This window comes from Microtus pennsylvanicus, chromosome 2 (genome assembly GCF_037038515.1).
Source record: "Microtus pennsylvanicus isolate mMicPen1 chromosome 2, mMicPen1.hap1, whole genome shotgun sequence".
In the NCBI taxonomy this organism is placed as follows: Eukaryota; Metazoa; Chordata; class Mammalia; order Rodentia; family Cricetidae; genus Microtus; species Microtus pennsylvanicus.
This window is the reverse complement of record NC_134580.1, coordinates 57,347,222-57,491,400: the sequence shown is the minus strand read 5'-3', so window position 1 is coordinate 57,491,400 and position 144,179 is coordinate 57,347,222. Positions and strand designations below refer to the sequence as shown.

The following is a 144,179-nucleotide window of genomic DNA, read 5'->3' as shown; positions in this document are numbered from 1 at the left end:
ACATGGCTTCTCTCTGACTCCGCCCTTCTTTCACCCAGCATTCAGTTTAGTTTGCCCCACCTACCTAACTTCTGCCCTATCAATAGGCCAAGCCAGTTTCTTTATTCACCAATGGTATTTGCAGCATACAGAGGGGGATCCCACATCACATCTGGACTAGAACTGGTTCATTTCCTGATTCTGATGTGTTTCCAGCTTTCAAATTCCAAGGTTTAACGTTTCATCACTGGCAGAACTTTGCAGCTTCGTGCCCCAGTGTGAGTCCTGCAGCAGCTACCTCCTGCTCTGGTTAGCTCTATTATGTTACCAGTACAGACCCTTTTTCAGTCCATCTCCGAAATTCCTTAAAACTTCACTACAGTGAGAATCAATATTAGTAATTGAGATTAAGAACCTACTTTCGCCTTGGCTTTAATACCAAGGTAGGAAGATTATATGAGAGATTGCTGTCCCTGAAATCACTAAACCTTGTAAATTTATCATTACTCAGTAAATTCTGACATGGAAAGGCAAAAATGTGTTCATCTATGTTTCTGGACAGTGTTCACAATAATGTCTATGCCTGCTTTTTGGCCCTGCTCCAGAAAAACAAACTGGACGTCACCACCTCTAGTTTTCCACTAGCTTGGAAACTCAGTGACTTTTGCTGCACCTGTAGGCAAACATCTTGCCTGGCTTTGATTTTTATCTGTGATGCATTATATAGATATTTTCTCTGAATGAAACATTATACTTTTTGGATGGAGGAAGAAAAGTTCTTACAAGGCTTAGAAGCCAAAAAGTTACAAAATTGTCCAAGACTGTTCATATGGTTATACACACTGTAAACTCCTATGCTGGCCATGGAAGACTCTCCACCGTGCCCAGATATCTGCCCGTCTTTCATGTACAATGCCCTACTGAATACAGTTTTCATGACTGATTCCTCTGGCTGAAGTGAACTTTTTCAGTGATGTAGTTCCGTTTGGGTCACCCAAACATCTTTAGCTCCTCACCTCTACCAACTCTTGTAAGCAAGCCCAGACTTGGGTGGAATTCTTTCTTTGATCTGTCATCTGCGCCCTATCTGGGGTAAGTGGGAATTTGCTAGTTCCCCCTCCCCAGGATAAGCCTTGCAACATGTGTCCTGAAATCTATCACTTTGATGTTAGCACAACCCAATAATTTGACCATGTAGCAGTAAATAATTATTGGTTGGAAAAAATCACATATAATTTGTTGGACTATAGCAGGATTCAATCCCTTGCATCTCCTTTCCTGGGAAAAGGCTCTGATAGAAAGGAAAAAACCAGATATGAAGAAAAGATGGGTCATTTCAAGCGCTGATATTATGAAGGGAGACTAAGACAGGAAGGTCTTAGGGGTTATATGGAGTGTTTTATTAAAAGGGGAAAGAAATATTAAACAATAATTATGCTGTTCTTAATGAAAAATATATAAAAAAGCCAACCATAAACTTTAACTCTTTAAGAACTATTTTTTTATCTGGTTCTGCCCTAGGTGTCATTGTGATGTCCCTCTAGAGTGCAGACCTTACACTATGACTATTTATTTCTTATCTCGGGGGTCTTGGGAGTTGTATTGATTTTGGTTTCTCTTTCTGGCTGACTTGGAAACCTAATAAACACAGCAATATTGTTTCCATGGCTAGATGTGCTTAGAATTCCAAACCAGTTTACAAAGTTAGTGTGACATCTCGGGGCGAACTTAAAAGGAAATCAAGAAATACAATGTATTTTAAAGTAACTCCTCCCTGCCTGGTATGTGCTTCCATTCTGTTTCATTCAGCTAAACAAAAACAAAAATGAAAAAAGGAAGGAGGGAAGGAAGGAAAGAGGGAAGAAAGAATAAAGAAAGAGCATGAAATAGGAACATTGCCTAGGATTTCTGCTGTAGAAAGCGGGCTGCATGGTAACTAAAGGAGCTCAGTTTCTCAGATTTGAGTATGTGCTGATTAATGTCAAGGGTCATAGCACAGAGCTGATTGCATCCTATAAAATGTCACCTGAGTAGTACTACTGGAAGGCTTGTTTAAAGTCTATAGTGAACTAAAAAAATGTCAGTTTTCCAATTAAATTCAAATTGATTCAGTTTCCACAGGTCTCATACCATAAAATAAACTAGATGTAAATGGGATGCTTTACAAAAGCCTCATCTTATCTTATTTTCAAAATAACTCTCTATGACAAAGCTCTAATGTTCATTTCTTAAATCTGGAAACTGAGGCAAAATTCCAAGTTTATTCAGTTTATAAGTGGTAGATTTAACTTTAGTTTAGATAGGTGTATCATACTTCTCATTTCTTAACACACTGTTTCCTTCCTTCTCAAATAATTCTTCACATATATAACTTGGTGCATAGATGGTCATTTAAATTTTATAATTTAGGTAACTGATACTCTAAATATATTCCCATGGTCATACAGAGGGAAAATAGCAGACTACAATGTAACATCTGTTATATGATATTACAGTAAAACAACTTAAAGATATCTAAATCCAAGTTACTTTTTACCTCTTCCAAGCTGACACACGGTATATTACTTCCCAACCTCAACCACAACAAAATTGTGCCACAAAAACGAATATCAGGCTTCTGACATTCTCAAAATTTTTTCCTTTTAATATTTTACAATTCAAAACCTTGCTTTTGAATCTATGCACTGAAAGAAAATTAGCTTATATCAAGCCAGTACAAATTATGGATGGTTGATTTGTAAATTCATTCATTACAGCTGATGCCTATGTGCTTCCTAGGAGACAGACATTCCAGATCAACAGAATCCTTCTTCCTTTGTTAGAATATGAACTATTGAGGCAGAGCTGATAAAGGAAATGGATGTTTGAATCATGACTTTTACCACACTTTTAAAATTTTATATTAAATAAACTAAATCTTTTACTAAATAAATCTAGGCAATAATATAAGACAGGAGCTCCTGTCCTACATACCCACAAGCTCACATTTGTGATAAATATATAACCATAGGTTAAAGCACCAACAAAGCAAGGTTTCATGGCCCTCCAAGAGATTGAGAACAGTCTTTAAGTTTAAATATCTTCTAACCTCAGAGAATGAAAAGACTTTGCATTAACAGTTTAGAAAATCTTACATTTATGAGACACTATAATAGAAAACACAGAGAAATGATATTTAGCACAGTGTTCCCAATTATGGCATTTTATATTCATTTAATATATTTTAAACTTTACAGTAAAGACTATATATAGAATGCCTTGTGATTTCCTCATGCAATTTGAAGTATATAATCACTACCAATAATTGAAGCCAAAGGAGGCTTTCTTTGGCACAGCCATCCTTACTTAATTTCTTAGATTGCTTCTCTAATAAAGATGACAATATTCTTTCTGCTGCCTTAAAGAAACATTGGCCTACTTCTTGTACTATACTTAACCATGAATCAATCACTCTAGCTAATGGACAGTCGATGTCCTAAGAGGGACAAGCCAATTTGGGGCCATTTGGGCTCTACATACTGACTGTAGCATGCAGGTAGAAATGCAGGGACTGAGAGAGGACTTACTAGTTCTCCAGTGAAATGCTAGATACAGCAAAAAGAAGAAACAAATTAAGATACCTGCCCCAATCATTCTCTCAAAATGGTATGTAGCTTGAAAATCCTTTGGATATAAAGAAAAATCAGAGTATAAATTATAAAATATTAAAGAAATATTATATATCAATGGCACAACCGTTGATTGAGATGTAAGTAAAGTGCCTTTGATGGTGTCCAAAGAATTATGGGTCGACCCAATAAAACAAAGAGCACCTTTACTTTGAAGTGTTTTTAATAACGGGTAGATTGTGTTGAAGTAAAGGCTGGCAGGAGAAAGTGCTGACTGAGCAAGCTCTGATTAATATCACAAGTCAGAGAGGCCTCACTGGACAACATCCTCCAGGCTGGCACAATCCCTGTAGTTCTTCCTTCAGAAACTAGCTGCCAGCAATGGCACATCGGGCCAGCAAGAACTTTCAAGTAGGACAAAGCTGATTCAACCCATGGAAGGCATTCAACACCATGAATCACTCACTCCTTACTGACTGGATCCTTCTCACAGAATGAGCTGCCCTAACTCTTCACTCTGAGAAATCCAAAGACTCGAGGCTGGGCTGGCTTGGCTTGGCTCATGTGCTGGCATTTAAGATTGACTTTTACCTCTGTAGCAAGGGAAGTTTAATGTGAAGCTGAGCTGTGGAAAGAAGTTAACAAAAAGCCTTGAAGAGCAGAATCCAGAGGTTGAGAACACTGGCCAGATCTGAAACAGTGGATTCATCAACAAAAGTCAGACAAGAGACTTCGATGGAGTACCTATCATTCTAGGAACAGAAACCAAACTGTGAGAAATATTGTCTCTTTTCTTCTCCAGGAGTCAGTGGCCACATGGAGACACCAAGGCCTTGATTTCAGTGTTCCCTACTCTCTTGGTGGCACAGGAGAGAAAGGGCTTGAAGAAAAGTTAGTATTGCAATAATGAGAGAGCATACATGATGAGGAAAAAAAAATAAATCTGTATCACTAACATAGATGTCCCTTAGACTGCCTCGCTATAACCATGAGCAGAAAACCTGCAATTATAAAATAATGCGGTGAGCTTTGAGATAGCTCAGCAGGGAAAGCCTCACAGCCCAATTTCTGTGTCTGGGATCCACAGTATAGAAGAAGAGAACTGATTTGAGCAAGCAGTCTGGTCTCTTGATCTCCATGGCTCTACTGTGACATGTAAAATGTGTATGATGGACAGGCACCCCCCCACACACATACACACACAATGTAATGAAGAATTTTTAAATAAAATAAAAATATATGACACTGCTGCCTATATTTTAGATGAATGTTTAATGAAAACCACACACCATGTGATAGGTTAGTCCTGTGCAGGGATGAAATTCTGTCATCTTACCCTGTGATGTGCAGCCTTTTCCAAAAGACACTTACAGAAGAAAATGGAGATGCCATCAAGGGAGGTTCTGTTTTGTTTCAAAGACCCTCTTTCCTTCTGGGGTTCTCCTTACAAATAGGTATGCCTCTGCAACTGAGATCATTTCCTGGCATGTATCTTAGAGTCAGGAAGCAAGTTCAAACTGGAACACAGAGAGAAGTTGTACAAGGAGCTTCGGCCAAATAAAAGGGAAAAATCATGAAGCCATCAAGATTTCCCCACTTCTACAAGCTGTGCTGACAGTGGCAGCTCTCCTGAGAGGACTTTACGTTCTCTCTAAAACACAGCAGAGCCGCGCTCTGGAGATAGTTCAAGAGCTAAGAATGAGCAACGTTCTTGCCGAGGACCTGAGTTCAGTTCCCAGAACCCACATCCTGTCCATGGTGTGTGGATGGGAGATAGAGGGTGGGACACTTGTGAAACTTCTTCCCATGACTCTGTGAGATAGACTGAGATTCTTATTGATGAGCTGATGTGAAAGGAGAGCAGATTTAAAGGCATGTTGACGTGCTCCTGTATGAAGTGGACAATCCATGAAGACAAAGATGTACGCAGGAAAGGAGCCAGACGCTCTCCGCTCTTCCACATGTCAGAAAAGTTTATGTAGCTCTTGTTCACTTCCGTGACAGTCTCTGATGACACACAACCACCGAGTCTCTCATAACCGCATAAAGCATGCTTATCATGGACATTGTTCTTTTGAAAAAATGCACTACAATGATATTGAAAAATAGAGTCACATATAGCCCTATGTTTAACTATAAAATTAAAAGTAAGTCCCAACTTCTAAATATATGAGCAATTTAGCAATTTAAATAGTAAATATTACATTTAGCAATTTAAATATTAAAGCCTAACACTTAATTTTCTTTTTTACATGGTAAAACACTTTACATATCTTTTCATTCCCTTAGTCTTTTATTAATTGGGCTTTGAATACAAATTAAAAGTAGAATATTGAAATGTGTTTATTGGTGTTGGATAATAGCATTGCCCAATTGTTCACAGCCTAGTCTCCTTTTAGATACAGGAAAATGAGAATAAGACAAATTACATTTTACAGTTAGCAAAACTGAGGTCAGGGAGCCAGAAGACATGTGCATATGCACACAAGTACTCTTGAACACAAACACACACACACGCACACTTGTCTTTAAATCCAGTCATTGTTTTACTTTTTCTGCCACATTTCAATGCCATCTACTGAAAGTCAAAATTTCAAAAATTAGCACAAAACTTATAAAGACCTCACGAGAAACTGACTTTCACACGACTAGAAACTCCTCACTGTTTGTGTACTCACTTATTTCCTAAACATAAACAGCATGTCACTCCTGCAACACTAGGCCTCCTTGGCCCACCTCTCTTAACCATATGCTAAAGGAAAATACCTGCATTTTGATAAAAGTCTTTATTAAAGGTGAAACACTCTCTAGAGTGGAACAAAAGCAGGTGGTAGCTGCTGGCATATTTATTCCCTGCAGTTTATTTTTTGCAGAGTACTTTGTTGTCTTATGAACAAATTTTATTTTTTTTTTAAATTTATTTATTTATTAAGGATTTCTGCCTCCTCCCCGCAACCGCCTCCCATTTCCCTCCCCCTCCCCCAATCAAGTCCCCCTCCCTCATCTGCTCTACGAGCAATAAGGGTTCCCTGACCTGTGGGAAGCCCAAGGACCGCCCACCTCTACCCAGGTCTCCTAAGGTGAGCATCCAAACTGCCTAGGCTCCCCCAAAGCCAGTACGTGCAGTAGGATCAAAAACCCACTGCGATTGTTCTTGAGTTCTCAGTATTCCTCATTGTCCTCTATGTTGTGAACAAATTTTAAACTTGAAAATAGGAACTCGCTCTTATGGTTTGGCACTGACTTTGCACAAGGTTAAAATGGATTTACCATTCACATCCGACATCTGTAACTCTATAGACTATTGAGAAATGACAAATAAAACTAGAATAACTTAAAGACTGAAGGCTCACTCATAAACAGTATAATAGGATCCCAAGTAATGCCTGGCACAGCATTTTCTGTAATGACTGCTCTTAAAAGCCAGAGTTCAGTTCAGCAATAGCATGTATCCAAGCATAATGTATCCAAGCAACCATCATAACCCACAATCAACAGAAAACCTGGCACTTTCTGCCGACTTTCTCCTTTCTCGCTTTTCCCTCTGATCAGTATCCCAATCTGATTCTCAGCTCTTCAGCAGAATGTGTTTGGCAAACTTTCTTGCGCCCCTCACCCCACTCCCATGGATTTTATCAATCTTTTCCTTCTAACCTTCCTGCCCCACCCCCATGCTTGTTCCTTTGTCACAGACTCCAACCCTAACAAGCACCTCCTCTTGCTGGCCAGGGACCTCGCTGACAAAAGGCCTACCTTGCTGCTGGCAGGCTATTGAAACAAAGGAACTCCCACCCGGTTGCACTCACTACCCCGTCCCAGTGCCCAAACAGGCTGAGCTGTCTGCTGCCCAGAAGCATGTAGCTTGGTTTGGAGTAGATATGTTATCTGCTGCCTAGACGCATGCTGGCTTTGTTTGAATTAGACATACAGTGGAGGGAAAGCCAATGTCAAGAAACAGGCCAGGAGGAAACTCTTTCCTAAAGGCGTAAGTGATACTTGGTCCCGTGATGATGCCCCCAAGGACCCCACCCAACTCTGTCCTACATGTTGTCACAAAGGGTTCACTTACTTTAACAAATGTATCCACACTGTTTTGTTCCCTATCCCCAACATTAAGCGCAGACAACATTAGTTCAATTAGAATGTTATAATAATAAAGAACAACAAAAAATTCACAAATCCCTACAGCACTTGAGATCAGTAAAGACTTAAAAATAATGCAGACTCTTCTACTTAACAAAGGGATTATAGTGCTTCCTTTCCCCAGGATGTTTGTTAATAGTAATTTAAAAATCAGTTCTGCTGGGCATGGTGAAGCAGCACCTTTAATGCCAGCATCCTGGAGGTAAAGGCAAGTAGATTGATCTCTAGGCTGATTTCTGATTTGGTCTACAAAGGAAGTTTCAGGCTAACCAGAGCTGCATGGTAAGGCCTTGTCTCAAAAGAAAAAGAAAAGGTATCGCTGTAGTGAGCTGCGTGAAGCCATACCTAATAATCAGCTCCTAATTATGGCTACGACCTGACTTATGCTATTATAACGCAATGATTATCAGCTGCTTGCATATGCGTGGACCTATGGGCAATGCCCACCTGGCAATCCGGGATTGGCAGCCCATGCCTACTTAAGGGCTGGGAGAGGTTTGCTCGGGCAGAGAGAGAAAGTGAATAAAGTCCTGGAATAAACTGAAGTGAGAAGAGCTCTGGTGTGTCGCGCGTCATCCTTGCTGGATGAGGTGGGGCGTGACAATCGCCAGTTATCATTTATGGACACATAAGCTATTAGGCTAGCAACACTTAACTGAGTAAAGCCCTGACTATTCAGTGACTAGCTGAGATGCCTTCATTTGCTTTTCCAAGTATCAGAATAGACTCCAGTCTGAAACATCTTCAGGTCTCTGTATTTCATGTTGTGGCCCAATAATATGGTGTTATATGCACCAGAATTGTTATTACTGGGAAGTCTATAGTCTAATAATGAAGGAAGGATTTGGAGGCAAGTATTCTGCTGTCAGAGGGCAGATGTCACATCAGACCCTGACTCAACCTTGCCTATGGGAGTGCTGGAAAAACATGTGAGTTTTGTGCGGTGAGGATGACGGTTCTAGTACCATTCTTAGGCATTTGTAAGTGCTGTACAATGATTTACACAATAGCAACATGGACTAGCTCTAGTCTTCTTCCTACATCCCACCACCTAGAAGTCATTAAATCTGCATTCATCACCTTAACACTTCCATTCCCTCCAACTTTAATTTTTTTAGACTTTTTATTTTATATGTATGAGCATTGAACCTATATGTATGTGTATGTACCATATGGATGGCTAGTGCCTACTTAGGCCAGAAGGAAATGTCAGTCCCCTAGAAATGAAGGTATAGATGAGTGTTGGCTACCATGTAGGTGGTAGAGATAGAACCCAGGCCCTCTGCAAGAATAGGTGCTCTAAACCACTGCGGCATCACTCCAGCCCTAATCCTCTTCTTTATTCATTAACCAATAAATCAATACATATATGCAAGGACTTTCCACACCACTCATGACCATGAGGCTAGCTTTCCTGCCTGATGCATGGGATCAGTAGCAAGGGGAGCATCTCTCCCTCATCTGTCACCACATGACAGAGGAGTAGAGAGACCAGCCTTCTCATTCTCACTCCCTCGGGGATTGATTGTATTCTTACACTGGCATTTAGACATCTGGGTTTGGGATGATTATAGGTCTAGGTGGTGGTTTCTGAGTTTGTCTTTGTTGGATGGGTGTTTTGTTCCTTGGTTTCTGTTTCCTATTTGGTCTTCTGGTCTCTGTGGCTTGGATCTGGCAACCAACATGATCTCTGTAGGGGATCTCTGTCCAAGTTGGGGGCTGGCCTTCTGGTGGCTAGCTTGGCTTTTGGTGCAGCAGAGTCTGTCTGTTCTGGCTTGTGTGGCCTGCACCTGGGCTGCAGAGAGACGTCTGAGATGGAGATAATCTTTCAGGGAAGACTGTGAGCAGCGAAGACTTGCTGAGTGGTAATCAAGCACCAGGAAAGCTTGTGTCTGAGAAGGTAGGTGCTTGCCAATTGTTTCAAAGGCCTGGCATGACTGCCTCATATGGCTTGAGGCCGGTGGACTTCCTATTTCTTCTGTCATCATATGTCATAAACACTGAATTGGGGTTTTAAACCCTTACATTTTGTAATTAATCCTATTAATTTTCCTACTACAAACAATGTATCTAGAAGCAGTTATTTTTACTTAGTATATCCTTTCTGTTGGCGTTTTTTGGTTGTTTTTTTTTTACTAAAAGTTCAAAGATAAACTATGAATAAAATTAAGGTTAATTGCTCAAAGATGCTATTATAGACCTCAAAAAAAAAAAATCAAGTTCTGCCGAAGAATAGGTGAAATTCTGCATTCTATTCAGATCCAAAGCTCATTTTCAGCCTTGACTCTCTCGTGAGGACAGGTCACCTGATATAAAGCTATGTAGTAGTCACAGGCTATGTGAACATACCTTCCAAGAAAACTAATATTGGAAGAATATAAACTTCTGCATAGCTTGAAATCAATCTTAACACTCAAGAACTCACTGTTGCAACAAATTTTCTCAGAATAAAAGCTTTTATCTACATACATAGTTTCCAAGAAAGAAAAAACTTTCCCTGATTGTGTAATGAAATACATTGCCTGAAGGATAAAATAAATCCTAAAGTATGGAATAGAATTCTGTAAAAAGTGGTTTCAAAAAGTGATTCATGAACAATTGAAGGAATCCAATTTCTTCATTTTAAAGTCCTTCTTTTCAAGCATTGCGAAAATCAGAATAATAGCTTAGGAGTTGTAATTATGACTCTTATAACGCACACCTCTGGCTACACTACCAAATCTAATGGGATTTTAAGACATAAAAACTATGTACTCAATAATATTACTCCACAAAGAGAAAATATGAAATTTGACTTAAGTGTGCTTTCAATCATTTTAAACTTTACTAAGGCTTATACACGTAAAGAAGGGGAAGACTCTTTGTATAGCAAAATGTAGAAACATTGACAAACTCTAAGTACACTTATACCTATTCAAACTGACAAAAATACTCTCATATTGTTGAACTTAAAAATGTATAAAATGCCATATTGTGGTCTGGAGATATGGCTCAGCACTTAAAGGCAGACCTTACAACTAAGAAGACAAAATACCAAACAGTATAACTCTAGAAATGCTTAGGAAAATTGGGGAATATAAATCAGTGGTGCAGCACCTACCTGATGCACACAAAGCCCTGGCTTTAGTCTCTAGGTCCTCTCAAAACAAGTAAGTGTTCAGAATGAGAAAAATGAATGCATGCAATTTCATGATCGCTCCCTTAGGCTAACCTAGGCATAAAGCTCAGAGGTTGAAGAGAAACCCCATCTCTCCTGTTCCTTCCTAACTTTAAGTTACCAAACACGGGCCTGCAAAACCATATGTGCTCAAAACTGTTGATAAGTACAAAACCCCTGAAAATCCGTTTGCTATGTTACCATTTTGTAGCCTCCAGTTTCCACACAGAAATTATTGGTGTTGAATTCAATGATTTCCATCAGACTGATCAGTCTCTACTATCAGTCTTTGATCACGCTTGTCATGTTGACAGTTACATGAACCTTAAACTCCTCCATCATCCTTCACATCAAGATGCTAAAGCCTAAGTATTGCCATACCCACCCACATTTCCCACTAACACTACTGTGTAGTAATCTAAGCTACTCGTTTCTGAATTGTCAAATGCCCCATGCCCCTCTCACTTTATTATCTCTATGATTATGGGTGCAACATCTCTACCATCTACTCTTCCGATGTATAGCTCTACAAATCCTAGCACACTTTTTATTTTAGAGTACAAGTGACCTCATGAATCACACATACTAGAACCTCTTGTTTGACTTTCATTGACTACGCATTGAGATTTAAATATCCCCAAGGAACTAATCATAATATAACCACCCTCCTTTTAATCCTACTTTTCTTGTGACTTCAAATTTTCAATTCTCTGTTCATATTGCTCTTTTCCCACACAATTATTACTAATTTTTTCTGTACTTCTTCACAGATGTTGTTTTGTTTCTCTGAAATTCTCTTTCTGAAAGCATCATGAAGCTGCTGTTCAACAAAATTAGAAAGTTTATTCTCTTTAAAAAACTAAATCCAGCCTTTATCATCTACACATTTTTTTTTACCACAGCTACATTTTTATTTTTTAAGTTTTGTTTCTTGGTTTTCCTGACTGTAAAATGTAAATAATAATATCCAAATTGAAGAGATCTCTAAGGGTTATAAACAAAATGTTTAAATCATTAGACATTCAATGAATGGAAGTCATTATCTGGTAGAAATAAAAAGTGATAATGTGTTATTTTTAAATAGACAGTATCAAGTAAGTCAAGATCTTTTACTTCATTCAAAAGATTAAATATAATCATTTCCACAATAAAAATTTAAGATTTTGATTTCATTTAGTTTTCTTCTATAAAAACTCATATGGGTCTAGAGATCAGTCCCTTTAAAAGCTTCAAGATATCTATAAGTCTTATGTTCAATTAAAAGCACATCTAAAAATGTTCTTTCCCCTTCTCCTCTCATGGTCCCTTCTACTTTCCTGGTTAGATACTATAGGTTACCTACTCAAATCCAAAGATACAGAGATAGAATCCAAAATACAAGACGGAACACATGGCATTTGTTTCTCTTGGGCTGGTTTACACAGTGGAAATGAGACCAAAAAAAAAAAAATCAGAACAAGAAGACCATCATATGTGTTGCTAGATACTGTCTTCTAGGCAAGACTCTGCTCCCACGAAATCTCAACAGTGTGGTTACACAACTGCATAACAGGTGTTATGTTAATATGGATAGGAGGAATTTCACTGCAGCAAAGGCGATCAATGGGCTTCAGAGAGAGAGAGAGAGAGAGAGAGAGAGAGAGAGAGAGAGAGAGAGAGAGAGACCAGTCAGCTCCAGGAAAAGTCCCCAATAGGTTTCTCATCCCAGGTAGTCCTAAACACATGCACATACGAGCAACAGGAGAGGAGCTCAGGGGCTATCTGTATGCATATCTACCTTGTGAAACAATGAGAATTATAGAAGCAGAGATCATGGACTTGAGAGGGAGTGAGTGTGACATGGAGATGGGGGTCAGATGGAGAATTGAAAGTGATGTAAATCAATGTTCATGTATGAAATTCTCAGAACAAAAATGAAATTAAAGAGAATGCTTAAAACACATGCAAAAATATTTACATTCAGTTTTAATGGATTATGGATTGTTTTGCATCCCATAACATTTCTAGTTTCATACTCCCTGATTAATATTTCAATATATTCAAAGGTACCATAGAACTATACTAATTCTAGACATAACATTGTGTTGTTGAACAAACTCTAAGACATATGCTTTACATATCCTTAATAAATAACATCACTGACTTATTTGTTAATCTAATTCATTACATAATGGTCAGCTGATCTGAGAAGAAGTACTTTCAGAAAACTTGATTTTAAAGGATTATAAAGTACAGATGTATCCTTGAAAGTTTTAAGCTTTTCTAAACTTTATTTAAGGGAAGGGAAAAGGAATAGCTCTCAGGTAGACAAAGAAGCTAAAATCAATAAGCTCAGATGTAGCTATCTACAATATACTGCAATGTCCCGTTAAGAAAAGAAAAAATACAATTCTGACTGATAACTCTTCAAAAAGGAATTATATTTCTCCCAAAAATTGCTGAGCTCCTATTCAGAACTGACAGCAGTTGTAGCTTGTGAGAAGGACTCCAGTGTTACTTTATGATTAGCACACAGGGGTTGCTGCTGATGGATATTATTTCAGAGCTTCCAGTACATGCTGTGACCCAGTTCTCCAGCGTCTACCCTGTTCCTTCTGTATTAATCAACTAGGGCTGCCATAATTAAGTCCAACCACCTAGGTGACTTAAAAGACAGATATTTGTTTGCTCACATGTTGATCACAGCTTGATAATTGAGAATACTATTGGCATGGAAGTTTTCCTCTGATGCCCTTTTATGTAGCATATAGATGACAGACTTCTTATGCATCTTCATGTTTTCTTTGCTCTCCAGTGCCCTGTGCCTAAGGTTTCTCTCTCTCTCTCTCTCTCTCTCTCTCTCTCTCTCTCTCTCTCTCTCTCTCTCTCTCTCTCATAAGAACTCTTAGTGTAATAGATTAAAGCCATCTCTTTGATTTCGTTTTTATTACTCTAGTAATAGGACTTCAACATATAAATTTGAGAGGATCCCAATTCAATTCATACTATCTCTCAAAAAAAGAGAAACATTTCCATCTTTATTCATCTGAACTAGTAACAAATGGACAATGACTACATGATAAATTCATATGTTAAGCATACTTTAATTTTAAAATACTATCTATATAATATCAACTGGCTATAGCAGCAGGCTTCCTCTGAAACCCAACCAGCCTGTGATGAAGAAGTCCATGCTAGACCACAGAGGAGGGCAACTTTCCTCCTTTAATTTGCCAGTCATAAATGAGTCCTTCTAATGATAGACACTTCAAACTCTATTAAATAGCTTCAGATGATCTTCCAAGGGGCAGAGATAACCCATTCTTATCAAACCTTGCCCAAATTGCAGTCATGGATGAAATAAATGATGGCCGTTATTGTAAAGCTCTGATTTTTGGAATGTTTGTGTTAATACGTAAGCATATCACTAAACATAGTTCAAATATAAGGTTTCCAAAGCATTTTGACACTATTGAAAACAAAATTTGAAATGAATGTTTTTGAGCCAAAAATCTTACAGTCCTTCAGGCCTATTTCAATGAGAGAACCTCCAGACTCTGAAACTTTTGAAAGTAAGCCAAAATAAACCCTTCATTATTGAAGTAAAGTTTCAAAGGCTTACTAATTATAAAAATTCTGTTTCCTTATTTTGAAAATATTTATTCTCATAGAAACTAAAAATAATCTACATTTTGCAATTATTATAAGAAAGACTCAATTATCAAGAATTATCAATATAAGAATTTCCCCTAAACATTGCACAATATAAAGCCAAAAATAATAAAAAGAGGAAAAATGAAAACCTCATGTTTTATATACTTGTAACAGAGATTTCTGATAATCCTTAATTAGAAAGAGAATATGACTACTTCCCATTATGTCTAAGGAATTAAAACAAATCTTACTGTATTCCATTGGTATTCAATCTACATATATTTCAGGACTCTGGTTTCCATTTAGAAAATGTGTAGTGGTTTGCATGAAAAAGACTGTAGCAATTAGCATCTAGGATAGATCATCAGCCATGAGAATAAATTGGTAAAAAGCATGTAAACAGTGTGCAAGAGAAATCAGAGCTTACATTTATTTTTTACAGTGAGAAAAGACATATCCTGCCAACTACTTCACATCACATAAGACTAAAATTTATTGTCCATGACAAATTTAAGGAGAATCAATTCAACCAATAGATCTGCACGAAATAAAGCCTAGAATACTAAAACTGTTAGCTCAGACCTAAATATATATAAAGCAAACATGCAGAAAACACATGTGTGTGCTAGGAAACCCAGAGTAAGGATAAATCTTAGTTATTCAAATATTAAGAAAAAGTGTGCATGAAAAAATTAGAAAGACTTTGGAACTTAATCAAAAGACTGTATAAATCTCAACATACATAAAAATACAACCTTTAGAAAAAGTTCCACAGAAAATAAATAAGACATTTTTAGGCATTTTTCACAAAATTATAAGCAACATGCAGAGCAGAATATAGATGTCGTCCATCACACAGAGGTAGAACTGGATGTTAAACAGATGGAATGAGAGATTCGAGTGCCATGGAGGAATTTGTGATAATGAGTATCAGACACAAAGCTCTCTGAGGAAGAACAAACACCATTTGTTGATTCTGTCTCTGGAAAATCAGAAGAAAACAATTCTTTCAATGATGAATTGAAAGGGATGGAGGGTGAAAGAAGACAGGAATAGAACATACCCCCACAACATGTAATGCTTTACTCATAAACTGAAGCAAATTTTGACAGAATCCCACGAGAACAAAAGAGAGTAACAGAAAAAAATTCCTAAGACAAAGGGCAGAATTTAAAAAATAAAAGTTATTTTTTAAAAATTTAACTTTCAGCCATACACTGAATATCATTATGGAGTGTGAAAAATGGTGAGATGTGATATTATATTTTAAAAGGAAAATGGGCAGATATGCACACAACAGGACATTGATGATCTGAGAAAGGATTAGGGGGATGCCAAGGTGTGCACAGAGGCAGACATACATGTCTTTGTTTGTTGTATACACTTATGATTTGTTTTTAAAATAATAGAAGTGATAGAAGAGTTAGCAGAATTTTTTTAAACTTACATACTCCAAAAGGAGGAAAATAACACTGAGAGGAAGGAAAGCTAGAATTCTTTTGTACAACTTGTATTTTTATAATTTATTTTTACATTTTTAATAGATTTGTTCCTTTTATTTTGGTGTGTAACTCTTTGGGTGACTTGTAAGTATGTATACCATGTTCATTATTGGTGCCCATGGACTCCAGAAGAAGGTGTCCAATTCCCTGGAACTGGAGTTACATAAAGCATGACTAATAAAACTCAGAGACAGAAATTGGGGTTCAACCTGAAGGTCAGAATAGCAAAACAGCCAGCTACTGCTCCTTACCTCTATGTGAGCCTGAAATAGTGATCCTGCCTCCAGGACAATACTGAGATTGAGAGCTGGCTCCTTCTGTTTTATAATCTTCCCTCGTTCTGGGATTATGGGTGTGTACCACCACTGCTTGGTTTCTATGGCAAACTAGTGTGGCTACTGGGATTAAAGGCGTGTGTCATTGCTACCTGGTCTGAAAGCTGGCCAGTGTGGCTATTTTACTTCTCCGATCCTCAGGCAAGCTTTATTTATCAAAATACAAATGCAATGTCACTATAGTTACACATGATTGTGAACGCCATTCTGGGTGCTGGAATTCAAACCCTGGTCCTCCCTAGAGCAAGAAGTGCGCTTAATCACTAAGCCATCTCCCCAGTCTCTTTTGAATACTACTTGTTTCTGATTTCACCATTCAGCACATATAATAATATATAATTGTTAAAAATTAAAATGAAGGGGGAAGTGAACATCTACTCTGTAACTATCTGGCACTTGATACAACTCAAGAGGAGAGCAGTTATAAATACTTTAGATTTACAATTTCAACTGAACATTGCTATCAAAATGTAAGTGAAGGTCAGAAAAATTGAAAACACTGAGCTTTTTGGGGAATCATGGGACTAGAGTGGTGTTGTTATATTGAGCTTTTTGTCTGTGTATATTTTGGAAATAATTATGTAGCTAATTATATTAAGACTTAAATTTCTGACATAAAAGATAAATGAGATTGCTAGTAAGACTGATGACTTTAAGCTGTGCAACTCTGGTCCTGAATTTGACTAGGAAATAGCATTATAAATTCAAAACTATTTTCTTTAAACATCTTTGAGGTATATTAAGCATACAAAAATCTATGCTTTAGAGTGCTGAGGGGTAAGAGAGCAATAAAGAGGGTATAAGGAATCTAATGGAAAAAAATGGGGAAAAGATGGGACTTTAGTTAGTGGAGAGAGATAAGTACAAAAGGAGGGAGTAGCATGAAATAAGAGTAAGGATATCTGAAAAGGTGATAAGTAACCATATTATTAACTATTTACTTAAAATACCTGCAATACATATAAGTTGGTGTATAAATATACATATACAGTTTAAATTAAATTTTCTCATCTTAGCTAAAAATATTTTCTCCAAGGGCCAAAGGCCATTGAACAAAATCCCCAAGACGAGGCATGAAGGAAGAGTCTTTATTTGACTTGTTGGTCAAGATTGTTCAAGAGATTCCCAAAAGCTTGTAGGTTCTTACTATCCTCCTTGATTGCCCATCAGAGGTAGAAGACGAAATACAATTTGATAGGGTTAGTTAGTTTTAACTCTGTGTTATTTCTTTTGAAGGATTGCTAATCTAACTTGTCCAAAGTTAGACTTTACTGTGATATAATCAGAACTATTGCCCCAAATCCTACAGATATTTTTTTAATTCCATTTACTTGTTTATTGTGATGGCTAATCCTGTTTGTCCACTTGATATCATCTAGAATCAAAATCTTAGTAGTTAAGCATCTGGGCATGCCTGTGAGGGGTTTCCATGACTGCACCATTTGAGATGGGAAGACTCATGTAAACCTGGGCTACACACTCTACTGTAACTCACATAAAAGGCATAGAAGAAGGAAGCTTTTGCTTTTTGCCTACTTGCCATTGTTCTTGCAGGCAAGATCTTCTATTATTTTGCCATAGCATTCCATTTCTAGTAGCAGATCCTACTTTTCCAGGGTCCCAGTGTGGACTGAGGTCCAGCAGCTCTCTTGGAACTCTCTGGGACTCCTGCGCTAGCCTACTAAACAACTACCCAATTCTTGCCCTTTCTCCCAGCAGACAGTCAGATCACAGCCTGTAAGGCACTCTAATAACGCATCCATAGGTGCGGTTCTTCTTTCTCATTGAAGTTAGAATGACTAGGTCAGGGAAAAGTTATTAAGCATTGGGCATATCATTCAAATCCATTTTGGTATATCAAATGTCAAATAAAAAGTCATTACTGGCCTTTCTTTAAAATAAAATTCTGATTCTACAAGGCAACTTGAAGCTATGCTATGGTTTTAGATAAAATATTATCAGAATCCTTTCTCATCCTTCATGGTAAATCATGAATGTTAGCAGTAACAGTAATCAACTTATCTGCTCACTGATAGATATGAGGTGTGCATACACAGCTTTTCTACTAAGGTGGCAGAATGGAAAGAGAACATTAAAAAAGAAATCAGAAATTAAAAGTAAATATATTCTTCTTTATCCCTCTTTCAGTATAGAAATATGGAGTTATGTCTGAGAGTTCTGTAGTAGCCACTTGATTACAAGATAATAGGGTCAAAGTGATTTTTAAAAAGAAATGTGACAATCAGAACAGAGACCTGTGAAGCCTGTGGCTCCCCAAAAGTTGTAGGAATGGATCTCTGATAACACTTTTTCTTATTATTCATTCTTTTATTATTTAATCAATTTTTTCTTTTTTTGTTGAAAAAATTTCCACCTCCTCCCCACCTCCCGTTTCATTCCCCCTCTCCCCACTCCTCTCCCCCTCCGCCACTCCTTCCCCCCTTCCAGTACGAAGAGCAGTCAGCGTTCCCTGCCCTGTGTCAATTTTTATTTGAAGCAAAATCACATCTCTTCCCCACTTTTCTTCCCTTCTTCAAAACGTCTCCCAAGTCTCCCATGGCTCCTCCTTTACCTTATTTCAAATTAATTGTCGTGTGAATTCATTCAGTCAATAGCCTTTTAGATACCAGCCCACTAGGATGTGGTCTGAGGTACTATAAGCACAGACCGGAAGCATGTTAGCCCCTTTTTCTCCTTTAGCTTGGTTGGTGGTCAGAGTTTGGTTCACAGCTCCCAGTATGTGAACAAGAATGCAAGAAAGAAGAATGCAGCACTTTTCTATTGTGAGTCTTCCCCAGGAAACATTTGTTATCCTTTGTTAAGGCCTCTCATGGAATTCCTGTAATTATGCGACAATTAATGGCCTTTTCTTCTTTGATTATTGTTATTACAGATATATATGCTTAAAATATATAAATATATTAATAAGTAAAACAATAACAATCAAAGCAAAGAGTCCAGTTCTCTTTATATGGAGACAGAACTTGATTTATAAATATACAAACCACTAGGAGACAGATTTTGTATTTTTTTTGTAGCTGGCACTCTCAACTGATTTAGAAAGTTCAAGTAAACAAATAATTGTATTTTAGCAATCATGTTGATGAACATCAGTCCAAGACTAACAGGAAATAAAGTCAAGGGAAGTCGAGTTTACTATCATTGCATCGAACAGGGCACTCAAGAATATTTTATTAAGAGGGTGTTGACAGGGGCTTCTTATACTGTGGATAGACTACGACTACTTCTGGCAAGAATGCTTTCAAGTAGATACTTGGATTGAACTGCTTTCTCTCAGAAGATAGAGAACATTCGGGAGTTGAATATTTCAATTAACCCTATCTAGGATTTGGGAGGGGTACAGTTGAGTTCACTGATAACTTATTAGTGAGTACTTTATCATATTAGTCGGAACACAGGTTGGCTTGTTTTCCTGTGATTTTTGCAGTATCTTTGTCTGTGTCTGCTCAGACATGACAGTAGAGAGTCTTTCTCATTGTCATATTCCCTGCAGTGTTCTGTGAAACCTTCTGTCTCTAAAGAAATCAAAAAAGTTTGCCTTGATATGCAGGCAAATTGTTAACCAAAGTAAACCCAAGACATAGTTCTGGTACTCAGGGGTTGCTTTTGAGAATGATGTATAACATTATTCCTCAACTCTTTGTGTAGAATATTAAAATCCAAAAGTAAAATCTTTAACTGTCAAAAATCCATATGTGAAATGACAGAGACTCTGAGAAAAGGGACAAAGAAGAGTAATAACTCAATTGGAATTTAAAGCATGTTTCCAATATATCATTGTAAAAATGAAATGACTGCCGCAACCAATTAGGTGCGTGTTGTAGAAGCAATAGTAGAGCTAAAATTAATATTTGTAGACTAATATACTTGGTGATGGAAATGGTGGTGATTAAAATTGGAAATATGAAAGACAAGAATTTAGACCAAAGCGGTGGGCAGTGGTGGCACACACCTTTAATCCCAGTACTCGGGAGGCAAAGGCAGGTTGATCTCTATGAGTTTGAGGCGAGCCTGATCTACAAGAGCTAATTCCAGGACAGGCTCCAAAGCTACAGAGAAACCCTGTCTCGAAAGCCAAAAATAAAAAAAATAAAAAAGAATTTAGACCAGTATGCTAAGGTTAATTTTAGAACACAGAGATGACATCAAGCCATTCAAGCAGAAATTACCAGACGAGATTCAGAACTGAAACTGAATCACAAGCAAAAGTCAGTACTGGAAGAAACTCAGGAGAAGAACCAAAGATTCTAAAGGGGTTGAAGACCTCGGTATACACTGACAAATAGGCATCCCAAACATACATGTAAATACAGCACAGTCAAAGATTTTAAATTGTTTTAGAATTTGATACACATGACAAGAAAATTTTATTGAACCAAAGTTGCAAGTCCAGCTCATTGAATACATTTACCCTTTGGATTTCATTGGTCTTTATGTGTATATGCGCCTTAAAAGCTCAGTTTATGCTGTTGTCATCTAACCGAAAGTATATGCTCTATAGAAAATTAAATTCTTATTTCTATGCCAAGGAAATGATTTCCAAAGGGTCTTTCCTCCATGTAAGGGCTCGGCATGCTTTTCTCAGCATTCAGCACATCCCACATGCCAATGGCTTCTTAGTGGTGACATATAGCTCTTCTATGTTGCTATTATTCAGGAAAAAAGGATTTATGATTTTTGGTTTTTTTCTATATCACTTACAACAGACTTCAATATTGTGACTGAGATCCAGCATCCTAGTATATTTTTGTAAAATTTGGTCAGAAAGGGCATGGTCCCTCCACCCTCCGGCTCTGTGAAAGCCAGCACTTGCTTTCTTGCTTCACTTCTCTGGTTTGGTTGGGAAACTGAAAAGGTGTGACTCACGAAGTTCTTTTCTTGTTGTTTTTAATTTTTTATTTAACAGGTTTTTTTCCATTTTACATACCAAGCACAGTTTGCCCTCCCTCCCCTCCTCCCCTTCTCCCACTCACGTTCCCCCCACCCAACCCCTCATCCACTCCTCAGAAAGAATAAGGCCTCCCACGGAGAGTCAACGAAGTCTGACTTATCAAGTTAAGGCAGGGCCATGTCCCTCACCCCTGTATCTAGGCTAAGTAAGTTATCCCTCCATAGGGAATGAGATCCAAAAAGCCAGTTCAAGCACTAAGTATAAATTGGTCCCACTGCAAGTGGTCCCACAGACTGCCCAAGCCACAGAACTGTAATTCACATTCAGAGGGCCTAGTTCTGTCCTATTCAGGTTCCCCAGCTATCAGTCCAGAGGCAGTGAGCTCCCAGTAGCTCAGGTCAACTGTTTCTGTGGGTTTCCCCAACATGAGCTGGCCTTCTCCCGTAATCAGATAGATGACCACCGTAATTGTCATCATATAACTTCCATTCAGAAACTGATAGAAGCAGATGCAGAGATCAATAGCTAAGCATGCACGCTAGACCCTGGGGCCCAGTTGAAGAGAGGAAGGAGGGATAATAAGAGCTAAAGGGGTCAAGATCATAATGGGAAAGCCCAAAGTTCTTATTTCCACGTTGTATCAGTGTTGATAACCACAATTTACAAAAACAAATGGAAAGCTCTAGAATGATAGAGAATGTTAGAATTTACCACTTTTCTTTTTTTTTTGGTTTATGTAATAAATAAACACAAATTTTGAAACAGCAGATAAAATTCAGCCTATACCCCTCTTTTAGTTGGTAAACATTTATGTTTAAGTGGACTAAATGTCTGTAGGTCGGGTTCTTGAGTGCCATAGCTGCCCTCCCTTCCTATTGCTTTATACTTGATGTGTCCCATATTTAATAGTTTCTTTGAAACCTGCCTTTCTTTTATTAGCAGTGAAAGGATGAGGTTGGAAGTGCAACCAATGTTCTAATTCTGTGGTTGTGTATCATTATTGATTCACTTAAACATTTGTGACAGATGGCTTCTGTTTGTCAGATTACATTCCCCTGTAAAAACAATATGTAGAAACCTGAGCACTGCTTCTACCACAGAGCAGGAACTACATCTTTAAATCAATGAGTTTATTTGAGTAGCCTTTGGGCTGAGATGAACTTCCACATTTGCATAGAAGATATCAAACCCCAGGTTTGCTGATGGCTATAACACTCCTCATGTATTTTGTGAATCTAAACTTGGCAGACCCTATCTTTGAAACTTGTGCTGTGCCCTTCATATCAAAGACCCTCTGTGAAGGGGTGAAATTATCATGATAGCCATCCAAAGTTGTACTTTTTATGGAGTTGTGCTGAATATGGCTTCACTGGGTTTCACAAAATGCCTGCTGAATATTGACTAAAATACTAATGCTGTATTCGATGGAATCAAAGTTCAGAGCTAGGAAGAATTTGATTTTCCCCTCGAAACAATTATGGTTCTCTTTGTTTCTCTCATTAATTAAAATAGATTTTTAAACTCTTCAATGAGAGCATGTATCTTAAGCATAATCTTGGCTATTTAGAAAGAAAGATGTGAAAAAACAAGAGATTTATTCATCCACTACCCAGCTTCAAATGCACCTTATTTTGTGTTCTTCAGAAAATAGTGGATATTAAAAATCCCCTCCTGACCTTCACTTAGCTCAGAATTCGTATGTATTATTGAGTTTCATTTTCTTCAAAGTTTAAGAGATTAAGGACTTTCCCCAGTACCAGATAAGACTGTGCAGCAAGTATTATAGAGAAGGTTGTGAGAGGGAACACAAAGAAGGTTCACTCCAAATCCTGTCTCCTCTAAGATTACTTCTAGATGCTTTATAAAAAATACTGATAAGAGATAAAGGTGTTTTAACTACTGGGTTTTAAGTGACTTTTAAGGCTAGAGTAATAAACGTGAGTCATATACACATTTGTATTTGAAATCAATCCTACCATTAGGAATTATTTTCATATTTTTGTAGTGTGTGTGTTTGTTTGGTGTGTGTGCGTTGTGGGTGCCAACAGATGCAAAAAGAGGACACTGAATCCTTTGGAGGTGGAGTCGTAAGAGGTAGTGAGCTTTCAGATGTGGGTGCTGGGAACTGAACTTGGATCCTTTACAATAGCAGCAAATACTTTTAACTCCTCAGTCATCTCTTCAGTCTCGCAGTTTCTTTTTAGAATACTGGCATTACCCATTGACAACAGCTTTATCAACAGGAAAGTAAGCTCAAACATATCCAAAAATATTTTAAAAGGATTTACCTCACTAATGCCTTCATCATTTTTAAAGTAATGCCCATTAAATTAAGCTCAAGTAATTAGTGTATCCATTAAACTTCAAGCCTTTTCTTTTTGTACATTCTTTTTTTTTAATTTTTTATTGAAAAAAAAATTTCCGCCTCCTCCCAGCCTCCCATTTCCCTCCCACTCCTCTCTCCCTCCCCCCCACTCTTCTCCCCCTCCCTCTCCAGTCCAAAGAGCAGTCAGGGTTCCCTGCCCTGTGGAAAGTCCAAGCTCCTCCCCTCTCCATCCAGGTCTGATATCACAAAAAGCATAAATTATAGACAAACACAAAATCCACCAAATTTTCCTTGCTTATTTTAATCCTGTCTGTTGCCCTTCCCATTCCTAGCATCTTTCCTTGACTTTGATACAGAATTATATATAGGGGAAGGAAAGCGGTCAAATTTTGAAGTAAATAAGAAACAGATGATCAATCATGCCATCCCATCCAGGTCCCAAAGTGGGTAGAAACCAACAAGTGGGGAGTGGCAGAGTCTGAGAGGTAGATGCCCGAGACTGAAGAAAACAATAGATTGGGTTTAGAGAAGTAGTGGTATGGCCAAAGGAAAACTATGCGATTTTGATCCTATAAATTATAACTTACTCTATAAATTGGATAGGGTTAGAATGATTGTTCAGTCAAAACCTCTAGAGGAGACTAATGATCAGAAGAAAAGCAACAGAAAGAGGGTAAACTGCAAGGGCCGGGACTGGTGATAGAATGTTCTCCTGTCATTTATGCCTTCTGTGATATCAGATACTCATCATTCTTTCTATGGTATCTTAGGGTGTTTAAGAATATTATTCCATTATGAAGATTCATCTAGGCATTCCCATGATTAAAGTGTATAAATCAATTATATCTTGGTTACCCAATTGATCCATAATGTACCTAGACTTGTATTTCAGCTCTACCTTGGTCTCTTCTTTCATTTTTACATACTTTAATATTTTCTTAAATTTTAAGATTTGCTTTTCTTCCTCTCTCTTTTCCTGGCATGGGATTCACCCAAACATTCCTCTGCCTGATTTCAAAATTTCTAGGATTTAAGATGAAACCTAAAACCAGTTTCATTATTCCTATTATTGAATCACAGCAACATTAGTAAATATTGAAGTAGGGTGACTAGATCCTTGCCTCAGCTCTTTCAAATTTGCTCTCCTAATGAAGGAATATCATATAATGATAACTATGACCTGACCAATCAAACACTGTGATTAGATTAACCTCCTATCTATAGAGGTTCTCAATAATTCCTAATGAATGCAATTTCTGAAGATTTTCTATTGTATATTATTATATTTACCCCAGGAAAGTTGTAAACATATGCCATTTATTCTACCCCCTGATATGGCCTTGGAACTTTTCTAACACTTTTTTATGCTTTTTTCTAATCCTAGCAACACCATGTTGAAAGCAATTTACCTACTGTATAGGGAAATAAATTCCCTCAGAGAGTTTTAATGAGTTGCCCAAGAGTAAGACAACTAGATTTTCTGATCCAGAAAGAACAGGAATTTGGCAAAAAAACATGATTCAGGCATAATTTATAGCAGATGTTGGGAGGAACATGTTTGTCATAAGTCAAATTCCAAATGGCATATTTAGGAATTTTTAAGAAGACTACTTCAAAATATTAACTGCGAAACAAATGGATAAAGACAGACAGAAGGAGGGTGCTTGTCTTTGGCGAAGATCCCAGCACTGAAAAGTGCCAGATGCTATAAATTGAAGCCAGTGTGTGAACTTGTCCCTAGTCGTAAACAAATACTTATCATGAAGCAGCACTAAGGCTGTCAACATGTAACAACGTGTGTGTTGCTCTGTCACCGGGTGGCTTCAAGATCCCTTCTCCCACTGAGAATGACAGGGTATGTAGCTAACGTTTCTATTCTGACCTCAGACGGAGTCCTTGTAACTGACAGGTGAAGGAGTTTCGAAGGTCGCTAAGGGTCTGCTTCCACTGTCAGTCAGGAGATTGCGTCCCCCGGCAGAGCCTGCCTGCGGAGAACTTTACTACTGATTTGATGTCAACAGAGAATTTTAGAGAATGCACGAACCTTTCCAGTTGTGTCCTGTGGGTCCTGCAAGGGGGATTCACTGAAAAGTTTCTACTCTAGCAGTATTAATTTCCAGGTGTGGGAGCATACGATGCGGTTGTGGGAATACTATATGTATAAATAAATTTTCAAGCTGTTTCTAAGGCTACCAAGCATTCACATTACTGTACATAAACTCTGTAAAAAACTATCTCTTTACCTCTGATCTTAGAATCAATGATGCTTGTGATTCAATAACAATACGTGAGTGGAGCACTAAGGGCTAGGTTTTAAGTGGGCATGGAAGGAGAAAACAGATACAACTTCGGAACCACAAAGTCACCACTCTGACCGCCAGGTGGGAAACCATAGAATGCTCAACTTCTGCTCATTAATAATTTTCATAGTAAAGAAAAAACACACAATTTTCATATTTATTATGTAATGGTGATAATTTGTGCAAGAATAAAATCCTTTTATGTTCTATGCTAAACATGAAAATCAGCCTATGCTGTTAAAATGATTGAATAAATAGAGCAATGAAACAGAGAACTCATTAATAAAAAATTCCAAATAAATCATATGAATACTTAGTGTTAGCTTGTTAATTGTAGCAAATGTACTGTTCTTATGTTAGATGTTAATGCTTTTGAATAGGAAAAATCTCTATGGAAATTCTGTTATCATCAGGGCTTTTTGTTTTGTTTTTTGTTTTAATTGCATAATTGGGTTGAACACATTCAGGTACGTCTGCAGGAATAAAATACACTGAGAAGGGTCAAAATCCTCCTCTTATTCCCAGGAAAAGCTGGGGTGGCAGTCGGGGTACCTGAAGAGAGGGATGCCCAAAAGGGATTCACTGCAGATCCAGAGCAAAGAGAATGCCATGAGTCCTCAGACCTGTGAGCACAGCAGGAGAAAATGTCAGCGTGGTGGCTTTAGCTCCAGACACATAGGCAAAAGGCAAGAAGCCTAAGCACAAGACACAGAGTTGCTTGGTCTCATTCTCCTTTGTCTTTTCTTTCTCCTGCTGCAAAATCTCCCAGTCCCTCTACCTACAGCATACAGTTCATAATTCTCGTTTTTAAAAAACTGAGCGTCTGTAGGCAAATTCGTCCCGGTTAACTCTGGTCATGCTGGCAGCAGTGGCTTAGTCCTGGCTCCGCGTCACCATTTCATCCTTTTGCTCTGCTCAATATTACAGGCTCCTTTCTTTCTTTTAACCTGAACTGCGATGAAATTAAAGAGTTATTTTAAATGTCTTTCATTTTGGAGTCCTTTCAAATTCCCAAGAAATACTCATTACCATAATTTAATATTTATTTATGTGGTTTATTTTTAGCAATTCAATGTGGAATGGGTCTCTCCTCTGTACTAAGAATTGTTCCAGAGACAAGGATATTGTGCAATATACTTTAACTAGGCAAAGATGTGTTACATTTGGTTTTGATGCATTTGTTTAATGATGTAAAGATGTGTTGACTTGTCTGCCTAAGGCACCTGATTTGTCTAATTAAAAAAAGCTAAACAGCTAATAGCTAGGCAGTAGAGGGCTAGGCAAGGCCGGTGGGCAGAGAGAATAAGTGGTAGTAGTAGGCATCTAGATTTGAGAGGAGATAATGGGGAAAGAGAACAAGGATAAAGAAAAAGAAAATGAGGGAAAAAGAGAGGGAGACACCCAGAGCTATCCATCCAGGCAGACACCAATGATCCAGACACAAAGCTGGACATGAAGAAAGAAAGTTTTAAAAACCCCAAGGCAAAACATAGATGAAGAGAAGCAGGCTAACTGAAGTTATAAGATCTGGTGGAACAAGCCTAAGATAAAGCTGAGCATTCATAATTAATGTCTCCATATCATGATTTGGGAGCTGGTTGGTGGCCCAAGAGAAAGCCTGGTACCCACCCACAGAGCTAAGTAGTGCCCAATCCCAAAGATTTTGTAATCTAGAACTGAACACAGAGTGGTACTTGAAAGTGTTGTGGGGCCCATTTTACAGATGGCTGAGAGAGAGCCGCCAAAGCCATGTATAGTAGGCTTTGTGATTACAAACTATTGCCTGTGAGATGCCATTATGACACGGATTGTGAGACAGCATTACCGTGGGGGATGCTAAGGGAAAGTGTCTTTTGTGAGACTTTGTTCTGCTGGGAATTGCACCTTCTCAATCCAGTTCCAGTTTCCTTTCATATTCCTGAAAATATCTACTTCATGAAAAACAAAAACACATGAACTAGGTCCAATATAATCTTAAATATTGGCATTCCAGCCATATTATCCAATGACATACTCTTAATTTCAGATAGTATCTGATATACACTTAGTTTGTTTCCAAAGTCTGTGTTCTTTTTAATTTTTAAGGGAGATCTATTTATTTTTATTGTATGTAGTAGGTATTTTGCCTGATTGTATGCATATGCATCACGTTTGTGTCTGAAACCCAGAGAGACCGGAAGAAGGTGGTGGGTCCCCTGGAATTGGAGACACAGAAAATTGTCAATCACCATGTAGCTCTTAGATACCAAACCCAAGTCCTCTACAAGGAACAAGTGCTACGAACCACTGAGTTATCCCTCCATCTGGGAATGGTAGCACGCAACTATATAACTGCAGCACTTAGGAGGTGGAGGTATAAGAATGTGGTTTCATTGGTTAAATGATAAGAACCTGTCACAAAACAAAACAAACATGAGTATATCAGAGCAACATAACATGGGAATATCACTGACTCAGAATTAGAAGAAGCATGTTCAAATTTCATTGCTGATATTTCCTGGTATCATTATTGGTTATACACATTGCTGAGTAACAATTTCTCATCTGTAAAATGGGAATACTACCTCCTTAAGAGGTATTTAAAGTCACCCTTATATGAGTCACCAAGCACAGTATTTGTCAAAGGGGAAGATTCAGTAAACACTAAGGTCAGAAACTTTCTAGAAGATAAAATTATTGATACTGGCTGAAGGAGAGCTAGAGAATCAAAGAAACAAGATAAAAATAAGAGTGTTTATATCCTACATAACTATCCAGAGGAATCGCTCATCAGGTGGGTGAAAATCAATCCGCCCCCCCCCCTTTTCCCAGGGAAACTGGGAAAATAGTCCTCTATTGTAGCCCGATAAGTAGGAATGATAGGAGAAGTTGAATCTGCACAAGTTTATTGACTGATGTTGAAAGTCTTTGAAAACTTGAGCCCCAGAAGATAACTCAAAGTAATAGAGTATGTCTCTATATCACAAGAAAAAAATGATTTCTTATTTGCATCTGACATATTAGAACGTGTACAGTCCAGCGTGCTGATCTAAAAATGGCTCATTTTTAACAGTGCTCACTCTTCTGTCAGTTCAATGTTTTCGTGACCACTGTAGTTTCACAAGGCTCCACTTGCTTTTTTACTACATTAAATTTTCTTCAATCCCGTAATTTCTAGATTACAACCCGTATGCACTGAATTCCTTAAAACTAAACTGTTCGTGAGACTTAAATGCCAAGATGCTCTGAGCGTTGGCTCCACTGTCGCAGCTTTACCACTGCTGTGTGTTAAGTGAGAGAGATGTGTGAGAACAACAAACAATTTGTGAACTGTTCATCTCCCTGCAAGAGGGTAGAGGAGAGTCCATGGGCCTCTCCATCACTTCCAAGTCTCTGTCTCCGCCATTTCTTCCTTTAATTCTTCTCACCTTCAGCATCTGCAACATAATCTGTGGACTCCTAAACCCATTTTACTTTTCTCTTTGAAAGTTGCTTTTAGTTTAAATGTTGAATTTATATCTGTATGTGGGTTTGAGAACTCAAAAGTTATGAGCATTTTTAAACAAATCATCTCACTAATGCATCATTCCCATTATAGGTAATGAGCTGTGCAACTCAGGGCTGCCAATTGAGTGTCAGATGAAGCTCTGGAACTATTTGGAAAGGCCAGTATGTACAGTGGCATTCCTGGTGCTGATCCCAGACATAAGAAGTCACTGTATCAATTGCCCTGACAGCAGCTTCGTTGGCAGGACAGAGTATATAAAGGCTGCCAAAACTAACATATTAGGTAGATGGAACTCCTGACAGATGTGTGCTTATTTCCTGTTACTCACCCTTTTTCTTTCATTGGCAATTTCTGTGTGTGAACAAGTCAAATTCTGCAGCTTCTTTGCATGCTCTTGAAGTCCATTTTAGTTTAAGGCCATGTACGTTAAACATTATAATTGAAACTGATCTGTGGTTTGGAGTGATTAGGAACAACGTAGCTGAGTAATAGATCTAACCACTTCCAATTGTTATTAAACAATCTGAAAGTTGGATTTTTTTTAAAGTATGTTAAAAATAATCACTACCCCTAACATTTGAGCTTTTGTTTTACCTATTTTGATTTTTGTCGAATCTCAGCTTCATGATAAACAATATTTTCATCTGTACTAAGTGGCTGCATCCAATGACCTGTGATGAGTTCTCAACATACTGATTTCCTGACAGTGTGTCTACTTAATCAGCTTTCCAGTAGGAGGATAGGTAATGTAGTCTGTTTCTTTTCTGTCATGAGATTATCGACCATGTTTGGGTCAACTAGGGACCTTTTCTTTGAGCCCAAACTTTCTTAAAATTTCATGATCTGGCTCAAATCTAGTCGTCAATCTAGAGACTCTATAGAAATCAGTTTTGAGTCACAGAAAGCTCAGCATTTACCACAGCAGAAAACAGATTAACATCACCCCTTAAAGATGAGGCAGACATAAATAACAAACGGAAGTGAACCTCATCACTACACTCCTTTCTATGTCTTTCTCCATGTGAAGACTGCCCCACATATAGCAAGGAAGCAAAGCATCATTTATAGTTTATAATCCTCTTCTATCTTCTAAAGATGTACTCAAGTAGCTGAAGATTCTTGTATAGATAAAAAAATAAAGAATGGTCAAGACACAGCTAGAGAGAATGGAAAACAGTTATATAGATTACACAATAAATGTAGCAAGATGGAAGCATTAGATACTGGAAGGAAGAGACAATAACTTTGAAAGCTAGACAATGGAAGACAAGGAGAGATGGAGACCTGAGACCAGAAGTAACCCGTATATGCATACAGTTCAGACCAGCCTTCTTTCACAAAAGCCCAAAATATGGTGAATTGAGATAGGTTATGGCTAACCATGACCTGAACAAGGACGGCAATAGACATGCTAAAGTGGACGGAAGAAATTTCAGGAGGCCTCAATCGTACAGAAAGAATGACTGGAAACTGTAGAATACTGGGAGCAGGAGAAATCGTCTTCCCCAGGGAAGAGCACACAAGATGGTTATCCAACACCAAATGGTCAGCCCTTTAAACATATTTAAAAGTAACATTAGCAGACTTAGCAGGTAGTATTTATGTATTTAAGCTTACATATATACACATAGGCTTGTGTTTGTGTGTGTGTGTGTGTGTGTGTGTGTGTGAAATTCTCTAACAATTAAAGATTAAGGGGCCATGAATTATAGAGTGAGGTAGAGACACATGGGATGGTTTGGAGGAAGAAAAGGAAGGGGGTAATCTAATAATACTATATGCTTCAAAAAAATTAAAAGAAAAATAAATATTTATGTATTTAGTAATTAGGCAGAAGGGGGAGGTGATGTGGGATTCCCCTCTGTAAGCTATAAATATGTTTTATTGCCGTTGGTTAATGAATAAAGAAGCTGCCTTGGCCTGTAACAAGATAGAGTAGAGCTGGGGGGAACTAAACTAAATGCTGGGAGAAAGAACATGGAGTCAGGGCAAAGCCATATAGCCCCTGCTGAAGACAGATGTGCCTGAACCCTGTAGATAAGTCACAGCCATGAGGCGATATTCAGATTAATAGAAATGGGTTAATTTAAGATATAAGAATTAGCCAGAAATAGACTTACTCTATTGGCCAAACAATGGTGCAATTAATACTGATTTCTTTGTGATTATTTTGGGAGCCTGGGCAGCCAAGAAACGAACAGGCAGCCTGCCCCAATATATATGTATCAACACTTAGTGGGAAAAGAGGCAATGGGTTTGAAAGAGATTGAGGACAGTTATATGAAAGGTTTTGGAGGCAGGAAAGGACAGAGGGAAATGGAAATGTAACTGCTTTATAATTTAAAAAATAAAAGAAATTTTTCCAAATGTAGTTCAAGAATGGTTTATAAGCTACCATGTTTAAAGTGATTTCAATTATCAGCATTCTTGCGGCCATAGGAATAAGAAAACATTGATAGCAAGTAGCTTTAACTTTGGAAAGACCAGACCATTGCAGACATTATTGCTTATGCTTCCTGAGTTGGACTTTGTAATTTGCCACATGTGGATGCAAAGAAAGTTAAGAACTGGACAACATCAATCAGATTTGGTGTATGCTTTTTCTCTTTCCTCTTTTAGGGATGGCGGGGAGGGGGGGGCGGACCTGGGAGGGCTGGAAAAGTGAATGTGATTGGGGTGCACTGTGTGACCTTTCCAAGTAATCAATAAAAATATACTTAAAAAAGAGTATGTCTCCTCTAGCTGTGCAGATGCATTCTTTAAAACTTGTGGCTTGTGTCACTAGAAGGAAAAGTATAAAGGGTTATACTCTCACGGTTTCTGGTCTCTGATTGTTTAATAGGTACCTGGAAATTTTGAACTAAATTGCTAAGTCCTGTGCCATGTGAATGCCCACCCCTGCTTTATTCCAAAATATTATTAAATATTTTGAAGTGGCTCCTTTCTAGTAAATGCATGTAGCCCAGCTCTCCTTCATCACCACACTGACACAAATTATAAGTTCATCCATGGATAAATGAGCTATAGTTATTATCTTGTCTTACAGTTTCCCCCATTGAGAAACTCCCACCCTCTTCTTACTAAAGAGAATAATGCTGGACGTGTAGGCAAGGATCAGCCTATAAACTGGCAGAACTGGGATTTGTGCCAAAATATTCCTGACTCCTCAGTTCTTTCACTCTACAGATTTTGCCTTCTTCACTTTCTTCCTCAAAACAAGGCTCTAAGCCTCACAAAACACAGAGATTCAGCTCACTCTCTTCTGTCCTTTCCTTTCAGTTTGGTGAGTAGCCAAGTCTCAATAATACCAAATGCAAACTACGTGGAGTAAATGTTTTTAAATGGTATAAGGACATATTACTCAGTCTAGAAACTTAGCCTTTAGAGAGCTTTTCCCCAAAAGGATTTGACAATTAACCTTTAAAACATTTTAATTTAGCAAGCTGATAGGAGGAAATTGGTAGAAAAATTAGTCAGTATCTGTTCTAAGACATTCAAATGCAGTGAATAATGGCAGAGTTACAAGTTAAGTTTGCTTCCGTGGATAATTAAGAAAGATGTCATGGGTTTGGTAAAAACTAAAAGTTTCCATAACTGGTCTGTATCCTTCAGCTAAAGAACTACGTGTAGCATAATGAGTATGCTTCCTTGCTGTGACAAATATGGGCAGCTTGGCGATATTCTGCCCTAAAGGGCATAACATTTACTTAACAAAGCCAAGTTTCTCCTTCCCATTAATCCTGTCTATTCTATAAGAAGCCTAATTTCTCTTTCCAGAGATATGTATGATTCCATCATGCATATTCTCTGGTGAATGAAGAAATTCAGACATTCATTCAGAGTCTGGACACTGTAGGCATGTGGCATCCCAACAGTATAAGGATTTAGAATTGTACACAGTGGCTGATTTTCAAGACACAACTCAAAAAAAAAAAAAAAATGGGTGGCGGACTCTTTCAGGACGTTCTTGGCAAGAGGAAACGATCTCACCAGGGTCAGAAGTGAAGGTCAAAAGAGTATGAGGGACAGTGACAAAAAACTACTCTTTCGGCTCTGTTTGAACCTGTCTGTATTTCTGAGGAGAGATGATTTATTGGGGTGACAGCTATGGCATCAATGCTCTCAGTGTGGATCATGGAACACTGTTCTCCTAAGAGTTTCTCAGAAGAGAATTTTGTATTGAAAACTAGAGATTCTGTCACTTTATACAAAGTAAAAGTAAAGCACCCTATTGACTCCAGAAGCCAAGCAATCATGATTTAATTTTAAAAATGTATCATCTGTGTGTTCACAAGCAGGCATGATTGTGCATGAGTGTTTACAGGATGGAGCATGCATGTGGAGTTCAAAGGACAGCTTGGAAATTGACTTCTCTCCTTCTGTGATGGATTCTGGGGATTGAACTCGGGCTGCTAGGTTTTCTAGACAAGAACCTTGGCCCACTAAGCTACTTACCCGCCCTTATTTTTATCCGATGTGGTGTTTCCTAAGTGGACATGACCACGGAAACCTCAACAAAAGAATGCTAATATCTGACTCCTTACCTCCAGCCAACACAGGCTTTTTACTTAATGACTCCAGCTTTGTTTTTCATACAACCTGAGTCAGAGAAGCTCATTACTTGGATACAAAAACTGCATGGATGGCTTCTTAGCAACCAGCATGAATATCAGCCCGAGGTCCAGAAAGTCTTTGACCATGTCTTCTCTGAATTCAATCCTGTCTGCCTCCGTGTGTTTCAGCGTGCCACTGTCCTGCGTCAGGAGTTGTCTAGACTTTCCACCGTCGCTGTTGCCTCATCTCCATCCTGCTCTCACTTACGCCGCCGCGCCTCTTACGTCACTTTCTCATATCATTTCACCTGCATATTATTTAACATGTTTCATCCAAAATGAGTTCTTTCGCCCACTCTTCCTTCCCTTACTCTTGATTTCATTCGTGGTAATAAAATGCTATTGTTTTATAGAATTCTTTGTTGGCTAGTTGATTCCTTTTTTCCTTGGCTAGAATGCAAATTTTATGAGCAGTGATCTCTTGGGCTGTGTTTCTCCTCTACAGTTTGTACCTACCGACACCCAGCATGAGCTCCATAGGCAAACACTGAATAAGGAGCGAAGGAATCAATACTGTGGGGGCCCAGCCAATGTCTTGTGAAATGTATTCAAGATTTGCTGATTTTAGAAAATGGCTGACTTAATTCAAACAAAAAAAAATCAAGCAAGCAAGAAAACAAAAGAAAAACACAAATTTCATTATTTAGTAGATTAAAAACAAGGAAAAAATTAAGTAAGGATTTTACTACATAAAGGACTGTAACTATTGCATAAAACACCTTAAAAACATCTTTTTACTGAAATACATGATTTTTCTAGCTCCTTGCAGAAATTGTTTTTCTGTGTTTTTTATAGCTGGAAAATTTTCTATGCAGAAAACTAACCTGTCCTTAACTTAATCTCCACTGGAAAATACTCAAAAGTTTCATGACGTTCAATGAACAAAAACCTCAAAATCTTTTTCTAGCAACCAAAATCTACTAAGTAGTTAAAATATTAAATTTTGTTACTTTGCAATTTCTGAAAAGACATCAGAAGTTGGTTCTCAAATTTCACATCATTTTACATTGTGATTCCAATGACATTGTGAACTCAGTGTTCAAGCATTATAACCTTTGAGAAATCAGAGAAAAGCAATTAAAAAAAGATATATTTTCTAGAGTGTGTCACAATTGAGGAGACAGCATTATTCACAGCCATTAAGAACTTCAAAAGAAATTATTGCCTTTGCTTCCAAGGAGTCACTCACTATCACTGAGGAATTATCTGCCTAAAGGACAAAATAAGAAACAAGCATTGAAAGTTACCACTAAATTTCGTCCCCAGAAAGGTTTAATTTCTAGCTGCCAATAGAAATGAAAAATTATTGTTCTACTCAGTCCCTGGCTCGGTAACCATTTAGAAGTTGCATTTTCAAAGAAAGCTTAGGAAAAATTGATGGAGGGGAACATTTTTCATCGTTATGTGAACTGCATCAAATGATAAAGAAAGAACAGCTCAGTTGGAGGCATCAGTTACAGCAGAAGCCTGGCTGTGGAGCAGTGCCATTGGACTTGAGTCCAAAAGAGTGAAAGAACTTGAGAATAAAACAAGTAAAGAGAAAACAGATAAAGCAACAGGATGCTAATTTGGAAATTTCAAATGAGGTGAAGAGAAGTGGCATAATATTCCAAAAACTTCCAGTGAGACAGACTCTGCTTCAAGAAGTTAGATCAAGCTTTGTAAAATGTTCTTTCTATAATAACTTTTAAAATTAATTCTCAATCATTTTTTAGCAATATTTTAAATCGTTTTGACTTAGTAATGGCTGGAAATATTTCACATTTCATTATGATAGACTTGTATGTCACCCTCTAATTCCTTCCAATATTTCTATTTCCATAGAGGCATATATTTCATCAAACTCTCAAGTCCCATAATCTGAGAGTCCGCTGTCATTGTAGAAGGTGTGAGACCTACGAAAGAAGCAGAGAGGGCAGGAGAAGTGGCTCACTGGTTAAGAGTGCTTGCAGCTCTTCCAGAGGACACACGTTAGCTTTTCAGAACCCACATCTAGAAGACCACAGCTGTCTGTCACCCAAGCTTCAGCTGATCTGGTATCCTCTTTGCCTGTACTGGTACCTGAACTCATGTTCACATACCCATAAACAGACACACAATTAAAAATAAAATCACTAAGGAAGAAAGGGGGAAAGCGAGAATCAGACAGATCCAGAGATTACATTTTATTAGACAAATGTGGGTTGTGGCCAACTACAAATTATTTAGTCTTCCTCAATAATTATTAATGTGTGCTCTCTGCAGCAGCCACTGCGCCTCGCCTGGGCAGCACACTAGAGCTGACCCTGTTGGTAGGGGCACAGGTGAGTCGGGTCTATGAGTGTGAAACAGGTGGGAGAGTCAACCCCAGGAGTGGAGCATGAGAACAGAAGAGTCGGCCCTGACCCTCACCAAGTGCAGCAATCCAGAGAGCGGGCCTTGTACCTAACCTGGTCCTGTTGGCGTGAGTGTGGATGAGTCAGATCTGAGGACCTGAGAGCTGAGAACTGGCCTTGCTCCTTGCTGCGGGCTGAATTGATGAGCTAGCTGAGGCAGTGCTGGCAGGTAGCGACGATGAGAGAAAGCTGGTGGGCTCATCAACCCGCTACCACCCAGGTCCAGAACCAGGACCGTGAGGTAACACACCCTAACTTCCCCCTCATTTATGAACTGCTGGAGCATGCTAAGGGGTCAGCACTGCAGATCCAAAGCTACGGATCTCCATGACACAAGGCAACAATAGGATATCCAAGAGGAGTCCCAGAGAGGGTACAGTATCAACGGTGTGGCAGAAGCCGGAGGCCTCACGGCAGACCAACGACTCATTGCAAAGAGCACTTACTAGTAAATATATATGGACTAAAGGGTGTACTGTGTAACTCTCTGGGCCACATTACCACTTCCATGCCGAGACTTTTTATTTGTTTGCTTGGTTTTTTTTTTATTTAGTTTGGTTTCTTGGTTTTGCTTTGAAATTTTGTTTGGGGAGTGTTGCAAAGACAAAGGGGAGAGGCAGGGGAATGGGGAGATGAGTGGGATCTGGATGCATGATGAGAAATCCACAAAGAATCAATAAAAAAAATTAAAAAAAGAAAGAGAGAGGGAGGGGAGAGAGGGAGGGGAAGGGGAGAGGAAGGGAGGAAGGAAGAGAAAGAGAGAGACATGCTCTCTGCATCCATAACCAGCATAGCACATTTTACTTACCACCCTAATAACTGTTTGTTTGTTTGTTTGTTTGTTTGTCCTATAGGATGGGTACTGCATGCCAGGTCACTTCACCATGTGGGCAAAATGGTGATTAGAGCATTCACAAGGAGACAGCTATAAGCACACCATGAAGAGTTCTTTGAACACACATATTTAAAATTATTCTCTCCTTGCAGTGAATTGGAAATTTTGTTAGATGTAGCGATGCCAGTCCTAGTGTTCTTTTCAAACATTAAGTCTATTTCGTCTGGTAATAACATAGTACTTAACGAATCTAATTTTTTTCTGAGTTGAAGAGAGAGCACAGAGGTTAAGAGCACTTGCTGCTCTTACAGAGGACCTGCATTCAGATTTCAACACCCATATAGCAGCTTACAACTTAAGTTCTAGAAGTTCTGACATGTTCTGCTTGTCTCTATGGGCCCTGCACACACAGGATTCATGTACATGAATTTAGGCAGAACACACATACATATAAAAAATATTCCCATTAGACACCGACTAGGACTTTTTTTTGCTGAGATGAAGCCCCATGACCAAAAGCAATTTGAGAAGAAAGGGATTTGTGTCACTTACATAGACATATAGTACTTCATCATCGATGAATGTCAGGACAAAAACTCCAAATTGTCTACCTGGAGGCAGTAGCTGATGCAGGGGCCATGTAGGAGTACTGTTTACTTACTTACTCGTCATAGTTTGCCCAGCCTGCTTCCTTACAGAAGCCAGTACCAGCAGCCCAGGGTGGCTCTATGTACGATTGACTGGGGTGTCCCCCATTGCTACAGGTTTGTTCAATCTTGTAGAGGTAATTTATCAAATGATGTTCGCTCCCTCCAAATGACTATTGATGGTATTGCATTGAAATAAAACTATCCAGATAATTCCCCATCAATGTCTGTTTCTGTATGTGCTTTCAGCCTTTCACGCTCCTATAAATTAAGTGTGTCAATAGCTGAATGGTTATAAAAAATCTCATAGAATACAGCAAAAGTTGTGTTTTATGAAAAGTTTTAGTCTTAAATAAAATATGAGAAGGGCAAAAGTGAAGACAGATATTGTGGCACATACCTGCACTCCCAGTGATCTGAATACTGAGGCAGGAGAATGATAAGTCTGGGTTAACCTGAGCCATAGAGTGACATATCATTTTACAGAAAAGGTGGGGATAACTGAGAACAATTACCTAAGCACATTACTTTGCAAGTAAAGGACAATCACCCAAAAGTATTTTTTTTTTAATGATAGGACACCAAGAGCAGAAATTGGTGAAATAGAAAATATTTCTTAAAGGCTTATCAAACACTGTGCTCTTTGAAAAGACAAACAAGACATAAATTTTACAAGGGTCCTATATATGGATCAATAGCTCTCAACCAAGGATGATTACCCCCTCCAGGATATGGTTGACAATATGTAGAGATATTTTTTTACCATCATAATGCAAAGGACTCCAACTGCATGTCATGAGTAGAAGTCAAGAATATCTCTGACCAATGAAAATCAAAGGACTCAATTCTCTCTCTAACAAGTAATGAGCAAACTCTGAAAGCCAATGACACCAGTTTTAAGCAATGCTACCTAAATTAAAAATAGAGTAAGAAATAAAATGGTCTCATCAATTGCCATGTGCCTATAATGTTCTTAGATTTTTAAAATCCCTGAAAAATATCGTTTTAATTGACTCAATAAGAAATGAGGCCTAAATAACTCCCTACGTAAAAATAACTAAAATACTGCACAGAAGAATCACTAATCACTTGTTTTGGAGGTAAGTACAGTTAAAGCGAAGTGCAAGTCAACCCAATCTACAACAGAAGGAAAATTAAAACTAGACATTGAGTTATTCTGTTAAAAAACAATAACTCAGAGAGCAAAACCAAGCAAAGAAAAACAAGTCTATTTCTCTCAATATCATGGATGCTAAAAGTTCAAAATGAAAGATTATTTCAACATTAAGTGAAAATGCATAATGGAAAAAAGTAGATCTGGGAAGGTATTGTTGTTCAGTGTTGCAAACCCATAAATATAAATCTATCACATTTACATATTAGAAGAGAAAACCATAATATAATTCTTATGAGTTCATAAACCCATTTGCAAAACTGAACACAAATTCAATAAAAAAACACCTAAGAAAATAAAGTAATAAAGCAACAAATCAACTTAAATTGGGGGAACATACAAAATAGATAATGATTCTCATTACCATGGTTTCTAAAAACATTTTTGTTGGGTCAACTAAAAAAGTAGAGTGAAAAGTATATTAAAGTTTTAAGGATTGAAAATGAAAAAGTACAATATTATTTTCAGGCAATATTTCTCCTTATATGAGGACTTGAGAAGATTCTATAGAAAATTTAAAACAGCAAGACAAATTATTTATATCATTGTTTTATAGCAAGTGCAGGAAACGTGAATTGCAGATGAACCCAATCTGCAACAGAAGGAAAATTAAAACGAATCCTTGAGTTAGTCTGTAAAACCGTGACTCAGAGAGCATAGCCAGGCAAAGAAATGGAAATCATCCCTACCCACAAAGAAGCATTTAGAAAATTATTTTAAAAGAAGCTTTGCTAAAATAGCAACAATAAAATTCTAAGATATATAATTGAGCTTTAACAAATTATATGGAAACCATCTTGGGGAGCTATACTTTTCAATGAATGATATTTAAAGGAAATTCAATAGCTATACATATTCATGAAATAATATATTATTTTCAAACTGACATGAAAGATGGAAAGACTAAAATATCTTGACATTACCAAATATTCAGGCTCATTTAGAAGTTATAGCAATTATGTCTTGGGGCAGATACAGAAAAATTGGCTGTCAGTACATAAAATTTAGAAACATATAAATATGGGGTTTTCATATGAGCCAACGTTTACATGTCAAATCATTTAGGGGAAAGGACTGCTTTAAAAATGGACCAAAAATAAGGTTATCTGCAAGGGAGAGGTTGTAGAGTGCTTTCTTATGCTATACCCCCAAATCAATCTGATTTTATTACAAACAGGGGTATCTTTTTGGCCTTATTCCAGAGAACATTTGCAGAGCCCATGATCTACAAGTTCCTTCTCTAGTCATATGCCTGAATGTCGGCACGAGGGCATTTGCACATCTATCTTCAGTTTATAGCAACCCCGTTTGACAGTAGCAGAAATCTCTATACAATGAAACTAAAAGTAGAATTAATATATAGTAAAAATCACATAGATACCAGTCATAAAGAACAACCAAAAATGCATTTAGATATGGATAATTTTATATTATTCTAAATATAATTCTAAGTAAAAACATGAATCAGAAAGGAATGCATGATTCACGTATGGCAACTCCTCATAACGTTAAAAACAACTCAAAATCTTTTTACTAGATCTGATAATTGTCCTATGAAGAAATTTGGGGAAAGATAACATCACATTTGTGAACAGGATTGTTTGATATAGCAGAGTAGGAGAGGCATAAATCAGTATCTGCTGTGGATGTTCTAGTTTTTTGTTTCTAATAGTGGTTTTATAGGTGTTTATCCTAGAGAGATGATTAGAAAATGTCATTGCATGCAGCAATAACGAGGTCAGAGGAGTCATAAATCAAATACCACAATAAATCTAGTTCTAAACCTCTGTGAAAAATAATCATTGAAGAGAGGAAGAGCCACCAAATCTTTGGTATATGAGGAGGCTGCTGGGATACTAAGAGGCCTAGTAACTTACAAATGAGTCAGAGAGTCAAGATTTACTTTTTAATTGAAAATAGATTTTTTTCATACAATATATTTTGATTATAGTTTTCTCTCTTCCAATTCCTCCCATATCCTCTACAACACCCACTGACCTAACTCCATGCCCCATTTTCTTCTCTCTCAATAAAAAACAAATATCTCAAGAACAAAGAAACAAATAAGATAAAAACTAATGAACCTGAATAAGATAAAATAAACCAACAGTCAAGCAGTGGTGGTGCGCACCTTTAATCCCAGCATTTGGGAGGCAGAGGCAGGCTGAGCTCTATGAGTTCAAGGACAGCCTGTCTACAGAGTAAGTTCCAGGACAGGCAGGACTACACAGAGAAACCCCTTAGTATTATGAAATCAAAAAAAGGAAGGAAGCAAGAAAGCAAGGGAGGAAGGAAGGAAAGGAGGGAGGGAGGGAGGGAGGGAGGGAGGGAGGGAGAAAAACAAACAAATAAGAGTCAAAGAAAGAACACAAGAAACACATACAAACACAGATACACACATTTGCACACACAGACGTCCCTTAAAGACACAAGGACAGAAATCACAATAGGTAAGCAAAATACCTGTGTGGGAAAAAAAAAAAAAAAAGTCCAGACAAAGCACTATGAGACACAAACCCTCCAAAAGTATCATTGAGTTCATTTTGTGTTTGCCGTCTACTGCTAAGCATGGGGGCCGGCCCTAAAGTATATTTTGTACACCTAGTGAGACTTCGTTGGAGAAAATTATTTTTACTCTGTGAGCAGCTATCAATTGGAGATAGATTCTGGGTTAGGGCCAGATGATGGTGGTGCATGTTTTTAATCTCAGCACTCAGGAAGCAGAGGCAGGTGGATCTTTTTGAGGTCAAGGCCAGCCTGGTCTACAGGAGTTAATTCCAAAACAGGCTCTGAAGCCACAGAGAAACTCTGCCTCGAAAGACAAAACAAAACAATACAAAACAAACAAACAAAAATTCTTGGTTAGGAATGAGGGTTTGTATCTACTTCCCTGTCAGCTGGGACTCCATCTGGCTCAGACCTGTTCAGGCCCTGTGCATAACGCCTCAGTCTCTGTGAGTTCCCATGACCTGCTGTGCCTAGAAGGCGTTCTTTCTTCCAAGCCTTTCATCTCCTTTGGCTCTTACATTCCTTCTGCCTCTTCTGCAGAGTTCCCTGAGACCTGAGAGGAAGAATTTGATGGAAACATCCCATTTAGGTCTAAATGTTCCAGTCTCTCACTCTCTGCACATTTTCCAGTGGTGAGTCTCTATATTTGTTCCCATCTACTGCCAGGGGAAGCTTCTCTGATGATGACTGAGCAGGAGGCTCATCTATAAAGCACAGCAGAATGTCATTAAGAATACCTTTATTGCTTGCTTTCTTTTTGCTCTTATCTTCCTGTCGTTTCTTCTTTCATACAAATTCACTTGTCTGTCAACTTCTCATGCTATTTCTCCTTCCATTCTTAAGGCAATCACTCCAATCCTGACGACACATCTGTTAGTCAGTGTTACCATCAGTGTGAACTGACAGAAACATTTAAAGGGAAGGATTAGTTTCCTTCAGGGTTCCCGGAGTTTTTATTTTTTCTGGCTGGGTTTGTTGCCTGTGCTCAGGTAGGGATGATAAAATGGAGACAGGAGTATGTCAAGGAAGAGGCTCTTGGTTGGTAGGAAGCAGAGTAAGCAGTGGAAGTGAGGGGTTGAGGAAAGTCTCCTCCCCAAATACACATCTCTCACAAACTGATCTCCTGAACCAGTCCAGCCTTCTAGTTACAACACTCTCCAGTAATGGATTCCAATATTAAAACATCCATAATTAGAATGTTCATTATGTCTGGGTCTTCATGAGCTAACAGTCCTTGAAAAACACCATTACAGACACAATGAAAGGATCATTTTATTAATTTCCTGGGTGTTCCTTGATGTACTCAAGATTAAATATCATAATACCCCAGTAAATAAAGAAAATGTCTGTTCCAAGCTTTCTTTTAGGGGTCACCTACCCGCTCCCAAATCATGACACAGAGACCTCTTATTAGTTATGAATGCTTGGCCTAGATTAGGTTCCTCTCTGGCTAGCTATTTTAACTTAAACTAACCTGTTTCTCTTTATATGTCTTTTGTCTCGGGTCTTTTATCTTTCGTTTTTGTATGTTCTACTTTTCATGCTTCTTCAGTGTTTGTCTGTCTAGCCCCTCTCTTTTTCACTTATTGCTGCTCCTCCTTCTCTTGTTCCTCCCTCTAGAGCCTATATTTCTCCTCCTATTTATTCTCTCTGCCTACCAGCCCCAACCATCCTTCCCCTCTGCTTAGATATTGACCTTTCAGCTTTTTATTAGGAGAATCAGGTTCCTTAGGCAAGCAAGATGCAACAAATGCAACACATCTTTACATAATTAAACACACATATTGTTAAGCAAATGTAACGTACCTTTGCACAGTTAAAGTAATATTCTGAAACCTAAACAAATACAGCACATATTTACATCATTAAAATAATATTCCACACCAAATGTCTTTCCTGAGCTTTATACTATTACTGTTATAATAAGCAATAAATAGGTGCTACCTTATGGAGATGTCATGGGAACATGGTCCAGCAGCAAAACAGACAATACAGAATACAGCAAATGACTGTGATCTAGTCTTATCAAAGAAAGTGATAAATATATGACAGATATTATGAATGCATAAATACAAAATGAATGGAGAGATGGATGGAAAGACAAGTAGGCAAAGGCTATGGTAAAGTGATCTATTTTGATACTCTGGCATTCATTACCCCTTTCTGTGATTCAAAATACTAGTCCTCTTTTAGAAAAAAATAATATTTTAAAATTATCATAGTGATGGAATTGAACACAGGGCCTCATCCATGCTAAGCAATTGGTGTACCACTGAACTCCATGCCAACACACGCACACCAGTGTTCTTTTTGCAATCTATCTTTACTCAATTACAGCCTTCTTAGATGATTCACTGAAGGCGCTAAGAACACACAGGTGATACGAATTATGCAAATCAGAATTTGACTACTAGTAATTAAGTTTGCTAAAATAAAATATTGCATAAGACGTACTTACACTAAAAATTATTAGTTGTTTATCTGAAATTCAGATTTAACTGTGCTCCCTATATTTTTATTTGCTGAATATGCTAGCCCCACTAGCAATTAAAGTCACAGCCACTTGTCACAAAAAGAAACTGCTGGGATCCAACTAGTCATCAGCTGCTGCTCCTTAAAGATCTGTGCGCTCACTTTTATCCCTGAAATTCCCTACAACGGACTAGCTAAAAGGTTCATTACTGCTATTAACAGTATTAAATTTAATTCCACTAACATCTAAAGGAGAGAGAGAGAGAGAGAGAGAGAGAGAGAGAGAGAGAGAGAGAGAGAGAGAGAGAGAGAGAGATCATGATAGTTTCCCCAAAATCTAAAATCTTACAGAATGGAGCTGCAGTACCCATGACAATAATTGGCTGGACAGGAATATTTCTTCATTTAGAGCAAACATAACATACTCATTTATATTATCTGCCAGGCTCTGGAGGTATTTGAATGAATGAGCCATGGTAAACAGAGGGTCTTTGTGCTCTCTGGGGTTTGTTGCTTGCCCGATTCAACTCAATTTAGCTTAACACAATGAATCATCTTAACACAATACAAATACTGATAAGAAGAAAGAAACAAGATATGGGCCACACTGTCAAAGAAGTTCACAGACTGATAAAGGGAAGAGGCATGTCAATGGGAAATATTATTGTTAATATTTTGAAAGCAGGTATGATTTGATGGCTACCCTTGGTTATCAACTTGACTACATCTAGAATTTTCTAAAACCCAAGCGGTTGGGTAGACTAGTTAGTGATTTTCTTAATTAAATTATGTGAAGTGGGAAGACCCACCTTTAATCTGGACCGTATCTTCTGTTGGCAGTCTATATAAAGGACATGGAAGAAGGAGGCATTTGCTCTTAGCCTGTTTGCTCTCACCTTGCTAGCAAGTCCATTCCTTCACCTGCATTAGAACCTACTTCTTTGGGATTTCAGTGTATACTTAAGATCAGCTGAGACATCCAGCCTTCTGGACTGAACAACTACTGGATTCTTGGACTTTCCTTTGGTAGACAACCATTGTTGGGCTATCTGATCCACAGCCTGAAAGCCACTTTCTCTCTCTCTCTCTCTCTCTCTCTCTCTCTCTCTCTCTCTCTCTCTCTCTCTCTCACTGTGTGTGTGTGTGTGTGTGTGTGTGTGTGTGTGTGTGTGCGTGTGTGTGTACTCTTTCTAACATTTATGTTCCTCTAGGGAATCATGAATATTTCATTAAACATAGGATTCCAGTCCATACTTCTGGAGAGGATAATTCTTTACTCTTTACTTTGAAGGAAAATTAAGAAAATATTACCAAAACAAGCAGTCAGGCAAATGGAAAAAGGCATAAAACTCTAGGTAAGGTGTGAAAAAGAGCACGTTCTATTTTAAAAACAGACAGAACATTTCTAATACCACAATTTTATTTCTCTCTGATAATTTGTAACTCATGTTGACTGAAAACTCCAGTTTTCACATCTGATGTCTGCCTTAACTGCTTGCGTATGACTTTCCTTAGTCTTCACCTCTTCCAGGATGTGCTTATTTGTGCTATCAACTTTAACTTTCCATGTGCCTCTGCTGTAGTCCCCACTTAAAATAAAACCATTATGGTATCATGTCTAGGCCAATTTCTTTTAGAGAGTAAAAATCAAAAAGTGAATCAAATGTCATTAATCCTTAACCCTCCCTTTGAAATCAGGTGAGAGAGCTTTGGTTCACATCTATCAATAGCAGATCTCTGAGATCAGTTTTCATAGGTAGGCCCTGACCAAAAAGATATCACCATGAATTTTTTTTATTTTATTCTAAAATCATCCATTTTGATAAATATTCTTTGAAAGTTATCACAAAGAAGATAAGTTGTCTTGTTCTTGCTGTACATAGAATGCTAAGAGAATCATTTGGTACATAGTTTAATGAATGATACAGGATCTCTCATATGAAAATGTGTATTTATACATTGATTTGCTGACTTAGAGTATCTATCGCTATGAAGAGACACCATCACCATGACAGGTCTTATAAAGGAAACTTTTAATTGGGTAACTTATAGTTACTGAGGTTTAGTCCATTATCATCATAGCAGGGTATGCAGAGGTATGCAGACAGACGTGGTGCTGGAGAAGATGCTGAGAGTTCTACATCTTGATTGTAGGCAATAGGAAGTGAACTGAACTAAAAAAAGCTTGAGCATAGGAGAATTCAAAGGCCACCCCACAATGATACACTTCCTCCAACAGGGTCAAACCTACTTCAACAAGGTCATTCCTCCTAATATGCTACTCCCTATGAGTTTATGGGGGCCAATTACATTTGAACTATGACACTTGTACACTTTTTGGATATTTACTTATTTATTTTGAGGTTCTGGGGTTGGACCCTTAGCCTTGCACATGCTAAGGTAAGTGCTCATCTCTGAGCTACAACATCATCCTAGGTTAGCTTGATTTAAAACACTCCTGCCTAATCATCACCTCACAAGTATAGAACCACTAATAATATCATCTTAATCTGTCAAAACAAACAAAAAGATAAAAACAAAACCACCTTAATTAGAGAGCACAAATATTTCTTCTATGTCTAGACATGTCATTAACCCTAAGGACGAATCTACTACTGTTATTCTGCCAGCATAATATTAAACCAACTCCAGTGACTTATCATAATATCAAAAGAGCAATGTATCCCTAAACTCTTAACTTTGAGTGATGTATTTGCAAAGACAAACAACTGTTCAAGCGGCAGAAAATGAGACTTTAGAATGCTCAGCCCTAAATGGAACACATATACTGTACCCTTCAGAGATCCTTGTGTAAGAAGGGACAGAAAGGATGTAAGAGACAGAGATTGAGGATGACTATAAAGAAGCAATGTCTTCTAGGCACAGGAGGGGCTGCGCGTATAAATCCACAATGGTTGTGACAGCATCTTCAACATCTGTGTAAGCCCAAGCCAGACCAGTTCGCAGCAAGGAGATGGAAGCTGGACACAAAATTTTACTCCTTTACATGAAGCTATTGGCAATTTTAGAAATTTTAGCTGTTGGGGGTGGTATAGATAGTTTTCTCTAAGAGTGTAGCCTCTGGTAAATCAACCATTCTCCAGTGGATGACCAGACATCCAAGAATATTTGGGCAACACAAATTGGTGTTCATGAAGGAAATAAATAATCACAGAGCTCGATATATAAGGAATGACATTTGACTCTAGAAAAGTTTTGGAAGAAATAAATATTACTAAAAACTATTTTGTAACTTTAATAAATGACATATTCATGTGATGAGATCAGGGAAATACAAATTAAAACTACTTTGAGATTTCATCTTACTCGAATCAGAATGACTCGGATAAAGAAAACAAATAAGAAATACTGGTGAAAAAAGGAAGGGGAGTAGAGAAAAATATATAGCTCAATAAAAACAATAAAAAATAAAGAGTGGTCAAGATTTGAGAAAGAGAAAACCTTGCTCTCTTTCTCAACCTGGCATAGTGCGACCTGGCATAGCGACTCTGGAAATGTCTTCTAATTTCAAAATGTTTCTCAGCCTGTATGCGTGTCAACTTTCTTCCCTCTAAAATATTACATTGTATATTGGATTTTGAAATGACTTTATTTATAATATTAATAAAAGAAGGTGAATTTCTATCATTTCCAAAATAAACAAGAGAATTGATGCACAGATTAGAGGCTTACTTTGAAAGCATTGGAAAGTTCCAGCAATGTCCCAGTCATCTTATACATTGTAGAGATCTCAGCAACTGTCTTTAAATGCAAAGATTTACAAAACTAGGTAAGCTGGGTTTGAATTAGTATTGCTTATCTGTTATTTCAGAAGAGAACAAGATAGGCATATTAGGACTTTAATGGAAATTACCTACCCACTTACTTCTCTAGTTCCTACCTATTTATATGCAGTTTTTTTCCAGAAAGGAATAAAGATATCTCACAACATTACACAAAGCACTTAGAAAGCATAAACACATGCAGCACAAAAGCAGGAACAGGGCATTAAATTAAACTAGGAATGACAAGAAAATGCAAATCGTGACCCTTATAAGATTACTGTAACCCTGCCACAGTCTGGCTCAGAACATTCTACCAGGTCTACTAGAAAGTGTAAGCAACATCAGCTATTCCAAGAACATCACCCATTACATGGAAATAGCAATTTCTTAGGACAAGCACAGTCATTTGCTGCACAAAGATCGGGTAGGATATGCTCGATAATGCTCTCATAGCTTGCTTCAATATAGGCTGATGTTTCCAGCAGATTACAATGTCATAAAGAGAAATTCGACAAGGAGGCAGTACTTCCTGGTGACTGGCCCCTTTGTGAGTATTTCCCATAAGTCACATCAGCACCAACGAATTCCAGCAGGCAGTGGCTGGAACAATGCTTTATGTATGATATTTAGGCTAATCTTAGTTTCTAAATGATTTTTTTGTTTTCTTTTTGTGCTTAGATGCTTTTAAATTTCTAATATAGAAAATGTTTAGGACATTTTAAAGAGCATCATCAAGAACTCTAAGTAAACTTAATTTGTTTTAACAAGCTTTTCTGTCTGGTGCCGTATAAAGAAAATTTAAAAGCTCAGACAGATCCCACCACCTCCTTTCTACTACAGAGCTCACTGTGGAGGGCACACTGTATTCACTGCAGTTTTTCAAGAATTTATGACAAAGATGCATAAAGGTCATATTGCTTGAAAAAGTCATAGTGACTAAGCAAACAGCAGCAGTGTGGGGTTTTTGGAGTAATGAAAGTCTTAACTTTAAAAAATTATAATTGGTTCACATTGTACAAACAAAGTTAATAAGAACAATGATTTATTTTTAAAACCATTCATTGGGAGGAGTGTAACATTTTTAACAAATCTATTAAGCCGTTGTGTAATGGCCATGTACCAGTCACAGTCCTAAAGATTTCACACATAAATATCACAATAAACATCCTGCAATAATAGCTTTGGTGTGGACATTATCTTTCCTGTTTTTGCAGATAAATAATTTGAGGTCCTATTGCGGCACTCACAAAACTTTTTCTAGTAAATACCAGGAAAGTAACTATTTTAGACTTTGTGGGCAACTGAAACTCTCTCACAGCTGCTCAGCTCAGCCGTGGTGAAAGCCGCCACGGGCCCCGCTTAAGCTAATGAATGTGGTTGTGATCCAGTAACGCTGTTCACAAAACAGATGGCAGGTCCTCAGGCCAGAGCTTGCTTACCTCTGAAAGCCATTCATAACTTGCTCGTGATTGTTCAGGCAAGAATAGGGGAATTTGGAGTCAAATTCAGATTTTGTGCTTTGAAGATTAATGTTCTTTCTATTTTCCCATAGCTTCCTTAGCATATTTGATATTCTACTCTGAAACAACTGTTATTTCTGAGTTATACGGAAATAGTTGCTTTCAAATCTAGCCAAAATTATATATTACAAGCTTATAGAAAAATTTTAGCTTAATCAAAGAAAAAGTTTTTAATAGTTTTGTTTACTTTGTAATAAATGCAAATGTTTTTAATTCAATGGTAGCTTCTCCCCTTTAATTGAACAAATAGACAAATTATGAATGTGTTCACTCAGCCAGCAGAGATTGATGAGAAGTTTGCACATATGTAGGAACTGCACTCAAATCCAGAAAAACACAAATGAACAAGACACAAACGTAGAAGGACAATAGTCAAGCCCCATTGTAGCACCATACAAACTCCCTGCAGTAATGTGCCTGAAAAATTAAGTCTGGTCCTGACCATCCCAAGCAAGTAACAAAAACAGTCCCTAAGGTGTAAGAATAAAAGCAAGTAAACATTGTCTGAGCAAAACCTATCACCATTTAATGCTAGAGCTAAATGTAATTCTGAAAATATAAATTTTAAGAATGCTTGAAGTTTAATAAAAATTATGAAGTAGGAAAACAAATAACACAACAGAAAAACACTAAGCAGAAATAGAATCGATATGAATCTTTAAAAATAGATTCTATTTCTATTTAATAGATGCTATAAGAACAAAAGGATAGGGTCACTAACAAAGGCATTGATGCAGCTACTATAACAATATCCTATTTTATGTGTTTAAGTGTAAGGATGAAAACACTGTGGTCGCCTATACAAATCAGATGAGGAAATGAATAAAGTGAAACATATAAAATATACCCAGAAATAATTGGAGTTTAAAAACTGCATCAGGTAGGATTAAAAGAAGAAAAGAAAGAAAAAATACCAGTAGGTGTGGAAGCATCAGATAAATTATCAAAAATGATGAAGCAGTCATGGTGGCCCACAGGCCAATATCAACACTGCTATTAAAACCGCAGAAAAAGAAAGGAAAAAAAAGATGGAGACAGGCAAAGTCCTTTTGAGAAATACACCCAGTATGTTTTATAGATTTGTACAAATTACAATTTACTCCCAATAAATGACCAAGCTCAATGGAGATTTTAAAGCACCTAATTAAAAATTGCTCAGAAGTAAGTATCTGTGTTGAAGTAGGATATCAAGGGAATGAGAACCCAGGAATTAGTACTGATTTAGGTAATGTGAAAGACAAATTTACTAACTCTATAACCCTTTTACTAAATAAATGGATGTTTAAAAATATTTGCAGTGGTGTGTAGAATCAACAACCTACTAAAGTAAAATTGACTTTGAAGTAAGAGAAGAAAGACAAGCTTACCATTTTCAATTCCTATTAAAACTGAAATTGATAATATTATTTTAAGATAAAATATACTAAACAATAATAAATATTGTCACATATACAGAGGCACATTTCAAAATCTTATAGGTGAAAGCAAAAACAGATCTCAAGTAAGATTAAAGTGGAATAGTCATCTCTAGAGAAGGAGAAAACAAAGAAGGCAAGGGAAATGATCAGGTTAGATAAAGAATAACAAAATTAAATAAGATAAAAGCAATAAGTTCTAGTGTTTCACAGTATCTAATTTTGCTATAATTTACAATATATTACATGCTTCATTAAGATCTATGAGAGCAGTTTGAAGGTCCCAAACGCAAAGAAACAACAGAGATAGAAATGTCTCAACCATTCAGCATTATAAGCATATATTGGAATATCTTGTTTTACCTCATAAATATGAAGCATATATTTTATAACCATAAAATTTTATGATATTTAAAAATAAAACACACACTAAACATATTGATGTTCATAGACCTTTGAAACAGAATAGTGGTAAAACTTAAGGAGATAGAGCAAGCAACAGTTAGGAATACCAGCAGTTGTCTCTTAGTTGAGGATTGACCGAGCAGCCAGAATCCTCAAGGGTACAGATTCGAGCATTGTGAGCCAACTTGTTGTATTTAATTTTTGCATTTTACCCAACAGCTACAGTTCACCATCTGATCACAAGTACACAGAAAACATCAAAGAGTACATACAGTCCATCACAAAGAAAGCCTTTAGAATTCTTCAAATGAAACTGAAATCCTGTATAGAAGTATGTTACCAAAGCACAACAGAGTTGAGCAACTATCAATGATAGAAAGATACTTGATGTTGTTCTCATTGGTATACTAAGCAATTCTACTCCAAATAACACACATTTCAAAGGAGAAAATGGAAGTGAATTTATAATATGCTTTTAATTGGATGAAAAATGAATCACAACATGAAATTTGAGGGGGTTATACTAAGTCCATACTTGGAAAATTTGGAGCAATGAACATTTATTCAATAAATACCTATTGATAACAACCAATAAACTTAGCATGGAGGCACAATTTGTTTGACAAAATTTAAGTGTTACATAAACTTACATGCATATATATGTATATATATATATATATATATATATATATACCAAAACATCATGTAGCCAGTTAACATAAACACTTGGAGTATTTATACATTTACTAAAACGTATTTTTGAGTATTTCATATATGAGTACTGTACTGACTTCATTCCCACTCCTCCCTCTTCCAACTCCTATCATGCCCCTCCAACACCCTCTCAATCTCAAATCTCTTGCTCTATAATTAATACTGTTACACACATACGCACCCACACCATACACACTCACTACCTAATGAGTCCATTCGTTGCCACTTTCATGTACTTGTATTTCTTTAGATTGGATAACCTACACTTGGGAAGCAAGCAAGGACAATGGAAATTACCTGTGGAACAGACAGATTCTCCATCTTTCAGCTGCCATTGACTGCTTCTAGCTCTTCGTTTGAGTGTGGGACCCTGGGAAATTTCCTCTGTTAAGATTGGTTCGTCATCTGGTGTTGTCGCCATGCTAATTATCTCCAGACAGGTAGATTGTCAAGATTTCATGCATGCAGCATTTCTGTCACAGGTAGAAGACACTGTCCTGCAGAAATCGTAATCCTCCAGGTCCTACGATCTCTTTGTTCTCTCTTCTGAAGTGTAGGTGTACCGGTTGTTCCAGACACCCTGTGATCATTTAATCTCTTCTTTTGAAAAGTTTTGAGTCTCTATAGTATCCTCTATATGTTCCAAAAAGAAAGTTTTTGATGAAAGGTGAAAGCCACACTTACCTATGGCTTTAAGAATAAGTAGTTAGATAGACTATATTTAGAAATTATATTGGTTTAGAAAAATGGCAGTATTGGTGGCTTCACTTCTTTGGTCCATGACATCTCTAGCCAATAGTTGTGGGTTAAATTTATAGTACAATGCATGAAGCTCCTTCCTATTAAGCAGGCCTTATGTTCAATTAGGCAACTATTGGTTACCCCCAAGATAAAAGTGCACCATTGGGGATGTCTTGCCAAGCTAATCATGTTATGGTTTATGCCATTTATAGCTGAACACAGCTACTGATTGAGTTCCTCCTTTGGTGGCCTGTGTTGCACTTCCAATAATACAAGAGCTAGTCCTCATGGAGGAGTCTTCCTGTCAGTATTATGTAGATTCTTTTTCCAGGTCCTGTGTCTGAAGTATGTATGTAGTGTCTTCAGCTATAGGGTCTTATCCTGGGAGGCAAACAAGGGCACTGTGAATAGCCTTTATATGCTGAGGAGTCTCCCTTCTAACAGCTCAAAGAGACATTACCTATGCCTAGTACTGGGTATTTTGTTAAATAGGCCATTGACCTGGGAGGAACATAGTCATTCCATGAGTCATTATTCCATTTAATATGTGTGTATGTTTATGTTATATATGTATTTTAAGTAGGATTATAAAATAATGTTTCCTTATAGCTTTTTAAAAAATCTTCTGTATTATTTAACTTTTATCTTTCCATTTCCATCTGTATTACCCTCCCTTCACCCTCCATAGTTATAAAAGGAAACCAAATTAAACCTAGAGAGAAGTTTTGAAGATAAAGAGTAAAAACCAATCATCTAAACAGAACTTAAACATGAAGAGAAAATGTATCCTGAAAGTATAAATAAATTATAAAAAATGAATCATTGTCAATTAGAATGATCATAAAAAGGAACAATAAACTAAAAAAAAATACCTTGACTGTTGCTGGGTCCTAAGAGCTCACTTGGACGGGGGGGTGAGAAGACGTGGTATCAACACCATAGACACTAAGTCAGGTAAAAGGCAAAAAGCAGACTCATTTATTCAGCAGTAGGGAGAGCCTTACATACCCTCCTCCCAGCACCCAGGCTGCCTTTCTATCCTTTGACATTGCATGGTCGCCCCTCATTGGCCAGGCACTAATAGGACTTAGCACCTGTTGATAGGCCCTCAGACAGACTTCAGGTTGGCTCAGCGTTGGAGGCCTTATCTTCCTACACTTGACTACAGTTCTTCGCATACAAATCAACTAACAACATGTCATACTTTTAAATATAAAATGTAAAAATATAAAATTTCTCAAATTAAATGAAAGATACTTGTGAACTTTGACTACACAATTTTTAGCTAGAATAGAATCATGAAAGAGAAAAAAAGGATTTTATCTGATTTTAGTTACAAATAGTGGTTCATGCTTATAAGCCTCACAATCAGGAGGCAGAGACAGTAAGTTCGGTTCAAGGTCAAGGTCAGATTGGCTCTATAGTTGATTCTAAGCTAACCTGGTGTCTCAAAAATAAATACTTCACAAAAGCCTAGGAATAACACATTAGAACATTAGGATGTTTAAGTCTTCATTAGTCTTTCAGTAAGCATAAGTCTACACAAAACACAACTGGAATGGCCACCGCTAAAGTGCCTGGCTGTGTCAGAATGCATAAGAGCTAAGGTTCTCATGCGGTAATGACAGAGAAAATAGTTCTTCCATTTTAGAAAAGTCTAATATATGCCTCCCCTTTGGCTTCAATTCTAGGTGTATTTTCAGAAAAGAAAATAGAAGACATATGGATGAACAAAGACTCACATTTGAATACTCATTGTCATTTATTGGTGAAGCCCCAAACTGGAAACAACCTAGCTTTCTTTTTCTAAATTGGCCAAGATATAAATCCCAAGTGGCCAAGAGAGTGTCATGCTTGTGATTATAGCATCTCCCACCCCACACTTCACACTATAGCTAGATGGGACTTGAATAACAAAACAATAGATGTAGTTGAATGATAAGCTCAAGAAAGTTTTAGCCAGAATAAATAGGTATTTCCATTAATGGAAAAGATGTTAGAATCAGAGGAAAGTCTGTGAAAATGCATGTCACCAAAAAATATCAAAATAATTAAGAAACATCAGGAATATGACAAGTCACAGAGACTACAAACAGTCTGCCAAGAATGGAGAATGTGGGACTTAATAAGAGACAGAGATTACCAGTGCGATTCTGAGTCAAATGTGATGAACACAATAATTTCACCTCATGAATTTGAGAATAAGTTACTTCCTTTTCCATAAACTGGGTGAGAGTTCTCTAACATGTTGCATAATGTCTAGATTTTAAATACTTAGCCACTTTCTCTAAATCATTGTGGGTTCCTGAAGGTATCACAATAAACACACCTATCCTTCTGAGTTTAAGCAAATATGATCATTTAAATCATAACTTCTCTAAGAGTTCCCCACTCTTAGTAGCTTGCTTCTAGTTGTCATGGTTGGAAAGCTCATAAAACCATTCTACAATTGAGAAATGGTATTAATCAGTCTTAAAATTAACATTTTGTTTTGTGTGTCTGTAGCAGTGGATTCTGAATGTTTCATTTTAATTAGAGATATTCAATTATAATAAATTTCTCTAATGATAATGTAAATAGACAGAAATAAAAGCAGAAGGGATTAGAACAGAGAAAATAGATTTCTACAGGTCAGCCATGATTTAGCCTCTTGGCATTGCCCTTGGAATCCAACACCTGGCCTAAAAGAAGGAAATAGGAACCACGTGTGATTAGTAACAACTGCATTTTGGAAGTCTTTAGAGGAGTCAGGCATCTTTCCCATCTGAATATTTAAGAGTAACAGGATTGATTTCAGAATACTAGATCAAGAAACAATTAATCCTTCTGCATTGCTTCAATCACAGTGACCTCATTCAGACAATCTTGAAAAGCTGAAAGGAAAGAAGCCATCAAGCAGTAGCAATCCTTTGAACCTAAATTCATGGCTTATCGGTTAGGATTTTTTTCTACCTTTCAATCATAATTCTTAATTACTAGACCACTAACTCTGCCAGCTCTAAATCTTACAACGCATGACTGGGAATAATCCTGAATGGTTTTTAAGAAATCACTGAAATTCAGATATTCTGGCAAGGTTTTTAATCACACAAGTAGCATTAGAAACAACCTATCTTAATAAAACTTACAAGCCTACATTTTTTAATGTGTAGGCATCTACCTAAGGCTAAAACAGCACTTCCAAAGTGATTATCTGGGTAGGTTCAGAGAGGCAAAGCATTTTTTGAAGACCTTTTTCCAATTGTAAAGAATATAATTTTGTTACAAATTTCGTAAAAAAGGAAAGTCAAGAATTTATAAGAAATAACTCAGGAAGTCCATGGAATAACTGTGTTTACTATTTATTAACTAACATCTATGCTTTTTGTTTGGATTTAGATTTTTGTTGTTATTGTTCCATAGTTTTCTCCTTTAAATTAATTTTTAGATTACATTATAATTGCAACATTTCTCTCTTCCCTTTCCTCTCCTTAAACCCTTCCATATAACCCTTCCTTCTTTCCTTCCTTACTTTCCTTTCTTTCTTTCTTCCTTCCTTCCTTCCTTCCTTCCTTCCTTCCTTCCTTCCTTTCTTTCTTTCTTTCTTTCTTTCTTTCTTTCTTTCTTTCAGATTAATGGTCTCTTATTGTTTACATTTCCAGATCCACTCCCCTTTCCTATCCATCCAACTCTGTATCCTTTTCTTTTTTAACTTGGCCAACTCCAGTTTTTGATGCTCAGAATATTCTTGTCTGTGTGATCTTCCACTGGAGAGTGGCTGATATACCAGGGGCTGCACTCTTGGAGAAGACTGACCCTTCCTTCCCCAGTAACTAACAATTGCCAACTACTGTGTAGTTAGTGGTAAGGAGTTGTGCCCAGTTATTTTCTCCGAGCTGGTCTGGCTTAGATCTGCACAGTAGTAATGTAGGCTGTTAGAACTGCTCTGCACTCATAGAGTTCACGTGTCTAACTGTCCTACTGTGTCCCAGATAGGCTTGGTTTCATTCATCTAACACGTCAAGTTCTTACATTCTCCCTGGTGCCCCTTCCACAGTGATCTCTGAGCCTAGGTGGGGTAATAGATCAGAATATATACTCCCTTTAGGGCTGAGCATTCTACTGCCTCTTATTGTCTGCACTTTGGCAAGTTAAGATCAACGTTAATCATATTCTACTAAAAATAGAGACTTCTTTTATGAAGGTTGAAAGAAGCATTGATCTACGGCTATAATGATAAAACTTTAGAAGTTGGTGTAATAGAAATTGGCCATTTAGCAGAACAATAGTAGTGGGTTCTTCCTTAGGTCTGTGACCTGACTAACCTAGATTCTTTTTTTTTTAAATTTATTTATTTATTAAAGATTTCTGTCTCTTCCCCGCAACCGCCTCCCATTTCCCTCCCCCTCTCCCAATTAAGTTTCCCCCCAGCCCGAAAAGCAATCAGGGTTCCCTGTCCTGTGGGAAGTCCAAGGAACCCCCACCTCCATCCAGGTCTAGTAAGTTGAGCATCCAAACTGCCTAGGCTCCCACAAAGCCAGTGCGTGCAGTAGGATCAGAAACCCATTGCCATTGTTCTTGAGTTCTCAGTAGTCCTCATTGTCCGCTATGTTCAGAGAGTCCGGTTTTATCCCAAGCTTTTCCAGACCCAGGCCAGCTGGCCTTGGTGAGTTCCCAATAGAACATCCCCATTGTCTCAATGTGTGGGTGCACCCCTCTTGGTCCTGAGTTCCATGCTCGTGCTCTCTCTCTTTCTGCTCCTGATTTGGACCTTGAGATTTCAGTCCTGTGCTCCAATTTGGGTCTCTGTCTCTGTCTCCTTTCATCGCTTGCTGAAGGTTAATATTCAGGAGGATGCCTATGTGTTTTTCTTTGGCTTCTCCTTATTTAGCTTCTCTTGGATCACTAATTATAAGCTCAATGTCCTTGGTTTATGGCTAGAAACCAAATATGAGTGAGTACATCCCATGTTCCTCTTTTTGGGTCTGGCTTACCTCACTCAGGATAGTGTTTTCTATTTCCATCCATTTGTATGCAAAATTCATGAAGTCCTTTTTTTTTATTGCTGAGTAGTACTCTAATATGTATAAATTCCATACTTTCTTCATCCATTCTTCCATTGAAGGGCATCTAGGTTGTTTCCAGGTTCTGGCTATCACAAACAATGCTGCTATGAACATTGTAGAGCATATACTTTTGTTGTATGATAAGGCCTCTCTTGGGTATATTCCCAAGAGTGGTATTGCTGGGTCCAGGGGTAAGTTGATCCCGAATTTCCTGAGAAACCACCATACTGCCTTCCAAAGTGGTTGCACAAGTTTGCATTCCCACCAGCAATGGATGAGTGTACCCCTTTCTCCACAGCCTCTCCAACAAAGGCTATCATTGGTATTTTTGATTTTAGCCATTCTGACAGGTGTAAGATGGTATCTTAAAGTTGTCTTGATTTGCATTTCCCTGATCACTAAGGAAGTTGAGCATGACCTTAAGTGTCTTTTGGCCATTTGAAGTTCTTCTGTTGAGAATTCTCTGTTCAGCTCAATGCCCCATTTTATAATTGGGTTGATTAGCCCTTTACAGTCTAGTTTCTTGAGTTCTTTATATATTTTGGAGATCAGACCTTTGTCAGTTGCGGGGTTGGTGAAGATCTTCTCCCAGTTGGTGGGTTGCCTTTGTGTCTTAGTGACAGTGTCCTTTGCTTTACAGAAGCTTCTCAATCTCAGGAGGTCCCATTTATTCAATGAGGTCCTTAATGTCTGTGCTGCTGGGGTTATACGTAAGAAGTGGTCTCCTGTGCCCATGTGTTGTAGAGTACTTCCCACTTTCTCTTCTATCAGGTTCACTGTGTTCAAACTGATATTGAGGTCTTTAATCCATTTGGACTTGAGTTTTGTGCATGGTGATAGATATGGATCTATTTTCATTCTTCTACAGGTTGACATCCAGTTTTGCCAGCACAATTTGTTGAAGATGCTCTCTTTTTTCCATTGTATACTTTTAGCTCCTTTATCGAAAATCAGGTGTTCATAGGTTTGTGGGTTAATGTCAGGGTCTTCTATTCGATTCCATTGGTCGACTTCTCTGTTTTTATGCCAATACCAAGCTGTTTTCAATACTGTAGCTCTGTAGTAGAGTTTGAAGTCAGGGATGGTAATGCCTCCAGACGATCCTTTGTTGTATAAGATTGTTTTGGCTATCCTGGGTTTTTTGTTTTTCCATAGAAAGTTGATTATTGTCTTCTCCAGATCTGTGAAGAATTTTGATGGGATTTTGATGGGGATTGCATTGAATCTATAGATTGCTTTTGGTAGAATTGCCATTTTTACTATGTTGATCCTCCCAATCCAGGAGCAAGGAAGATCTTTCCATTTTCTGGTGTCCTCTTCAATTTCTTTCTTCAAAGACTTAAAGTTCTTGTCAAATAGATCTTTCACATCCTTGGTCAGAGTTACCCCAAGATATTTTATGCTATTTGTAGCTATCGTGAAAGGTGATGCTTCTCTAATTTCCCTCTCTGTTTCCTCATCCTTAGTGTATAGGAAGGCCACTGATTTTTTGGAGTTGATCTTGTATCCTGCCACATTACTAAAGGTGTTTATCAGCTGTAGGAGTTCTTTGGTAGAGTTTTTGGGGTCGCTTATGTATACTATCATATCATCTGCAAATAACAAGAGCTTAACTTCTTCTTTTCCGATACGAATCCCCTTGATCCCTTTATGTTGTCTTATTGCTATTGCTAAAACTTCAAGCACTATATTGAAGAGGAATGGAGAGAATGGACAGCCTTGTCGTGTTCCTGATTTTAGTGGGATGGCTTTGAGTTTTTCTCCATTTAATTTAATGTTAGCTGACGGCTTGCTGTAAATAGCTTTTACTATATTTAGGTATGACCCTTGTATCCCTAATCTCTCCAAGACTTTTATCATAAAGGGGTGTTGAATTTTGTCAAATGCTTTTTCAGCATCTAATGAAATGATCATATGTTTTTTTTCTTTCAGTTTATTTATATGGTGGATTACATTGATAGATTTGCGTATGTTGAACCAGCCCTGCATCTCTGGGATGAAGCCTACTTGATCATAATGGATAATTTTTCTAATGTGTTCTTGGATTCGGTTTGCCAGTATTTTATTGAGAATTTTTGCATCGATATTCATGAGTGAGATCGGCCTGTAATTTTATTTCTTGGTTGGGTCTTTGTGTGGTTTTGGTATCAGGGTAACTGTAGCTTCATAAAAGGAATTTGGCAATGACTCTTCTGTTTCTATATTGTGAAATACATTAAGGAGTATAGGTATTAGCTCTTCTTGGAAGTTCTGGTAGAATTCTGCATTGAAACCATCTGGTCCTGGGCTTTTTTTGGAAGGTAGATTTTTGATAACGGTTTCTAGCTCTTCGCGACTAACAGGTCTATTTAGATCGTTCACCTGGTCTTGGTTTAGCTTTGGTATGTGGTACTTATCTAAAAAAATGTCCATTTCTTTTGCATTTTCTAGTTTTGTGGCATACAGGCTTTTGTAGTAAGATCTAATGAGTCTCTGAATTTCCTCTGTGTCTGTGGTTATGTCCCCCTTTTCATTTCTGATCTTATTTATTTGCGTGTTCTCTCTCTGTCGTTTAATTAGTTTGGATAGGGGTTTGTCGATCTTGTTGATTTTCTCCAAGAACCAACTTTTTGTTTCATTGATTCTTTGGACTGTTTTCTGTGTTTCTATTTTGTTGATTTCCGCCCTCAGTTTGATTATTTCCAGTCTTCTACTCCTCCTGGGCGCATCTGCTTCTTTTTTTCTAAAGCTTTCAGATGTGCTGTTAAGTCTCCGATGTATGCTTTCTCTGTATTCTTTAAGTGGGCACATAGTGCTATGAACTTTCCTCTTAGCACTGCTTTCATAGTGTCCCATAGGTTTGAGTATGTTGTCCCTTTATTTTCATTAAATTCAAGGAAGACTTTAATTTCTTTCTTGATTTCTTCCTTGACCCAGGTGTGGTTCAGTAGTTGACTGTTCAGTTTCCATGAGTTTGTCGGCTTTCTGGAGGTAGGATTGTTGTTGAATTCTAACTTTAATCCGTGGTGATCTGATAAGACACAGGTGGACACTGATATTTTTTTGTATCTGTGGAGGTTTCCTTTGTTTCCGAGTATGTGGTCAATTTTCGAGAAGGTTCCATGGGCTGCAGAGAAGAAGGTATATTCTTTCCTATTTGGGTGGAATATTCTATAGATGTCTGTTAAGTCCATTTGCTTCATTACCTCCAGTAGTTCTCTTACTTCTCTATTAGGTTTCTGTCTGATTGACCTGTCCATTGCTGAGAGAGGTGTATTGAAGTCTCCTACTACTAGTGTGTGTGGTTTGATGGCTGCCTTGAGTTTTAGTAATATTTCTTTTACATACGTGGGTGCTTTTATATTAGGGGCGTAAATATTCAAGATTGAGACTTCATCCTGACCAATTGTTCCTGTTATGAGTATAAAGTGTCCATCTCGATCTCTTCGGATTGATTTTAGTTTGAAGTCAGTTTTGTTAGAAATTAATATGGCCACACCTGCTTTTTTCTTAGGACCATTTGCTTGAAAGATCTTTTCCCAGCCCTTTACTCTGAGTAGATGCCTGTCTTTGTGGTTGAGATGTGTTTCTTGCAAACAGCAGAATGTTGGATCCTGTTTTCGTATCCAATCTCTTAGCCTGTGCCTTTTTATAGGTGAATTGAGACCATTAATATTAAGTGATATTAATGACCAGTGGTTGTTTACGCCAGATATTCTTATTGTTTTTGGAAGTAGAATTTGTGTGTCTCCCTTCTTTGAGTTGTGCTAGTGAAGGGTCGCTAGATGCCTGAGTTATTGTAAGCAGTGTTGGCAATGTTGGATTCCTTGGGTTGCGATTTTCCTTCTATTACTTTCTGTAGGGCTGGATTCGTGGCTACGTATTGTTTAAATTTGTTTTTATCCTGGAATGTCTTGATTTCTCCATTTATAGTGAACGAAAGCTTGGCTGGGTATAGTAGTCTGGGCTTGCATCCATGGTCTCTTAGCTTCTGCAGTACTTCTATCCAGGACCTTCTGGCTTTCATTGTTTCCATAGAGAAATCAGGTGTAAGTCTGATCGGTTTACCTTTATAAGTTACTTGGCCTTTTTCCTTTGCAGCTCTTAGTATTCTTTCTTTAACCTGTATATTTTGTGTTTTGATTATTATATGGCGAGGGGATGTTTTCCTTTGATCCAGTCTGTTTGGTGTTCTATATGCTTCTTGAATATTCAAAGGAATATCTTTCTTTATGTTGGGAAAGTTTTCTTCCATAATTTTGTTCAAAATATTTTCTGGGCCTTTGAGCTGTGACTCTTCTCCTTCTTCTATTCCTATTATTCTTAGATTTGGTCTTTTTATTGTGTCCCATATTTCCTGAATGTTTTGTGATGAGAATTTGTTGGCTTTGCAGTTTTCTTTGATCAGAGCGTTTATTTTCTCTATGTTGTCCTCAGAATCTGAGATTCTTTCTTCTATTTCTTGTATTCTATTGATTATGCTTGTTTCTGTAGGCTCTGCTCATTGACCTAGATTTTCCATATCCAGCTGGTCCTCAGTTTGTGTTTTCTTCCTTGCTTCCATTTCAGTTTTCAATTCTTGAACTGTTTCCATTACCTATTTGATCGTTCTTTCTTGGTTTCCCAGGGTATTATGTACGTATTTACTCATTTCTTCAAATTTTTGGTTATACTTCTCATCCATTTCTATAAGGGTATTTTTTCACATGTTGTTTAAGGGACTCTACAGCTTTCATAAAGTCAATTTTTTCCACTTCTTCTGTGTTATGGTGTTGGAGACCTTCTGTTGTAAGATCGTTGGGTTCTGGTGTTTTCATGTTGTTTTTCAGATTATTGGGTGAATTCTTTCCTTGGCGCCTGCCCATCTCCTCCTATCGATGCTATCTAAGGGGTCTTTTAAAACTGGTTCAGGTTCCCCTGCTGGCCAGGGGCTCCTCTTACAAAATGCCCTTGCTCTGTTTCCTGGTTCCTGCTGGGGGCCAAGATCCCTCTCACCCCTCAGAAAGGTCTTCAGGAATAGGACCTGGCTCCTCCTTTGCCAGGGACCTCCCCAAACGAAGGCCTACCTCTTTGGTTTAATTGTAGTGGGGCGATCTGTTCTTGGTGTTGCGCGCGGTCCCTGCAGCCTGCTTCTGCTGCTGGGACGGTTCCCGCCGCCAGCAGCCTGTGTCCTTTGCTGCCGCTCTGGTCCCAGTGGGTCCCCGCCGGCTGTGCTGGGCGTCCTCCGGCCGCGTTCCGCCGGCCGGTGTTCCGGCCGCGTTCCGTTCCGCCGCCCGGTGTTCCGGCCGCGTTCCGTTCCGCCGCCCGGTGTTCCGGCCGCGTTCCGTTCCGCCGCCCGGTGTTCCGGCCGCGTTCCGTTCCGCCGCCCGGTGTTCCGGCCGCGTTCCGTTCCGCCGCCCGGTGTTCCGGCCGCGTTCCGTTCCGCCCCTAACCTAGATTCTTGACACAAAAATTGTGTCAGGTATGAGTGTCATCTTTTGAGTGGGGTTTAAATACCACCAGAAAGCAGCTTGTTACTCCCGTCATGCTAATGCCATCATTATACTAGTGGGCATGAATTCTCGGTCATTTTTGCAACCAGAAGACTTCACAGCTAGGTAAGATTGGCAATTACTTTTCTTCTCCTATAGCTTTACACTGAAACCTGCTATCAGTACCAAAGCTAGCTAGTAGAAAAGATACTTCCAAATACATTCTAGAGATTTATCAGGTTCTATGACTCAAGTATGTAGTGTCTTCAACAATGAAGTCTTATCATCAAGTTCTAGAGGGTAACAAAGAGCAATGGCAGTGTCCTGAAATGTTTGAGGACATATGGGACATCACTGTTCAACATCCCCAAAAAATATGAACCATTCCTGACTCCAGGCTTTGCATTTGTTCGCCTATTGTGACTAGTAGGGTTATTAGCAAGTTAAAATTACTGGCTCTCGCTCTCTCTCTCTCTCTCTCTCTCTCTCTCTCTCTCTCTCTCTGTGTGTGTGTGTGTGTGTGTGTCTGTCTGTCTGTCTGTCTGTCTGTCTCTGTGTGTGTCTCTGTCTTTCTCTGTGTGTGTGTGTGTGTATGTGTATCTAAGAAATTAAGAGACAGACACTTGGCTAATGACACAGTCTAGAAGAATGCAAGTTTACAACATTTCAAAGCCCACAGCTTGTATGCCATACCCACAAGAACATTAGCATTTTAAAGATAACTTGGAGCCCTTAGCAACTTCACTCCTAGTACCCAAGAGGTGTTGTCCTTTTCCACAAGACTGTATTTTCACTGGAAAATATACATAAAATACTGCATTTGTTCTTTTTTGCTGTTTTTGTTTTTGTGATAGGATCTCACTGGCCCAGATGCCTCAAACTCACCATGTAGCTAAAGATGATCTTGAACTCACAACTTCACTTTCCACATACTGAGATTATAGTTGCATACTACCACAACCAGCCAACAATCAGAAACTAAAGAACAATTGTAAGTCAACAGCTATCCCACATTCCCTATCACACTCTCAACTGCGTGAGGCACAGAAAGTAAGCACATAGACTCCACAGCCATTGGTTTGAACTTGCATTCCGTCTTTGTCATGTTAGATATACCTCAGTTTCCCCCAATTTGGAATGGAGACAATAAGTGCTATGGCCTGGATAAGAAATGCTTCTCCAAGTCTCATGCTCTGAAAGATTATTTTACAGGTGGTAAATACAGCCACTGAGAGACAATGTGATCACAAAGGCTCCAAGCCACCCTTGATAGATTCATAAAATGAAAGCTTTATTAGGCAGTGATGGAAACCTTCGGAGGTGAGCCTAGCTAAAGAAAGCAGCACACTGGGAAGAAGACATAACCTTGAGGGTTATAGTTTGCCCTAGCTCTGCCTGCCCGCCTCTTCTTTGTGTTCAAGATGAAAATGAGAACTCTGCCACATGCCCTTCCTTATAATCTACCTAGCCTTAGGTCCAAAGCAATAGATCCACAAACATTAGACTAAAACTTGAATTCAAATTCTTTCTTCTTTGAATTGTTTCTCTCATGTATTTGTCCAGTGACAACAAGAACAAACCAGCATGAGCAGCATCTCCTTCACATAGCTGAGGAGTAAATGTGAAATGACTGTAATGGTGTCTGGCTCAGATACATTTACAATTCCTGTTAGCTCTTTGAAGTAACCATAAATTTGACTCTACTAAGTTCATGCTTATATAATTTTAGAATTTCCACTGTATTTTCTATTTGATTTTGGAAAATGGTGATTTTTATTCCAAGCTTCATTAATACCTCATTAAACACTCACAGGAAAAGATCCTACCTCCCTCTGAACAATATTTCAAACATCACTGGTCACAAATGCCCTTCTCCTCAAGCTTGTTCATTCTAGCAGGGTTTATGATCATGCGTTTTTAATGAGTTGAACATTCACACATTTCTGTCTTTATTTCCTCTAGCTTTTAATAGTAACAATAAATACTCTCATCTGTTTATTAATTCAGTCTAAGTAGCATCCTAATGTCTCATGTCTTTTGGTATCTCTGTGACCTTTAAAGCCAACAATTGCAGAGAAAAATGAAGAGCTCAATAAAAAATCAATAAAAAAGAAGCCAACAATTGCTTTGTTTTAAAGTTCCACAAATGGTTATTAAAAGGTGACACCACCCCCTAGTCTTTGGGATTTCTAAGTTTCACAACTGAAAGTTCTTTATCCAAGAAAACTTCTGGATCCTGTAAGAGCTAGAAAGCCTGATCCTTTTATATCACTAATACTGGACAAATATATTCCAGTTTGTTATTAAAATATCCCAAATCATTAAAAATTGAAGCACAATGATGCTATAAAATGAATACTTTGCATTGGTATGGATCTTGGTTTATTGATACAAATTTTAGGTCAATTTTACTATATGTATATTGCTGTTCTTTTTTTTATATATTGCTGTTCTTGATTAAGGTATTGTGTTTGTACAACTCGTTTTAAAAATGTAATATATAATTAAGAAATAAAGATTGGTAGATAGTCATCTAAGCTTGTAGTCATGTTAGTTAAGTTTTCTATATAGAGAGACATATATTTCAGTTAGATAGGTTATTCTTCAAATTTTTCAGAGACCTTCAGAATATGGCATTTAAAATGTTTAAGAACTTAGGACTTTTCATGACAGTGAGACACATCTGCTTCTGGCAGCACCAATAACTTCAAGAGTAAGATGGGCATTAAAGAGGCTCCTCATGGAGTTTGATAGCCATTTGTCAAGAAACGGCTTTTGCCTGGACTGCTTGATGAACCGGGCATGCAGGACCCACAGAGAAATGACTGCTGAACTTGCCTAAAGGTGAGAAATTTTTTCAGGGTTCCTGCTTCGTGAAAAGTATGCTAGACATTCTACAGGACACAGAAGAATGTGACCGACAAACTGCCAAAACAGGAGGAACTGTCTTTGAAATTTCCTGTTTCGTGGAAAAGTCTGCCAGATACTATGGGCCTGTGGACTGAATAGTGGATGCCCCAATGATACAAAAAAACTTTGGGTGACTGTCCAGGTAGAAAGATGTCTCTAACAATTCTGGAGTTTTAGAAGTTGTCTACAATGTACTTCCTGTTTATTTAGGTAATATCTCCTTCTGGAGTCTTTGATAGAGTTGAAAAATATATAGCTATAGTTTTCCTTAGTTATGATAGATAAAATAGATACAAATATTGTAACTGTAATTCTTGCTTGATAACTAATTTGTTATATGTAATTACTATGCTAAAGTTGAAACCTTTTTTATTTAAACAGAAAAGAGGAAGTGATACAGGACTCCCCTCTTTGTGCTGTGTTTACCATTAATGAATAAAAAAAACTGCTTTGTACCTATAGCAGGGCAGAATAGAGGTAGGTGGGAAAACTAAAACTAAATGCTGGAAGGAAGAAGGCAGGGTCCAAAAGAAGCCATGGAGCCTCCACTGGAGACAAACGCCGGACAAAACCTTCCTTGGTTAGCCACAGCCACGTGGAGATACACAGGTTAATAGAGATGGGCTAGTTTAGGATATGAGTTAGCCAAAAATATGCTTAAGCTATTGGCCAAACAGTATTGCAAATAATATGGCTTCTGTGTGATTATTTCTAGGCTGATCAGTCGGGAAACAAACAAGCTAGCTCCTTACTACACAGTGGAAACAGCCTTAGACTAGTTTTCAATTACATGCTAATTGTGTACTTTTACCTCTTCTATATTAGCAGCCAGTGAAGTATTTAAAAATTGAAATGGAAAACACTGGTCACTCATAGTAGGTCTTTAGGGATTATACAACGTTAAAGGTCAGGCACACAGAGTGTCAATGAAGAAAGCTTCACCTGTTCTCTGTTCCTGTCCTAACATTTAATGCTGCAAAACTGTATTTCTACAAGATTTCAACTGCATTTAGTCTTCAAGAAGATCTCTTCCAAAATTTTATGTTAAGGTTTTTCACATTCAAGTACTCACTAGAGTCAAAAGATGGTATCCCAGTGCCTTTTGGTTCTGAATAATGGTGTTAATGTGGTCTCAACACCTGCAACCAAAAGAAATTTCATTTTTCTTACCCTTTCCATGGGCCGTCTTCTTCAAAATATATACCTGAATATTAATACCACCTCCATTAACAAGCAAATATCTGGTTTCCACGGTTTTGTATAATGTTAATAGAATTGAAAATATCTCCCACAGCCAAGAAGTTGAGGCATCCTTTGTATCCATGGTGACTATTCTGTCAAGGCAGCCTCATTTCCACCCGGTCTGCTGTGACTGCCTTCCTACCCTCACCATGTTGTCTCACTAATTCTGCAGCATGAGTCATCTCTCTCCAAGAGAGGGAAAGTGGCCACTGACTTGCTGCTCTGACCAGCTGCTCAAGGTGTTACTATTTAAATTTCCTCTGCTTAAATAAGAGCACATCTGTCTTGAGTAACTGTGGACCTATTGCTTAATGTATTGAGTAACGTAGTTTTTGTCAGTGAGATAACAAAACTGTCTTGAAAATGGCAGCCAGGTCTTCTCACTTCTCACAGGTATTCTGTGTTTAATTCTTAAGGGCAAATGGGAATAACAATAGATAACAATTTTGTTGACATGGCTTCACGGAAGTAAGTCTGGTGCCATCTCTTGTCCCCTAACCGATGGACCATTAGTCAACCTCCATTGATTAGAATAAATTAAACCAAAAAAGAAAAAGAACAAAAAGGACAATAAAGAATAAATTGTATAAAAGTCTATAGTATAAACACACTAATTATAATTAATAAAGCATGAAATAATTGCAAATGTAGGGGACCGAGAATGGCTCTGTTTAAGGACAGCAGAGACCCAGGCTTTCCCTTGCCAGATAAGGCAGCATCTAGAAGATATTCTGGGATCCACAATGGCTGCAATATCTCAAGGGATCTCTTCTGTTCCCTAGGAAGAGACAAAATCCTAAGATCTCACCTCTTAATTTGCAAACTTTACCCTTCTAAGAACTCTGGAAAGGCAACTCCCACTTATGTATCTGCAACTAGGAATTAGAGGTCAGAGATGCTCACAGTGCTCAGAGGAAAATGAATATTGGGAGGCTGATAGCAACATCTGCCAAAATGTCTAGGAAGAAATCCTCTCTCCATAAATCATGGTTCACAAGATGAAACATGCTTGCTTTCCTGGAGATGAAATGACTGTCGAATATAATGGTGGCCTTTTCCCCAGTTAATTTTGGGACAGGTGACTCCATTTCATTTTGGCAACAAATAATTTTGCAGCTCTCCACTCACAGTTTTCAGGCTCTTACACTGAAGCCGTGTCCAAAATAGAGGATCGCAAACTTCGTGAGCAAAGACTTGAAAGGGTGATGTCTACAAAACTGCAGAATGCTTGAGGGAGCGCAGTGGGCCCCAGGATGCCCATCAGCCAGAAGCTGCAACCACAGCAACTCCAGACTTCATCAGAGACAAATGTAAATGAAGCACAGGCTGGCATCTTGTCATCTCCAAGGCACAATCAAGATTTAACAGGCTGTGGATAGTACCGGGTCGGGGGGGGGGGGGGGGGATCATACAGAGGCTAGCTGGAGGGCGTCATTCCACTTGGGAGAGGAAAAGTAGCTAGGAAGGCAAACTTAATGAGCCTCCTGTGGGCTGAGAATCAAAAGAAGTAAGGTGTAATTTACGCTGACCACAGAGACTGCTTTGTATTGGTCCGTGAGCCTGAGCTACTCAGCATTCCTTTTAAAATATCACTTTCAAGGAAATTAGTTAAACAGCTTATCCTGCTGCCATACAACATGATTCTATCTTCGTTAATGAGAATGATATGCCAGGCAAAACAGAACCTTAACAAATCCATGGAATGCCCTATCTCTACTTCAACCATCTTCGCCCTCTAGCATTAGCTAAATATTAGTTTGTCAAAATTAGCTTATCATTTGACCATGTAAATTGCATGCATGCATGGCATGTGGCCACCGTGCAATACTTGACAAATGCATATATCCAAAGGAAAGTCTACTTTGTGTGGGCACTGGGAGTCCCAAAGCGTAATGAGGAGCCAGAGCTCAGGAAGAGTCCACCTCCCACCCTCAGCACTGCATAACTGCCTAAGTTTTCCCACCTGCAGGACTAGAGTGCTGGCATTTTCTAGAGTGGGTTCTCAGTTGGTTTCAGGTAGGGTTGGCAAGAAGGCTCACGGGATGACTGCAGAAGGAATGCGGTAGCAGAGAACAAACAAGTCTGATATGAGGAATCTAATGTTTTCTCCCAGATATTCATAAGCAATAAAGTTAAATCTGAAAGCCCAACTGCTTGCTTTTAAAATAATAAATAATTATAATGACCTTTATAATTAATGACTTAAATCTCTTAAAAGCATAATTTCTCAATAATTTTGGAAGAGAGCTGAACACATGTTCCCAAATCACCATTTCTGTTTTGATGACAAATTAAAAGCAATTGAGAAATCTAAGGGCAGTCTCTAGTCCTTTCAGAGTCACACCCGGACTGTGTGGTCTAAAATCTATCCTCTAGTTGGCTGTATTTTTACTTTTCAATAATCTGCTACTTTTCAATAATCCATTATACATGGATCTATGTAAGCCTGGCTAATCAAGTTTATATGAGGCAATAAAGTAGAAAAAAAACAGAATTGGTTATTGGGTAGTTTTAAATTTTTCAAATGATGCAAATTTGGCTAAACTGAATTTATTAAATCAATCTTTATTCCACATTAGGCATGGAGAGGTTATTCCTACATCACCATGCAAAACAGAACAGGACTGATATCTGAGTTAGCCATAGTACAAATGGATCCCTTGCCTCCGTGATTAAGAGCTCTGAAGGGAGCCCAACCACGTTTTCATGTCAGCTCTAAATGAGTCTCTCAAAGAAACTCTTCACTCTAGAAATGCTGCTACTTTGCTTGGGGATTTGGCAGGAATACATAAATCCATTCTCCTGGAGAGGAACAGATACAAAGGTCTGGCCAACCCAGGCTATGTACTAAAACCCTATCTCAAGAAGAAAATACACACACAAAGCAAAAAAAAAAAAAGTGAAACAAAACAAAAAAACCTCATATGGGTTTTTGACAATCTGCTCAAGTACTTTCCAGCTTGTACTTACAGGTAAGATGTTATGACAGCTGACCCTGGCCATTGCTAGTCACTTCTTTTCTTTTTCAAACAACACATTCACTGTCAGGCAGCTCATCCTTGCTGATGCTGCATGGATAGGACCTCTTGCTGCTTACAAGAACCTTACATGCAGCAGCTAGAAGTAATGTGTACAAAAGCCTGAATTTCATAGAGGGCAAAGATTTATTAATGCACAAACAAAATCTTCTCAAACCTGAGATGAAAGACTAAGAACTACACATTTGCAATGGATTCCAACTATCACTCGTCCCTTTCTATCATTTGTGAGGTGGTTTTGTTTTCCCTATTTCAAAGTGTTAATCTGATGCTTTGAGAGAGTTTCCTTTAAAAATATTTTAAGATGTTTATTATAAACTCACTAGAGGCAGTTCAAAGTAAAAATGTCTCTAGCAGTCCTTTAAGTTTCGGGAGATGGGAAACAAGATTGTGCCTGGTATAGCATTATGTTTCAACCCTCAGGATATCCACAGGGATGTGAGAAGCAATGCTACGGACTTATGGGAGTGTTGTTTGAGAGCTAATGCATTACTTTCCAAAATTACTTCTAGTAAAATAAAACACAGAAAGTGCACGCCAATGAATTCTATGCTTAAACATAAGACAATGTGCTATATACTCTATACCTTCACAGAGGTACTTCATTCATTCTGTCAACATTTCATAAAGAGGTAGGAAATGTTATTCAATAAATAACTTTGTTTAATACAGAGTTTCTTTAAATTTTACGTCACAAAATTCTTATCATGTAATATTAGAAAAATACGTGTTTTCGCTAAAACATGGTGGGGATTTTCTCTCCATAATGCACAGGAAGACTTGACAAATTCGTTAATTTTACCTTTGTTCAGGGTTTCAGTATCTTTTAATAAATTTTTTGAACAAACTTTCAGTTTCACAGAAAAGGTAAGGGAAAGGTACTGAGGCTTCCTGCACTGCTCTGACACACGCTTGCATGGCTTTCCCCTTTATCAAGACCCTTCCCATCCCAAAGTGGTACAATCATTGTAACTGATGAACTGTATCCAATCCACACAGCATCTTCCAGGGTTCACAGTTCACGATGGCATACACCTGCTGCTGCGCACTCTGTGACCAGCATATGATGGTGTGCACCTACCACACTAGCATCATGAATAATAATTTTATTGCTCCTGAAGTCTCTCTCCTATATATCTGTCTCTCCCCAGACCACAGCCTTGGACGATCATTGATCACTTTATTGTTTTCGTAACATTGCTGTTTCTAGAACATTAATTTAAATAGATAAGATTCAATTCCGCTAAGTAAATATCAAGAACTGTAGTAGCTGAATTTATGATAAGAATGTATTTACTTTTATCAGAAATTTCATGACCACTGTGTGTATTTCTATCGTTTTGTGTTTCTTGGGCATTTTTGTTGCACCATCACCTCCCCACCTTTTGATACTAGATTTATCGATTTTGGTCTTTTTAGCAAGTGGCATCTCATTGTTAATATAATTTGTACTTCTTTGGTATGGAACACCTTTACATACTATGTCCTATGTGGTTGGTTTTTACATTTGCCTCTCCTATTATTCGAGCATCGTTTGTTGCATGAATTGTATTTTTTAAATGTAACTTCTGACAATTTTAATGTTTTTACTGTGTGGCCTCAGCAATCATTCTTGTTCTTTCACTCTTCATAAGTTCAAAATTAATAATGTTAATCTGACTAGCAATGTTAATGTTTTTGTCTCTACGGGCTGAGTGATTAGGCTTATTGAAATCAACAAATGATTGGTTTTATAATTTTATTACATATTTGGCAGTGGTAGTCACTCCTTACAACTTAGTTTCTGATGTTAGAACCTTATCCATAGCTCTCATGTGCCAGGTATGAAACACATATTTTCTCTGAACTTCTGTTCAGCTAGGTGAAATGAAGCTCACTGGAAGCCTTGGTGCCTCAGAGAGGCTGTGAGCCTGTATTGGTTACTTTTTCCTTGCTGTGGCAGAATGCCCATATAAACAGCTTACAGGAAGAAGGAAACATGGGGCTCATGATTTCAGAGGTGCCACCAAAAGACAGACGGCATGACAGAGCAAAGCAGCTCACTCCATGCGGCCACAAAGCAAGGAAAGAGAAAAAAGACAGGGACAGGGACAAGAAGCCCTCAAGGACCTGTCCTTAGTCTCACCTCCTACTTGCCAGAAACTCCCAAAACAATGCTACTAGCTGGGAATCAACTCTTCAAAACAGGATACTGTTTGAACATTACACATTTAAACCTTAACAAGATCTTAATTAGTAAATATCAGAGGACCAAACTCATGCATGACGAACTATACCCACTTTCCTCTGGATCCCTCAGCCTCCTGCTGCAATGAAGCCAGCTTGCCTTCTGTTTTTGGTCAGGATGCATGTAAACTAAAAGCATCCCGAGAGATACTGGCTTTAAAGGAGAAGAAAGGTTGTAGTTATGTACTTTAAGTTAGCCATTGTATACATCTCATCACGAATACCTGTGGGCTTAGCAGTTTGTGTGTGGAAACTATCTCAGATATGACTTCTCCTGGGAAAATAGCAGCTGTAGTGATATCAGCAATAAAAATGAGCACTCAATGAGCAGTGTGATTTAAACACTAAATATGTTATCATCCTTTCTTCTCACCTCGGTACCACCGCAAAGGTGCTTTTATTATTAACGTATTATGGATAAGAAGCCATGCATTAGGAAGGGAAGCAACTTGAGCAAGATTCCACATCTTACAGAGGTGAGGAGCCAAGGTCTAAGGATTCTGAGGACACACAAGTGAAAAATTAATTACAAAGTGAAGACATTGAACTCCTGCTCCGTGCCAGCCATCATTCTCTGTCTACCATAACTCTTATTCCTCTCATTCTTCAGACATCGATGCTGTGAATGCAATTACTACGCCCCTATTTCTTACCTCAAAGGAAACTAGGTTTAGAAATAGGAGCAAAATAACCTGCAAAAGGCCTTCAGTAACTCACCAAAGTCCCGATGCTGCTGAATTCTAGGGCACCAATTAGAGCTAACTTTGGAACTCAGGCTTTCGTGTTTGAATAAATGAATAGATTAACTAATTACAACTTCACTCCTAAACCACACATACCTAAATTTTTCAAAGGTTTAATTAAAAATGACCAATCTCAGAAAAAATTAGCCACATTTCTCATGAAATAATTAAAAACACTGAGCGTGGGGCATTTAGGCTGCTTCCAGGTTCTGGTTATTACAAATAATAGTGCTATGAACATTGTTGAGCACATGTCCTTGTGATGTGACTAAGCATCCCTTGGGTATATACCCAAAAGTGGTATTACTGGGTCTTGAGGTAGGTTCTTTCCTAATTTTATAAGAAATCACCATAATGATTTCCAAAGTGCTGTGCCAGTTTGCACTCCCACCAGCAATGCAGGAGTGTTCCCTTTACCCCACAACCTCTCCAGCATAAGTTCTCATCAGTGTTTTTGATCTTGGCCATTCTGACAGGTATAAGAAGGAATATCAGAGTTGTTTTGAATTGCATTTCCCTGATGGTTAAGGATGTTGAGCATTTCCTTAAGTGTCTCAGTCATTTCAGATCACCTGTTGAGAGTTCTCTGTTTCGGTATTACCCCATTGTTTTATTGGATTATTTATTATTTTGATGTCCATTTTCTTGAGTTCTTTGTATTTTGGAGATCAGCCCTCTGTCTGATATGGGGTTAGTGAAGATCTTTTCCAATTTTGTAGGCTACAGTTCTGCCTTGTTGATCATGTCTTTTGCTTGACAGAAGCTTCTCGGTTCTAGGTGGTCCCATTTATTTACTGTTGCTCTCAGTGTCTGTGCTACTGGAGTTATATTTAGGAAGTGATCTCCTGTGCCAATATTACTGAAGAATGCATAAAGAAGATGTGGTATATTTACAACAATGGAGTACTATATAGTGGAAAAAATAATGACATCTTGAAATTTGCAGGCAAATGGATGGATCTAGAAAACTCCATATTGAGTGAGGTAATCTAGGCTCAGAAAGACAAATACAGTATAGTATGTACTCACTCATAGGTGGCTTTTAGACATAAAGCAAAGAAAAACCAGCCTACAATTCACAACCCCAAAGAACCTTGACAACAAATAGGACTCTAAGAGATACATACATGGATCTAATCTACATGGGAGGTAAAAAAAAGACAAACTCTCCTGAGAAAATTGAGAGCATGGGGGCCAAGATGGTAGAAGGGGAAAGAAGTAGAAAGGTGGGGAGTGAAGAAAATATATAGCTCAATAAAAAACAATTTACAAAATACTGACAGTAGTCTCCATTTTGAAATTCTACAAACTGATATCTGCGACCCCTAAGTTAAAGAAAATATTTTAGTACAACCTTCTTTTTATTGACTTTCATCCTATAGAGAAAATCAAATCAGCTTTTGTTTTGGTATTCCAAGAAAATGGCTGAGAGATTTTAAATCCCACTGCATTCCAAAAAGGATGAAGACCATTAATAAGACAATCTCCAGGTATTTGTGAACTCCTTCCAAATAGGATATGCCTATCCTTTCTCTTCTACGCTGCCTCCCATCCCAGCCAAATCCTCGGCCCTAAATTCTCCTAAAGGAACAGAAGTTAGCAATAACTGGAAAGAGTTATATCACAGAAGATGTAAGTGTCATTAAAATAACTGTTTTTTTTGGTGGGTGGCCCTGATAGGGCAGTTTTCTGATGCCCAACAGCTGCACAATGTTCAGCAAAAATCTGTCCGCATAGATTTATGAGGTATAAAACATGACCATCATCAGGCCTAAAAATGACGAGACCAGTCCTGAAAGCACCGTGTCGACATTTAGACGCTGCAGTAGGGAGCAAATAAAAATGATTAAATTTTGTGGGACAGAAGGTGCCAGAATGCGGAGAACAAGCAGCTGTTTCTTTGGAGAACCATTCATTGTAAATGGTCCGTTGAGGCTGGCCAGGAGCCGGTGGGCAAGGGCAGGTGGATAAAAAGAGGCTTTTGATGTTCTGTTGACTTCAACATTTTTCTTTGGTTTTGCATTATTACCAACTTCCTGGTACACATTGAGAGACCATGACATGAAGATGAGCTGCACAAATTAAGACAAAATAATCCAGGCTTCCCAAAGAGCTAGTATAAACCCAAATCATACTTTCTTAACATTCTATCCAAATCTGTATTTCACTTCCTTCTGGACATAGCAACTCCTCTATTCCAATTATCTGTGAACTAAGAGTAACTTGGAAAATTGAAATAAGTGTGTTGTGTGATATATGAAAATCACACAAGAGTCTAAATTCATTGCTAATGTATAAAGTTTTATTGACACACAGTGAAGTTCATTCTGGTGTGTATTATTTTTTTAATTTATTTATTTATTTATTTAAGATTTCTGTCTCTTCCTCACCACCGCCTCCCATTTCCCTCCCCCTCCCCCAAACAAGCCCCCCTCCCTCGTATGCCCAGGGTTCCCTGGCCTGTGGGAAGTCCAAGGACCACCCACCTCCATCTAGGTCTAGTAAGGTGAGCATCCAAACTACCTAGGCTCCCACAAAGCCAGTACGTGCAGTAGGATCAAAAACCCATTGCCATTGTTCTTGAGTTCTCAGTAGTCCTCATTGTCCGCTATGTTCAGCAAGTCCGGTTTTATCCCAGGCTTTTTCAGACCCAGGCCAGCTGGCCTTGGTGAGTTCCCGATAGAACATCCCCATTGTCTCAGTGTGTGGGTGCACCCCTCGCAGTCCTGAGTTCCTTGCTCGTGCTCCCTCTTCTTCTACTCCTGATTTGGACCTTGAGATTTCTGTCCGGTGCTCCAATGTGGGTCTCTGTCTCTGTCTCCTTTCATCGCCTGATGAAGGTTAATATTCAGGAGGATGCCTATATGTTTTTCTTTGGGTTCTCCTTTTTATTTAGCTTCTCTAGGATCACGAATTATAGGCTCAATGTCCTTTATTTATGGCTAGAAACCAAATATGAGTGAGTACATCCCATGTTTCTCTTTTTGGGTCTGGCTTACCTCACTCAGGATAGTGTTTTCTATTTCCATCCATTTGCATGCAAAATTCAAGAAGTCCTTGTTTTTTACTGCTGAGTAGTAAAATGCTAATATGTATATACTTATAACCTCTGTCTGGCAAGGGAAGAGCAGAGACAAGAGGTGTGGCTAGCTCCAGATACCGTGAGAGACTGCATCTCAAAGGAGTAAGTCAATTAAGGATAAAGAAAGACATCTACTGTTCTCTCCTAAGAGCCACATACACAGATGGGCACAGTGCACAGGCAGCTATACACCACACACACACACACACACACACACACACACGCATGCGTGCGCACACATGCATGCACTTGCAGGCGATCTTGGCCAGTGTTCTAGGCAGAAAGAAGGGAATTCACATTTGAAGACTGTTTTTTGTCAGAGTGCTCCTATTGAAGAATCAAAGTTTGAACAGTCACTCAGAAAACAAAATGCCTTGGGCAGATCAGCTCTGTGGCTCAACCATCCGCAGCTGAAAAGGAGACAAGCCAATGCAGGTACGTCACTCCTGAGACAGACACAGATGTACACACGAAAGCAATCACAGAGAGGGCACAGCAATTGGGAGAGTAGTGCTTCATCCTCCCAGATGACCAGATTTCAAATGTTTTAATAAATAAAAGTAAAAACCATATTGAATTTAAACATCAGTTTGGTAAAACATTTCACCTGAATACTTCATGCCTGGCTTTTGTCTCTCAGGCATCACTATAGCAACAGCCAGGGCAGGATTCAGCATTTCCTAAACCACAATTAAGTAGATAACAGATAAAAGGTGCGAGCTTACAACAAAAAGGCCAGAAAACATACATCTTTAGACTACAGAGCTCTGTTTTCTTTCCTCTTGGATTAATATGCATATATAAGAACAGAAAACAAATGGGTAAATACCATGGTTACCTCCAAATAGGAGGTATCACTCTGCCTTCAAGAGATGTGTTTATATATCTAGAGATTGAACAGTCCCGTTCTTGGTTCTTTGACCTCAATGCACAATTTTTATCTGTATGTTTATATAACTCTTAGTCTTCATAAACACCAGCCAGTGGCAGTGAGCCTTGTATACAGAAGAGGCTAGGCATTTCCACCAGGGAAATGAGGAAGTACAATAGAGACAGCACGGTAGAGGTCACACACAGCAGCCTCGTAGGCATCCGGTGAACATAAGCAACGACGTTTGACAGATTGTGAGGAAAAGCAGGGTGCACACGCTACAGGTTCAACTGCATCTTCTAAGATCAAAGCAAAGCTTTGTCTAGCAAAAGAAGAAACTAACCTCTGCTTCAGTTTCCTCAAAATAGTCAGCTGAGAGAGATGCTATGGCCTGACCACAAGCCACCAGAACCTTCTGTGGCTCTCCAGCAGAGCCTGAAATAATCTTAAAATCCAATGTGAAAAGCAAAGCAAAACATCACTTCTTCTAATCCTCATTTCACAAACAAGGAAACAGAGGCACAGAAACAAATAGCTCAGTATTAACTTATTTATGGGTTACTGAAGTGTTGTGTGTGTGTGTGTGTGTGTGTGTGTGTGTGTGTGTGTATGAATGTGTAAGAGAGAGAAAATTAGAGAGATGGGGAAACAAGTGGGTACATATGGAAGTCAAAGGAAGATTGTAGGTGTTAATAATCTCTCCTATAACATTAGGGGATCTGGGTATCAAACTCAGGTCTCCATGCCTGTACTCAAACATTTCTCCTCTCTGAGCCATTTTGCTGTCTTCTATACAGCGAGAGAAGACTCAAGTACTTGGTTTCCATAACCTATAAGATCACCTTCCTCTTTTGTTCTTCCAAAACTGCAGACATTTGTCTTAAAGACACTGGATTGCTGCGAAGCACACCATTGTCAAGAATTTTGTTGCTTACTGAGAAACCTGTGTCTAGGAGGAGACAATCTTCTACGGTGTTGTTTCACTGGGAGAAGTGGTAAACACTTGACAGAATCAAATTGAAACAAAGTGAGGCAAGTTTGAAGCTGCTGCCCACAGCATCTTTCTTGAAAGATCACACATCAATCAATAGGAAGTGCTCAGACTCTGAAGTGTGCAGCCCCTTAGGTAAGCCATTTCAGGGAGGATTTATTAAGAATGGGCATAATATTGGGGACACTTTCTTTTTTCCTGTCTCAGTAGCATCCAGTTGTACATAGTGTAAGAAAAAGAAAACACCTTCTTTTCTAAGGTTCGGTCTTTCTTCAGCTATGAGGACTTAGGAAATATTATTTCCAATGATGATCTCAATAATGGAAAGCTTGATGTTTGATTAGTAGATTGGAACAAGCCATGATCTGCTTTCCCAATCCTCCTGTTTTCTACACATTCTTCCCTCAGCATGAAATGTACCTCTCTTCTTTCTAGCTTCAAGCTTAAGGTCAAGCTTCAAGATTACTCCTGAGGTTTTCTGACCCTGCAAGCCAGAGCAGTGGTCACTGTTATATCTAGTTGAAGACCTTGCATAATTTCTTGTACTCTCCCCATCACACTTACAAGGTTTTATTGTAAGTTGTATTGTGTTATACATCTATTAGGTTATTCATCTATTAGAACGACGAATTACTTGCATGTGGAGGACTTTGTTCTATTTATCTTTGCCCATGGAATATGTAAAGGCATAGAATACTTACTGCCTAAGAAATGTTTTGTGAGAGATACTGAAATTTTAGAACTGGCACATCCTAGAAGTCCCTAAAAGCGTGTCCTTCAAGACGTTGATGCTTTTTTCTTTTGTATGCACTTTTATTCCTTTTTCATTCTTAAATTGATTAGATCATTTGGCTAAAACTCAGAAGTAACCTGAACACTGACACTAGGAGTTCTTGCCAAGACAGTTGACAGTCTGCAGACGTAGTGCCTCTGCCTAGAAGGGGTGGGATGATGGGTCTGCCCATCCTCTCTCCCTGATGGTCTCTTTCAAACAAACGCTACTGCTGCAGGCCCATGGTAGTATGAGCAGCATACATTACCCTTGTATCTTTCCTAGTTTCCAGAGCCAGGCTTCCAAACTGGCATTGCCTCTGTCCTTAGAGGTTTTTCAACCTCTTAGTTTCTTCATTTGCAAATTTATGTTAGTAATAAGATCTATCTCTTGGGGTTGCCATGTGAGTTAACTGAACTATCACATCAATTGAGTTCTTAGAACAATGTGAGGTGTTATGATTTGTATTATTTATATATATATACATATATATATATATATATATATATATATATATATATATAAACAAAACCAGAAGCTTATGAAACACTTTGTAATATCATCTGCACTTAAAGCAGATTTCTCATGGAATTTCAACTTGGTTTCAGAGCCAACATTTATTGCCATTGCTAGTGGATATATCTTTTATGTAACCATTTTTGCTAGTTCACATGAAAATGAATTGCTTTCTTTTTGCATGGACAGATGATACAATTTCAGCCAGAAGGATCAATACGCTTAGCCCTTTATTTCAAAGATGTTTTCACCAAGAAGGGATCTACATTACAGCACTTGAATTCTGTTCTCTATAATACAAATGAGCATTAAGTTTTCTAAAGTTGGCGCTGTATGTAGCAATAACCTGACAACAATTTCAGAAGCCTAAGTCTCAGTGACCAGCACAATCAGAAAGAGCTTTTAAATCTATGCAAATGGAAGCAACTGCTAAAACTTAGTGTGCATTTTCTCAGGTATAGTTCTAGCAATTTCTACTCATATAATTCCACCTAATGCTAAAAAAAGCAATAACAATACAACCTTAAGCAATAACTACTTTTACTAATCCTACTTTGCATGGGAGGAAATCAAGGCACAGAAAATTTAAATGACGTTCAGTCACACAGGCAGTAAGTGAGCTTGGATGGAAATCAAAAGTCATGCGGTGAGCATAGGCCTTTGTAATGAAGCCCAAGACCCAGGGAGGAGTCAGTGTCAGCCTGGGCTGTGGAGTAGAGCTCACCACAGGACCCATTTAGAGAAAGATTTAGGCACTCGCTGTTCTGAGAATTTGCTTTGTGTGGATTCTTCCTTATGCTCCAGTTGGCTGGCCCGAAGATCTTTTCCCAGCCCTCTCTAGCCTCTTGTTTTCCTCTTGGCCTGTGTCCTCTTGGCTTCTCCCTGGTCTCAGAAAGCTTCTCTATGTCATACATTTCTATCTCTGTACTCACTTGACAATGTGCACAAAACTCAGGGATAGCTAGGAACACTTGGCCTTATAATTGGCAGTTTTTGTTAAGTCACCAATGCCAGCCTAGGAACTCCTCTGTGCTTTCTCTATTTATATTTGTCATTGCAAGGGCTGGCATATAGCCTGCCAAATAATTGGCACTCGATCAGTGAGCACTTAACCAGTGTGAATGGGTGGCGAAGCAAACCTCCTCACCGCAGGTGAGAAATCTCCTTAATGTAAGTTCCTATTTCACTCACCACGCTTCTCTGCCAGTCTTTGTTACAGAGGCTTTCCTAGTGGGCTGGAAATTTCAAGCCAAAAATATAACAAGGTATCTCAGAGGTGTCTTGCTGTTAGTGTTATTTGTGTTACACTAATAGTTTGATATTTCCACTATTAAAGTAGCTTCCGATTATCTAAAGTGTGATACTTCTCTGCCCGTGCCAGGTTTTGCTTACCTTCAAGTAAAATGCCATTGCCTACCATGATGACTCCCAACAAGTTCTCACCAAATCCACCTTCTAAAGGATTGGGCCACCCATGGGCTGTCAGATGTTTCCATGAAGGAATATAAAGCGTGTGACTGCACATCAGTGCTGGGGTGACCTTGTTCACCATCCAGTTAGTGTTGTGATCTTGTTCACCATCCAGTTAGTGTTAACAACTGGAATCCTTGACTGAATTCTAGTCATGGTTACTTCCTTCCTTTCATTTTGAGGGAGTAAGAAATGTGTATCTGATTTAATACCGTGTGCTGTCCTTTCTGTCTGAAAACAATACCTAAGCCAATGCAGCAGAGAGGGCAGACTATATAACACAACACAAAGTTCTCTGTAAATAAGTTGCTTGATTCCTCAGGCAATTGACTTACAACTTAACTTATAGCGTAGCCATGATAAGTTAGTAATGCACCATACAGTTGTCAGAGACTCGGTCGAGTGGCTGGAGCACAATTAAAGCTTCTGCTTACTAATCTATCAATGTGAGGGGATTGTGAAAGATAGAACTGATATCATTATCCTTGTTAAAACTCTACTTAACACTTTCAAAGTGATATCAAACTTACAAAATTATCTCTTTCTATATCCAATGAGCTTTTTGGTGGTTCGGCAAAAAGACACATCACTATAGAGACAGTAATGCCATATCACCAAGGAGACAAGATGACAGAACCTAAAAATATGTGATTCACAGCATGACAACAACAAAGAAATGGAAAACATGTGAATTCTTCTGTATATTTCCACACTGTATCCCAGAAATCAACAGAACAAGTAGGCAGAAAAATCAATAGAGATGTGGAATACTTAGCACCACCAGCCATTTCAAGCTAATCAATATTTACAGAACATTCTGTCAACCTGAAGAGAGCATGTGGAATATCCATCACAATAAAGCATGTTCTAGGCCATAAAGATAAATTGCAATACATTAAAAAGAATTGAAATCATGACTAGTATGGGATTAAAGTAAAGACAGTAAATAACAAAACATGTCTGGAAAATCTACGAGAATCTGGAAATTAAATAGCCCATTCCTAAGGTCTTAAAGACATCATAATATGAAAGTCAGGGAGAAAATGATTTGGCATTTTGGGGATGACTCAGTGGGTAAATGCCTGCCATACAGGCTTGTGGAGCTGAGATCAAATCCCAAGAACCCTCATATAAAAAGATGAATGTGCCTATGAGCATAGAGACTGGGGGCAGGACTAATGGAGATTTTTGGATGCCAAGCTTCACTCCAGGTTCATTGAGAGATCCTGTCTCAAGGAAAGAAGGTGGAATATTGATATGGGATTCCCTTCTATATGCTGTGAATACCATTGGTTAATAAAGAAACTCGCTTGGCCCTGATAGGGTAGATTAGAGCTAGGCAGGGAAAACTAAACTGAATGCTGGGAGAAAGAAGGTGGACTCAGTGAGACTCCATGGAGCCACCAGAGAGGAAAAATGAGAGTTGCCAGTTGAAACCTTGCCAGTAGGCCACAAACTTCATGGTAACACATAAAATAGTGGAAATGGGTTGATTCTAAATATAAGAGTTAGCTAGCAATATTCTTAAGCTATTGGCTAAACAGATTGCCAATAATATAGTTTCTGTGTGATTATTTTGGGAATCTGGCAACCAGGAAGCAAACAAGTGAATATCATAGAGTAAAACACATGAAATACTCCTGTTCAGTGTACTCTGTACAATGTACTCTGAACATGCCTGATTCTGGACACACACACTCATATACATACAGAAAATATAGTGAACTTAGTAAGAATAAAAGTATAACATATTAATGCAATTCATTAATGCTAAAGAAGGAAATTAGTTATTCTTATATTTATGTTGAAGACTATGAGTTCTAACATCAGTGAGACAATGAGTTTGTGATATAACCCTATATTTCTACAATAAAATATTATACAGCAAAAACAAGAACCAAGTACTGAGTCTTACAAGTATTTAAATTATGCTACTTGAAAAAAAAACAGTTGCATGCACTACAATCCCATTTATGTGACAATTCTGTAAGACAAACATATTCTAGAGATAGAAAACTGAGCCGTGACTAGTTGACTACAGAATTTATTCAGGAGCAATGCACAGATACCATTTTAGGATGATAAAGGTTTTTTTTGATATGGCTATAAGAAACTTACATTGTTGCTGTAGCTCAGAAAATTCATAAAAACAATTCTTTTGTTCTACAGAACTTGCATTTCAATGAAGTTTCTTTTAAGTAATGTGTATGCATTTGTTTGATCCTTATGATTTTCTGAGAGGTCTGGGAAATAGTATATATTTGTTCGTTTGTATACATATATGGTATAATAAAAACATGGTATAATAAAACAGTATATAGGGCTGGAGAGATGGCTCAGCGGTTAAGAACATTGCCCACTCTTCCAAAGGTCCTGAGTTCAATTCCCAGCAACCACATGGTGGCTCACAACCATCTGTAATGAGGTCTGGTGCCCTCTTCTGGCCTTCAGGCATACACACAGAAAGAAAATTGTATACATAATAAATAAATAAATAAATAAATAAATATTTTTTAAAAAACAAAAAAAATAAAACAGCATATATAAACAGTATATATGGGTGTTCATTTGCATACACATATGGTGTAATAAAACAGTATATATAAACAGTATATATAGGTGTTCATTTATATACACATAAGGTATAATAAAAACATATGGTATAATAAAACCGTATATATAAACATTATATATAGGTGTTCATTTATATACACATAGGGTATAATAAAAACATAACACTAGGAGAGTAACCAATGGTCAAGTTCTAAATTGATGAACTTAGTGAGGAAAAAAACACCATTTTAGCAGTAAAGATTTATACAACTTTTCATTTATAGAGAGGAAATTGACTTAAAATTTCTAGAGTACAAAAAAAGAGCGTAGATACAATCCACTAAAATAGTCAGATTTCACACTAGTTTTCTTATAGTAACCTCCTCAAGTTACATTCATTTTGGAAAATCAGGTTATTGCTTCATAAAATATGCAATAAATCAAACTAGATATGAGCTCACAATCTAGACAGTTTGATTAAAGTCTATTCTTTTGTTAGGTCATTTCCTCGTGTAACACTTTAGAGAAACTTCTTCAAACTGTTAACCATTCCTGAATATAAGGTTCGTCTGGCCTGATAAGAACATAGTACATAGTACCAAGTACTATGTCTCTGTCTCTCTGTCTCTCTGTCTCCCTCTCTCCGTCTCTCCGTCTCTCTGTCTCTCTCTCTCTCTCTCTCTCTCTCTCTCTCTCTCTCTCTCTCTCTCTCTCTCTCTCTCTCTCATTGTTTTCTGAACTTGCCACTTTTCCTTGCCAAGTTACCTATGACAATTTGATGACACCTCCCATGGCCTCCAGCAGCCTCAAATGAGAAATGTGGACAGCATAAATTGTGAACTATTAGTGGATTTGTGATGAATGGTGAAGAACCACCTAGCTACTAGAAAAACTCCCCCTAAGTGTGGAGATAACTCTCTTATAAATTGCTCCTGTGGTTTTGGCAGCATACAGCCATGCATGTCCTACAGAAGGAATTTGGTTGTATGAATGTAAACTTTCTTGTGGCAATTAGGAAAGAGAAAACCAAATATCATGAGCAAGTCATCTAACGGAGAATATGATGGGACCTAAACAAGTGCTTGCAATTTTCTCAAGTTCAAACTGGAAGTGTAAGGCAAGATCAGAAAACCAATGAACAAGTCCCAGCCAGGAACTGAGACACTCTTCTGAGGTACCCTATGAACTGTGGTGCTGATTTTTCTTGTGAGAAATGCGACACATGGCTGAGAAGCTTTGTCTAAATGGCAGAGGGCCAGAGAGAAACAGCCAGCACGTGGACTTGAGATGTGTGCGTGACACCTTGGCTCCATCATCTGTTTCTTGTCTTTATTATGGCGCACCTACTATTTCAGAAGAAACGCCTTCATTTCTCTCTAATTAGTGGTGGTGCACACCTTTAATCCCAGCACTCGGGAGGCAGAGGCAGGCACGTCTCTGTTAGTTCAAGGCCAGCCTGGTCTAGAAGAGCTAGTTCCAGGACAGGAACCAAAAGCTACAGAGAAACCCTGTCTCGAAAAATAAAAAAATTAAAAAAAAATACAGTGTTGTAGGGGGCATGGAGCTGATAGAAAACATGTAGGAACATAATGATCTGATAAGTTTGGAGGTGAAGATGGGTGTGTGAAGAACTTTCTCCAGACTGTAAAGAGCAAGTTGAAGGGGTAATGTAAGCCCCAGCCCAGGGAGAACCCTCCTTAAACACCCGATCTGGCAGCCAGCCAATGCCTGTCTCATCACTGCTCAACTCCTCTAGGTCAAGGAGGCAGTCACATCTTTCCTACCCCATGAAATCCTTGCCACTTTCCACAGCCTTGTACATCTCGTTATCATTAATCCCAGTGTCATCTCTTGTTCCCTCTTCTAAAGGAAGCTGTGCTTTTCTTCAAAACTTTTCAGATACTACCTTGTGTGGGAGAACACAACCCGGTTTCTCTGTCCACTGCACAGCCACTCACAAGTACCTTCGTTTCATGATTCAACCCACTGAATGTCCATTTTCAATGTACAAATCACGTAACTTCCTAAGCCTGTTTCTCCCAATAACTGTGAGCTATTTGAAGGTAAAATGTAATGTTTACTTACTAACCATACAGCACATAGTCCGAGCTTAACAGTTATCTGTTAGGAGGGAAAACAAAATGAGGTGAAGAGTATTTATTCAGAATAGAGATGCTGAGGGATGCCCTGGGGAAAGATTTGACATGGAGCTGGAGCTGAAAGAACTGACTTCCTAGCCCGCAGTTGTTCACTGTATTGTAAAGACGTACAGCACGTACATCCCATACCAACTGAGATCTAATTAAAGGCCCTAGGAGAATGAGGAGGGAAGGTTAGCTTAGGAAGTAAGGCTTTAATTTGAAGTAGGGAAGTTAGGACTGAAGAGGAAGACAATGCCTCCCTCAAAAGCATTTTCACGCTGATGAGTCACCAAGAAAGAATTGGTTCAGAGGCATTGCTGCCCTGTAGACCAGGGAGAAAGCATCCCTCAGCCAAACCAGTGGGCAGAACAAACTAAAATTCAGGCAAAGATGGACCCAGGGTGAGAGAACCTACACTGGACTGGTTTCCTCCTCGCCACTCAGAATTTGGGGATAATTCAGAGGCCAAAACTCAAACCTTGACAGGGGCCATACATGTATGGTTATGGGGGAAAAACTGGCCTGTGTAAAAGACAGGTGGAAGGTTGTGCCACGTGCAGAACATGGGAGAGATGGCATCCTATATCAAGGACTCTGACTACCAGTCACTGCTTGTCCCCCGTTAATCTCCAAGCGGGACTGTAAGCCCACCAGGGCCAGACCCTTTAAATTTTTATGAGAAAATGTCCTGATTTTAATATGTAATTTCTAAATTTTGAAAGGTAAAAATAATCCAATTATTAAAATCACACTTGAGCTGGTCCTGTTTAGGCCAAACAATACACCCCTGGAACCTAAATGTGCCTTCTGGGATGTTGCTCTGTAAGGAACAGTGATTGGGTAAAAGAGATGGGTACCAAGGTTCAAAAAGGGAGGTTGTTCCCTATGATCGGAGCTTTAGCTCAGTCTCATTGTTACTGGCATTGGGCATAGCTCAGATGCCCTTTTGGTCTTGTCCACTTAAAATAGACTCCCTGAGGATCTGATCTTTTAAAACAGAGACTTGGTGCCTCAGGCTGGGAGTCCAGCTAACGGTTGTTTTCCATGGTAAGTCAGCTAAAAGCACACAAACATTAACAGCTGGTGCATTCAGTCGGTGTCCAGAGAAGAACCCTGTCATAGACTGGCCACAGGAGGCTTTAGAGAGTGGGAATGACTCTGGGCTAGAATTTCACTGGATAATTCTCCCTCTTAGGTGTGTATTTAGATAAAGTTTTCACGGGCAGCCTCACAAGCCTCACAAGTTTCCACAGGTGGCTTTAAATTGAAATATTCTGATTGCTAATTTTACTTATTTACTTACTTATTTGTTTGTTTGTTTTTATTCATGAGGCAAGGTCTTGATATACAGCCCAAACTGGCTTCACACCACCATCCCCTGAGATGCCAGTGTGCACCACGACTCCTAATCTGCAAGTCCTTTTTGAAAACTAATGCTTTTATGTGAGCCTCAGAAGCTCATAGTCAAAATGTTTTAAAATCAATTTTAACTTATTTTTCATTCATATGATACAAAAGGAGAGAGAGCTACTTTTACTGATTTACTGAAGAATCAGTCTGAGGCTTTCCACAGCAGAGAGAGAAGTTGATCTCACTGCAGACAGTTATCCCGGGCTTCAAGGGCTCTGCCCAGAAGGTTTTGCTGCCTTCTAGAACACTGTCAAGAAAGAAGTAAAAACATATTTCAGAGCAGCTCGGACACAGGAGTTTCTGCAAAACTTAGAGCACCATTATGTACAAGATCAGCTTTTCTTGATCTTTTACCTGTGATCAGTCTTCCACAGTGCACACTATCAGCCACATGTTTAAGAGCACATTCTTCAGTGGATTACGAATCAGTCAGATCTGACGGGCAATTGGGAATTCATGTGCAGTGTGCGTGTGTGTGTGTGTGTGTGTGTGTGTGTGTGTGTGTGTGAGAGAGAGAGAGAGAGAGAGAGAGAGAGAGAGAGAGAGAGAGAGAGAGAGAGAGAGAGAGCTCTCATTAAGGGACGATCTATGATTTGACAGCTTCACTGCTGCGCCCGCTGCTGCCTCTGTTACTGCGGCTGTAGGATCTGTCATGAGTTGAAAAGGGATGTGAGGCGTTGGAGGAACTGCCGCTCCAAAGACTGAGCCTCTGCTAAGTGATCTCCCTGCCAGACAGACTAGACACGATTTTCTGCAGGACTGGAAACTTGGACCTATTTCCCTTCGTCTGCCCTGAGAAGCAGGCAGCGAGACAGAGTGAAAAGGTAAGAGAAGAACTGTCTTCTACTGAGGCAGGGGGTTGGGGAAATGGGGAACTTATGTGCAAAGGTTTGCTATTTTATTAATGATGTTTCACTCCTGAGAGCCAGAGGCAGTAGCTAAATTCCTACCAGGCTTGACCACTGAGGCTTTCGGCTTTTCCACTGGTACCTTTTCCTTCTTCACTGTACTTTTTCCGAGCATCTGAGGGGTTTCTTTGTATTTATTTTGCAACTAGCACATTTTCTTTTTAAGTTTGGAATTGTTTGCTTGTTGTTTTTTGTTCTCCTGAGTGGACCCGGTTTCAAAAGAGGAGTCTTTTCTGCCTCTCTTGTCTTCAGCATTTTTCTCTGTGAAGAGAGACTTACCTCGTCCTCTTAGCATGATGTGGACAAAACAATTGCTACATTCTGCCTAGAATTGCAAAATAAGGAGTTTCCAGAAGTGCATAGGAGCCCTGTTACTGTAGAAACTCAGGTGTAAAGAGAGGAAATGAGTCGCCTGTGATTGTGCCTTGCTTGGCGGTCATGGCATTGTGAGTGAACATGTGTGTGACTTTTCCCAGGGGGAAGAAGTATTTCAATAAAGGTGAAGCATAGAGAGATGTTCTAAAGAGTCTGTGTAAGAGAGAAACTTCAAGCCACAGAAGATGGAGAATGAAACAGTCAGTGAACTGAACCAAACCGAGCTTCAGCCCCAGGCAGTGGTGGCGCTCGAGTACCAGGTGGTCACTATCTTACTTGTGCTCATTATTTGCGGACTGGGCATCGTGGGCAACATCATGGTCGTCCTGGTGGTCATGAGAACCAAGCACATGAGAACCCCTACCAATTGCTACCTGGTGAGTCTGGCTGTGGCTGATCTCATGGTCCTGATAGCTGCAGGCCTCCCCAACATAACCGACAGCATCTACGGTTCCTGGGTCTATGGCTATGCTGGTTGCCTCTGCATTACCTATCTCCAGTATTTAGGGATTAACGCATCCTCATGTTCCATAACCGCCTTTACCATTGAGAGGTACATAGCAATCTGCCATCCCATCAAAGCCCAGTTTCTCTGCACATTTTCCAGAGCCAAAAAGATCATTATATTTGTCTGGGCCTTCACATCCATTTATTGCATGCTCTGGTTCTTCCTGCTGGATCTCAATATTAGCACCTACAAAGGTGCCATTGTGGTATCCTGTGGCTACAAGATCTCCAGGAACTACTACTCACCTATTTACCTAATGGACTTCGGTGTCTTTTACGTGGTACCAATGATCCTGGCCACTGTGCTCTATGGATTTATAGCCAGAATCCTTTTCTTAAACCCCATTCCTTCTGACCCTAAAGAGAACTCTAAAATGTGGAAAAATGAGTCAACCCATCAGAACAAGAATTTGAATGTAAATGCCGCCAACAGATGTTTCAACAGCACGGTGTCTTCCAGGAAGCAGGTAAGCAAAGCTGAACGTGCAAGTGAGGAGGGGAAGTGTGGAATAGAGATTAGGAAAAATGAGATCAACTTTGTCCTACTTAGCTGACGGCAAAACCAAAACACAATCATGCAAATGTTTCCCATTGTAAGCTTCTGCTTTGCATGTTAAACACACCTCTGGATACACTGGAGATCTAAAAATAAATGGAGGGATTTGCTAGCCCTGTAGCAAGAAGCAGTTCCCTGTTAGGATGAAGGGGATTGTAAACAGAACCCCAGGAGTCTTGGCTTAAAACTCTTGTGTCTCTCAGAAAATGTTAACTGAACATTGAGAAAACTTCCCGCCTCTGTAGGGGAAAATTCTATTGCATGACGAAGAAAGGTAATTTCAGGAATTTGACGACACAGTTATCAGGAGACTTTGAGAATATATCAGTGACTCAAAATAAGGAAACTTTTTTTGCAGTGTGCAGTTTCTCATAACTAATCCCACAAAAAAAGAACCCCCAAAACAGGTAACCAGCCTTATTCGGTTGGTCTTAATAGAAGATGATTCTCTAATCCTTTTCTCTTGCTCTCTCCAAGTTATCCTAGCATTCAGAAACTGGAAATACATTTTTCACATGGGGAAAAAATAATTCAAAAGGATGATCAACATCAAGCTGAATCAGTTAAAAACAATTTTTTAATGTAGGTTTCTAGCTTAGTAACTGGAACTCTTTTGTGCGTTCAGGTAACCTAAGTGCACACGTAGCTGCAGTGGAATGATGGTTTTATTAGTGAGGAAAGCACCTCATTCATCAGATAATGTAAAAATAGGAGGCTCTGTGACATACACTCATCTGTTTGTGTCGGCACAAGGGTCCTAAGATACACATGAGCCCAGCTCTCAATTCTTCCTGCTTCTCTCTTGCATGTAATAAATAGGTAGTAGATATTTATTCTCATAATGAAAAGAGAAATCATGCAATCAACAAGACCAGTTCTTTCAAATCATCTGAATTTTCTTTTTCCTTCAGGGAAAACAGTTAATTGCATTTATATGGGTAGAAAACTGAGTGTGCTCTTAAAAGCCTGTATGTGGATCAGGCATACTGTTACCTCTTAATCTCTAGGCTACCTAGTACATTATGAACTGTGACTGGATAAATAAACACACATGTATACATGCACACAACAGGGCAAACTCATAAAAGTGGAGATGTTGGCAATAAATGGTGGGATGTAGCTGAAAAGAATGCATGCAGCATTTTGAATGATGCGTGACACTCAATTCACTTGGCATTTATTATGAAGACAGAGGGAGTACGTGAGTAATGACTACCAAGTCTTTGCTTCCATGGCTAGACAGCGATGCTACTTAATGCAAGGTGTAGCTGGACATTACCCAAAGCTTGATTCATGGAGATGGAGAGAGAAACATTGGCCACCTGCCAGGACAAATATTAACAATGCAATAAGACAATCAAGAATATGCACATATTAGCTGGAAACCAAACATTAGTTAGTATCAGCAGCAAGGGTATATTGTTCCTTATACCCACGTTTACATTATATATACATATATATGTGTGTGTGTATGTGTATATATGGTATTTAAAGCTTGTTTGTCTGGTCTAATGTCCATTCTTTTGATTACAGTCATTAGCACCTATCAGCATTTATAATGTACTTTAGATTGCTAGTTAAGTTACATGCTCACAATACTTTCAAAGGATGTTAGTGGTGAGCATGTGAGAGCCGTGTAGAGTGTGTAGAGATGAGAAGCTGCCAGCTCTGGATAAGGACAATTGGAAGGCTGAGAGATGGGTGGTAATATGTTTGCAGGAGTAAGATCCTCCTTATCAGACAGAGGTTCTCAACCTGCCTAAGCTGTGGCCCTTCATTGTGGTTTGTCATATTGTGGAGGTCTCCAACCAGAAAATTATTTTCACTGCTACTTCATATCTGTAATTTCGCTACTGTTGTGAATCATAATGTAAATATCTTTGTTTTCTGATGGTCTTAGGCTACCTCTGTGAAAAGGTCATTTGACCTGATGGCGTCAGGACCCTCAGATTGAAAACCATGAGCATATGAGACCTAAGGGATGAGAAAGGGGCCATTCAATATGTAGCAGGCTCACACTTACTCCCAAAATAATGAAATTATTCTTAAATAGAATACAAGAAGTAAAAGCAATCATGCCTTAATCAGTTTTCCTAAGCCCCAGTTTTCTCATCAATAAAATGGGTGCTTAGACTTGTATGGATGTTGATGAAACCAAATGAGATGCATCCTCAACCACAGGGAGCGGCCCCGGAAAGTGGGATCACGGCTGTGAATGGGACCAATGTGTTCTAAACTTAGAGACCTATATTCTAGCCTTGCCCTTTTCTAAAAAAGTCTTAATTATTCATAAGGTTCAAATCTGCATGTCCTATAACCTAAGGACTTTTATTTTAATATTTCTCTCTAATTTTTTTTTCTTTTAGGCAAGTGTAATTTACATTTTAATAAATACTTATCTGGGCCAGCACCTTCTTACTGAGTTACTAAAATCAAATGCACATAGCTTAGAGGGCTACATTTTTTTAAAGAAAATGAAAGAAAGATTGTTTTTGTGCAAAAGACAAATATGATGCTCTCTTTGCCTGCTCACTTTTCACTCATATCTCCAATGTAAAAAAACCTAGATCAAAAACTTTTCTCTATTACTCAAAGACTTGATTATATTGTGGTAAACTACCTGAGTTGAGATAAATTAAATTCAGCTGCACTCAGTGGCTAGAAGCTATGTGAAGGAATTGCTTGATTGAATTAGTCTTTTGTTTAACAGTTGGGTGGTTTGACTCTAAAGAGACAGGGTTTAAGTGGTGGTTTTTGTTACACTTTAGCTCTACTACACAAAGCCATAAGGCTGCAGTGCATTCCGCTCCTATGTTCAGCATTAGGAAGAGAAGCCATCTCTATCATTGACTGTATTTCTGCATACGTTATTGAATTTTAAATTTGGAAATACAGGGGCCCTTTTTGGTAAAACTCTGTACTATCAATAAATACATTAATTTTAAATATTTACTTTTCATGGGCCACAAGGATATGTAAGATATTTTACAAACTAGGCTTCTGGTTTTGTTTCCAGGGGAACCATTTAGCAATTTCTCTTGTCTTACAGGATAAGGAATAAGAAAATAGTGTGACCTAATCCCAATAGAAGCTTCTAGAGATATTGTCAATTTTTGTAGGTTTGTCTGATTACTTCAGTCTTCAAATTACCAGCCTTTCCTCCTATGAAGTGCTTACAAAAGAAAACTGTTGAAAGTCCAAGAAACAAAACAAAACAGCTTCCCTTTTTAAAGCGACATGTGCCATTTGGGGATGACACTGAAGATGGTGGTGGTCTTTATAATGTTGCAAATGGTGTCATCCATCCCTGCTTTTCAGGAATTAAATCTTCCTTCAACTCCTCCCCCATATGTTCTGACGCAGTGCTAGCCGTTCTGTGCGTTCATGGAAATACAGGTTGTAATGTGCCTGCCCTCCTCTCCTCCTACCTTTCTCTAGTCTTTCTCTAACGTTACCCCCCTCTTGTATGTGTGTGTGTGCATGTGTGCGTGTGCACGCATGCACATGTCTGCAGTGGTATATAAATATATACATACTCATGTGTGTGGAAGCCAAAGATAGCAAGGGGTATCTTCTCTGGTTGTCCTTTGCTCTACTCTTTAGACAGGTTCTCTTACTAATAGAACTCATGGATTTGTCAAGACCTGGGCTTTCTGACACGAGCAACAGCACACACGGGTGCTGAGGATGGGAACTCCAGTTCTCGGATTTGTGCAGCAAACTCTTTACCAACTGAGTCATCTTTCTAGCTCACCATGAGCTCGGTACAGAAACCAGAGAGACATCAGTAGCCATAGTCATGCTAACAGGGAAGGTAGAAGGCTCACAGGGCCTCAGCTCTAGACAAAGAACTGCAGGCAACTATGGAGTACTGAAGGAAGGAGAAATAGTCTTCCCCAGGGAAGAGTACACTAGTGGGTTATCTATATCAAATGGACAGGGCTGAAAACATGTCAGCAACATCACACAGGTGGAGGCAGTTGTAGTTATAATTAGGAATACATACAGATACATATGCACACACACACATACACACACCACCAACAATAACAACAATTAAAGAAAAGGAGACCTTGAAGGAGAGCAAGGTGAAGACACATGGGAAGAGTTGGAGGGCAGAAAGGGAAACTGTAATTATAATCTCAAAATATTAAAAATAATGTATTTAAAAAGAAAGAATCTTGCACAAAGCACAAAGAAAATTAATCATGGTGATGATTCAACCCTGTGATGTCTGCACTTCAAAGGTTAGGCAAGAAGACTAGAAGTTCAAGGCCAGTTAGTAGAGTCACTGAGCAGTTTATTGAACACAGCAGACTCTAATTAAACAAACACAAAGGAAAGAGGAGAAGGCACAGTCCTGGAATGCCCTGGCCATAAGATTTGGGAGCACAAAGTCTTGTAAGCTGCATGACTCAGCAGTCTGCAACTGCATGCACCTCTTGGAGAACAACTCTCCTTTCTGCTTCAGAACCCAGCTCAACATAATATAATCTCCTGTCCCACCCAGGACCTTAGCCAGTGAGTGTCAGGTATCAGAGTATCAGCTTTTTAGCACTAAGCCTTCATTACAGTTGGAAGTGCAGGTCTTTAATGCCAGCACTCACGAGTCAGAGATAGGTGTATCTCTGAGTTCAAGGCCAGCTGGTTTACAAAGGAAGTTCCAGGGCAGCCAGTACAGTTATGTAGAAAAACCTGGTCTCAAAAAAAACTTTCCCAAGTTTTCTAGGGCTGTTTACACTGGCTTGCCTTTCATGTTTTATTTCTTCCCATCACGTGGACTCAGCTCTGTTCATACTAGTGAAAAAAAAATCTAAGTTACAAAAAATAAGTAATTTACCCCTTACCACACAGGTAGTTAAGTATGCCACTTGGATTTTATTTAAAGAATAGTTTCCTGTTTCCTGATTCATATATTGTTTCAAGGGCATGTCCCATAGATACACTTAATGATGACCTCTATAGCTGTGTGATTTGTGTCCTTCATCCTAGATAAGTACACCCTGTTTGTTTGCAACATTAGAGCTGCAGCTTTCATCCAAATATATATGTGATGTTTAATATATATTAGTGTATTATATATTCATATATATACACACAGAGTGTGCAATCAATACATCTCCTAGTGGCATATGTATCCATATGTACACATATGAATATATTCTTATATGTCTACAAAAGGAGAAATCCTGTACCACTGCAGAATTCTCAGCTCGGCTGATAGACCAAAAGATCTTAAAAATCAGCTCTTCTTGAGAGTTACAAACTGTACTTATCTGTACAGTTCCTTATGAATTTTTAAAAAAATCCAATTTTTCAGAATGATCTGTAACATTTCTTAAGTCTTGTTGCCTTTTTAATAAATAGGAGAAAAGTAAAATGTACACCTGAATTAACATTCAGCAAAATTTCAAGTCTCGCATCCATTTTTAGTCAATACCCCCTATAATGCCATTAAACATTCTTTCACAAACAGGACGTGTCTAACATCACCCTAAGTGGGGAGGATGGGGTAATATTGGACGATAACTTTTTTTAACTTCAAGAACCTTCATGTTTGCCTTGCACACAAACAACCCTGAATCAACTACCATGTCCTGCGAGAGACAACAGACGTGGCGGGGAGTGGGGGGGGGGGGGGGGGGGCATGAGGGAGACTGTGACTTTCCTATGCCTCTTTTGTCCGTTTTCTGTTTACCAAGAGTCCATCTAAGCGCATTTCATTCCTATTATGTCTGACCTAAATCCAAGCAGTAGTGAAGATCTTGAGGCTCTAGTGGTGACTCTCGTAGCTGACCCACTTCTCCACCCACACTGCCATTGTGCCAGCTCTCCGTTGCGCCAGCTCACCGCCTCACACTGTTCTATTTCAATGCACACCTCACCAGCCTCTCCAACTCCCTTCCCCCTCCACCAAAGCACTCTGCACATTGCTGATTAAGTGATCTCTCTCATGGAGAGCTACAGCATCAAAAATAGTTTTTAGGGTTCCCTGAAGCCTACCATTTAAACCGCCTTGCATAACAAATAAAATCCTGGCACCTTCCCGCACTTTTCAGCTTCATCTCCCATGGCTCTCTCAACTTACACCTTATGCTCCAACAGAGCAAAATTATTTTCAGTTCTCTGAAAATGCCCTGTTCTCAGCCAGAACCTCCTTCATCTGGCAGTTTCCCAACTGTCTTTCAAATCTCAAATCAATCTCTTATGCACGCTGCAAAGCCTTTTCTGAAATTCTCAGGCAGAGTTACACATCCGATTCCCTAGCTAGCAGTACACATTTAAGTGCTTTTCCTATGTGTCCATAGTATTTTGCATTTATTTCTTATTTAGTAACATTAGCCAGTAGAATTATTAACCTGTCTGCCTTCTATTCCTTCCAATATCCTAAATAGCAAGACCTTGTGTCCTCTCGGATGCTCAGCACTGAGTTGGAATGTGATAGGCTCCCCAAGCGTAAGGAAACACTGGTGCCCTGTGTCCTGGGAGCACAAGTTTTGCAGGAGCAAGCTGTCCATTCTTTCCACCTCTGCACCCAGTACCACTACAGCATTGCTTAAAATTGACCTTGTCTTCAGTGATTTCACTATAGAAATTAATAAATGTGATGATAAAGTCTTTTCTCCTTTTCTTCAGATAAATAAATGTGAAATATTTACCGGCATATTCCCCCAAAGACACCACTTTTCATAAGTAATATAAGTAAAAGTGTAAAAAGTAAATTTGTGTGTGCTTAGGGTCTTATTCATAGCCAACAGTGTGTTTGTTGACCATAAGAAAATACTACCTACCTGTGCCAATCCTTCCATAATCATTAGTAAAATTTGCATCTCTTTTATTAAATCCTTCTTTAAAATCAAAAATTACTCAAATGAAACTAACCAGCAGATGGAGATAAACTTAGTAGATAAGACCTTGTAAGAAGATTTTTTTTTTCCTACAACTCTGACAGGGCTAATTCTGAAGCATTGCAGAATCGGACAGTAATTCATTTTGTAATACAATATCCAGTTGCCTTTCCCACCAGCTTTAAAAACTTCTCCTGAGGATTTCTTCTTTGGACAGAAGAAACAAAGAGGTAAAGCAATGGCCGCCCAGGGAAGATAAGCAATATGTGTATTAGTGTGAAGACAGTAATAGATCCAGGTAAATGTCCCTGTGTGACTGACATCATGTCCCATAAAATAGTATTTCCAGTCTCCTTTAACTGGCTTTGAAAACCTTATCATGTTTTCTGGCTTAGCTCACCTGTAGTTTGTTTAATCCAATAATCATTTATTGAGCAACAATCTCATGCCAGGCACTGTCTTAGAAAAACCACTGATGTCACTGTTGTATAGAACTTACTGTCAGACGCGAAAGATTAACACAAATAACGGGGAGAGGCAGGCAGTTAAGGTTTATAGTGTGCAGAAGAGGCAGCAATAAAGGGTGATTATGACATATAAGGCTAGAGAGTCAGCTTCAACCGCAGTGAGACCTACTCCCTTTCTTAAAGAATAATTATCTGCCAAGCCAACACAAAAAGCAAAGATGTTCATAGAAGCAGAAGTCATCTGTGTAAGCAAGGTATTCAATATAAGACCCTGGCATGTATTTTGTGATATCTGAAATCATCTTAACTTAGTCAAAAAGTACTAGAGAACCAACACAGTCTTTTCCAGTGGTGGTAGAAAATGCAACTTGACATTTTAAACTTGATTTTAAAATTATATTATCTAGCCAGCAAGAATCAAGGAGCCAGAAATGAGGTTATTGCAGTCCAGCAAGAAGGATATAAGACTTGGGGTAAGAAGCAATGGCTGAGGTGTGTAGGAAGGACCACAGATAAGAAATAAGTAAAAACAAAATCAGTAGACACTAACAGCAAAATTTGACAGGTAAGGAGGACAGAGTCTTAGCTGGAATGCAAGCAGAATACTGGGATACACATATCACAGAGTGAAGGCAGAAGAGCTCTCTCATCGGGCCTATGATGTATCTAGCAACAGGTTTTGGGTCTTCCTAAAGTGCCAGGAATGGGTTTCCTCTTGTGGAGTGGGCCTTCGATCCAATCAGAAAGTGGTTGGTTGCTCCCAGGATCTTCATGCTCCTACTGGGACAGTGGGCATGTCTTTTCAGGACAGCCATTCTTGAAGCTCCGAGGGGTCACAGCTTGGTAAGAATAAAGATTATTTTATTCTTTAGTAGTATGCATAGAACCTTATGGTACTAAGAAAACTGTCTAGTAGGGTTGAGTGGAGCTTCCAGGTCAGGGGGGTGGAGAGTTGTCCCAGCAATTAAGATCACTGATTGCTCTTCTGACTTGCTCTACCCAATTCAATTCACAGCACTCATGTGGTGACTCAAAACTACATACAAATCGAGTTCCAGGGTGTCGGGGAGTTCTTTTGGCCTTTGTGCACACCAAGAATTCATGTTATGCATAGACTCACATGAAGGAAAAACACCCACTCATATAAAAATAACAAATTTTAAAATCTTCCAGACCAGTAACAACTTGATTTCTCCATTCTATTATTCAGATCTGTGTGGTGCCTTCAGCAATAGGATCTTCCTGTCATGGTCTGGACAGTAAACAAGAGTACTGACCGCATTACTAGCTCGCTGACCCACAACTCATAAAGAGAAAATTCATTTTAGAGGCTGGGGTTTTTATTTGCTAGCCTGTGGTGTCTAATACAGAAATTTATTTTTAAAAATACCACTTATTTACTCATTCATAAAATATCAAAACTATAGACTGATATTTCTACTATAGACAGTAAACATGTCTAACAGAATATTAAGGAATACTAAGTCAGTAAATCATTCTTGAACTCCTTTGATATGCTCAGAGAGCGTTACACTAAGAATACCTCTAAGTCCCATGCATAATAAACATTCATCGACTTTTTATTATATGTTTACACTATTTGTGCGCTTTGAACAAACATACTAACTCAGTAAATCTCCACAACAATCTTGAGAAGTGGAGACCAATTATAGAACAGGGTTTCTTAGTCACCTGTGCCAGATCACATCTCTTTTTAATAAAGCTAGGGTTTGAACACAGTACTTTCCTCCAGAATATAAGGGCCAGGGGAAAACTTAATGATTAATTTAGTAGAAGTTATATAAATTTCTTGAAGCTGGGAGTATGAAAGGTATATGGAGAATTGAGGAGGACTGTTGAAAAGAATGGGAGAAGTCTTTTCAGATAAAGGAAAGAAAAAGTGTGAAATTATGTTATTATCAATAGAAGAATAGAGAAGAGGCCAGTATGAAAATAAGGATTTCTGACTCAGAAATGCTATCATATAAGGCAAATGTTCATTTGACGAAAACATGGCCAATAAACTAAGAGATGAAAGAGACTGAGGTTGGAACGGTGAGTTCACCACAGTCACCTCACTCGAAGTTCTGTTCCAAATAGTGATCTCTGGCAGTAGTTTCAGGACTACAATCAGTTCTTTTTTTGTCAATTATTTAACTACCATTTTCAAAACACTCTCTTCTGAAGTCTCTTCTCTCTGAAATTCACCACACTTGAAATCATCCTCTTCCTATTGTGTTACCTGAATCCCACAGCATTTCTTTTCTCTATGCACGGTAGGTGAGGTGGCTAGTCTCACCAAACTTACAGAGGCTCAGTACTCAATGTCCTTGCCTCTTCATTTCCTCTTCCAATTTATCTCAGAGTACTGCTAGTATAGCATTTTAGAAAATAAAGTGTTTCTGCCTCTCGTGAACAACTCAAGTCCCTTCTGGCTACACACCCTGTCAGACTGCCTTGGACATAACTCTGTAGTAGCTGGGAACAGGTAGAGTATCCTATGCTTTTCAGTTTGGAGCCATTACTGTTTGACTGGCATGGAGATTGGGAATATAGGTGAACTCAGTGTGTTTATTCAGGCAGCAGAAATTATTTGAGGAAATATAGTGATATCATGTATCTCACTGAGTTGCTTGAGACAGGGAGCACTATGGCAAGTAAATTCTACGCACTCCATGACATTCTGAGAATTATAAAGTGAAGTGACACAAGGTGTCCATCAGTGTTCTGGGCTGATACCTAGCATGCTTGCCCTGATAATGCTCAGCTTGGATTGCTTCTACTTTGTTAATATTTGAGTGACGACAGATATGAGGTAGGGCATGAAAAAAAGAATTCCCTGATACAGTTTCTATTTTATCAAAAAAGATGGGAATAGGCTCATAGTAACAGTAAATTATAAGAGAAATATTTAATGTTTAAAATGCCAGAGTGAATCTCGAGGAATTTCTTTAAGTAGATATATCTCAATATTAAGAGCAATAAAATCAGCTATTTTGTATACACCAACTGCAGTGCCAACTGGAGGTTCTACTCTGGCTTCAGTACAGTCTAGTTAAGCTCTTACAATCCCTTCCATCAGGTTGCTACATAAGGGAGCAAACACGGGAAATAAAAAGCATAGATACAAATCCTGACAGATTTGCACTTTTCACCAATAAGTTAATTTAAAAAGTCAACTTCTAGGTCAAGCACTGTGTTAGGCACCATCTTGCAAATCTGAGTGAGGCAACATTTCTGCTCACAAAGAGTTTGCAATCTAAGAAAGAAAGTAATAACTGTCTTGGTCAATGTTCTATTGCCATGAAGAACTACCATGACCAGGGCAGCTCTTATAAGAGACAGCATTTAACTGGGGCTGCTTGCAGTTTCAGAGATTTAGTTCATTTTCTGCATGTTGGGAAGCATGGCAGCAAGCAGGCAGATATGGAACTGGAAGAGAAGCTGAGAGTTCTTCATCTGGATCTACAGGCAGCAGGAAGAGTGAGATGCTGGGCCCAGCCAAGGGTTTTGAAACCTCATAGCTCACCACTAGTGACATATTTCCTCCAACAAGCCCTTGCCTTCTCATTCCTCCCAAGTAGTATTATTCCCTGAGCCTATTGGGGCCATTCTTATTCATGCCACTATAAGAACTAAAGTTACAAAGCATTACAGTTATGATGGTAACCATTGCCTTTTGGTGACTGAGAAGAAGTAGGCAACCATAGAGCTATGTGGAAAGTAGAACTCCTGAGCTGAGCCTGGTGAGTTAAGAGATATTGTGGATGGAATGGAAAGATGATGGTTTCAGCAGAGCAAACTATACAAAAAAAGACAAGAAAGCCTGAAAGACTAACCCTGCAAGGTAACTGCCAGTGCCTCCTTAAGACTAATGAAAGATGAAGGCACTGGAAAAAATCTTTATCTAGCCATTTTGGGAGCTGGACAAGATTTAAAGGCTATAAAAGAAATCACCAGCAGATTGCAAAGCAAAAACTTATGTCGCAGCAAGATCTATGAATATCATTCTATTTTCAATATAGGAAAATAATTAAGAACTAAGGTCAAAGGCAATATTTAGGGGATATCTGCAGCAATGGGAGTCATCATACAAAGGGGTAAAAAATAAGATAAATAGCAATGAATATAGACAGATTTTCGCTCATTTGGAATAAAATCAATAGACTTAGGGTAAATAAATGGGTAGAAAATGAAAGAAAAATATTCAAAGGTGACTCTTGAACTATTGGAAGAGCAAATAGTAATGGTATTTGTGAGCATGAGTTCTACAATATTATAGAATTGTGTCAGAGCCAATCGTATGTGAACCACTTAATTTACAGTCTTGAGCCGCAGTTTGTACATCTGTCAAAACAGGATAATAGCAATACTTTTGTTCAAAAGTAATTAGGATTAGTAAAAAAGAAAAACCATTTAAGCACTTATTGTAGGACCTGGAGTATGAAAACAATAACCATAGATTAACACTACCCTTTATTGAGAGTGTACTTTATCTTAGTGAGGACAGTAAATAGGGACAACAGACTTCAATAGGGTGAACATGGCTTGCCTCTGGGGCATTTAGAAACCGCAAAGGCACAATTAATAAACTAGAATTGGGGCTCAGAAGAAGCATTTATGATGTGGGATTTCCCTCTGGTTGCCATGAATACCATTGGCTAATAAAGATCCTGCTTTGGGCCTATTGTGGTAAAGAATAGGGTAAGGCAGGAATACAAAGCACATAAAGGAAGAGGGAGTAGGGGGAGTCAAAGAGGAGCTGTGTAGGAGCCGAAAGAAACAGATGCCTAGGAACTTTAACTGGGAAACCCGAGCCTCATGGTAAAATATAAAATCATAGAAATGGGTTAATTTAAGATATAAGAGTTAGCTAGCTATACACTTTAGTGATTGGCCAAGCAGTGTTTTAATTAATATAGTTTATGTGTGATTATTTCAGGTCTGCGACACCAGGAAATGGACGAGCAGACTCCGCCTACACAGTTATCCTAAGATTCTGAAAAAGTAGGATGTAGATGCTGATAATGGCTCAAGAACAGACACAGTCTCTGTAGGAAATGCTGTAGTACAGGAAAGAAACCTTAAAGTGGCCAGAGTACTGGGGATAAAGAAATGGTTAAGCTTTTTTTACTCTGAGCATAAGCCAGAAAACCAGCATACTGTTTCAGTAGTGATCAGTAGAAAATTGTAAAGACAAACACTCAAGGGGTCGGGGATAAATGTGGTGAGAGCAGACTCCATAAAGCAGGGAGGGCGGTGAATGGTGCTGAAGGGAGATGACAGATCAGGGATGGAGAAAGACCCAGGAAGGCTAGCCATGGGCCAGCCTGATGATGAAAGAACAGTAGGAACAAGGAGAAATTAGGCAAGGCATTTTTGTTGGGCTTTACTTCTGAATACAGAAGAATCCACGCCTTTTAAATCTTCATGAGAAGAGCCAATGGACTAGAAGGAATTATTTATAGATGTAGAACAAAACTTAATTATGATGCCCAAGGAGTTAAGAAGGGTTACAGAAAAGAAATCTCCCTTGCCCTCATCAGCAGGAACTGTGTGTCTGAGTCACTGAACCATCTGCACCACCTGGTACTGTATGGGTCCGCATGGCAGTATCCAGTAAGTGTTCTGTGGACAGATGGATAAGGGAGTGAATAGAAACAGGACTATACATGGGATGAGCAGAGATTGGTTGTCATGGGTGTAGACCAAGATCAGTGTTAGGGGAGAAAGCTACAAGTCCTTGCAAGCTGGTCTTTAATTCCTGGAGGGATCGGTGCAGGTAATAGCAGGAAGAGGAGTCACGCAGCTGTCCGTGGCACAAAACGGGAGATAGATAATGAATAGGATGATAGCAGAGTTAAGTCCCATACATGATTAGAAGAACAGAGCTAGCAAGATCATAAATTACTGAACATCTGAATTTACTAGTGACGTGTAAATGCTCACACTCCAGTGGTTATATTTGCCTAACTCACTCTCTCTAAAGCATATTTGGATGAACCAGTTTGTTTCCCAAAAGCTAAGCTGGTACTATCCTTGAGGCGATTTCTTTTGGGCTACAATAGAAATACATTACAATTTGTACTGTTTCATGCATGGCACTCTCTCTGCTTCACTGATGGGAAGATCTTAAGACAGAGGGCCAGACTGAAACAGATTGGATGCATTACCGCATGGCCCGGACCTCCTTATTTGCTAAAAAGTTCTATCTGAAGCCCTAATTCAAATCAATAGAGGCCAAATACCTCTCTAAAATAGAAAAAAAGAAAAAGTTCACAGGGAGAAATTCCTACCCCACCCCGAATCTTAAGCGAGGTCTGTCCTTTCTCAGTATCTCCAACATACATGTCTAGGGTTGAGCCATTTCTTTTTTTAACTCAGATGTCTTGACTCTTTCCACTTTGCCTCTAAAGAATTCAGGGAACCCACTTAGACGAAATTAGACTTGGGATAAAAGCCCACAGTTCTTGACGTTGCTGCTGACATCCATCTCAAGATACACGAAATGCTCTTAATAAAGTGAGCTGGCTTCAAGAGCGCTTGACTCTTCGTTTGCAGACGAGCAGATTCTGAGCACATTAGAGAAATAAGCCAGAAGGAGTTCTCTATCTGTGCTTCGCTCTCACAATCAGCAGCACAGGATGTCTGTTTATTTTTTGGGGAAACGCTCCCAATTTTGTGTCTGTCCCTCAAAATCCAGTACGGGCCGACTTTGGAAGAGTGGGAAGCTGCGGTGTTTGGCCTTACCTTTTAAACTGTAGAGTAGTAGTCTCTATTGCCAGCCACTCTTCATTGGCTTACACTTCCTCCAACTAATGCTCAAAACATGTTACTGAATTGCACTAGGCTTACTTTTTCTGTTGCAATAATATTTTAAAATGGACAAATATCTTTGTGTATGCATACTGTAAGTTTAAAAAGCACTCATTAATTTCAAGCAATATTTGAAGTCATCACTGCTCAAATACTAGAAGGAAGCATATTTTCTTTGAACACTTTAGTAGTGAGGTATGAAAATTACTGGGCTGTGGTAGACTTAACTTACCTCAAATGAATCGTAGTGATTACTGAAAATGTCTTGAAGGCATTTTAAAAGGAAATAGTTTTGCAAATGTCGTTATGTATAATTCAGCTATCTAAAAAGCCAAGCTTTCATCATTAGGATCCCATTCATTCAGGAAGGCCACCTTTGACTGACCTAAACTTGACCCAACATGTTTTTTTAAGAGTTCAAAATCAAGATATTTTGTAACAATAGGAAATTTATTTTGTTAGAAACTCTAATAATTTTTCATAAAAGCACCTCGAAGAATAATGACCAGCAAGCATACAATTCACAAAGATACATTCCCTAAACAGAAGCTAAATGTCAGCACTGAGAAGTAAAAGAGCCTGGTAAATGGTCACAGATTAGAACTGTGGGAAATAAAATGCATAAATGACTGAAACAAATCGTGATTTTTTTGGGTACTGGCTAGCCAATCGTTTTTGTATTTGACAGTTCACACTCATCATAAAGATGTGAATATATTCTATCTTAATAATGTGTTTGTCTTCAACATCTGTTCCACTCTAAACTCATTGAAACATAGAGAATTCTCCTGTTAGTAGCTGATTCAAATTCTAATAGTGAAGCCACACTGGGGGCTTCCCTGGAGCAAAGAGACTTTTGGAGAACCTTCCAATATTCTCCTCAAGCCCTCCTCATGCTTCCTCACACCAGTTTAAGAACCACTATTAAAACATGCCAGCTTGCATCCTCCCTTTACCACCTCACACCACACCACCTGTCTGTTCTTCCTGACAGTCCCAATGTGCAACCACCTGCCCTCTTGCACTGGTATCAGGTGTGTTTTAACCATTATGGTAGGTAATACTGCTGCCCTCTTACTGTGCGTCAGGCACAGTGCTAAGGGGCTTTCCCGTGCCATGCCGATTACTGCTGTTGCTATGAATGAATAGAGATCTGAGGCTTAACAGTTTCATCAAAGTCCTCAAAAACTGGAAGAACAAGAAAGCTAATTCTAGTAGGCAATCATAGCCTTTGATCCACATCCTCACATTCTGGTCCATCTTAACTGCATGCTGAGTATGAGACAAAGATGGAGTGGACTATATTTGTCCAAGAAAAATGAAACTTATCCTTATATACATAGCAGCTAAATTTATTAGTCATTTTACAAAAATTGCATTGAATGTTTCTTTAAAAATTCTAACCACTAATTAAAAACTTAAAAACCCAGCAATGAACAAATTTTTACCCCATGAACTTCACATTCTATTAGGAAAGGGCATAGAAAAATTGGTAACCACACAAACTATGCCAAGGTGGAATACATAAAATTTTGAAGAAAATTTGTGAATATAAGGGGAATAAGAAAAGGATAAAGTAGATTTGTTATTTTAAAAATAACAATTGTAATTCTATATGCACACATGAGCAAATCAGTGCTTGAAACTCAACCAAGTCCTTCATACTTGCTGCAATAGTAAAACGGCAGGCTGATCTCAAAAGTCATTAGGCTTTAAGCAAAGAAATGTGGCATTAGTAATACCAGTTTTATTTCATAAAACCTATTGACATTCATTCTAAAACAAAATGTCTTATGTGTCCTGATTAAAAATTGAAGCATTCCCCAGTAATGGAAGAAGGACCACTAGGTAAAATGATGGCTAAGAGAAGTTTTAATAAATGATCTTTTATCCAAATGTTGTGTTAGCATTTGAGGAAGAAAGGACAGCAATCTCTCAACCTGAGGAACAGACGTTATCTATTTGGGAGAGATGGGACCTGCCACTGTTCTGACTTAGGTACTGATCTTACCATTCAGAAGTGCAACTGCTGCCTCAACTCCCTTATTTTCCAAATGGAAGTAATCAGAGTGTTTTCCCGTGTGCCATTATAGAATGAAATGAACCCATATGTTTAAAGTGTTCCAAACAATTATTGAAACCCAGTACGTAGGGTGTTTTCTAATGATGTCTTGACTGTCCCAAAGAGTGACCTTTCATCACTGCTCTTCTCCCCTCAATACCTCTAGGGAAGAGATGAAATTTCTGTCACCACTTTACTGAGGAAAAAGATGATAATTTGAAATAGAAATGGCCCAGGTCTAGTAAGTTCTCTATGCCCTGACCGGAATGACAGCTGTGGACTAGGTGAGATTTTTCTCCTGGTAAATTAGGAGAAATTGATGGGGAAGCTGAGAACCAGGGTGTCACCCCCATCAATTCAAATCGTGTCTCTTCCAAGACCTCTTGTTCTTGCTTCTACACAACTGCTGATCTAATCATTCTTAGTGTTTTTCTTCTAGAAAACTGGATTCCATGCTCGTTAAACAGCACCATCTTGTTGTCTCAATGACAACATTTAGAAATTGCTAGAAAATCAATGCTAAAACTTAAAAGCCAAACTTTAGTACCAGAGGTAAAAGCCTGCAATTATTAATTTATATCAAAGACCCAAGAATTATTAGATAAAAGGCTTGGAAATTTATCCATAAGTCACAGTACTGATTTGAAAAAGATTCAGTGCCACTTTGCCTGAACACCTTTCCCTTAAACTTAACTCCAAATCTCTCTAAAGAAGATATGTTGCCCACTATAGTAAAGAATCCTAGATTAATAAACTCTAAAAGACCAAGTTGTCATCTCTACATGCAGGGTGACTCTGGGAGAAACAGCTTTCTACAACTTCTGAATAACTAAGGAACCAAACTGATTGATTGTGACATCAGGCAGATGAGATAGAACAACTGTCAGAATGATATTGTAACTTTTGGTGGCAAATCCCACCTCACTTAAGCTTGTGGTAACAGAGCATCAATCAACATTTTGTACTGAATACGACTCAAGCATGAATCACATTAAGTTAGAATCTCCTTGATTCTTTAATCTTCCTAAATTCTTTATAACAGTATACCCAATAATTCTTCACTTTCACAGAATAAAAACTGTGCCCAAAAAAAAACCTTTGGGGGGAGAAATCAGCAGAAATTGAGATGATAGATAAGATAATTTCTTTTTTTTCTAAATTTAACTGTTTATTTCAAGCATTTTATTCATAGACTTGTTTTAGGGCAGAGATAAAAAAATATGCCCAAAATATTACTCCTGCCACCAAGATCCTCCATGTCAGAGAAGAAAGGAGACACAGCCTTATGGTGACATGTGTGATTCAGGCTGGAAGTATGAACCAGTCTCTGGAATTCCAGGGAGGCAGTGAGGTTATGCACAGCATTAGTGAATTCTTTCCCCATTCATTTCCTCAATATTTATTTTTCATGCTAGATATTCATGTTCATATTGCTTCATAGAGTAGGGTAGAGTAGAGTAGGCCTCATCATTCTAGGGAGGAAAGGGAACCTTTGTTCTAGGAAGGAAAAGAGTGATAAGTGGGCAAGCAAATGCAAGAACAGGATGGATACAGCTTTGCTATCAACAAAAATAAGAATAAGGCAGCATAACAGGAGAGAGAACACCTTGAAGAATGATTAGTATCCACTCTTCTGTCCAGAATTAACGTCAGTGGGTCTCCTTTAAAAATAAAGAAAATATTTACCTCACAAATACTCTGAAACTTAAATAATTCAACAAAGTCCCTAGTGCTGTAGTAAAGATATATTAAATATTGCTACTTTTGAAAGGGGATTATTTGGCTAATTTTTCCATGGCTCTCCTATAGTTGAAAATCTCATCAGTCTAATGTAAATTTAGCTGTCATTTTTTGAGCATGCTATTTAAGATAGTTCTTATGTGTTTATTGGTTTTGAGATAGAGTTCTGTTCTACAGTTGAGTCTGGCCTGGAACTTCTGATCCTCCTGGTTCCACCTGCACAATGCTGGGTGTACAAGCATGTGCCACCATGTCTGTTTGTTGATCTCTCCTATTTCACAGAAGAGTACTGTAGCTGCAAAGGGTAAAATGGCTTGTTCCTTGTCACACAGATATGGGTAGAACTGGAAATAAAGTACAGCTCTATCTGAATAGTTGTCCCCTTATTTATTATATAACTCTTAAATTAGCCTAGACCATATCATCCAAAAGGGACTTGGGTGTATGCAAATCTATGTCAAAAGCCTAGAAAACAAACCCAGGCCTCGCAAGCCCTGCTTTGCCTCATAGACCTTACAGACTCAGCTGAGTTTCTAGTTCAGTCGATAAGAAGGTAAATGCAAAAGAAGCTTCTGGGCATTGGGTTAATATGATGATGAAGTGGTCATCCCTTAGCAAGGATGCAGATTCCACAACAGGACAGTGAATATAACCATACTTACATGGAAAAAGTATATGCATATTACTTTGGAATTTCCTATCTTCCTTATGATTAATCACCACACATACAATTCCTTGTACTAAACATATTCCACATTACAGACATCAAAACCCAAAGGAGCTGGGCAGTGGTGGTGCACACCTTTAATCCGAGCATTCGGGAGGCAGAGGCAGGCAGATCTCTGTGAGTTCGAGGTCAGTCTACTTGGAAGAGCTAATCCCAGGACAGACTCCAAAGCTACAGAGAAACTCTGTCTTGAAAGCCTCCCTCTGCACCACCCCCCAAAAAAAACCAAAACAAACAAAAAGGAGCTCTGAGTGACACTGGCTGGGAACTTAGACTAGTAATCGGGTTCTGGTTTTGAACAATGTGTGTAGCACATCAGAGAGCTAAAATAGAGCCAGTTGTGTGGTGCATGTCTGAAATCCCATCACCATCCTCTAGGAAGATACAGTACAGCATAGGGTACAAGAGCCCCTATCTCAAAATAAAAATTAAGAAAAGCTGAAATCATGAAACCGGGTTGAGTTTGCGATTTGTTGAAGGCATGAAACACAGCTGGGCTGCAGTTTGTTCTGTGTATTTTTCCAGGCTAGTGAGGAAATTAGCTCTGTAGCTCTAACAGGTCTCACCAAGGTCCAGACTGTGTGTTCTGAGTGACATACATCCCAGGCACTGCCAGTCTTTCGATAAAGGATGGTGTCCAAGAGTTTTAGAAGGAAAAAAAAACCCAAATGCCCACAAAACTCTTGATAAATTTCAGAGCTTTACTTCTCCTCTGTCATTGAGACTTTAGATTTTAAGACTGGTTTTAGAAGCTTCTAGCGGGCAAACAAAGGACAACAGACCACCGGTGTATATTTCAGTCCCCTCTTGCCAGACCATGTCTGTAGAGCTAGAAAAGCAAGGGAGAGGGAGAAGATTGGAAAAAATGTCACCTTCAAGAAGAATCTGCAGAGAACTGTGACACCTAGCAGCCAAAATGCCAGTTTCCTTGCTAAGAGAACTGACCATTTAGAACGTCTAAGGCGGGTTCTGGGACATTACCATGCACGAGAACAGATGACGACATATAAAAGGAAACCCACTTTAAGAGTTTTTAAATAGTGGGGAAAGGAAAGAAGAGAGGGCACAGACCTCTCTGAAAGAATGTGGTGAAAGAGAGAGAGTGTGTGATGGGCATGTGAGCCTTTTAAAGGTAGTTGGTGTATATATATAGGGGGTTATATGGCTACGCCATGCACGCTTATAGATTAAGAGACCACGCTGTGCGTGTGCACAGATTACATAGGGCATAAGACCCTAGGGTGACTAGGCAATGTGCCTGAATGCTGCTGGCGCATGCGCAGCCTTGGGACCCCCGAAACTGGTAACACCTGGGGTGACTAAGCATTTTGCCTGAATGCTAACAGCCGTGGGACGCCAGATGCAGTGAAAATCATAACATTCCAAGCAGGATAAAATGTTCAAAATCAGTAACCATACGCTATAGAGCAAAACTAAGGACGCTGAAGTAAGACGTACGAGGCAGCCGTTCCCTACGGTTAGCATCTTGCTGGTAACTTACCTGGAAAAGATAGATCATAGAATGGCTCAAGAACAAACCAAAAGCACAGCAGATAAAACGCAGCACGGCTCACAAAAAAAAAAATTCAAAGTGACATTTTATTTTCAAAATTCAGATATTATTGTAATTTGAATCTCAATGCTGCCAGCTGAGATTTTCCTTTCCCGGCGTGTTTCCCAATATCCACCTCCTGCGAGCAAGAAAACATCCAAGCAACAGGGGAAGAGTCAGCCTTTCAGCAGGCAGCATTCTCAAGACTACGTAATCAATCCTGGAACAGCCATGCAGCAATAGTTGCTAGCATTATGGAAAGTTCTGCACGGAGCCTAAGTATAGCAGCTACATAGAACACAATCGCTTGCAACAGAAGAACCCTGAAATAACGCATTCAAAAACATGTCCCAACAGGGTTTAATGTCACAGTGAGAAAAGAAATCGTCTTGCTATTTACTTCAGGCATTTGGCTCAGTTTAGAAATAATTTATTTCGTGCTGGCTTCCTTCTTACAAACAGCCTCCATCGATTCCAACTTTAAACCCAAACTTTCGCTTTGTTTGCTGTTTTGAAAACATTAAAAAAAAATTTCTCTCAAAATATAAGGTACTTAGCCGGGCGGTGGTGGAGCACGCCTTTAATCCCAGCACTTGGGAGGCAGAGGCAGGCGGACTCTGTGAGTTCGAGACCAGCCTGGTCTACAAGAGCTAGTTCCAGGACAGGCTCCAAAACCACAGAGAAACCCTGTCCCGAAAAACCATATATGGTACTTAATAAAGATAAAAAGACTATGTTCTCAAATGTGCATATCTTCTCAAGGTAGCCTTCTACACTAACATATTAATTTTCTGCTGTCAACTTTACCCTCCACAATGCAGGTGAGGCAGGGCTGATGTGAAGAGAATACACACACATGTGCCATGGAACAACACAGATTCTGTCAGATGTCTTATTTTCTTCCCTTTGGGATGCTAATTCCTGTTACTAGAGTAGGATATTCTCAGCATCCATACTGTGTTGCCATTTTATATGAAAACATGATTAGACGTTACTGCACATTCCCTCCATAGCAGGCACTCAGCTTTCTTGTGTGCTAAGAACTGTCAACATAAGTTATCTTTGGTCCTCAGTTTCACACAGCTCAAAGTCCCATCCCCATGCCCTCTTGATGGGTTTTTGCCTCACGTTCATCCTATATCATACATCAGTGTAAAGCACTATCCATTTTGCCTAGAAAGTCTTGCACACTTATATTGGGTGAGGTGACACTTGTATATTTTCCTGAGAACTGTGGTTGTCACATAGAAAAAGTCACACTGTGTGTTGCATAGAAATACATTTATTTGCATGTAACCTCAACTCTGGTATCTTTTGATGACAGATTGTGTGTCCCTACTAAACCTGAGGGCCTCCTGAGTCCAGTTTCCTCTTCTTGTTTGTGTCTTTTAGGGAAAACATCCACCTCAACCCATTCTAGACCTGTGGAGCAAAAAGGAAAAACGTTTTTGTTGTATGCACCACTTTCATAATCCTATACCTTTAAAAACCATCTACCAGTGTGCCCCTTTCCTTCAAGCCCTATCTCTCAAGAAAGAATTACCAAATACAATTTAAATATCTATTCTGAATAAAACATTCAATACTGGGTGACAGGAGTAGTCTTGAAGCCCATGGAATTGCATTTCTGCATGGGTTCCTGTGAAGAGACCCATAAGCAATGTGGAGTAGAGTGTCTGACAGTCATGGTCCCTCCACAGTGAATTGTTACTCAGTCTTTACTCATTTTTATTGTGCTTCTGTGGATCTTGAGCTGATTCCAAGACCCTTCCCAGTCTCATCACTCAACTTTTAAACACCAGTGGTGACCTCACACTGGTATGCAGTGTCTCACACCGATTATTGTTTTTAAAGCTGAATGTCCATACATACATCAAAAGAAAACGGAACACTCTGCTAGCAAAAAAAAAACCCAGGGCCCCAATCAGCACGGCGGCTTGGCTACACTCAGATCTATTTAATTATGAAGTCAGTTTATCCTTCAACTGCCTCAATTAATATAACAAAATGCAAAAGGTCATTGATCATTTTGCTGAGAGCTAAGAGCAAAATATAACCAGTTTTGGAACACCTTGTTAATATGCAGAAAGCAAGAGAACATGGCTAGTGTCCAGACACAGAATGTATTGCTGCCCTTTAAAGGATGGCATTAGAATATTAAAGGCTAACTGGTTTGTATTCATTAACCAACCACTGCTTTCGGAATGAAGTGTTCTGAAAGTGAGTCTCCCAGTCCTAAAAAGTGCAAGAGCCACAGCACTTTGCTAATTTAAAGGATTCTTATCTCACACATATTTGGTAAGAATAAACATTTACCCAGCAATACAACCATTCACTGAGCACGTGTTATGGGTTAGGCTTCTGTACTGAGGGCTCCTCCTGACTTTTTATCCCCAAGATGTGTTTCCTAAGTGTCATTTTGATTTATTTTTCTTGAGAAGTCGAAAGCAGAGCACTGGGCTTATACTATAGGGAATCCAAAATTGGTAAAAAACTTGTTCACAAATTAAGATTTCCTGCTATGATGCCTGGAAAATCACTCATTAAACAAAGAGGTAAAGAGCTGTCAATAGAAACTCTTTAAGGACAGGTTTGGACGTCAACTTTTTAGCCTTAGCAAAGCTCCTCGGCGCTGGAGAGGACAACAGAATACAAGAGAGTACGACGGAAGTTTAAACGTGGGTCATGGTCTCTGCCCCACGTTCCTGGAAGGCAGATACAAACTAGAAAACCTTGACACTGTCTATCAGTCCTACCTCCTTCTTCTCCTCCAGTTATTCATTGACAGCAGCGAATCCCAAGACCAAACACAGAATCTTTCCCCCTCTGAATCATTCACAGAATCAAAGTTTAGGTATTTTTCTCAATCAGTACAAGAATCCCAACTAAATATCCTATGTCTTCCTAGGAAGACTAATAAGTTGATCTCTGACAATTAATTAAAATGTCACCAGGTCCCATGAAACCAGAGCCTAATAAATGATTTGCAATTAATTGCACTGTGTCTTAAGAAACACGAGTTTCCATTACTTTTCATGGCTATTTTCTGCATTTCAATTTTCTTGTTTGTTTGTTTCCTTGGGAAGCAGATTGGTGTGAAGGACTCCTGACTGCCTTGTGGCAACTGATTTTCCCCTAATCAGGACTCTAAATGGAGGACTTCAATTTGGGGCCAGAAGACATGGGGGGAGCAGCATGGAGATTTCAGGTTTCCAGTGATGTGTGGTAGCAATACCAACCCTTCCAGATTGTCCACAAACAATATCTATAGAAGTAGATGTCTTAGTGAATGAACAGGAAGGGAAAGACAATAAGAACCAGAGTCAAGGGTGTAGGCTCAACAGCTGCTCTGTCACCTGCAGCAGGCTCCTTTGCTCAGCTTCTCTGAGCTCATTTCCCACTTCCTCATCAACAAAATGGAAAGACCAACTTCTCCCACAGATGCTCCAGTGATGTGAAAGAAATCAGCTAATTCCAAAGGCCTCAGCTATTAACTATGACTGGAACTCTATTGGATTCTAGAAAATGATTAAAAATAATTTTTGATCTGGCTCTTTTAATAAATTGTGTTGATCTCTTAAATGTGGCTGAAAAAGCAAAAGAGATCCTGTCCCCACTAATAATGGACTGGATGTGGTCTCTATCCTGAACACTGGTCCTTCAAGCATCTTATTCCTCATTCTCTCCTGTATCATAAATGTTTTTCTTTATGGAACTGCTTCCTAAGGAAACAAAAATGCTGTGCTGTAGTCCATAGAAAGAAAGAAAGAAAGAAAGAAAGAAAGAAAGAAAGAAAGAAAGAAAGAACACAGATTTTTTCTCTCCCCTCTCCAGTAAGTGTGTGTGTGTGTGTGTGTGTGTGTGTGTGTGTGTGTGGTGTGTGTACTGTGTCTGGACGAACAGAAAAGGAACATGGACTGTGATTCCCTAGAACTGGCACTTAAAAGGGCTGTGAGCCACCTGATGAGCATACTGGGACCCCGATCCTGGAAGAGCAGCAAACATTCTTAACCTCTGAGCATCCTTCCAGGCCCTAGTCTTCTATTTTTAAGAACAGCATAAAAATATGGATCCCAACTATTTTGGTTTCATCTCACTCTGTGTCTTTCTTGCATTCTAATATATCTGTAAAGTGAATTAGTGTTTTTGCTATGTATGATAATGGCAATTATCTTTCAAAGTTAAAGGAGTATTTCATATTATTATATAAGATACCAGTTTAAAATGTACCAACCAGTACTTTTACTGCTACAGATGGAACAGAAGTAAAAGGTAACAGTAAGAGCCACAGTCAATCACATACAACTCCAAAGTTTCATAGCTGTATCAGTGATTACAACTAAATATTTAAAGTATGAATAAAATTAATGTAATATGTATGCACTATTAAATAGTATCCAGCAATGACAAGAAATAAGCAACCAATACAACGCTGCAGTACAGGTCACTGAATATCTCAACCTGTGCACAATTGACTGTAGTTTCATTCATATAAAATATTTGAAGTAGGTAACTCTATAGGATCACCTCTTAGGTTAATAGTGGTCGAGGCTTTGAGAAGGAGGAAGCAGGGAGGACGTGATCGCTAAAGGGGAGCATTCCACCTGCTTTTTTTTGTCTTGTCAACTCACTTCACCTCAATATTGGAAGAGAAAGAATATACTTCTGATATTGTTCACTAGAACATCTACAAAGTGTGAACTAAAGAAGTTGGTTTCTCTCAAAGCAACAAGAGACCTAAAGTTTGTTAAATGTGTAAAATATTGCATCTAAAGAAAATCAATTAGTTATTATCTGCATGCAAAGATGATCTCTGCAATAATTACGTACATTCATCATGTAGTTGGGAAACTATGATCTCTCTATAATGCCCTTAATGGGAGGTTAAAATTTTATGGTGCTTTAGTCCCACCCCACTCATTATTTTAATCATTCAATAACTCTGTAAAGTGAAGAAAACATAGCAGGCAGATTTTCAGATGTCCAAATGGAAAAATAACTTGATTAAGATCTTAAAACTACTTGTAGAATCAAAGCCAGGCGATCTTACTGTAAGTCCAATGCGATCAATTCCAGATTTCACTGAGCACCAAGTTAAGAAGAATCTGCTAAAAGAGACCCTTGATCACCTCACTCCAGCAGGACCCCCCTTCCCTGGTCTGAAAACTGGCAGACACAGTACTCCCTCCAAGTGGTTATAATCTTTTCATTTCTGATTAGAAATACTCAACGCTTGAGTGTTACCTGATACCGAGAAGACATGCCACAGCTCCTGCAATTTTTCTGCATCTTAAAGCACAATTATGTTATCACCTTTGATGATGGAAGGTACTTTGGTCCCATCTTACAGGTGGCCTATGAGGAAGTCTAGGATAATTTCCTACAGTTAAGGAGATGGATTTAGAAATATGTCTCATAGTATTTGTCACAGACACATTTGGAAGCAGCAAGGAAAGCCTTAGCTGGACTAATCCCACCTACTGTTGAAGTGGGCCGCTCCTGACGGCATCGCATTCCAGGTACTCAGAGGTCCCTGTAGGTTGGGACTTTTTTCAATCAAAGAAATTTGTCTTAAAATCTCTAGGAGTTCTTAAGATAGAAAGCCCTGGAAATACTTAGGTGAGATATCCTTCAACAAAGAGTAGCAGTCAGCTAGTGAGTAAATGTCTTTTTGACAGATAATTCTGGAATACAGAATTTGAGTTCAGTTGTCCAAGCGAGAGCTATCTCAACTAAACTCCTATTTTGTTATTTCCTCCTGGGTCACATTCTTCTCTGCTCCCTCAATCCTACTTTCTGAGTTAAACTTCACAAAAAAAAAAAAAAACCTCAACAAAACAAAACAAAACAAAAACAAAAACAAAAAACAACCTGGCTGAAAGGCGGTCTTAGACTACATTTTGGAAAAGATAACTGTGGAAGGGAAGAAGGCGGCAGGATTAGCTTGATTTGTTTCTCTTGGTGTCTGTACTGCATCTCTCTGTTTCTCCACAGGTCACCAAGATGCTGGCAGTGGTTGTAATTCTGTTTGCCCTTTTATGGATGCCCTACAGGACTCTTGTGGTTGTCAACTCATTTCTCTCTAGCCCTTTCCAGGAAAATTGGTTCCTGCTCTTTTGCAGAATTTGCATTTACCTCAACAGTGCCATCAACCCAGTGATTTACAACCTCATGTCTCAGAAATTCCGTGCAGCCTTCAGAAAGCTCTGCAATTGCAAGCAGAAGCCCACAGAGAAACCGGCCAGCTACAGCGTGGCTCTAAATTACAGCGTCATCAAGGAGTCAGATCGGTTCAGCACAGAGCTGGATGACATCACCGTCACTGAGACTTACGTGTCAACCACAAAAGTGTCATTTGATGACACCTGCTTGGCTTCTGAGGTAACCTTTAGTCAGAGCTGATTCATGAATGAGAAGCAAGTGAATCATAGTGAGATTCTGTGCTGTGACAGTGTTTTTTCACTTTCCTTCTTTCCAAACTAGAATCACAAAACTGGGGTCTGTCTCTGAAGGGGATAAGTGATAGAAACTAAAGGGCGGTTCGCTTTCATTTAAAGTGAGAAATCCTTCTCTTTCCTGGGGTAAAGACATTGCCATGAAATCTAGACAATAGTTTAAATTCTTCGCAAAAACCTTATCAAATATGATTTTATACACACATGCTCCAAATATCTACACATTTTGCAATTTGAAAAAATGTGATTTTAAAATGATTTAATTTAGCATTTCATTTAACAACATTCGGTACTGTTTCATGAATACCTAAGCATCATATTTTAAAAATGAACTAGAAACTCAAAATACCCCCCAAATCATAAACATGAGGATTTGGTTTGAAGCAAACCTGTTTTGTCAACTCTTAGGTTTCTGAAATGGTGAATGGAATAAAGGCATGCCCAGTCTAAACTTTTGTGAAGAGACCTCCTAACATACAATGAAATTCAAATATATAGCAAGTGCCAGGCTGGGTATTTAAAACATGGTTTCACTTTTTTTCTCAAAACCTTTAAAGCCAAAATCCCCTTTGAACCTTCTTGTTCATAAGCTAATGAGCTATGTCAAGCAAATTCGTCCGGCTGGGCCATGTTTAAAAGTCGGAAGCAGTTTCTGAGGTTCAGCTGTTTGAAATCAGTCAAATTCTTGCTATTTTGTCTCAACACCCAACTCTGAGTCGTACTTTAACTTGCCTCCAATTGTCTTTCGCTGCTCTCCCTTGTCATTTTTCAGACTTACTTCACTTCAAATACCTAGGATATTTTGTTTACAGATTCTAAATTAAAACACTGCAAACCTCCTGAGTTTATTTTAAACTGATTTCAGCCTATTATTGCTAGCTCATCTGTACAGGTTGAACTTTGACCTAGCCTTCTAGTTATTATTAGACAGGTATGAATGTGCTACTACCCAGGAAGCTTATAGGTATTATTTTAATCCTCTTCAAATAACTCACCCACTGGGATAAAGCCAGTCAGATATTGAAGACTATAAATTGGTCTTGGTGATAGCTTCGTAGTCATTAATTTTTAATAGTTGGGCCTAAAAGCCATATTTTTAAGGGCCCCATAAAGCTGTCACTTTCCTCTCTCCAGCATATATCTTTATTTTATGGTTTTTCTTTAAAGTTTATTTGATAATGATAATTAACCCTTTATACCTTCTTAATAAAGAATATATTGAGTTCATGAGGATCCTGTCATCCAGGATCCATTCTAGGAATGCTTGTATGAAATTTTCTTCATCTACTCCAGAAAGACATTTTTCTCCTTCCACATTATCAGTAAAAAGATGCAACCAAAAATTTACAGAAAGGACCAGAAGTTTACCTGCATAACACTAAGCAATCTATTTTATTTAATTTCTATTCTGGATTAATTACTATTGGAGTAATATAGATAGGAAAATAGAATGACCCAACCTCAAATCACATAAGCACATATTTAGGTGCAAGAAAATACACATCCACATGTACAAAAATTTATGTAAAAGAGAATTGGAATATTTTAAACATCCTACATTAGGGAGAGGAAATAATATAATTGAACATCTACTATGTGTTTGACACACTGGTAGACTCTTAAGCACCGTTATCTCAGTTACCGTGTCTTCAAACATTGTGTGGCAACTACAGAGAGGGAACAATTTTTTCCTTTTGTAAAGTTGATAATTAAATTATTGTGACCCAGTGGCCACACAATACATACAGACACATATGAATAACAGTATCAGATATTGCAAACAACATGTTTAACCTAATATACATATATATGCATGATAAATCCACTTTTCTGACCTTAGAACATTCAATATATAGCCACAGTTTTTCCCTTTTAAGTTTTGAAAAGTTGTTTGTTAGCCTTTTTTTTTTTTAGATCAGATGAGAAATTCAAAAGAATTCAGTCCATAGTGTTTCACCTTCAAAGAAAATGCCTTTCTAAAAGTAAATGTTTCTGTGTAATGGCCAACAGATAGCTGAATTTACACCAAGGAGGTATAACTTTCTAAAATATTCAGTATCATGCTGCATTAACTCATAAAGTATCTCCATAGATAATCAGAACTATATATCATCAAATGGAAACTACAGGACCAAATTAAGATGTGCTGGTGTAGAGAAATCATCTTATTAAGAGACTCCCTAAAGTTCCTAGCATTGTAATATTACTTCTAATTCTGTTCATTGCTGAGGGACTTTGGGGAGATTGCACACCTGAGGAAAGTGGGCAAAGGTGGATGAATCCCAAAAGCAAATAAAGATTCCCTCTTAGGGTTTCTTCCTCTGTTTGGGCAAACCTTTCAAGTTTGATGCAGATCACAAGTATTCTACATGCTCAAGTTAAATGGGAAAGATTCAAATCCCATAAACATTTCTAAGTACGTAAAATGCACAGAATTATGGGTACACCTTGATAACCTACCCAAAGCAATGAGTGGTTTGTGTGAACAGCTTAGCAAAGCCACGTAAAGGAATGCAGAATGGAACCAGGTTTTAAGTCGCTAGTGGAGCTGTTTCATGGAGGGTGCATGTCTTAGCAAAGCAAGAGCTACACTGTTCTGGTCTCTTCTTTAAAAATGTGGACCCACTAGTGATATCGTTCTAATCTACAAATGATAAGTTGGAAGAATTAACTTTTAAGAGGACAGTAATTTGAATTGTTAACCCATAGTTCTATTAATTTTACAAACAACATATTCAGTATTATTTTCCTTCCAATTCAACTCCTAGAGGGGATGGGGTGTTGCATGTGAAGTCAGGAAAGCATATGGGATTGCAAGAAGACTAGGAAGCCCCAAGCTGAAGAAACATTTCAAATATTTAGAACCATTCTGGCGACAAGGACACAAACTTGAGACTCTGAAGCAATTTATTTTAAATTTCTTCAGCTGGTAATGAATAAATATATACAAAAACAAACACTGTGCTGAACAAATATAAAGTGTTACACTAGCAAACACACACAGACACACACACAAATCTTGTAGAACACTCTATTGATAGTTGTCTCCCTGTTCCCTCCTTTCAAACTCTTCCACAAGTACCACTTTACACAGAGCAGGAAAACTCTGCTCAACTTCCTCAAAGGGCAAATGTGGACCTGAATATCCTAAGTGAATGTACAAATGTTCTGCTGAAAATACTAAGTATAGGAAAATATTATGCAAATGCTAATTTTTATAAATGTATTAGTTAATGAAAAACTGGTCTGTTGCTTCTACAATTTCTATTTAGGTTTGCCATGATTTGTATAGTAGGAATAATGTGGAATTGATATGTTTAGAGATATGAATGTGATATGATGAATATGAATAGAGACTTGGCATTTCACAAGCTGCAGTTAGAAACCTGGAAAAGAACATTAAATATATCTAAATCCATTGCTAAAATTTTATGAGAGACAAACGATTCTTTTCTATTCTTACAAAACTTACCCTAAAATGAAAGAAAGCAGTTCTGTGTGATGTAACCTAGGATAGCAACTCTTAGGCAGTATTTAGAATGCAGATTAGAGTCATAGGAACTATAGCCTAAACCAGTCTTTAATATTCCACCTGCTAATACCTAAGATGACTTGATAGAAGGATTATTTACATAATCTATTTTAATGGACTATAATTAGGAATAACTATTTTCACTCTTATTTTTACTTTCCACAAAATAAAGAAGACCATAAAGGACACTGGAAGGCTTTCCTTGTGTGTTTATTTATAATTATGATCTTAAATCATTCAGCAGTTGATGTCATTCAGGAGAGTTGCATACTGGGATACAGTTTACTATTAAGATTTTTCAACAGTAAATGGACTGCATTGACTGGCAAGTTTAATCCGTATCATTCTTAATTCAATACCCAAATAATATCCTTTGACAAGAGTGATCATGGATGTTTGTTTTCAATATTATCAGACCAAACGAGATGTAATCTGCCTTCTTTTATACAAAGCACCTATATGATAACCAAATAGAATATGATTTTTTCATATTTTAAGAATTCTGTCTAGAATCACTGGAAAAGGCTGGGACATGCAATACTAAGTACATTGTCCAAAACTATCAATAATCTGGATGTAGTAAGACAAGAAAAGAATTTAGTGACAAACTACATAGTCACATAATAATGGCTTCAAGTATTGATAGAGCCCATACCGTAGAATCTCAGCTGAAATAATGGAAATGTTATTTTAGCAGAAAATGAAATAATGGGTATTGAAAGTTATACTAAGAGGCTGGTAACCAGTAGTGTTAACCAGTAGTGTTAGCTAGAATTCCTGCAAGTATTTAAGTGACTCTTTCTTTCTTTCTTTCTTTCTTTCTTTCTTTCTTTCTTTCTTTCTTTCTTTCTTTCTTTCTTTCCAGAAAAATGGATCTCATTCATGTGCATATTCTTTGACTGCCAAACAGGAAGAAATATGAACTTCCTCACGAACATCTTGGACCACTATTAATAAAGGTGAAGTCTTTCCAGAAAAGAAACAAGTACAGTATGATTCAGAATAAGTTTGTTCCAACTGACCAAAGGCCTTCATCCAGAAGTCAGTAAGGGCATCATGATACAGACAGGGTACAGGATGGCACAATAAGTAATCAAATATTTAATCCCTATGAGTACAAGCCACTCCTGTTTTGATATACATAAAAATTACTGGAGAGTTTATCTTAATATGTGCTTTGTCTATCTCTGTCTCAAGAAATTATCACTTACTGAGGACTCTGAGCTCAGCCTGAAAGTCACTTTGTTCTGAGCCTCCACATATACCCTTCAAAAATCTGGAATACTGAATAACTCTGAATAAGCAAATAAAAAGAAAATGTCATTAGGACAAATTCATTTCATCTTCACAGCCCACAAATTAAAGTCAGACCATGACTTTGACATTGACCTTCTGCTGAATGATTGAATAAGTAAATCAGTGAATCTCCAACCAAAAAATACAACCTAGAGAGGCTGTGGTGGAACACTCCTTAACCCCAGCACTTGAGAGGCAGAGACAGGCAGAGTTCGAGGCCAGCCCGATCTATAGAATGAGCCCAGGACAGGCTCCAAAAAGCTACAGAGAATCTTTGTTTTGAAACCACCCCCCCTCAAAAAAAAAAGAAAAGAAAATATAACCTAAAATCTTTATGCTGCCTGATTTTTCTGTAGATTTATCTTTACCATTATGTAACTTATTGATTGTTTTTATTGTCTTAAACCATTCATTCTCTTGGCTCATTAAAATGTACTATAATTGTGCCAGGTGATGATGACAACCACTCCTTGTGTATACACCATGAGCGCCACCTTGTGTATACAACATGAGTGTGACCTTGTGTATACAACATGAGTGCAGCCTTGTTTATACACCATGAGCATGACCTTGTGTATACACCATGAGCATGACCTTGTGTATACACCATGAGCATGACCTTGTGTATACACCATGAGCATGACCTTGTGTATACACCATGAGCATGACCTTGTGTATACACCATGAGCATGACCTTGTGTATACACCATGAGCATAACCTTGTGTATACAACATGAGTGTGACCTTGTGTATACAACATGAGTGCAGCCTTGTTTATACACCATGAGTGCAACCTTGTGTATATACCATGAACGCGACCTGTGTATACACCATGAGCGTTACTTTGTGTATACACCATGAGTGTGACCTTGTGTATACACCATGAGTGTGACCTTGTATATATACCATAGCGCAACCTTGTGTATATACCATGAACACGATCTTGTGTATACACCATGAGCGTTACCTTGTGTATACACCATGAGCATGACCTTGTGTATATACCATGAGCGTGACCTTGTGTATGCACCATGAGCGTGACCTTGTGTATACACCATGAGCGCAACCTTGTGTATACACCATGAGTGTGACCTTGTGTATACACCATGAGCGCAACCTTGTGTATATACCATGAGTGTGACCTTATGTATACACCATGAGCGTTACTTTGTGTATATATCATGAATGTGACCTTGTGTATACACCATGAGTGTGACCTTGTGTATACACCATGAGTGTGACCTTGTGTCTACAACATGAGTGTGACCTTGTGTATATACCATGAGTGTGACCTTGTATATACACCATGAGCGCAACCTTGTGTATATACCATGAGTGCAAACTTCAATAGCATCCTCACATCTGTCGCCTAATTTAGTAATCATCAAGATTACTACATTGTGTGTTTGCTCAGAAAGTGATAACAGATTATCACTAAAATGCGAATAAAATGAATAAAACATGCAGAGTACGTAATAGAAAGACAGGCTATATGACTTCATACTGCAAACATTAGAATTCCTCTAGGGGAATAGACTATCAGTGAGTCCTAGAGTCGTGTGAAGGATTTTATAAAGAAGATTGGATTTCTTTTAAGGATAGACTTGGTTTAGATAGTCAAGAAAAGACAATCCATACAAGAGAAAGAAAAGGAATAATTGCAGGTTAAAAAGAATCAGCTCTGGCTATTAAGGCTGCTTCCAGTGTGGTATGGTCATCAGAAATTAGTTAAGGTAAGCCACTAGCAGAAAGGAAAGAAAGAGAAATAAAGGACTTCCTGATATTTATATTGGATGAGGAAGTAGTCACCCAGACACCATAGGTAGATGTGTGTATAAATAAGCTATTGTGTATTTTCTAAACCTTGTGAATTTCATTTGCTATCTACAGGAAATATAGTATACTATTTGTCTTCTCTGTGTTACAATTCTGAAAGTATTCTTAAAGACACAATTTTCCAAGTAAAAACTATATTGTATATGTGCATATCTTTTCTATACACATTGTCATCATCTATGGAGAAATATTTATTTATGTATATATGATTCAGAGGTCCCTAACAGCCATGAAGTTATCCAGTTATGCTATATATAGAGATCTATGCTAGCTCATAGGCCCTTTGTGGACCTAAGCATCCATATGAATTGTGAAACTGAGAAGCAGTGCATAGTTTTATAGTCCTCGACCTGCTGACTTGCATGTTGCTTACATTGTGTAGCTGGATGCTTTGCTTTCTTACAATGTACCTTGGAAGACTTTGGTTGTAGAGAGCTGTGTGCTTGGAGGTTAACCATTGTGTCCATGTGGGCACAGATTCTTCTTTGAGAATGTTCTGTAGTTTGTGTCCTCTCTACTGTGGGAAACTGTCCATTTCTGCATGTGTTTGCTGAGCAATAAAGCATCAAACTGAAAGATCCATGTCCTTTGGTTTCTTTTCATTGAAATCATCCTTTTTGGATATAGCTTGACTCTAGAACATTTGCCCCAAACATTTCATATTGATACACTGTTATCTGGCATGTGCCACCGATTTTTTTCCAGATAATTGTATGTAAATGCATTAGTACATACTTTTCAATTTTAGTAAGAAATTTAATGTGTATTGATTGAACAATGACTAACTCATGCTATCCATGATCACACTGACATTAATGAGTTCATTTAATGTTAATACTAAATGAGGAGAAAATTACAGCTATTAACAAATAGTTGAAATTTGGGAACCTGTTTGGAGTAGTTGCTTCAAATATTTCTTATTGTCGCCTTTTCGCCAATAACAAAGTATACTCAAATATTTGTACGTAAAGCAGATTACTCTGGTTTTCATTCAATTCCAGATAATCTCAGACAGTGCTGCAACTGGAGAAACAGGTTTAGCCAACACCTAGAACACACCACCAGCAAACAGATAAAATGTGCTTTGGCATATGAGAGGTAAATCATGCTCAAGCAAATCTCAACGTTGTCTGGACGACCCAGTTTTTTCACAACTGTACACAGAGGTTTAATTATGAGTAAGTGAGTGTGTGTGTGTGTGTGTATGTGTGTGTGTGTGTGTGTACTTGAAGCCGTGTAATTTTCAGAGGGCAAGAGAAGATTCATTTAGTTGCTTCAAGATTATGAATCACTAATACTATTCACCATTCAATGATACTTTCTTATACAATGATACATCTTAAATATTTTGAGTTTTCAACTATCTAAGATAATTAGCTTCATAAGATTTCACCAAGATATGTATCCCCCTCTTCTAGGGCTTCTGAAAATGGCAATAAAAACTAATGAAAGCACACTTGCTCACCAAGGTCAGCCAAGGGCAGTAATTTTCTCAGTACCCGGGACACAGTGGACCAACTCTTCAAGAATCTTTTGCTAGTGGGTGAGAATGGACGTGTTATAAAAGAAGAGACTGCAGTGACGATGAAGCATGACATATGACACATCCTAGCTACAGTGCAGATCCCCCCACAGACACCAAGAAGTCTTAAAACTCCTCAGATTCAAGCAACATTCAGTCATTGCCGTAACTTTAAAATAACTGCAGTTTCACAATTTAATTGTACGTCCTCTGATGAAAGTCATTTGCCTTCCCCATCCCAGTCTCACAATGTTCTTTCTGCTGACATATCCCTTGTAAAAGGTGACTTTTATCATATCATTGTGAATAAGTACTTGCTGGTAGTGGCAGCATCTGGTGGTGTCTTGTGCCCTGCGGCCTTTGTGATTCTGTGATTTCGTCACAGCTGTGGTAGACAGGTTCACACACCGTGCAGTTTTTTTCTGTTGAGAAAAGTGAGGTGAGAGCCTTGCTGGCCAGCACATGGTTCAAAGCTATGAGAAGCCTTCACTATAAACAGAGATAGCCCAGAATTTCGAGGGAGTTAAGACACCTGGGCAAAGCAATCACATAGAGAAAGATGAAACCCAGTGGGAAATTTCCTCATCTTCTGGTGGGATACTTCTGAACTGGCTGTGCATGGCTAAGCTTCCACTGTCCATATGGGAAAACAACCCCCAAACACCTTCCTTTCTCTTTTATCTGACTGCTTGCCCTCTGCTTTCTAGAGAAACTCCAATACGAACCATCTGTTTCCAAATCCTTCTTGCATGATCTACTTTATGGCCCCATCAACCACCAATGTTATAGTAGTTTTTAAGTTTTAAATTTAACTGTTCTCTTCATTATCTCTAATGGAGCCTATGAACATTTGACTCTCAGAGACTGTATTCAATACATTAAATACAATAAAATGGAAATGGAAAACCATAATTTATGAATGAACTAAAAGGGTGGAATTACATTTAAAAGTTGTCTTAAGATAACTGGCCACTGTGTGTATTTTTTTCCAATGGAATGTCAAGAATGAGGTATGACTCTGGAATCAGGCTACTTTCATCCAAATGGGATCCTTAGTTGGCTATGCCTCACTTCCTAAGACATATTCCTGAAAATATAAAACATGATGATAATAACAGCAACAATATTATCCTACTAATTTTTTCTGGTTTAGAATAATGTCAATAGCTGGAACTGTTCTGTATATCTAAAATTATCCAAAAAAATATGCTTGCTAAAAAAAAAAGCAAGCAAACAAAAATATTAGCAATGAATGCCCATTAAGTTCCGTCTAGAATGCTTCTTCTATATGCTCCAAAATTATTTTAGCACCAAGATAGATGCTTTAAAACATTAGCCAAATGGCAGAATTATGCAAACCTTCTTCTCAAAATGACTAACAATGTTCCTAACTGTCAAACACAATTTAAGTGCAGCGGGAAGGATCTTTGTGAGTGCATTGCACTCGAGTTAGTAGGCTCTTTATTTCCTTATGTAGCAGCATAAGCCAGGAAGGAGCCCACAATAAAAATTGCCTCCCCCATAGAATTGTCAGATGTATAAAATAATATTAAATAAAAAGAAAACAAATTTTTCCATTTAGTCCATACCTATATTACTCAATCATCATATGTGATGTGCCCTCCATATGACCTTTGGGAATCCTTATGTTCTCAGAAGCTGGAAATTACCTAAAAGAGTTTATAATGACTCTGATTTTTCCAAGATAGCCTTAGAAAATTTTACATTGATGATTTAAAAAGGGGTGTTTCAATTTTTAGCTTGTTCTCCAGTCCATAAAGTACATTCTGGAGATGGTAGGTTTATTAATTGTGGTAATTTTCAAGTTTTATGGAACACTAACTCTAACTACTGAACAAAAAAAATCTGAAAAGCAATTGGCAATAGCAACAAGCACAGTATTTAAATCCAGTTCCTTATCATTGAACAAAGTTCTACAAAAAATATCTGGAAATGATACTTTTAACCAAGTAAACGAGGGCAAGAAAAATGATAATTATTTTTAAAAGCAAGGATTAGTGAAAATGTTTCCAAATCACATATTTTGCCTTGGGTTTATTGAATAAAAGGAAAGTATTTTAGCATTTAATACTAGAATATTTTTATATGAATAAAAGGTTAATCATGATCAATCATTTTCTCTGGAATGGGTTCCATTGACTGCCAGAAATATTTGGGATGATTGAAAGAGTCAACACCTTCGCTTAGAATGTCAAGCATATTCTTCTAAATGTAAAGAGGTAAAGAATGCATGTGCAAATTTTCCATTGCCAGATGGAAGCTGCTGAGCTTTCTCACCTATGGAACATCTGGGGTGTAGCTCACAGTTGCTCTTATGCACGCCAACATGACACAGCAAATAAGACGTTACTATGAATTGCTATACCTTATTTCATTATGTCATTTACATAAAGTTGGAAGTTGTAGAGAAGTTAGTACTGCTGTTTCTTATGATTGGCATTACATAATCAGACAGAATAATATAATGGAAACACAAAAGACTGAAGTGCTGTATCAGAACTGATACCTGCAGGAAGCAAGTCCTGAGAGGGAAGATGAGCTGAGAACTAACTTAGCTTTAGAAGCAGAGTGGAAACCCAGACCTGTGGGATACCAGCTTTGTAATGTATATTATATTGCATAGCGGCATGTGTTACTTATTAAGCTTGTTGCAAGCAGACATTGAAAGTGAGTGGGGTTCCCCACTCCAGACTCTAGAACATGTATTTCATGTGTCCTCCAAGGCTCCTTGATTAGGATTTGCCTGGACAACTGACCCTAAAACAGGGAGAAAAAAATAACAAATGAGAACAAGAGGTGGCTAGAGAGATGGCTCAGCAGGTAAGAGCATTTGCTGCTCTTCTAAAGTACCTAGGTTTGAGTCCCAGCACCCACACGACAGCTCACAACTGTGATTCTAGTTCCACAGGATCAGACACTTCTATGGGCACTGCATAAACAAACATCCAACATGTATACACACAAAACAAATAAATCTGAAAAAATAGCCCAAAAGTAAAAATTATATTCATAATAATAGCTAAAATGTATTCTAACCAGAGTTACTGTTGTTAATCTCATAATATAAAAAATGCCTGGGGGGAAGAGAATGTTCAAACTCATCTGTGAAGAAAATGTTCTGCTTGAACCTTTCAATTAGGACCTCCAACTTGGCTGTTTCATCAGGGCTTCTCCAACTGATTTCTGATGAATGTCTGACTTGCTAATGTTAGCCTTTCCTCTCTCTATCAACTGGGCTACTTCTATAATTTCTGATTGGTGTTATGAGCGCTTGATTTGTTGATGTTTGATTATCTATCTGATTTTTCTGTCTGTTAGTCTTCATTCTTTTATTTTTGCTTGCCATGTACTTAACAAACTCATTTATTCAAGTACCACTATCAGATCATTCTCTGCCTTACAAAACAGCATTTATTTCTGAGATTGAACTTTGCTTTTGTTTAGAACCATTCACTGAACTGAGATTAGCAAACTGATTTCTCCGGATGTATGGGCTTTGTGTATGGGTGACAACTCCTCTTGCCAGCCTTGAATTTCACTTTCAATCATCCTAACACCATTCTCATGCCCAACACTTGTGACATTCCAAGTCCAGGTGAGGATGCTTATCTTAAAGACTGCTTGGTAATGAAAGCAATTGATCCTTTAATGATTCTTCTTCCTCAGACTGAGTTAAAATGTGTCAGACAGACAGACAGACAGACGGCCAACAACTGAGTACTGCTCTCTTAAAGGCTTGATTTTAATGTGGGTAGGGTTACTCTTGCTGCTGCTGCCAATAGCAGTGCACTTCCTAGAAGTCTCCTCAACCTTGTGTCTGTTGCTTTCTCAACATCCTTCATCATCCACTCTCGCCCTTCTTTGAATAAACCTATTTATTCAGCATACTAGGCCTTCCCAGAAACGAGGTCTTGCATTTACTTTGTTACTAGGAGACATGAATTTTTGAGGCTTCCATTTCTGAAACATTCTAAAACAAACAAAGTTTTTCTCATCAGGCCTTAGAAAAATGATCAGACACAAATATGAAATAGTGGAAATAAAGCAAGGTAATAATTGACAATAATTTGATATTAACTCACAGTGCCCTCAGAAACAAAAGGTCAATGTTTCTGTTTTCAAGTGGATGAAAGCTAAGGTCCCAGATATGCATTTGAACTGTCTGAAATAGAAGTAATTGCAAGTTGCTTTCCTTTGTCCTTCACCGGCCTATCGATACTAATTAAGTTACATTAATATGAATGAGCAGTTTCACCAGTAAGCCAATAACCTGCCTAGTCAGGGAGCTTTGGCTTCTCCTTCCCCTTTTCCTTCTATACCTTAGAAATAAAAAACATATACAGCGCTTGACCAATAATAGCTCTTTCCAGCTACTAGCTTCTGGTTCCAACCCTAAGCTGGTAACTGCAGCATTGATCCAGGAGCCATCTTTTCTGAACTCAAAAACGCAAGTGTATCGCATGGCCAAGAAGAAGCGCATGCATTTTCCTGTCCTATATAACACAACCCTCCTATTGCTTTCTATCTGTGCCTTGGTCTTGTTTATGTGTACTGAAGCAGGAAATTAGTGTATGAGAATAACCTATTGGCAAAGAGCAAACCTGGAGGCCCCAGACCTCAGGGCAGGCACAGTGACACTCCAGGGAATAGGAAGGTGGCTTGTGACATTATAAAGTATATGTAACAGACAACACGTGCAAGAAAGCCTGCACTATACAAATGAGTCTAAAACGTTGATCCCATGTATTATAAATGCCCCCATCCTTTGTGCAAGCCTGTCTTTGAGGTCCTAACCTTTCTCTTTGGCCCTGTCTGCTTCCCAGAAGTATACTGTTTCTTGGGAAGTGTCTCTGTTTCTGCTGTAACTGAGTGTTGCTGTGCAATTCTTTGTTCTGGCACACAAAAACCCGGAGACCCCAGCAGGTATTTGCAGATGTCAATAACACTACTTTCTATATCTTTGTGGAACAGTGATTTCTATGAAAACAGGCTCTCAGCTTCCACCAACAATTGCTCTCTTGCCAAACAATGAAATGAAGCTGCACACAGCCTTCTCCATCTCTCCTTTCTAATTCTCAGTCACTAAATTCTCACCTTTAGTATATTTTTTTCTTAACACAAACCAACTTGTGAATGTAACAAAGGCCCTGGCGCATCCGAACAGCAATCTTGTCTAACTGATGAGTGCGGTGAAAATGGGGTTGGGTAGGTTCAGACCTGTAATCTATCTATTCAGGAGCTTGCAGCAGGAGGACTGCACATTTATGGCTTGCTTGGGAAGATTGGGTAGACCCTGAAAGGTAAAGGAAAGTGATTCAGAGGACCCTGAGTTCAGTCGTCAGCATTAAACAAACAAACAAAAAAAAAAGCCCCCTTGTGTTTCTCAATCCTAAGAAATCAATCCTAAGTAATCAGTCACTTATTTTATTTATTTTCTTTGGGAAAATTGAATGAACCAGGCTTAAGAAAACATAATGGGAGACTCCTTACTGTACTTTAACTTGGATTCGACTTCGCTCAAAGAGGAAGCATTGATACAACCTTTGGCCTCATCAGCCGGGGCTTCAAAAAGCCTCTCTCGGCATCATCATTTGTTGTGGGGGGTGAGGAAAGGGAATCCAGAATGAGACATATTCGATTGTCACCAGACTAGAAATGACCAGAATGGGGGAAAGAATCCTCGTATGATAAGCAACTAATGTCAGAGAGTGCTAACATGGAATGCTGGGAGATTTAGCTGGTAAGCTCTTTAAAGTCAATACATTCAGGTGAATTTATACTTCTTGATCAGCTGCTCTTTTGCAAGCCTAGAGACTGGACTGAGATGATAAAGCATGCTTCCCAACAAAGCTCAAACTGCCGGACCTTGTCTGTGCCCTTGGAGGGAGGCCACAGAATCCACACGACTTCTACAATCATCAGCTGAGGGGATCATAAAATTCAATTGCACGGTGAAAGGCTGCGGCGTGGCTCTCTCCATGCTTTAGAGCCCATCAGATGGCCCATTTTGTCCTTTCACGGGGTATCAGGAAACAGTGAGAACTAGACCTCCTCCTGCATTTTTATTAGCAAATCTACAGTGCCCCCAAGAAGCCTCATCTCAGCTTGTACATGCAAATCACAGAGCACAGCGCAACCCGATTCCCCAAACCCAATAAGAGCAGAGGCGAATTCCATCCTTTAAATGGAATCCTCGAAGCTGATTTCCTTTTTGCTTATTACCTCTCCTAGCAGAAGCTTCTCAGCAATTAAAAGTATTGAACTCATGCAGAGTGCCTGCTACACAGACAAAAGTCACACACAGAAATCTGGGGGACACACAGCAGCAGCAAGCACTGTCATTAAGAACATTATTTTTATGGTTTTTCTGTGAATACTAATGAGTGAATAAATGACCTAGTGATGTGGCCCCTTCATCACTTAAACCGGAAGATGGAGAAAGGGCGCTGAACTCTTCATGAGATACAAGATGACTTAGCAGGAGAAACGGGGTGCCAATTTCTCTCATTAAAAGAGAGGGGCCTGACTGCTTGCAAAATAGAAGATACGAAGACATGAAGCTTTAGTGAAGTTGCTCGTGCGTTATTCGGGGTCAAAGGAGAAAATACGGCAGAACCACCACAGCAAGCGGCAGTTGGGGAAGTGTGCGAAGTGCTCTATAAGGTGCCTTTTCCTAAAGTCGGCAGCTTCCTGGGAGCCAACACTGCTCTTCGCCCTGACTGCGATCTGTGACGGCTATGAAGGCTTTTATTCTCGCCTCTCTGTGCCTTACCAAAGAGCACGACAGTTGTAGGATGCAGGGGTTTTGTTGTTGTTGTTGTTGCTGTTGTTTTTTTTTGTTTGTTTGTTTTGTTTTGCTTTTTTGGGGTTTTTTTCGAGACAGGGTTTCTCTGTAGCTTTGTTGCCTGTCCTGGAACCAGCTCTTGTAGACCAGGCTGGCCTCGAAATCCCAGAGATCTGCCTGCCTCTGCCTCCCGAGTGCTGGGATTAAAGGCGTGTGCCACCACTGCCCGGCAGGATGCAGGTTTTAAAACAGCGATGAGCAAGGCAGAGAGGCACTGAGCATGGCCCTATGAAGAATCTACTTGTCACAAAGGGAGCAAGGCCTTCTTCAAGGGCCACCTTTGACAAAGCAATGAGGAAATGCTTGAAACTAAAGAGTCGACTTAGGAGGCAAATAGAATCCAACATGCCAGGGGCACCATGAACAATGACATAAGAAAACAGAGACTATTGCTGGGCATTGTATGCATTCAAAAGGACAGGTCTACTGGTCCTAGCTCATAACTTCTCTGGGAGATTTAGTGACATATTCCAAACCAAAACGCAAATCCTTTTCACAATACTCTCACAGTCTTTGAATATAATCTTGCAGCTTGAGACGCTCTTTTAAGATACCTCTAGGAACATCTAAAGAACTTAAAAGTTCATGTTAGAAAACTGACTGCAACATACCTAGAGACCTAATACCACAGTCTGATTCCATAAGCCATATAATAATAGTCTCATGAAGCATAAAAAAATAAAATTTTGGTGGAGGAAGCATGTTCTTGCTCAGTGCCATAATGAACTGAGTGGGACAAAGAGAACGGCGTGCAGATCCAGGGCAGAATGCCCCAGGCTTCGAGGAATAAACAGGGACACTATTATGGTGAGCAAATGTATGGTATGGTATGGAAGAGAGAGAGACAGAGTGGTTCGTGTCCTGCGGACAGAGGAATATCTGAAGAGGAGAAAGAAGTGAGGAGCAAGTGTATATGGTATGCACAAAATATTAATAACTGAGTTCAGAAGTTGGCATATGAGAAGGAAAAGCAGCTAGTTCTTTTTATTGTTTTATTTTTATGTTTTTTAACCTGCCTTTTTTTCATTTTTTTTTATTGAGTTCTACATTTTTCTCGGCTCCCCTCCCTGCCTCTCCCCTTCCCTGCAACCCTCTCCCAAGGTCCCCATGCTCCCAATTTACTCAGGAGATCTTGTCTTTTGCTATTTCTCATGTAGATTAGATCTATGTATATCTCTCTTAGGGTCCTCATTGTTGTCTAGGTTCTCTGGGATTGTGATTTGTGGGCTGGTTTATTGTTTTATTTATAGGACATCTGAGAGACCTTTTGATTATTTTCACATTTTAATTGAAGTTTCACCCCTTTGTGCCGAGGTGTTGCTGAATCCTTTTGAGGAATGAGCCATCACTAGAGAGCTTGACTCTATGGCACAGGAAGCCACCCCCATTTATTAAAAAGGAAATGGAATCTGGAATATTAGCTTCATAAACATTTGGTAAATCTCCAATGAAAAGTACAGCCTGAGTATTCAGGAGCAGACCTTATCATTGCATTGAAGTTTATCAACCTGGGGAAAAAACCTTCAGAGGGAGAAGCAAAGGTAGACCTAAAGAGCTATCTTGGGTGGATGCCTGTGTTTGAGGAATTTTCTGAATGCCTGAATAAAGAGATGGAACATTGAGAAGGAGCAATCATGGGAAGAAGGCGAAATGATGCTAAGACGAATCAGGCTTTTCCTAATTTCACCTGTTACTAACTGTAGCCATGACCCTTTATGCCTTAAAACAGGGATGTGCATCTCTGAATTACTCACTTTGCTGCAACAATATCTCATCCATGTTTCTTCTTTGTTTGAAGCATGTATATGTCACATATGGGGTGTATATATATATGTATGTATACATATATATATATATATATTTCTTGTAAATGAAAGAAGTAACATTCGGCAAGTGGATTGATAGCTCTTTGCTCCTTTTCTTTTTCTAAAAAAAAACAGTTTTTAATCTAATTTTTTGCTATTTGGAAACACTTGATTAGCCATCTCAGTGCTTATGCTATACTTCATAAACAGTTGGAAAGTGAGCTTGGATTTCTAGATAGAACCAAAGATAGAGAGAATAACAGTGCAGATGGACTTTCTTAGACTGTCATCTCAAATAACAACTCGGAGTCTTATTAGTAATTATGAAATCTTGGCCTTAGTTTAAGCTTGTCTGCCTAGCTCTTATTACTTAAATTAACCCATTTCTATTCATCAATGATTTGTCATGTGGCTCAGTTACCTCTGCTTTGTACCATATGTCCAACTTATTTGGAATTTCTCTAGCATCCTCAGCGTGCCTAAATGCTTCTCCTCTTCTTCTCCCAGGAAATCCCTCTCCTCTTCTCTCCTGCCTAGTTATTAGCCATCTTGCTCTTAATTAAACCAATCAGAAGAAGCCTTTGACAGAAACACATTTTTACAGTGTACACAAATATTCTGCAACATTGCAGAATGGAAAAGAATGAAAGACAAATTTCTCATCTCATTGCAGTAAAGTGAACTGAAATGGAGTTCCATAAAAACGGATTGCTGTGAACATGTGTTCTCTTTCTGTGCTAAGGGAGAGGGAGGGAGGGAGGGAGGGAGGGAGGGAGGGAGGGAGGGAGGGAGGAAAGGAGGGAGGGAGGGAGGGAGAGAAAGAAAGAAACTTCATTGTATATAATTGTCTTAGAGTTTCTAATGCAGTGATGAAATATTACCATGACCAAAGGCTACCTGGGGAGGAAATGGTTTATTTCAGACACAGTTCCATATAACAATTCATCATCAAAAGCAGCGAGGGCAGGAACTCATGTATGGCAGGAACTTGGGAGCAGGAGCTGATGCAGAGACCATAGAGAGATACTGCTTACTGGCTTACTGGCTTGCTCATCATGGCTTCCTCAGCCTGATATCTTACAGAACCCAGAATCGCCAGCCCAGGAGTAGCACCACTCACAGAGGCTGGGCTGTCCCCCATTAATCACTAGTTAAGAAAATGAGGTTCCCTCCTCTCTGATGACTCCAGATCGTTTCAAGTTGACAGAAAACTAGTCAGTACAATAATTAAAGAAAATGATATAAAAGCTATGGAATCAAGATACTATTTACAAAAAATTTTGCTTGTCCTGCGGGAAAATTCCCCGTACATTATTTGGCTTATTGTCTCTAGGCTATTGTTTGGTTATGTTTGATTGGGCACTAATCTCTCACGCAATTATCACCCGGAGAGCTAATTTAATGAGGTCATACAGAGTAAGTATTGCAAATGAGCTTCTGTGTGCCACTGCTAATATCCTAACATTATTTGGAGAAGAGTAAATAACCAACTATAATAGACACACACTCACACATCAAAGGTCTCTTAGAAGGCAAAATACGGAAAACATGACTTTGATTTATTTGAAGATGATAAGATTAGAAAAGCCACCAGTAAGATGACTCAGTGGATAAAAACACACTGACCAAAGCCAATAATCTGAGTTTTATCCCTGGAAGCCATGCAGAGGTAGAAAGAAGAATAAATAAAGATAATTTTAAAAGATTATAAACCTCCCCCCCCAAAAAAATGGGGTAAAACAACAGATAGCACAAGATATGCTTGCTGGATTTAGAGGCAGTATCCAAAGATCTCAGAGATATCGGCATGGAAAGCTCTCTTCAGAACAGAACTAATCAACTGAAGATGCTAAGGTGAAAAAAAAATAATTTGCAGCAACAAAAGTCTACACAGCTATTAGAAAACAAAAATGTTTGGTCAGGCATAGTAGTGTGTGCTTTAATCGTCTTTAATCCTAGCACTAAGGAGGCAGAAGCAGGTGGCTTTCTTTGAGCTCCAGGCCAGCCTGCTCTATACTGAATTGCAATTTCCTGGCAAAGCAGAGCTATGTAATAAGACCCTGTATAGAAAACAAGAGTTTAATTTTCATCCCCACTTTGGTGCTACAGATGGAACCCTGGACAGTGTGCAGCTGAGGTTACCTTCTGCCCCTAAGCTACATTCCCAAGGCTTCTTTCTGTCTGAAGTAAACCATACTATTTTACAAAAGTCCAAAACAAAGGAATAAAACATGTCATATTTCCACATAGAGAGATTCAGTGTTGTAAAATCTCCCAAAGCAATTCATAATTTGATTTATTCTCAATTAAAATTCCAACAAGAGTTTTCAAGGAAATTGATGTTTGTGTTCTAAAGTCTACATGTAAAAGAACATTCATAGAATATTTGGCTAAAGAAAAGTGAGAAGGAAATAGAAATATATATACTAAGTGATATATTTATATATGTAATATACATTATATAATGTATAATGTGGCTATATTATATACATGTTTATATATATTTATGTGTGATATATGTTATATATATATATATATATTTCAAATGTGCTTGTATGCTGTGTACCCCAGGAGAAGTCTTGCCTGATTATCTGTAGATTATGTCAGAACACTTGATCTAGGAGGAAGATGACTAAGAATATAAATAATTAAGTAAAGCAACTCTATTAATCATTGAGGTGATAAATTTTTAGTTGATGTATTAAAACAATTGAGTTTCTACCAGAAAAGACATATTTAACCTTATTTTTCATATAGCATTTTAGAGATCTTAAAATTCAAACATTTGAAAAAATAGCATTAGAGAAAAAGATAGAATTTTTTTTTTTACTGCTTTGGCCTGGCTGTAGTTTCTCAAATGAGCTGCAGAACACTTAAATTAGAGAGAAAACAACCATCAAGCTTTATAGATGGAGAATTAATTTTTGCATAATAAAAGGTATTGTAAAGCATATCCCAAACAAATAGCTAAATGGGAGAAGACATTTTTCTAAATATACTGAAGAAAAGCTTCCATAGAGAACTAAATCAGTCAAATTCCAGCAATTTTCAGAACAGACAAAGACTATGAATGAGCAAATTATGAACCAAGGACTACGTGTAGAGAGAGGGAGAGCAGGGGAGAGGTTGCTAGTACCAAGGAAACTCAATTTTAAAATGTGATTTTTAACTACACATTTGAGACAGCTTTAAAATAAAGATAATGTTTAGAGTGGTTGAAAACAGAGGAGTATGTACTCTCAAGTATTGCTGGTAGGTGTTTGAATATGTACAGAGATTGGGGAGGTCAGTCTAGCACATAACAAAATTTAACATGCACAGAATTCTGGCTCATAAATTTCTTTTGTAAAGCATTTACCCCATACAGTTGCATTGTGAAATTACTATGTTAGTGATAATTTCATGTCTTTTACTATATTCTGGATTATTTTATTTGTGTTTAATATAAGAATAAACCCCTTAGCTGCTTATCTTTAAAAATTAAAACTAATGAAGCAGCATATAAGAAGGTTTGGATGGAGGAAAGGGACAGAGGAAATGATCACAAAAAGTAAAAGGAAAAATTTGAATGCTATATTGGCAAAAAAAAAATAAGAACTTTGACAAAAGTCTAAAATTTTTTATTCTAAACTTCATTTTAATCTTAAATTTTGCTTAGGGTGAGATTCAAAGGTGTTAAAAAGCAGGCTAAGCCATGCTCAGGCCAAATATATCAATACAACGCACAATATGTTACGGATTTCTGAACAAAGTACTCAGAATTATTATCTGCATGACAAGCTCAAACGATGCATATGAGACTTGTGAATTGCAGTCTGTCACTCTAGCTTGCTATAAAATATTCCTCCAGTAACTTACAGGCCTTACCTGTGTTGTGGCAGAAAAGACTCAGGAGTTGGTTTTTGTTTGTTTTGTTTGTATTCCATTTCTTTAATTTCTCCCTCTTATTTTTGAAATTATAATATATTTACATCATTTCTCCCTTCCTTTTCCTCCCTTCAAAAACATTTCGTACACCCCTTCTTGCTCTCTTTCAAATTCTGCATATATGCATATGTATGTATTTCTAAATATAACCTGCTCTGCCTTTATAATGTTGCTGATTTTTCGCGCTGACCAGTTGGGATTGTATAACCAAGTGGTGTTATCCAACTCCCCAGGAGGACCCTGGCGAAGACAATTTATTCTACTCTCAGCATTTCTTGGTTGGCTATAGTTCTTCCTGTAGGCTTAGGGGCCCATGAGTTTTCCCTTGTCCTCACTCAGCTCATCTTCAGGTGGCTTTTCTTTGGTGAAATTTTATGAACATAGCCTTTGACATTGCTAGTATGCACAATCCCACAGCAAACTTCCTGTTCCTCTGGGCTCTCTTCTGCCGCATCTTCTGAAACTTGGCCACCATGAGCATTTTAATACTGGGAGTAGGAAAGTCTTAAACTGACTATACTCTGACATCCAGGGAAAAAAGGCAGAGGGGTTAAACTTCATACAAGTCTCTTTCTGTAAAGCTCAGTTACATAAAATTATAATTTGTATTTAGTTTTAGAGCTATAAAAATATAAATAAATACATAAATAATAACTAAAACCTACATGGCACATGATTCTTGGTCTCTAAAACATCTTTAAGATGTAGTTGGAAAACCACGCCTAATAGCTTATGATCTCTTATTAGTGATAATTGAGAAGACATAAACAAGCAAACATCTATTCACCTCAGACAGAACACTGACTACAGAAAAAAGAAATGACTCCACCCAGTTTTGCTTTCTGAACCAGTAAAGATTGTTGGTGTACCTTACAGAAGTGTGGCTACCTCAAAGACACTTCCTTCCTAGACAGGAAGACTCAGCACTGGTAATTTCTCTCCTCAGCTACCTCTCTGGAGCCCCCTGCCCAAATTCAGGGGGCTCTGCTGCAGAATCACCTCTTCCAAGCAACTATTTACTGCTTTTATAATCTGAGGTGGGGAGCTAGGACTTGTGAATCTTGGGTCTTTCTCAGCTTTGGTGGTAAATTAAGGATTTTTTTTCCTTAACTTTCCTTAGTTTTCTGGCTCTTATGAGACTCCTTGGTTTCTCCGGGAGGGAATATTCAATTAAGAGGAAATAGTTACACAGTCCCAAAGCACTGGAAATTCGAGGAAAGACTCATTTCTCTCTGGAGATTTTATCCATTTCAAAGCCATTGCTTCAGTGTTGATTTCTCTGTAAAGGACGTCCTGACATCCTTAGAATTTACCACTTGTTCTGTATATCGAACTTTGCAGATTTCTGTATCAAAAAAAGTATCTCTTTGCAATTATATTTATATATATATATATATATATATATATATATATATATATATATATATATATGTCAATTCAACACCAAGAACAGGGTGGCCTTGACCTAGCACACTGGCTGGAGCATTGCATGTGATTGAAGATTATTACTTAACCAATGGGCTTTCATATTCATTCACTTACTGGCTCCAACTGCTCCAACTGAATTTATGAATTGGAAAATGCCTGATCTAAGCTAACTCTCCAAAGCTCTGAAGCACAGGGGTAGCTGCCATGTAAAAGGATTTATAAATTCAAGTCATTGTCTTATATCACAAAGTCTGTTTTTTTTTTTTTAAAAAAAAAAAGGTCTTTGGAGTCTAACAGGATTTATTTAGATGACATCAATTCTTCCTTTTGGTGAAATGGATTTTAGCACGAGCAATCATTTATTCAATTCTCCAGGGACTGTAGCTTAGCCTTATTTACATGGAAAATGTTTAATCTTTCAGATTCAATTCTGCTTTCAGAGCTAGAGGCTGAGAACATAGTGAGACACCCAGAAAGAGCTTACACGGAGTGTGCATGAACCCAGAGGGGCTGACAGCATAGTGAGACACCCAGAAAGAGCTTACACGGAGTATGCATGAACCCAGAGGGGCTTCAGGCTCAGACATATCCAGTGTGTCTAGAGGACAGTGGCAGAATAGAGTCACAAGCAACTGATGTTCATGAGAAATGTAAAACTTTTCATTGCGAGTAGCTCGCACAGAATGAACAAAATGGTAATGAATAAACTCTTAGGAGTAGTATTAGGGAGTATTTTAAATTTAGCAAGGTGCATACTTTTTGGCTCATAACCATTGTAATCAATTTTATAATCTCTATGGCCATTTTTATCTTGTATACTATTTGAATACCAGTAACAGAAATAGTTTCAGGTATTTATAAAGTTTCAATCCTAAATTGCACAAAATTTGCAAGTATCTAAAGTATCCCTGCCACGTCTTACACATGGAAGGACACCATGAGAGGATAATTGTCCTTGATACCCTCTTTTTTCCTATTAGTAATATTTTTGTTACTGTGATTAAAAGACCTATTAGAAACTACTTAAAGGACCCAAGGCTTATATTTTTTCTCATGATTTCAGGGAGATTTCAGTCCATCATAGTAGGAAAGGCATGGCAATAAAAGTGGCTCCTTCCACGATGCTGGCAACATGTCTGGACCACTTGTTCATATATCTAAAGGCCAGAAGCAGGGCTAAGATTAACTGTCAAAGACTCACTCATCTCATGACCTTCTTCTGCCAGCCAGGCCCCACATGCCAAAGTTTCTGCACTGCTCAAACTAGAATCTCATCCTGGGGACCTGGCATTTAAAATGTAAACCTGTGGAGCAAAAAAAATTCAAACCATAATACTATTCCTCTGCATGATTATGAAGCCAGAGACTTTGGGCTAGTCGCTTAACATTCATCCTTTTATTTTTTTTTTACTTCCTTGGCCCAAATATTGGGGGGGGGGGTTATTGTTGTTGTTGTTTTTTTCCAGCTCCATGACTAAGAGGAAATTGATGCAATCTCAAACATCTGTGGTGGATAAGTGTCTCACAGAAGTCACCAGCACGCGGCATCCCCCTGCAACTGTTACTGATATAGGGATGGCCTTCTGTGTTTAGCTCCCTCATACTAAAACAAAAGGCCTATACTCAGTCTTTGGGTATTTCTCTCTCACAGTTTTTTTTTTTATGTTTTTTTTTTCCTTTGATTTTTTTTATTTTTTTATTTTTTTTATTGATAAAAGGAGAATAAAGAAAAGAAAGAAAAAAGAAACAAATTTCCACCTCCTCCCAGCCTCCCCTTTCCCTCCCCCTCCTCCCATTCTTCTCCCCCTCCTCCCACCCCTCTTCCTTTCCCCACACTTTTCTCCCCCTCCCTCTCCAGTCCAAAGAGCAGTCAGGGTTCCCTGCCCTGTGGTAAGTCCTAGGTCCTCCCCCCTCCGTCCATATCTAGGAAGGTGAACATCCAAACTGGCTAGGCTCCCACCAAGCCAGTACATTGCGTTGGATCAAAACCGCGTGCCATTGTCCTTGGCGTCTCATCAGCCCTCATTGTTCGTCATGTTCAGAGAGTCCAGTTTTATCCCATGCTTTTTTTGGTAACAGTCCAGCTGGCCTTGGTGAGCTCCCAGTAGATCAGCTCCACTGTCTGTGGGTGCACCCCTCGTGGTCCCGACTTCTTTGCTCATGTTCTCCCTCCTTCTGCTCCTCCTTGGGACCTTGGGAGCTCTATCCAGTGTTCCAGTGTGGGTCTCTGTCTCTATCTCCATCCATCGCCAGATGAAAGTTCTAGGATGATATGCATGATATTCGTCAGTATTGCTCTAGGATAGGGTCATTTCAGGTTCCCTATCCTCAGCTGCCCAAGGAACTAACTGGGGGCCTCAGCTTGGACACCTGGGAGCCCCTCTAGGGTCAAGTCTCCTGCCCATCCTAAAGTGGGTCCTTTAACTAAGAAATGGGGTTCCGTGCTCCCCTATCCAACCTTCCTTTATCCCGATCCTGCTGTTTCCCCAAGTCCCCCCTCCTTTCCTTCTACCTTTTCTCTCCCCATCTCCCCTTACACCCATCCCACCCCACCCCCAACATCCCACTTTTCTCCCCGGCAATTTTGTCTACTTCCCTTATCCAAGAGGATAACTATATGTTTTTCCTTGGGTTCACCTTCTTACTTAGCTTCTTTAGATTCGCCTATTGTAGACTCCGTGACCCCTATTTATGGCTAGAAACCAATTATGAGTGAGTACATCCCATGACAATCCTATACAATAAAGGATTGTCTGGAGGCATTACCATCCCTGACTTCAAACTCTATTACAGAGCTACAGTAATGAAAACAGGGTGGTACTGGCATAAAAACAGAGAAGTCGACCAATGGAATCGTATAGAAGACCCGGATTTAATCCCACAAACCTATGAACACCTCATTTTCGATAAAGGAGCTAAAAGTATACAATGGAAGAAAGAAAGCATCTTCAACAAATGGTGCTGGCACAACTGGATGTCAACCTGTAGAAGAATGAAAATAGACCCATATCTATCACCGTGCACAAAACTCAAGTCCAAATGGATTAAAGACCTCAATATCAGCCCGAAAACACTGAACCTGATAGAAGAGAAAGTGGGAAATACCCTACAACAGATGGGCACAGGTGATCGCTTCTTAGGTATAACCCCAGAAGCACAGACATTAAGGGCAACATTGAATAAATGGGACCTACTAAAACTGAGAAGCTTCTGTAAAGCAAAGGACACGGTCACCAAGACACAAAGGCAACCTACTGACTGGGAGAAGATCTTCACCAACCCCACAACAGACAAAGGTCTGATCTCCAAAATATATAGAGAACTCAAGAAACTAGACTTTAAAAGGCTAATTAACCCAATTAAAAAATGGGGCACTGAACTGAACAGAGAATTCTCAACAGAAGAAGTTCAAATGGCCAAAAGACACTTAAGGTCGTGCTCAATCTCCTTAGCAATCAGGGAAATGCAAATCAAAACAACTTTGAGATATCATCTTACACTTGTCAGAATGGCTAAAGTCAAAAACACCAAGGATAGCCTTTGCTGGAGAGGCTGTGGAGGAAGGGGTACACTCATCCATTGCTGGTGGGAATGCAATCTTGTGCAACCACTGTGGAAGTCAGTGTTTCGGTTTCTCAGGAAATTCGGGATCAACCTACCCCTCGACCCAGCAATACCACTCTTGGGAATTTACCCAAGAGATGCTCTATCATATGTCAAAAGCATTTGTTTAACTATGTTCATAGCAGTATTATTTGTAATAGCCAGAACCTGGAAACAACCTAGATGCCCTTCAATGGAAGAATGGATGAAGAAAGTATGGAATATATACACATTAGAGTACTACGCTGCAGTAAAAAACAATGACTTCTCAAATTTTGCATGCAAATGGATGGAAATAGAAAACACTATCCTGAGTGAGGTATCCCAGACCCAAAAAGATGAACATGGGATGTACTCTCTCTCACACAGTTTTGACGGACACAAGGAAGTGCACTGCTCCATTGCAGCAAGCAGCCGTCTAATAGAGATAATGAAAGAACCTTAGGACACTTAGCCAGCCACTTTGAAGAGTAGAGCAGAAAGACAAACATTTCAGGTCCCTGGTGGTAAGATGAGAGCCACTGAATCAAAACCCTTTACAGATGATAATTGCACAATTGTGATGCAGCCCAGGGAAGCTCCTTCTTGTTTATATTAGGATGATTCACAGCTTCAGCTACTATCATTGAAACCACACCAAGCAACACATTACAGAAACAGCCAAATGTGATTATTGAGCATGCGAAATTTTGGGTTGCACTCAAAAGAAAAGTTAAAAAAACCTAATTCAGTGATTTACATAATTGTTATCATAGCACAAAATAATTAGATATAAATGATACTCACTGCATGTAAGTGGGTAATTTTCCAGGGAGCTGGAGGGAGAAGGTGACACAAAGTAATGAATAGCAAACATTGTTCACATTATGGAAAGAGAGAGTGTTCTGCTTATTCCTAAAAGAAGGAAGTTCAGCTACCTTAGGCTTAATGCTCTGTTCCCAGCTGCAAAGGCGCTGATGTTTATGGAGTCCATTAGAGAGCGAGGCTCTCTCCTGGGTCCTTTGCAGAGTGATGGAATCAGCAGTTGTTAACATAAGATACCTGGATTTTTCAAAGGTCCATGTGTAGAGAAGGAAATGCAATGCAAATCTTTGCTTTTCTGCACCATCCAAAATTCTACATTCATGTTTTAAGAACAATTTATTCAACCAAGACATAGTTCTTAATAAATTATAGGATGCGCAAGGATTCCCTTATCAGCTACATTCAGAGTTAGTCCCAATACAGCCACACAAAATTGGGTTATACTCTTAAAGCTTTGTCAAAAAAAACCAAAAAACCCTAACATTTCACAGGGTTCGATGTTAGGTAAAATTGTTAGTGATTAGCCCCCATTCCAAAGCAGTCTGTATACCAATTATCAGTACTATAGGAGCTAGCTAGAGCTCAAGGAACTTCCTCATAGGTATTTTTCAAGGGAATTATTATAGTGAAAACAGGTTAAAAAACGTATTTCCCATTTCTTTTATGTAATTGAATATCCCAAGTACTATAGAAGAAAAACAAATTATCTCAAGAACCCACATACCTTCATATCCAAGCAACTAGTTATAGATTAACAGAGTGTAAAAAAACAAGGCTTTTTTTCAGCCACTTCTTTTACTGGTAGGCTGCATTTAATGGTTACAAAGGATGGATCAATAACTTTATTACTTATCTCAAAAGGTAATCTTATAAGGAATCCTAAAAGAATCACAAACCTAAACTTTCATATATAAAAAGCAGTCATCTCTATTTAAATCCTCAGAATGCATATCCACTCATCAACAGTTTTTTCTGTCAAGAGGCTGAGGGCAGAAATGGGCACAAGGAATGAGTCATCACCTTTGATCACCAACCCATTCTTGCAAGAAAGGCACATCAGCTAATAATAATTGTGCTGCTTTGTTATTGTTCCCTGACCTTAATGAGTCTTTACTCAATTATGTGCCTTTCTAAAACTTTAGATTGTTTCCCAAAGTTTTTCACCTCAAAGCTATTAATAAAAACATCTTAACCTTGAGCCATATTTAAAACTTTGTTTCAGTTATGATGCACACACCAAAACCTGTGAACACATCTTGCAACAATTAAGATTAAAAGAACCTGAGCTAACTTAGCTTCTGGGACTCAGTTGTTCTTAATCATTAATCTAAGCCACAGTCCTCAAGAGAAACTAGCTGTATGATGTTTCCTTGTTTGTGTTTTCTATCCTCTGCAGCCTCTTTTTTATCAGGGGCAGAGGCAACACCATTATCTTGCTTCTACCTATATTAGTTTTCCCACTAAGATAACCTCTATTATAACCCCTCACTATATTTAAAGAC

At 38.6% G+C, this 144,179-nt stretch overlaps 1 protein-coding gene across 1 annotated transcript; it reads left to right on the top strand.

Annotated features, from left to right (window-relative positions):
- The first annotated feature begins 87,517 nt into the window (after positions 1–87,517).
- On the top strand, positions 87,518–123,294 carry Trhr (thyrotropin releasing hormone receptor). Its single transcript, XM_075961057.1, has 4 exons — positions 87,518–87,870; positions 88,431–89,303; positions 115,599–115,985; positions 120,457–123,294. The coding sequence occupies exons 2-4, from the start codon at positions 88,515–88,517 to the stop codon at positions 120,511–120,513; spliced, it is 1,233 nt and encodes a 410-aa protein (XP_075817172.1). The 5' UTR covers positions 87,518–87,870; positions 88,431–88,514; the 3' UTR covers positions 120,514–123,294.
- Positions 123,295–144,179: the final 20,885 nt, after the last annotated feature.

Excerpts from the sequence above, each read along its gene's own strand:
- Trhr (XM_075961057.1), top strand. The coding sequence starts at position 88,515 with ATGGAGAATGAAACAGTCAGTGAACTGAACCAAACCGAGCTTCAGCCC. Across the intron at positions 89,304-115,598 it reads CGGTGTCTTCCAGGAAGCAG|GTCACCAAGATGCTGGCAGT; the intron begins GTAAGCAAAGCT and ends GTTTCTCCACAG. Across the intron at positions 115,986-120,456 it reads ACACCTGCTTGGCTTCTGAG|AAAAATGGATCTCATTCATG; the intron begins GTAACCTTTAGT and ends CTTTCTTTCCAG.